Raw genomic sequence first — 111817 nt, 5'->3', positions numbered from 1 at the left:
GATGCTAAGGACACCTGCAAGACCCAGTAAAACCTAAACCAGAAAACTAAAACCTTGACGGAGGAAAAAAACAGCCCACCACTGAATATTTTTGAAGAGACAGATGAACTTGCTGGTAACAGACAGCTGTGAGGACATATTTTTCTATTCATGATTCTCCTCCTCATTCCTACTCCAAGTACTGAGGTATGAGTTTTATTTCCAAACACTTGGCTCAAACAAATCCAATAACGCCCTCTACTTCTTGGTTTGATTTCAAGTGGTGACAAATGTCAGTGGTTTGGGGTCTATTTGGACTTGTTCTGTGACTAATGGGGCAAGGGGACTCACAGAACCATGCCCTGGTAGAAGTAGAACTGAAAAGGAGGAAAAACTAGGGAGATGGGCCTAAAACAAAAAAGTGTGGAATACTGATAACAGAAATCACAAAATAGTGACAACAAGGCACTTGCACATGATACTTGAGGACATATGTTATGGCAACCTCTTTTTCAGTTCCAGTATAACACTTTGCTGGAGAGCTGCTCTGAAAAGAGCCTTACAAGGTTCAACAAGGGCAAGTGTAGAGTCCTGTAGAGACCACATCTGGAGTACTGTGTCCAGTTCTGGTCTCCTCAGTTCAAGAAAGACAGGGATCTCCTAGAGAGAGGCCAGTGGAGAGCGACAGAGATGGATTAGGGGCCATCTCCCATATGAGGAAAAGCTGATAGACCTGTGTCTGTTCATCCTGAAGAACAGAATACTGAGAGGGGTCTCATAAATGCTTATAACTATCTAATGGGGTGTTGTCATGTGGACTATTTTCAGTGGTGCCCAGCATCAAGATGAGGGGCAATGGGCACAAATTGGAACCCATAAAGTTCCATCTGAAGATATTTAGGAAATTCTTTGCTTTGAAAAAGACAGAGCACTGAAACAGGCTGCCCAGGGCAGTGGGCACAGCACCCAGTTTGTCAGAGTTCAATAAGCAGCTGGGCAATGCTCTCAGACATAGTCTGATTTTGGTGGTCCTGTGTGGACTCTATGATCCTTGTGTGTTGCTTCCAACTCAGGATATTCTGTGATTCTCTGATATCCTTTGTAACTTTTCATCCTGTAACCATAACAGTTTTATAGTGAATGGAGTTCCTTGTTCAGACTCCTCCAAGGTTGTCAAGGGCAAGCCGACCATCCACTGTAACAACAGCTCAAGAGGAGTCCTTATCAGTGTTATCCATACCAGAAAACAGGTCCAGATCTCTGCCCCTCAGGGCAAGTGGCATAGTTCATTTTGCCACCACCCATCTCCCTTTCTTGATCCAAACAGCATGCTATAAATATGTAAGTTTCTCATACATATTTCCTGGGTATTGTCTACAGTCCTAAAACAAGCCTGAAAGCCTGTTAGAAATGACACACTGTGGATAAAAGGAATGGTGCTGGCTGTGTTTTACTAAGTTACACGTCTTTGGGCTTCCTGCAGATCCTTTGCTACATTCTGCCTTCAAGCTAGCCCATAATATTAACTACTTCCATGCCTTTGTGAAATATATGTACAGAGTGGTATGTACACAGCAGGTGCGTCTGTGATTTGACTGTTTTAAAGCTCTGATTTTCTTTTTCTTTCTTTTTTTATTTTATTCTTTATCCCCGTGTAAGTAATTTGATCTAGACCTGCAGTTCTTCTGAAACAAAGAGATATTTTCTTTCCCGATTATCTTTAACCCATTAGTCAGAGGTGTATAATTAGTGAATGAATACTGAAATACTAAGCATGGATAAAGCAATTTTTCCCCCTACAAAATCCTTCCAGTTTCGTGGTATTTACTTAGGGATATTTTATGTTGGAAATAGCAATGATTTTATTGCACTGTAATGGAGCAGATCATTAATTTCCATTTATTTCTGTCTTCAGTTTCATTATGACCTGTCCTCTCTAATGTTTCTTGCCAACGAGTTATATGTTTTATTACAGAATATGTAGAATAAAACAATTATTTTTAGTTATGAATTTCCTAGCTCATGATTTCATTCATTGTTCACAAGAATTATGAATTGTGAATTATCCACTCTTACTCTCTTCCAGATCTATTCTGTTTCTGATTTTCTTTATCTTTCTCATAATCTTCACATATCCTTTAGCCATAGAGCCTTGCTTTTTTTTGGTAATACAGCAAGCTCTTTCACATATTCAGATATTCACATATTCATATTATTGTGAGAGCCATTTCAAACTGGCAGAAAATCATCAGATTGCTGTTTTGTCCTCTGTTCTTAATAATTCTAAGAATCAATTGATCAGGCTTTGATTCATACTGAGAACTGGACCTTCCTTCACTTAACTTCTAGAATGCAATCACTTTATTTCTATTCTGTGTTTTTGTACAGAGGAGTTATGAAGAATTGCTCTACTTAGTTTATTTTTCAGGTCCTCACTTGCTTTAGCTTTTCTCCCAGCTGGAAAACCAAGGATGATATTTTTCAGCACTTCAGAATGAAGCTGTGTTTACCGTAGTGCTTTGAGTAATAGTGAGAGCATGTGTTAAAGGACCCTACTTGTTTAACAACAAAATTCAGATTTCATACCCTAGGTTTCACAAATCTGGGAAATGGCACTTGAGCACTGAAATAGTTTAATTATTTGACTGTTCTGCTATCTTGTAGAATCCTCAAAATGAAACATTAAAATGATTCCCAAAGGGAACTGCATTTATTTTCTTCTAATGTCAGTCCATCACATATAACAGGTCAAAACATAATAGGTGCTAAATTACTTTCTTTCACGAACTCTCATCTCTCTTTTTCTTATTTTAATATATACGATTGTAACTATTTTCTCTTCCCTTTTATGCAAATGTCAGCCCTCCTGCCAAGAGCTGAAAGGATTTCACAATGGATACAGAAAAAAAAAGTGCCTGAAGCAAGATTTTTTTTTTCCCACTTCTCCCATGGTTACAAAGAACTATACAATATCCAGTGTAGAGAAACTACCTACTGTATTATATTTAGTAGAATATATTTTAGTACCAACTATTCTCAAGCCTGCCTGTGTGTTTTTCTCTTGTTAATAAACTCTGCTGAGGTGTATATGGTACGTGGCACAACTGATAATTAAGAATTTGTAATGAATTTTAATGAAAGCAGTTCAATTCCTTAACTGTTAGCAGTTTTATGGGTAAAATGCTGTACATACAATCTCCTGTAGATACAGTGACACTGTAGCTTGATTTTCATGCTGTGACAGATCAGATGTGAAGATGAATGAAAGAATAAAACTGTGAAGAGAGACATTGCAGGCAAAACTAAATATCAAACCTAACTTGATTATATTTAAACTTAATTTTTCAAACTCAAAACTTACACCCTGTATTACCAGAAAGCCAGACTGCATCATCTGGAGAAACTGTAGGTACAATGTATAGGTCATGTCAGAATTGTCAGAAACATCATTTGTGTCCATGTTGTTACAAAGATTTACTTGTTCCAGGCAGTAATTCTGAGTCAGGTAGGTGGGGAGCTTTAGAAAGATCTTCCTTAAGCTTTCTGTACTCACAGAGAATGCTGCTTACAGATGTAGACTTTTATGCCAGCTATTTCAAAACGTGGAAAATAACCACTCAGTAGAGTTATGAATTAATAGAGGTCACTTTATCTTTTCTAGTACAAACAGATCCTACTGCAGAAAGAGAGACTGGGCAAAGCATTGCTGTTCTCCCCATGCTTTTTTAGAAGAGGAACACAGAGAAAATGGGGAGCTTCGAGCAGCAGTTGTACTAAAAGCAATTGTGGAGTCTCTTCTGCTTGGCTACTTCTTCCAATCAGAAGTTTTTTTTTTCAACAATGTTCCTCAACAATAGCTGTCTGCTGGAGATTGGCCTTAGATTGCTTGGAAGCATTTGCGACTAAGACTGGAGCAACTTGGAATTCATGTGCATTTGTTTTCCCTAGGCTGGATCCCTATTCTTCTTTCTCAAGTTAAATGGTGTCTGCGTTGGTAACAGGTTCTTTTGGATGAAGTTCATAGTATGCAGGGGATTTTTCACTACCTAAGTGATACCAAAACTAATACATAGTATTCCCTTTAGTAAAATTTAATTTTCACAGGTGCTGAACCAGTGTAGACAATATGAAATGTCTTGCTTGGTTGTGGTCCTGTTTGGAGTCTTTCTTTCCAGTAGCTGGAATCTGACTGGAAAGTGAAACCTACAGGAATCAGACTCCTAGCCCCTTTTAATTCATGTTCCAATTGAAAGATTAAATTACACTAATTTCCACTTTGGCTCAGCCCAAGTTCTGCAAAGGGATTTATTTATCTCTCTGCTATGGAAGGATCAAAAGCCACCCATGTGTACCTCCAGCACTGTGGAGGAATGGAGTTCAGAAGCTAGCACTTGGAAAAAAACCTGAAACTAGCCATGATTAGTCTCTTTGGGATATTTATTCCCTCATCATCTTTTGGCAGAAGATACCTTCTGCGCTCCAGATCCAGTATCAAGAATCCCTTCCATAAAAATCTATTTTCCATATGTCAGAAAACATTGTCCTCTTCCCTAGCAATATGCTATTAGCCTCATAATTAAAACCATCATCCAGAACTGAGAGGATTTCTATCCTTGGCTTGAAAGGATCCAAGCCCACATTTTTCTCTTTCTGGTTATATCTTCGCTGGGGGCAGAGCACTCACTTGCAGGGAATAAGAACTAGATTGCTGCCACTTATCTCCTCAAGGACCCAGGACCTATGGGAAAGAGCTAGCCAGACAGTGATTGCTTGAGAACAAGGGAGACAGTTTGTTGTCAGGTGATTTGTCTTACAGTTCATTTTGTCTAGAGAACAGGATTGATATGCATAGGTGAGGGCAGTGGCAGCCTGGAGCACAGGGCTCTGCCATCTGCCCACTGAGCCCCCAATACAGCTTAACACTCTGGCATCCTGCTGCTTTCTTCCAAGAGGAATCACCCCTTTCCTTGCCAAGAGGTCCCAAAGGCTCAAGAAGATGGCTTGAGCTTGTTTCTAGAATAGGAGAAAAGGAAGGAACTGATGTGAAGAAAAAAAGGAAGAAAAAGTTTCTCCTGCTTTCCCTTCTACTCCAGGCACATCCCACAACATGCTACAGAAATCATACTGAGAAACTATCCAAATTCCTCTCTTCCACCAAGACCACTGGAAATGCCTGGACCCTTCTGACTACTGCTTCTTTCTCAGCATCCCACACACCCCTCTTCTGCCACCCTAACAGAGCCTGCTCCCACACTAATTCTACCCCTCTACATCCAACACTGCTCTATGCATCCTCCACCTCCCACAAATGTGCTTCTGTCACTGCCTCTCCTTCCTCAAGCTGTTATCTTCTCAACACAAACTAATTGCAACAGTAGATGTAGGCATTTTAAAACTAGAAAATGAATTATCTTATATATGCAGCACTTAAGTTTGATCATCTTCGTATAAATTACAGATATTTTTATAAGTATTTTTTTTGCCAGAAAAAAATGCAAAGTGACTGTAAGAAAGGCGACAAAAATATGATGTAAATTAAGAAATGCTTGAAAATAAGCACTCTTATGTGTGAAAAACTTAGTGCTGTCTTTGTGTGTCGAACCAGTAATGAATCTCAAGTCAACTTCAACCAATTCTAACTGAATTTCCTACTTGATGTAGCTGTCAATAGAGTAATAGCATGCACCACTGAGCTGCAGCTAATTTTTCCCTCCTTCTCTTCTTCCTTCCCTTTGGCATTTCACAAAAAATGTACTATTTCCCCCCCTAAATGACACAGAATCTATTGATTTTTATTTACCTATGGAATTCTTCCCTGTGAAGTGCAAAGTGAATAGGGAAAAATCACAAAATGTGTTAAACCCCCGCGGAGCTCTCTGTAATTAACTGTGCACTCATGGAGGAACCCCAGGAGTGGAAAAAAGCACTTGTTAGCTGAGGCAACAGTTCTTATGGAAATAGAAAACCACTCACAACTTCTTGCAAGAGAGCATTGGGGTCATTGGATGAATTATCCTATACCCGTTACATTTCCCAGACACAAAACCCGTCTACTTTCAGCTCTAATAATGATAAGGGGTGCTCATACTCAAATTAATAAAAGTTATTTGTGCAGCTTTATTAGCTTTTAAGAGCCTAGTGGAACACACTGTTCTGTTAATGTATGTGAACATGTTCAGCTAACTGTCTTTTGAAATGCTGGTGTCTTTTTGAATATGATATTGTTTAGTTCTCACTTGAGTTATTTCCTATTTGACTTGTCTATCGATCAGTGAAAGGCTGGCTGTTTAACACCAGGCTGCAGTGCAAACTGCTGTTACACAAGCTGTTCATGTTTTTCATGGCTAAGAGCCATAAAAACCCTCAGAAGTCACTTGGCCAACAAGTTATCTTCCCATTGCCGCAGTGTCCTACCTTGCAGTCCCTGGCCCTCTGCAATGGGGGAAACTCAGGACACTGAGCACTTAAAGCAAGCCCCAGATGCAATATGATCTGAAATCACTGTGTATTTTACAATTGAATTTTTGCAATAGCAGCAGAATAACAAGTTTGAAGCTCCACAGGATAAACAGAAACCATTTATTAAGCAAGAAAAACATGGTAAATATAAATAGAAGATATTCAGTTTTTTATTTATACTGTCCCTTTTTGATGAAATAATAACAAATTATTTCTAAAATTAATTTATTTTTTTTTTTTCTGAAAAATTATCTAAGTGTTATGACAGGTGAAGGAAAATCAACTTCACCAAGGCTAAAAATGCCTCCAAGGCCACAAAAAAAAACCATCAGACCAACAAACTATTTTTTTTTCCTCATATGAAATAAAGATAGATAGGAATATTCTATTCACACATTCATAAACAGATGGATTTTGCATCTAGCATCCTTGAGAGCAGTAGGTTAGATGCAGTAATGACACAAAATTACCAAGCTGCTTGAATTTACCATAACGTACAGAGAAGAGTTCTCTGAAATGCATTCACATAGGTCTGGTCTGGTGGAAATATACATATACATACATATATATATATATATATATATATATATATATATATATATATATATATATATATAAAAGAAATAACAAAACAAAACCTCAAAAATTCCATTGTGCACTTACTGGATGATTTCCTGGTATGCAAAAAAATTATGTTTTGGCTTCTGTTGCTTATGCACTTCCAAATACTTCCAAAATGCATAACTCAACACTTATTTACAGCATTTATTTTCATCATCAGAACTTGACAGATGGAGTCATACCTAAAATAGAAAATCTGGACAATACTTCATCTTTAAGTACAGTACCTTTAGTTGAAAAAATACTCCTGTGAAAATAAATTCTGATTTGTAACTATGAGAAAAATAAATCAGTCTGATGTCATGTACAAAACTCCACAGACTTTGCTCAGTATCAGCTTGATAGTAAAAATGGTATATTTTTTATCATGATTATTAATCATTCAAGTGAAAATAAAGGTTTATTGAGAATCTCTTTAGAGGATGAAGTTTTCTTTTATATCATAATCTTCTGAAGGAGACAATCCAACAATGAGCAAGGGATTTTATTGACTGCTTTTGCATATCACACAAAATCTTTAGCTGTTACTCAAAGGAACAGAGGAATCAAAGAAAATTAATGCTCTGCAGTGTATGAAAGGCTAAATCATGTCACCAGAAAATGACAAATCATACAATTCACTTACAAATGGTGATTAAACTGATAGAAAAGCTACTTTGAAACTTTATGAATAAAAAGCTAGAGGACGATTATATAATTAATATGTTAATACACTGTAACTATGCCATTAACATACAAATACTAAAGACCTATCTGTTGAAAGCATGTTCCGTCAAACTAACGCTGTAACTAAGAGCAGCAGTGTGCTTGGACTTCTTTAATTTCATTGCATGGAGTTCTGATGAAAAGTCTGACACAACCTGAGGCTGATAGGCTATATGTTGTTGAGATAGTATGTATAATTAAGTTGAAATTTTCAAGGAAAACTGTTTTGTTTCCGCTGGGCATACAAAGAATCATTTCTTAGCTAAAGATTTATGAATACTTTTATCAGCATTGTGAAGGAGAACACTATCAGTTCAGTTCAGTGTCTCTGTGCAGCCAAATTCATGATTAGTGTCTTTTCTTATTTATCAGATGCAGTCTCTCAGTATCGTTTGACTATTTAAGTGTGATAACCACTATTTGGCCTATTTTGTATCAAACAATAAAGACAGTATACCAGACAGGAGACAGCAAGTGCAAAGTGCAAGGGGCCAAGGGAGGCGGCTTAGTCCTCTTCAGGGGTTTCTGGGGAACTTCTGACTCAACCTCCTCCAGAGCCCATTTTTCCCATTCCTCTCACTACATTATGGACAAAAAACAAACCAGGCGCTTTCAGTTTTAAGGGAAAAGGCAATGGATATTGGGACCTGAACTGTTACAAACTGCTGTATTTGGAACCAGGTATCTTCTTCAGTGGTTTAATACTGATTGCTTAAACTTGATAACTGAAGGAAGCAGATCATTGACAGACTCTGTCAGACTGTGGATGTGCTGCTAAGTATAATACGCCAGAAGGCATCCTCTGGCACTCCTTGGAAACATGTGGGACTGATGGACACTTAAATAGCAATCCATGTCATAATTACAAATTATGAGCTTTGGCTAATCACAGGTAGTCTTATTTCTGGCCTTGCTTTTAATAATGCATAGTCAATCACCTAAGCTAATGATATGACTGCTCAGGGAGTATAATACTCGGTGTAAAAGACAGATTATTCTGAAAAAGAAGATACCTAAAAAACTCACCCAGAAAGCAGTTAATCTCAATTCCAAGTCTGCACATCCAGTCCTACAAGTTTTTTAGTTTAATAAAAACTGTGATAACAAGCTAAATCATGACTTGGATATGTACCAGAGCTCACAGATATGTTGAAGAAATCCAACATTACCACTTAGGTAAGGAGTTAGAATGTGCTGAGCAAAGAAAATCACTCAGCAAAGAAAATCTTGTGTTCTCGTGAACACGAGACCAACACTGAGAGCCCAAGCTGTTAGAATCAGAAGTATTAACAATGATGAATTATTCAAAATCTGAGTCCCACATGAAGAACTACAGAGCACCATATTTCGTGCAGAACTTTATTCATGTGCCCTCTATTGCATGTGCTTCAGGCTGTGAGAAATCTGAAGCATTCTTGCAACATGTGCCTCATAATCAAAGAGCTCAACTGCACTGTCAGTTCCTAGGAATTCTCCTAGGAGAAAGAGAGTTGCAAGAGAGAAGAAGAAATTTCCTGCAGATTCAGGTGCTGTGTATAAGTGTTTAGCTGGGCATACCTGTGTACTTCTGTTACATCAGAAATAGCATGACTAGTAGGTTCTAAAGGAAAAAGTACAGGGACTAGAACTTTCAGGTAACTAAATTATTCAGAACGGGTTATCTAAATTGTATATCAACCACACCTTCCCTCATTCCCTTCCCTCCCATGTGCATATCACAGAGCTGTCCATAAAATACAAAAGAGGGCCTGATCCTAACAGGTTCAACTTCACCTACTGCCATGTAAAAGTACACCTCTCTTGAGAAAAAAAATAGATATATGAACTTTTTTAGCTTTCAGAAGAGAATGTACTCTCACAGTGTAATTCACATGCCTGCTCTTATCTGTATTTTTGTTTTATCCAGCTTTTCATAATCCTACATTACTCTAATATCTGAGTGATGATTGTGCACACTTGGAACTCATCTCTCCATGTGACAAGTTCTTTTTAGAGAAAAAGACCTATCTACATTCCTTTGTGCGAAATTGGAAATCTATGATGATACCACTGTAAAGAGAGATCAATGCTGGATTAAATGAGTGTCAATGTATTAAGTCAGAACTCTCATGAAAAGGTAATGAATCAAAATAAGAAAGAATCTGAGGAACTGTGGAGTAGATGGAGAATCTCTAAATGGAGAATATATTGTAGATTTATTTTTATGAAGGATATAGCTACGTAATATTGGGTACTGATTCTGAAGCTGTATTTTAGTTTATAGCTGTTGTGCTGTATTCTCAAGAGGCCTGTATCATACAGACAAAATTGCCTCATGGCAGCTATCCTTTCCTGTTTTCAACTCTTTATAATAGTGGTGATGCAGGAATCCACAGCAAACATTTTTCTCCTGGCATCCCTAGAGAGCACGAATAATATTGTGAACTTTTTTGGAAGTTAGTCCAGTTCTGTTGATTGACACAGAAGCAGCCACTTCTTAGTTGGGCTCGGATCACCATCAGTGCATTGTATACTTCTCTATGATCTTGTGCTTATCACAACTTTCTTGAAGCATTAATGAGTTGAAAGTTTTGCTGATCTGACTCTGATTCTTAGTGTCTATATCTTCCATTGCTGTAAAGATCTGGGAGGAGGGTGCTATCTCACTTTCCGATCTTGAAAAGAAAGCTAATATTCCTGCAATGTTCCTATAGAAAGAGACTGCACAGGTGTCCTAAAATATTCAGAGAAGCTGGGACTGATACTTCGAGATTTATACAATGGCTTGAATAAAATACATTCTCGTATCTGTTCTGGTGCTTGTTCATTTGCAGATATAGTGAGAACTGGTTCAGCAACCTGTAGCATATCAATGAAAACTCTTTGCTTCTTCTGCAAGCTAGAACTAGTAAGACACACCTTGAGTGGCATGAGAGACTAGTAGGCGAGAGACTTGCTTTTCACACATTAATATGCATGGCATAAGTTTACAGCATGTTGGGGGCAATACTAGAATGTCTTGAAGGTCAAGGGCCTGCTCAGGAGGAAATTGTTACAGTTTGGAAAGTCAGTTTTAGGTAAGGCTGTATTACATCCTACTCTTTGTCTAATTGTCCTGAACATTCTAGTTAATCATGTGTGGGATGAACTTCCAAGCAATTTGAAGAGTATCATTAAGGAAAAGTAGACAGAATGAGGCACCTTGTGCCAACATTGCTAGAGCTGGCTCTTTCCTAAACACCTCCCACATGCCTGAAGCTGAGAGAGCCATTACATCTTGCATGTTCCACTCCTACCAGCAAGATTCACCTTGGATTAACAGTAGTTGAAAGCAAGCTATAAAATTTGAGAGGTGTGAATTAGATATCAACAAGAAAATCTGCTTTAGTGAGAGGTACAACTTAATCCATATTTTGAGAAAAATCATAGTGTTATTTCAGTTCTTGCATATATCATAATGCCATCATTTCTGGATGCATAAAAATGGAAGGTTAATGAAAAAAGGAACCATAATTCCTTACTTAAATCTCATCTTTATCTGATTCTGACCTACAATGAAAGATGTTTCTGAAATAAATAACTTACTTAATAGAGAAAGATAACTTTCATAAATCTTCGTATCTTATCACAGTTCTACTACATTTATGAGATGACCTAAAATGTAAATTAAGAATCAAACAGTATTTTAAGTTTTATAACATTTTCAGAATAATATGCAAATAATATTGCTAGAGGTTTAAGTCAGGCATTTTTTTAATACAAGCTTCAGTTTGTAGAATTTGAGATAAGCCAGTTTTTAAATTGGATGACTTTTAGATCAAAAATATTATCAACTATGTTATCAATTTTATATATATTTTAGTTGCTTGGATTTCCCCTACACACACCTCCAAACCCTCAGGTCATTCCCTTAAATTACCAAATCAAATTATTTAAATAAGACTTCCAAATATGGGATAATAATTTCTAGCACTTTTGAAGAGCAAGTGAACTGAAGTAGAGATTTTAAGAGACAATTATGTAAGAGTTTGCTAGGAATAGAGTAGGCAGCAACAGTCCTAGTCACAATAAATAAATAAATAAACAAATAAATAAATAAAAAGGCTTTTATCAGGACTTTATTTTCAGTAGAAGAAATCACAGCATCAGAAGCTTACCTTGAGCTGGAAGTTGAAGTATAATATGTCAGAAAGGTAAATTAAGAGTAGGCTATTCAGTTCTCTACAGATGAAATACATATTTTAAATACTTTACTAGAGCAGTTCTTTCACTGATTTGTTAGAGAACACGTGCTACTTGAAGAGTCTACAAAATTTCAGCCTAGAATCTGAAATCAGAAGAACATAATCTTAAAATAATTTATTGCTATGATAGAAAATAATAATTCAGTCTAAATTAAATTTTAAGACCAATTATAATATCATGAGAAATTTGGTGTATCAAAAGTACATGCTAGATGTAATCTTTCAGGGAATTCTTTGATGCTTTATAACCACTTATTATCTTTCCAACACTGATTTGTAGCCAGTATTACCTCAGCTGTAAAGAGGGAGAAATTATTGTACAGACCCATAAAAAGGAAAAAAATAAGAAGGTGTTGTGCTTGAGTTCTTATCAGCACCCTCATGCCAATGAAGCAGAAGAAATCTTCTGGAACTTCTTAGGGTGCAAGGAGAGTCTCTAGAAGAAATGTTATTTGTCTCATCCTGTAACTTTTAGTGTAAATTGGGGGGAGGGTGTTGAGTGCAAAATTTATGTATGGTTGAAGGCAAATGGTTTATTAACACCTGAAGGGGTAGGTAGTCTTCCACAGGTACTGAAAGTATATTGCAATCAGCTACACAACCTATTGTGCCTTCAGTCCATGAACACAATCCTAATGAAATGGAATAGACAGTTTCACAGAAGAAAAGCTGTAGGGAGGTTACAGGACGTGGACATGGTTTGAACCTGTATATTTAGTTTTCATTTTACCCCATTCCATACTTTGCATATTTTCCCTATTTTGCCTTTACAGTTCTGGTTTTATAAATGTCTATGGAAAGAAACTGTAAAATAATTATCCAGTATATTTTCTAATGTATTTATATTACTTAAATGCTGAATGAGGGCCATAAAATAATAACAGAAATATGGAAAAATCATTAGGAAAATACTGACTGTCAATTGAATGAAAAATCACTTAAAACATTATATATTTTATCTGATGTCATACATTTGAGTAAACAAATGTTTTAAAATATAAAATAAAACAGGAAATTACTTTCATGCAATACAGAATGGAGTTGTATACTCAGATAATCTAATCTTTTTTAGACTTAATCTGGGAGGCATATCATCTCTTTTTCATTTCAATACAGCCTTAAAATTCAGATACCATCTTGAGACTATCCTGTTTCTTTTATGCCTGTTATTAGATTTGTGCTGATATTCATTTTAAACACATCAGTTGGCCCTTTCTCTTTTAAAATAAGCATCAGAGTTGTTGTTCTTGTTTCACAAATGCATTGATATTAACCAAAGTTAGTTACTCCGAATTACTCTCTGACTGAATAGTTTTGACCTGTGAATAGCTGGTTACCTGAATCCTCTCAAGAATAGGAAGTAGCAGTCATTGTAATGGTGATGAAAATCTCGAAACAAATGAGTAAGTGAATAGACATCAGGTCACTGCTGGAATTGTCTTCCAAGTGTAGGAGGGAAATCTCAGATCAGCCTTCCCACTGAAGTATCTTTGGCAGCTGCTCATTTATTTAATCTGAGCAAGAAAGCATTTCATAAAGGCTTTCCTGTTTTTGTAATTGTCAATAGGAGGTTTGGTGGGGGGAGGAAGGTTCCCTTAAATATGCCTCTTTTTTTTTTTGGTGTCTCTGATGTAACTCCAATGAAACTCGAGCAAAGCAAGCTGAGTATTATCCATAGGAGCCCAAGGGATATTGAGACAGCAGCAAAACTTGCTTGACCTGTTTGCTTTCCCATACTCCTGGGCTTTACCTAACTGCCTTATGCCAACCTCCTGCTTAATTGTTGAATTTAATTGTTTCTCATAGAATAATAGTTTTTACTGACCACATCAACGGCTGTTATATGGTTTTGTTGTTTTTCTTGCTTTCATTCATAGTCGTAATATTTTGTTTGTTTGCTTTTGACAATGAGGAGTTTTTAAGTCATCCACTGCTTAATTTATGGCCCTAATGTTTCTCCATTCCTTGTGTCATAGAGATTAGGAAAGCCAGAAGGTGTCATGAGATTAAATTAGCTGAGATTCTTTCAAATACATGTATCTTCCCATGATATCAAAAGAAGGCAGGGCCAGCAACCAGGAAGTTCTGCTTGTCCTTGGGATCCTAAAACAAGAAAAGTTGCAGAGACATTGGGATGGGCCAAATTTGTCCTTTGGAATGATAGGCACTGCAACAGCAATATATATAGCAGCTGGAAAACATTGCAGGCAAATACGCAGCTCTCCCTCTGTTCTCACAAGTGTGAAATTAATAAGCATGAAAAACTCAATATTTTTGTAACCTCCATAATTCACTCTTTCATGAATATCTGCAGCCATACAATTGGTCCAAAGGAAACCAACACACTATGCTTGCAAGTGATTGCTTTTATAAATGCTTCTTTAAAGAAACTCCTTCAATCAACTGACATTTTCTCTCATGCCAAGTTGCATTATACATATCTAATTCCATTGGCCTTTATTCAAATACAGTAACAGTCAACATATTCCTATCACACATCCCAGTGGACATTGCACAGCAATGCTATTTGAAGGACATCTCTTAACTTGTAGGAACCTGACTGTGCAAAGACATATGATATTTCATGTGTTTACCTGTTCACTGATAAATAAATGTCTTAATTACTCTATTTTCAGCTTTTCTCTCCCTTCTCAGGAGTCACTACTTGTGTTTTAGCTGCTCAATAGAGAGATGTTCTGATTGGATTTTGTCATTTAGGAATACTTTTTCACTTTCTGCCTTAGTTTGCCAACAGTTCAATTACTGATGTCAACTTTTGTCAGCCTTTAGTGATAATTCCATTATTCTCACCCTGCCTGGCTGACACAACACCATGGCAAAAGTCTGTGTCCTAACTGCCTGTTTCAAGGAGGCATGTGAAGAGGAAATGATCAGCATCTCAGCCATTCCATCCTGCCATTGGTTCAGGAACCCATAGCCCCATATCTGCCTTTCTGTGCAAAGCTTCTGCCTTTCTAAGCTTCGACATGTCAGCTCAAACCCACTTCTACTGGTAGCGTAATTCAGAAAGTCAGGCTGAAAATTTGATGGAGTAAGGTAGCACATATGCTTTGCATCACTGCAATTCTAACCTTGCTAGATATCTGAATGGTCTGGAATTTTTTCATTTCGGAGTGCTTGCCAGATTTCTTGACTGCAGAGCCAACAAGTTTATTAAAAATACCTGTGTATGCTCAGTTCACTGTGGGTCCAGTGTGGCTTATGTGGGGCTGACACTGCTTTGCTGCTAGGCTGGCACTGCTGGGCCAACCCTTTGCCTGCCTCCAGCCCGCACCCAGAAGACAACTGTGATGGGACAGTGCCAGCTTTTGCACACTGGCACTAGATAAACAGAGATTTGGGACTGATGTGTGCTGTCTACCTGAAATGGAGGAATAGTTTTTGAAGACAGAGAGGGATAGAGGATGGATCTGCAACAGAATCATAATTAGAAGTCTGGAGCATTTCAGATTGCCCTTCAGGAAAGTCAAGCATTTATCTAAGTAACACTCATCTTCCTCAAGGGCCTGTGCACCTGATCACTGGCTGCAAATCAGTGCTTTGCTACAGTCAGGACTTGGCCCTTTGTTTTTTACATCTGGTTACCTGTTCTTGTTCACAGACCAAGATATGACCCTTACAGAAACCAAAACAGCTTCTTTCATTTTGGTGCTGTTGATTCTGATCTGGGCTTCACCAATCTGTCAAGTGTCCGCTGTTAAGATTAGGATCATTGTATCCTTGCTTGTTCTGCGCTTCAGCCAGTCACATACTCAACTTACATTACTGTGGTGTGACTCTTCCCAAACCCTATTTAAGTGCTCCAAATATTTTCATTATTTTGACTGCATACAAAGACATATCACATATTTTGTCATGGTACCTCAACCTTTGCTAGAGCATTTTATTATGTACTCAAAGAAATACAAAGGGCATAACTCTTAGCTTCAGGCTATTGTTTAGCTTGTGATCCATTCTGCAATTAAATGTTTAAGGAGAGAAAAAGATGGAGAGATCTGGACTTTCCTACTCATCACAATGTAGATAAGAAAATAAGTACAAAATAGGAGTGAAAACAGCATTGTAACTTTTGGGGCTAGTAAAGTTCAACAAATTAAAAAGTTCTGAAAAATATGTTTTACTAAAATTCCATTTTGAATAAATTTAATCAAAGATCAAGAGTTATGTTTAAATCACATCCAAAGATATTCCCATAGTCTTTTCCTACAAAGGACTTCAAGGAATTATTTTTTCCTGTTTCTATATGATGAAACACAGAAAGTGGACAATGGAATTAATTAATCTTTGCCTCCATATAAGTTTGGAAATTTTGGACTGAAGTGATGTCATTATTTTCTGTTGGTTTTTGTTGTTGTTGTTGTTGTTTTTTAATATTAATTTAGTAAAAAAATAAAATGTGTTTTCAAAAAAAAGGCAATCTGACTTTCAACCAGAAATATGAGAGCTGATGCATAAACTGGTTGAATTTCTAAAGTCTGTCATCTTCCAATGGCAATAGAAACTCTATTATCAAAATATTTACTTTTAATAAAGAATTTGAAGAGGTGAAGAGCATTCTAAAACTTATTGCATATATATATATATGTTAGAAATAAATTTGTTGTTGTCTCCTAAGCTGCATAGCTACTGCTTTCAGTGCCCCAAATATTCCTCAAAACATGAACTTTATGATCTTAATGTTACATATTAAAGAAAATCAGAGTAGATTGGAATCATAGAATCATAGAATCTTTAGTTGGAAGGAACCTTTAAAGGCCATCTAGTCCAACTCCCCTGCAATGAACAGGGACATCCATAGCTAGATCAAATTGCTCAGAGCCTGATCCAGCCTTGCCTTGAATGTCCCCAGGGATGGGGCATCAACCACATCTCTGGGCAGTCTGTTCCAGTATCTCACCAGCCACACTGTTAAAAGATTTTTTCCTTATATCCAATCTAAATCTACTCTCTTTTAATTTGAAGCTGCTTCCTCTTGTCCTATTAATAACATATATTCGATAAAAAGAAACAATTATTTTCTGTACTAGAACTAATGATGATTCATTCATTGATGAAAAAATCAGTTTTAACTAAATGTAAGTGACTTTGGGTCCCTCTTGAATACAGTTCTTTGCCTCATTAATTTGCTTTCTTGTTTGCTGCAGGGTCCAGTCAAATGACCATTTTACACAGTATACCTATTTGTACTTTCCCAAGCTCCAATTCATAGCAATCCAGTTAATTCCCTTAGTTCTCTTAATGAAGAAACTTTTGGTCAAGAAGAGAAGACTTTTCTCACAGCTGAGTCAGTTCTTTATCCCAAAACACCATGTCCGAATTTCCCTATGACATAGCCTTGTATGCATGATATAAACATGCAAATACTGTGTGTTGTGAAACAACAATTTCACTATTCAGCAGATTGCCTCTTTTTTTCACCCTCTTCTGTTGAGGAAAGAGCATGAAGCTTCTCACAGCCTCTTTTCCCAGTCCACTGCAGAGGGTTTGCTAGGTTATTTGTGAGAAAATTATCAAGCCTGTTGTGTGCACTCAAGCAGCTGGGGAATTTCAATAGTCATTGTTGGAAAGTTCAAAACCTGCCAGTCAGCATGTATTTATCACTTTCACTCCTTTCTACAAGGTTGATTCTGATGCAAGAAGCTAAATACTTCGTGATGAGAGAAAAAAAACAACAACAACAACAACAAAAAAACTAGCCTGTCTAATACAATATTGATTTGAGTAAGGGTTTTTTTGGCCAAATTTTATGACACCTTTGGCACACTCTCAAATTTGCTGTACTAGCTGATAAGCAACATTAAATCAATCTGTGCATAACACACAACAAACAAAAAGGCACACATGGTCCGTTATCTTTACATTTCCAGAAAATGCATCTCAAGGAATTTTCCTGTCTTCCCACAAATTTTTCAAGATAGGTTTGAGAACATTTAAGTTTAAATATGATATTCATATGCTTAATGGACATTTCCATTAAAAAGGCCACCACTGTACTCTGAAGTTGGAGCACTTCTTACTGAAGGATTTGGCTTCATTTTCAAGCTTGGACTTTAAGTCTTCTTAGGTAATAAGTCATTCTTATTTCACTAATTTCTTCCTGTCCTTTTACTCTGTCATACTGCTATCACTGTGTTATTCCATTTCTCTCACTGCATGGTTGCCATTGTAGATGTGAAAAGCTTGCATTTCTCCTTCCAGCCATAACACAGAGTGATTTCTTGCCCTGAAATTCCTGTCCTTCCATTACTTGTACTACACTTACTGGAAATAAAACTCAGTTCTTAGATAAAGTATATAATAGTCAGGAAGGCATTAGCATTTATACCTACTGACAACAAGTTTTATAAGAACGTACAATACTTTTTATTCCTCAATTACTTTCAACTGTCTAAAAAAGAGTTACAGTTTAACCATATATTTACATTCTTGACATTTCTTAATATAATTATACGGTTTCTTTTTCTTCATATTTTAGCATTTCTCATAGTAAAATTGGAGGAAACAAAAGCAGAGCATGGTTTTAATGGTTTAGCTTCCAAATAAAAGAACTTAACCCACAGTAACACATTCTAAAGACTGTCAGTACAACATGACAGTTTTACTCAGTTGAGAAGAGATCAAAAGGGAAAGGGGAGCAAAACTTGCAAATGATTAAAGTAGTTTAGTGCCTTACTTTTTAAAGTACTTACTCTGATTTTTTTCTGTCTCTGTAGGCCTAAATTCCAGAAAATATTCCACAGTATATAGATTTTTACATTTGCAAACGTCCACCAAAAGTGTTTCGTTAATTAAACCTAATGACAACATTTTACCTGAGGCATTCTTACATTGTGTTTCTATACTTTTAAAGCATAAGGCATGCTAAGAGAATGCTAAGATGCTACGAGAATCTTATAGACACTGTATTATTGATTATAATCAGTCTGTAGATAATTATTTACAGTTAACACTTTTCTCAAACAAAACCACTGTATGTATGCGGCTTAAAATGAAAGGAGATACTGAACCTTGAATGGCCCAGGCTGGAAATGAGGACAAAAGAAATCAATAGGAAAATAATGTAATGCTAAAACAGATCATTCCACCTTGACAATCTTCAAAACAAAAACCACAGTGATAGTCCCAGATTTTATAGGAGGTTGGACTGTTAGCTAGCAGTTAATTTCAAGCAATATTTCTGGACTCTGAGGGTTATTTGCATTCTTTGCCCCATCAAGCAGCCAAAGCACTACCATTGGCACTAAAAGGGGCTGTGAAGGATCACAGCCATCTCCCACTGTAGCACTAGCTTTACTAAACAACTGAAGAATTGAATGCATAATCCTTCCCCCTTCACAGCTGAAATGTGATAATTGTTCCTTTCATAGTCAACTCTATCAGAGATCTGTGGCAGTTGGCATCTTTCAGTGATGTAGACTCTGTTTTAATTAAAACGTTTCACATCTGGACAGAAAATATGCTAATACTCTTTACTAGTATGCTTCTTCCATCTGCCAAGCAGAGATAGTAAACTGGAAGCCACTAATATACTTTTTCAAGCTCATGGCACTCAGCAATACCTTTTTGAAGGGCAGCATGGCACACAGTGGTTACAGATACAAAGCTCATACCACATGATTAACCACATGATACTCAATGTTGTCCATTTTGAAAATTTGTATGTATCCCAAAATTTCACCATATCTATGACATAATCAAGCACTGGTGAATTTATTAATGCTGATTAATAATGGAGGCCCTCTGTAAATTTAATTATTCCCCCCAAAAATAGATCTATTTAAGTACTCTTTAAGTATTTTTTAGCAGACTGTAAGAGGAGATGGAGTTTCAGAAAAAGATCTTAATGAATTAACACTAAGTTTTGTATATTATATCTGTGTAAATCAGTAGATTAGTAGGAAGTTAAAGAGCACTGTAAAATTTAACAACCGATGTGAAATACATATTTTTTTCTGTTGTTTTCCTGTGGTTTGTATTTTTGTTTATTTGCCCTTGTATGCTTGTTTTCTTTTAAGTAAATCCTTGCATTAGACAGTAAAGAGCATCCTCAGCTAATTAACAGCCTTGAATGGTAGTACTGTACAGTCATATTCTTTAAAGTGTAATCTAATAGTCTGATATCTGCAATATTTTCAACTTACCTGAAAAATGTTGCTTTAGAAATGACTAATTTCCATTGGGTTTTCCATTTCCATTTTAAAATTGACATCCATGAAAACTATTTCCTTTGGTGCTGTTTTTTCTTTTCTTCTTTTTTCTTCTTTGTTTTCTTTTTTTTTTTTTTTTTTGTTAGTTATATTTTCTCATGATTTAAACATGTCAAGAGCCAAGACTTTTGATTACTGTGTTATAAATGTATAACTCCAAATTCAGTTTGAAATCTGAGGGAAAGGAGTAGGACTTCCTTAGTTTTAAATTCAAATGACACAAGCTCCTATCAGTACTAATTTGTGAGAACACGTTATCTACTGTACATTCAAATGTTACATCTACCCTAAAAAAGTAAGCTAGGCATTGTGTAACACTGGATCTATTTGAAAACATATTTGGACTTTTCAACTATCACAATATTCTTTGGAATTAAATCTCAGAGCTGCAGAAGTATTAATTCCTCTTCAGTTTCCCTTTCATACTTCTGTAGCAAGTGCTTCCTTGATGGATATTTCAGTCAACTGTTCTTTGTTAAATATAGTACAACAAAGATAATTACATACCTTTTTCAGCAAACATGTTTGACATAGCCCTGGAGAATATATCAGTGGACAGCCCTGCCAAACTGCAGTATTTTACATTGGAGATGCAGAATAAAAATAGTTAGTTATTTCTGTAATCTACACAATTCACTGTTGTTATTAAGTACCTCTTCTCTTCCCACATCCTCTGTATCTCCCTGCTCCCACATCCACATTACCCAAGAGATACTGAGCTTGCAATTCAGGAGAACAGGGAACAAGTGTCTTTAAATTACATTCACAGTTTTCTGACTGAGTGAATGCAAGCACTGGAGATTTTGTGGGAGTAATTCACACTTACAATTTGGCTACGTGATCTCTCTCTCAGTCAACACTATCAAAATCACTGCAAAGTTAAGAAAGATAGAGCTTTGTAGATTTAAATGACCAGATTTAAAGAGCAAACACTTATCTTCACAGACAACTTGTAATTGTTCTGACAGGACACTTTTTGCTGCTTTAGAATTATCAGATGGGCATAACTATGCCAAAAGTTAAGATGTTGCTGTTTGAAAAAGGATTCTTATGATCACAAAGAATCTGGGCCACCTTGTCACATCCCAGTAAAGAAACAATATTCCATACTTCACAGCAAGTTAATATCATTTAATCTCCTTATGATGAGTTTGATATCACAGCAGTGACATTAATACAGAGGTGACTAGGGAGGTCTTGCTCCATCTTTCTCACAGTGAAGATGAAAACTTGATGGCTTCATTGTATGTTTTAGCTGTTGGCCATTGTTTTGCAGCTTCCACTGGCAGAGCCTCTTCCACCTGCAGGACAACATTCATCATTTACTTGGATTCAAAGTGTCAAGTTCTGATATTGAGCTATTGAAGTAAGAACACATTTTCTACTTTAAAAATTGGTTGTTAATAAATAAAAGGGATACACCAAACAAACAGCACTTATGTGAAGCTTATATCGGACAAAGCTTGATTATGTAGATTGCCTGAAAAAGTTGCAGGCATTTAATTCAGAATGATACAATACATCTGAAATAAACAAAGTGAAATCTGGGAGTTACGAAAAAGGTGTAGTCACTGATAAAAATGATTAGAGTGGCACTTCAGGAAGCTTGGTTATAATAAAAATTGTGATGGTATCATGCAATTTTTAATCTAACCACACACACCTTAATGGATGTATTCAAATTCATGTTTCAAAACTGAGCAACAAAACAAGATAAACTTTTTATGGACACACAGCAAATGAAGCACTCTACTAGTTTATTCATCACTGTTTGAATTTCTAAGGATGTGTTTGATTCCACTAAATAAAAAAGCAATTCAGATTATTTCTCTGTATTTCAGTTAACAATTTTTTTAAATTGCCCTGGCCAATGTGCGAACCAGAAAGAACAAAGCTGAAGTTATGTTTTCTTTTTAAAAAAACATCTTCAGCCTACGGACATTTCCACACAGTTATTGCAATAGGGCATTTATCATGATCTAAAACAAAGGTTTCAGCATATCAGAAAGTCTTCTTAGGGTCCCTTCTCAACTGTTCAGGTCTTAGTTTGATCCAAATAAAGCTTAATTATGAAGAGTACTTCAAAGCTCCTTGCTTCAAAATAGCAACAGTAGGTCTGCCACAACTACAGTTAGACTACTACACTGTTCAGCAAACATGTAAAGACCCTCTCATCAGGTCTTGAAAGGCAAATATATTTTTATGGCAGGCTACTGTGATCTATGCAGTTGTCCAAGAAAAGCTTTGCACTCTCCTCTTTTGCTTTCTAAAAATTATCCAACACAAGCATAAATATTTTGGAATAGTAAAGGATTAAACATCTGGTAGGAAATCCCTTTCCACTGGTTCCTTTGCTCTTTGTGTATTTAATAAATGCGTAACTGTCATGGTTGTCTACTCATGACAATCTGATGAATATATCAGTTAGTCAAGGTGGCATTTCTAAAATAACAAATAAACCAACAAACAAGATTAAACTTGATATCCAAAGGCAATATCTTACCAGAAATCCCTGTGCTGAATCTCTCCTCCTTCTGAACACTGCATTATAGGTAATCTTCAAGACATTTTGAAGGCAACTGTGGCATCAGTGACACCAGTTTGCAGTCTCTGTTGATAAATGCACATGGTGACAACTGACTCAGAAAATTATCAGCTGAAAATATCTTTCTGAATCCAGGAAACCATATATACATTATTATAGTATGAATACAAAAGTTTTCAATATTTATGCATACAAGAAAACTCAATGTATTTAGAGACTAACATTTATGATGTATCAGGTTACTAAAATCTGTAGTGACAGTAAACAGGGACTTTTTTTGAACACAAGTATGAAGTCCACTGAAAGCTGCTGGTTTTGGTCTTGCAGACCAACACCCCAGATTGCCATAAAGCTTTGACCTTAAACAACTTCTGCATAGACAGAAAACAACAAAAAACCCAATCAGTTAATGTGAGCTTTGTGAAACTGAATTAATTAATGTTTGTGAAGCAGTCCAACACTCTGGAGGAAATGAATAATTCTACCTTACAGCAGTGTTTGAATAATGTGAAGCAAATAAGGCCATGGGGGTATTCAGCAAACAGCAAAGAGGTAAGTATAATGTGTAAGCGCTTGCTGTTGGAGTACTAGCTATTCTCTGCGCTTAATGAGGCTGGGGTCCTATGTAATCACAGTGTCACAGTGTACTCAGCAAAAGAGGTGTGAATTAAGTTTTCCTGGGCAATCTCAATTCTGGCATTTCCTATCTTTTGGGTACTTGACACAGCAGTCACAACAATGTTCTTTCATACATGAGATTATTTGTGTTTTAAAGGCATCAGTCATTACAGCACTTAGGTAACACTATATGAAGTAAGAACAGCATATCCTTGTGTGTTTTCATCTCTTTCTCCAGAGGAAATAATCTGTAGTACAGAGTACCCCACAGCATGCTTCCAGGAGCAGCAAGGCAACTGCAGAAACAGTCTCCTACTGAAAGCTCCTTTAGATCTATCTGATGACAAGGCAGCAGCATGCTCTACAGGGAGAAACTCTTCACTGAAAACACTCTGCCTTCATCACCTTTGGGCTGAAGCTTTTCTGAACTTCAGTATCACCATCAAATGCAATAGCTGCACAAGGAAACAAGATGGAGAAAGTGAACAGCAAGGACATAAAGGCAAATAGGTATTTTAAGCTACCACAATGAATCCAGAGTTGCATAAGTAGTTGCTATACATCAAATTATGATATAAGCTATTTTCTTCCATCCATGGTAGCAGCTGGGTCACTGAACCAGAAGATGTAGCTTCTGCACAGCATTCACATTTCATTAGAATACATTACAAACAATTTATATGGTAGTTCACTGTATACCTTGCTTCGGTGGAGACATCCGGAAAAAATCTGACTGATATGAACCAGATGAGATAGGACTTGTGAAGAGAAGAAATACACAGTTTCCTAATTTTTAGTTCAAAATATGTCTTCAAAAAAATTATCAGAATAGGCAAAGAAAACGATACCCCTCTTATGCAGAACAGGGTCTATCTCAAAGAAAGTACTTGGGCAGAAGGGAATTGCAGTCATGTCCGCAACTGGGCTATGGGGGCTGGAGAGTGCCCCTCTCACTGATACTTGCTGGAAGGAGGAAAAATGAAAGCCTTTGTACTTTCCGTAGACCCATGTCTGACACATAGCCACTCATATACTGGACACACTGTGGTCAGATAAGAAAACAATGCTCTTGCCTACATGAAGTTACAGGCTGATTATAACCCATATGAGAGGGGAGAGGAAGATTACTGAGAGAATTTAGCTTCTTTTCTTTCTTTCTTTCTTTCTTTCTTTCTTTCTTTCTTTCTTTCTTTCTTTCTTTCTTTCTTTCTTTCTTTCTTTCTTTCTTTCTTTCTTTCTTTCTTTCTTTCTTTCTTTCTTTCTTTCTTTCTTTCTTTCTTTCTTCTCAGTATGAATGACTTTAGGAAAAGAGCAATGCAGAAGTTCAGCTCAGTGCATTCAGTTTCATTCAACTTATTCCAGAAAATAAATTACACCATGGAGATTTCTAGTTACTTCTTATTAATGCTCCACCAAGACCTAAAGAATATGATACCATCATTCTGAAAGAAATGTTTACCTATGCCCAACATTATCATGTCAGTGATCAGTATAACTCTTTTGGGATATATAGAACTGGGCTTTTAAGAAAGGTATTCTAGACATGTGAACATGTAAACTTCTGAAATCTATTTTTTTTTTTTTCTCTCGTCCATTTCTCTTGAAGGGATGAGAGGTAAAGGAAAATTTGTGTGGTTATCTATAACTCTTAATGAGAGACTGACTGACGTTCCTAGTGAAAAGCAAACAAAAATAAATGATTTTTTTTTCACTTATTAAGAGGTGAAGGAGCAGTGGATCAGTCTTTTTAATGCAAAGAACATTACATTGTAAGGTCAGGTTTATTTTCCTGTGCTGTTGTTTAGCTTTTTGCTCTGAGTGCTGAATCTTTAAAACAGAAATGCAAGAAGTACACGCTGTATTTTGTTGTTTGCTAAGATTTCTTCAGGAAAACAACAACAACAACAAAAGACCAAACAGTCCTGGTTCTGATGAAATACTTCATTCTCTGATTTGCATTACTCCTGGTAAGGTAAGGGATTCGAATCAGAGCCCATCTGGAGTCAAGAGAGATACACTTGGAATAAGAAGAATTGACTCTGAATCCACACTGCCAGCGGGGATTGAGGGCAAAGCTGAAATGAGATTGTTGATGTAAGGAGAGGGCTGCATAGAAATGCAACTTCCCACACCTGTAATAGGAAGTTCACTGTCAACTAGTGCTAGTTGATAGGCAGAGCAATGTCCACTCTTTTTTCTCTGCCCTCTTTGTCAGTCTGTGCTGGGTCTTGAGTATCTAAACTGCTGAGCTACTCCTGAAACAATTCCATGTGTCTTGTCATTTAAGAAGATTAACTTTATGCACTTTGACTGAAGTATTATTAGATGGTACCACTAATTGCAGAGAAAATAAAAAAGATGCCATGTAGACTTGTCAATGTGTTACACAAAAATGTCTGTCCATATGATCCATCAGGATTTCCCAAGAATGCTCTGCTCATAATCCTGGCTAGTGCACAGATGACAGATGTCTTCTGTGAAAACTGGCTTGAGTTGTCTATACAGGATGATTGGGAAATAATTGTTTACCCTTTTATTTTTATTTTTTTTTCTTTTTTCCTAATGCGATACAATACAATGCAATACAATATATAAGAGTTACGCATCTAAGTGAAAGGCAGTTATCTTTGGTTCACCTTATGGTCAGTGAGAGCTCCTACAAAACAGTCCATTTCACCTGTGCCACTCAATTACATTATAACAGCCCTTGGGTGGTGATTGCCACAAATCTGATATTACCAGGGTCCTAATAGGAGCCAGTGTGATTTACCTGAGGTGTTATGTCTGCCACATTAGGATAATACATATGTAAATTACAAATAATGACAGTGTATTAAACTTTGTTGAACGTCTAGGGTTCTACAATACTGGCTCAATAAAAATGCTCTTGTAAATCTTTTGTGATGTAATTCTAATGTGAAATCTCATTTCATGTGCAAAATAGGACTGCGGCCTTAAATGCAAATTGCTGATGCCCCCTCCTCCCCCCCCCCCCCCCCCCCCCAAATAAAATAAAATAAAATAAAATAAAATAAAAATAAATTAATGTTAAAAATGTACCACAAGGAAATTTTTTTTCTTTTTTTGGATGCTACTAATTATTATTTCTACCATAGTAATAGTACCAAATTTCTGCTATGATTACATTCCTATGGAGATAAGTATGCTTCAAAATTAAGAAAATAGATCATATCTGCAATAGCTTAATCCTAAGGGTCAATATGTATTACTGTATTTTTTTTTCCTCATAGCCTCACCATAAGAAAAAAAAAAGTCAATCAGATGTGTATAAAAGACCATTACAAAGTCACTATTCTGACTCTTTGAAGTAACACTTTGTAAAGTTCTGAGCATATTCAAATGTTGTATTCCATAGCTGACTTTGAAGTAATTTTTCTTTTTCATCACATAAAGGTAAATACTGTGAGATGGGAGCATGCCTCCCACATTTTTTTTGTGACTAAACCAAAAAAAAAGTGGAGGGGAGAAATTTTCACTTTGAGAAGTTACTTTAGCAAGTTTTCTCTTTTTTGATCACAGAACTACAGGATTACAGTTGAGCTTGGTTATAGGATTTAATGGTTTGTTGCTGAAACTGATGCAGCTTTCATGGTATATGAGCTGAAAAGAAAATGAGCAACAAGCAAACAAGACTATAGTTAGTACAGAAGAGCTCTGCAGATAACCTGCAAAACTTTCATATCCTCAGCTTAGGTCTAGAAAAAACAGATGAGACATTGTATAGCAACACTTTCTCACTCTTTTGTTTGTTTGTTTCTTGGAACTAAAGGGATTAGAGGGAAAATAATAAAAAACAGCAGTGTACTTGATTTTGATACAGTATTGGCCAATTTTAACAGTATTAATTTTCACAGCAATTATAAATATCCTATCGCATTTATTTGAGTATTGTACATAAAAATCATAGCATAATGATATTATAGAATTATAGAATGGTTTGGGGTGGAAGTGATCTTTGAAATCTAGTTCCAAGCCCCTGCTATAGGCAGGGACACCTCCCTCTAGACCAGGTTGCTCACAGCCCCATCCAGCCTGGCCTTGAAAGCCTCCAAGGTGGGGGCATCCACAATCTCTGTGGGCGGCCTGTTCCAGTGTGTCACCACCCTCACAAGAAATATTTTCCTCCTAATATCTAGTCTAAATCCACTCTCTTCCTGCTTAAATCCATTTCCCCTCATTCTGTTGCTACCTGCCCTTGTAAAAAGTCCCTCCCCAGCTTTCCAGTAGGTCCCCTTCAGGTACTGGAAAGCTGCTATGAAGTTTCCCCAGAGTCTTTGCTTCTCCAGGCTGAATCAATAACATAAACTCATGTTTTTCTCTTCATTTTGAAATAAATCTTAATTTGTACCTTAAAACATGTCTTATAAATTTAAAATCAGCTATTGAATTTGTTGGATTTACCTGATGGGCGAAGAAGCAGAGTTGGTTTAATATAAACAATATAAACAAAAGGTCTATCATGACTCTTACATAAAATTGTGTTGTTTTAAAAAATGGCTTCTTCTTTCTTTGTTGTTGAAACAGAATTGCAAACAATGGTTAAAACACTGAAATATGCACAATATGAGAACAAAAAACAACAAAACAGCTGGTATAACAATGCTGTTCCATTTGATTTCTAGTTTTAGTTTTAAACACAGAAAATACGATTAGAGTGAAAAGGTTGAATGCTGAATTCAGCTTCCTTAAAATGTCAATTATCAAAAGCACTGGAGATCAAGCAATGTCTTGAACACAGTTTTTTAAAATAGTATTCCTCCTCCCAGTGACTTGATAAATAGCTGTTGTGGCCTGTTCTGAAGACTTTTGATGTGTACCAATGAGATATAGCCTAACATTTATTACTAAAACTAAGCTTAATGCTGCATAATGAAGAATATTTTGGACCAGCCAAAGAAAAAAAAAGGCCAAGGGAAGAACAAGAAATCTTTAACAAAGCAGGACACTTTAGTTAAAAAGACCAAAACCAGTTTCAGTGCCATAGTCATACAGTCATATTTTACTAATGACTAGATATTTTGCCAGGTCAGACCTAACTTTTATAGAATCATACAAATACAACAAAGATTAGCTACTGAAATGTTTCTTCCTATCAACTGGAGAACAAAAATGCATAACCTGCTGGTCATTATTTCGGCAAATCATTATCTTCTTCTAAGCTTGCAAACTATGATCACGGATAAAGAGAAAGTTGTTTTGTTGTCTTTGATTTTTTTTTTTCCTTCTTTTTCATTTTAACTTGGCTTGTTTAATACAGCAGTAAGTAATCCTTTAATGCTTGTTGCTCTAACAAAAAGTTACAATTCCAAAGAAATGTCAAATCTTTATCAGATCTGGCTGTGTAGAGAGTAAAGACATTTCTTTTCAAGAACTCCCATGAATAGGGATGATCATCAGGTATGAGAAAATTCAGTTGGAAAAGTACTGATGTTAGAGAAATACTTTTCCCATGTTGTAACATGAATTGAAAGATTCTTTACCTAAGACTTGAGTTACGCGTGAGTACGCTGTGAGACAGCCACCCTCGAGGCACGGTACAGCTGAAGGTGCAGAGGAGTCAACTCACTGAAGGAGTCATGATTAACTGCTAACCACACCTACAGCATTTATAAAATGTCAGTACAGCACATCTTTGTGTGGGAGAGAAAAAATGTACCTAAGCTTTCCTTTAAGATTTCTCATTTTCCAGGTTTTATAACTTTTTGTTTTCACTGAGATTTAATGCTTCCCCCCCCCCCCCCCCCCGCCCCTCTCCAAAATCTGAATAGTCATGCTAACAACATTTACCAGCCAGCTGTTACGTACAACTCCCCTGAGGAATTTTGTGGGAAGATTCCAAGCTCTTTATATACATGAAAGGAGTTCTGGTGTTTGTGGATAAGATAGAGTTGGAACTGCTTACATCTAGATTCCTTTTTTGTTCACAAGAAAACCTGGGTGGGTATCTGGGCCATGCTATGCCTCATTCCCCTCTTATATATATTAGTGTACGTATACATGGTCTTCTTCAAAGCTGGTATGAGACCCCGCTAACGTCAAAGAGGGGTGTTTCATTCTATCATCTACAGAAGAAAAGTTTTAGTAGAGCTGCTTGTGGCACAATCTGCTTTGTGGGAAGAATTGCAGACAACCAAGAGATAAGACAGAAGAACTGTATCATTTTAGATGATCTTTTAAACAGCTTCTAGTGAGTAGCAGCTCCTAATCTCTAACCTCCAACAAATGCAGTGATGATCAAAAGATGAAAGCATTTATTTTCTACTGTATTTCTCAAGAAGAAAAAAAAAAAAAAAAAAAAAGGAAAGAAAGAAAAAGGGAAAAAAAAAAAGAAAGAAAGAACACAATGAACATGTCTGGAGTTTTCTTCAAGTAGCGGGCTTTTAAAACAAAAATATTTAGCATGAAAACTGTGGTAGCACAGGAGCATTTTTACTTACAGAGCACATTCGTTACTTTGACAGAAAGAAGCAGTGTGTGCTAAAAGCACTCAGTGAGGATCTGTACAAACATGTTTGCCATAGAGTCACACCCTGCTGCATAGGGTTTGCAGCATACCTCCTTCACTATGAGTCACAGAAGGAAACAGTTTGAAAGTTTGGCTTGCTTTTTGCAGCATACAGTCCCAAAGCAGCTGGAAAAAAAAACAAACTTTACCTGAGAACAACACAAGGAAAATATTTCCTTGCTTCTCTAATGTTCAGATTAACAAGAAACATCGCCTTTGGGAGGTACCTCTTCCCATTAGGTAATGCCAAGACAAATATCGCAACTTGAAGTGACAATTAAGCACTACAAAAAGGGAAGAGTATCAGCAGATGTCTGATCATCCACAGCAGAGGATGGAGAAAAGAGCTGGGAGATAAAACATTACATGTGAAAAAATGACAAAGGGATAGTATAGGAATCATCCAGAATCTGATTTTAGCCTCTCCAGAGTTAGCATGCCACTTGGATGTCAGCTGGAATGGTTTTGTTGAAGATAAAGCTTGTGTTATTGCTCAAATTCAGATAATTTGAGAAGTAGGTTTAGAACAAAATTCTTTTTTTCATTTGATTCACTGCCTGACATCCATGTACTGTGTTTATATCCTGGGTTTATTTATCTTTTAACCACTGTTTACTGCAGGTGAACAACTGATTTCCATCCTTAATGTCCACATCTTCTTGGTTGCCAGAGGAAAAAAAAAGCAAATATCATTCATGAACCTGGCCAGGAGAGTTCTGCAAAGTGAATCGAATATAAAAATATACACTTCTGTACATGACAAAATCAAAATCACACAGAAGTGACATGATCTGCACAAGAGATCCAAAAGCAGAAAGGAGAATGGCTCTTGGTCACTTATTTCAGTAATTTGTTTGATTCGTGGTTGTGTGTAAAGCTTGGAACATCATCACGGAGAATCATTTCTTGAACTCACATTTCGAAGTTAAATTATGAAATTCAGTGAGGATATACAGAGGCAAAAAATCTTTGGCAATGATCCAGGCTTGAGCCTGACTGTCTGTCAAAGAGCCCTGTGGGGTTTTGGTTGTCAGCAAACTGAGCCCTGGAGGGGCTGGCCAACGGCATCCAGGGTTGTGCTAGCAGCAGCATGGGCAGTAGATCAAAGGAAAGATTACACTTTATTAATCATTCATTAGACCCCATCTGCAACATCCAGTCCTCTCTTTGGTGGAAGACAAACATTGATAAACTGGAGTGATTTCTGTAGAGGTCAAAACCATGGTTATGGCTAGAGAACAAGCTTGCCCTGTGAGCAAGACTTCTTTGGCCCGGAGAAGACAAAGCTGTGGGGGTACATAACAGTAGCACCCAACACCTACAGAGAGGTCATTAAGAAGATAAGTGTCAGGCTCTCTTCATTGTTGTGAATGGTGGAAGGATAAGAGAAAACTGGAAAATGAAATAGGAGGTTCAGAGTGGCTGTAAGAAGAGACTTTATCACCACAAGAGTAGCCTGCAGTAGAGTGGGTTGCCTAGAGAAAGACTGTATGGTGGACTGAAGGAAGAACTTCAAGGTTTTTAGGCCTGCCTGGATATAGCCCCCCTGGATATAGCCCAGTCTGATACCTTACCTGGCCCTGCTATGACCAAGAGGTCAGACAAGAGACATCCCCATATGATCCTATGGCACTGAGTATATTTATACCTTTTGTGAATGTCTTGTACTGGCAGTAATACTCCTAGAGTGCAACATCCATTTTTTGTATATGTTATTTCCGACTAATTGAGGTGAAAATATAAGCTCAAAAATATGAATCAGTATCTGTTCATATCGTTCAAGAAAATGAATAGGATTTATTTATTTATTTATTTTCCCCAATAGTTTTAGAAAAAATATGTAGTTAACATTAACTTCATAATCAGCAATAGATAATAACTTAAGTCATTAAATTAATGAAATTTTAGAGTTACTCTTCTCACTTTGTACATTTGCTGGGTCTCTGCTTTAGAAAAACAACATTGTTTGTTGAAGCCACAGTTAAAAACAAGCTTACTAGCTGTGTCAGTAAAATCCACTTACAAAACAGATGAGAATTGCTCCACATAATTATGGGTGCTACATAGCTAGTGTATAATTCTGTAAATGCTTAACTATATTGGCACTGTTTGTGAGGACATTCCATTTCTAATAATTTTGTTGTTGTCATTTTATTTTTTTCAATTGAAGCAACACGTACAACACGTAAAAAGAAAAGATGGTAAAATCCTCATAGACAGATTGAACGGATTCTTCAGGAATAGCAAGTGATTTTTCTGAAAGAAGTGAAATTCATTCTCTGGCAGTCCAAAGCTACTTCTGACTGATGCCAAGGCCCGTTATCAGAGATAATCCCTTTAGAAGCTTGGAGCTGGCAAAAAAAGGGCTTGAGTGAGTGTGCGCATCTCAGTACTAATTTCATAACTTCTCAAGTTTCTGCTTCCAAAAACCTGCCAATTTAGCCCTCTTTAGAGACAGAGCCTATGATAATGTGCATAAGCAAAAGTGTTCATATCTGCTAGATGGTGGTTAAGACACAAGTATATTTACTTCCAGTATTGTGACACAATGAAATTTTTTTGCTGCAAGACAAGAGGAAAAGTGTCTCACTACATCTAGGATTTTGCATGCATTTTCTCACACATTAACTCACCATAACTGCTTAATTCCCACCCTAATCAGGTCACAGTAGAATCCTATGTAGTAAGAACTAGCAATAAGCCATTGGTTCCAAATATATTTATACATAAACTAAGACACAACAGCTTAAAGAAAAACTAAACATCTTAAAGTGATTTCCTCCTTCTCTTTCCTTTTGCTTTATCTTTGTGTTACAGAAAGGCATTAACACTGGTAAAAAGAGGGATTCATTGCCTATGGAAGCAACTAAATCACAAGGCTGCTTTTAACTGAGGCTTCTGTCTTTTCACTTGTTATTTCTTTGCATTTCTTTTATCAGGCCATTGCATAAACCTTTATCTTTTCTGAGCTGCTTCTCATGCTGTTTAGCCAGTTAAATCAAGAAAATCAGTGGTGAATATATAATTTTGGCTAAGGGTAATTAACATTGTTCCAAACTCCTTATATTCGTTAGGATTACACCCTCAAGAAACTTAAAAAGTTGAATCTTAAAATATCAGATTCAATCCAACATTTGCATAACAATTTATTCCTATTATAAGTCTACTTCCCAAAAATTCAAAAGTAATTTTGACTCCCAGAAATAAATTTGTAAATTAGTATGTTTGCTTCTTTTCTGTTTGCAAGAAGACAGCAGCTTGAAATATGTCTAAATTCAACTTTTTATGTGTAAATGGTCATAATGACAAACTCATCTACATGTGAATACATCTTTACTAATAAGCTTCCCTGAACTTTCAAAAGAAGACACAAAATATTCTGTGTAGTACTCAAAGGAATGTACCCTGTCCCTGTCACCCTAAACTGGGACATTCTGATGGTGCTCCCAACCCAAGGAAGTGCTGGAGGAAACACTTTTCTTATACAAAATATCCCCGAAGATGCAGAGAAACAGCCAGCAGCTGCTGTTTATAGATGAACTCCAGGACAGCAAGTCTCAGTCCTGGTAATGATGGCATCTCTGCAGACATAGCTCACATTCCTGAATTCAGAGGCCTAAATGCTGTACCTGCAAGCTAAAACACTGCAGGTTTTTATCAGCTTCCTACTCCAACTGCTGACAAGCAATGGGTGCTCTCATGTGGAGATTTCTTCTGAGCAGTAAACAAGGAAAGAAAAGAGTAACTGGTTTGTTAACAAAACAGTGTGAAAGTGTGACAGATGCATGAGCAAATTTTATGTTTAGTCCAAAAAAGACTTGCCTCCCATCTGACACATCTATTAGCTCTGGTACTCAAAGAGTATGTTTGCTCTGACTGGCCTTGTTTCTACTCCTTGTTGTTTCTTTTGTCTATGGTTCTCCAAATTCTCAGCACTGTGTTTAACGAGGAAGTGATGGGGTGCTGATCAAAGATGTTCATGATAATCAAAGCCCTTCTAGGTTCTTCTGTGGTGAGATGATGTAGCACTCTCCCTCATCCTGTCTTCCTGCCAGTACTGCCTGGAAACAACCCTGGGATATTCCCAGGAGACCTGTCACCTTAACTACATGTATCAAACACTTTATTTTGCAATAAAAGCAGCAACAAATGTGCTGCTAGACATCTTCCTCCTGGCAGCCAAATATTATATAACTAGAGATAAAACAGATTCTATAAAAATGTTGGTTAATTAATATGGGACAGATTTTCATGGAGGAGCACTAATGACATGACATCTTATTATTTGTATTAATTGTAGCTACCCTGGGAGAGATGGCAAGGTATCAACGAACATAAGGCTCTGAGAAGAGGAACTCTTATAAGCCACTGGAAACCACTGTAAGCCACTAGTGTGAGCAAAATACACCAAGTCTTTTGGTGTTATGTTTTTGAATAATTTGAATCAGGCTTTTCCTTGAAAACACTGGGAGATAAAAGACTTTGTGGCTAATCTTACAAATGTTTGGAGAGAACAGTGTCAAAGTGTCTGCATATTAAGTGTTAGTAATAGCTGTATACGTATGTCATTGGTGGTCTTCATCAAAGCCACACAGTGTGTAACACAGAAAATCTTTCCTGGTGTCATACATACACCACTAACCTTTACTAGAGACATTGCTAGAATGGGAAATTCCCTCAGGAAATGAGTCTGGGGAGATGAAACAAAGGTGAATGATGAAGCAGTGACTAAAGGAAGGAAAAAATGAATGTCCCCTTTACTATTTAGAAACCTGTTGTGACATTGTTCAAAGTAGAAGTCTACTTCTAAAAAAAGTAATATTTTTTGACAAGGGAAACATAAACAACTCACAGCGAACCATATGTACGTGGGAAGTGCTTGAAGTCTGCCTCCTGTGGGAAGCCCATGTGAGATCAATTGGGGAAGGTTGTAATCCCACATCAGAGCCCCCATATAGAGCAGTGCCAGAGACTGACCAGGAAGGAGCAGCATAGACTAAATGTTATGGAGTGACTGCAGCCCTCATTCCTTGTTCCCCTGCACCACTTGAGGGGGAGGAGGTAGAAGAAGGTAAATGGAGTGAGATGTTTTTAGTTTAATTTCAGTTCCTCACGAGTCTGATCTGTTGGTAATAGGCAATAAATTACACTAAATTTCCTATGTTGAACTTGTTTTGTTTGTTAAGTGAACTGATGATTGATTTCCTTGTCCTTATCTCAACTCATGAGCTTTTTTCATTGCATTTTCTCCCCCTATACTGTTAAGGAATGGGATTGAGAATGGTGCACTCATCAGTGTTTAGTCACCACAGATAAAATGAATGAAGGACATAAGAGCCTGAAAACATTCAAGAGGTAAGTAGAGAATATACACAGCAGTAAGGCCTCCTAAGAGATTAGCTCTTCTAAGTTCTTGCTTCCTAATTTCCTATTTTCCAGGAAAATGTCCAAATATAGATCTTTCATTGTCAAATGGATGTTTGGCACAGATGGGGAAATCACTACGCTAGATGATGGCTGGTAATTTGTCCTGTCATTCATCCTGTATTTGACATAATCTATATTTTACTGTTGGCAAACGTCTAGAAGACTCAGCTGCACATGCATTTTCATACTTCTGAACCAGATACCTAGGGAGGCTACGTGAATCAGGTAGAAGTGTGACAAAGGGAAAGAAAGTAGAAACTTTGACTGTCCTTATGTTGCACTGTCTTTACTTGACTTCTTATTCCTGAGGGTATTGTGCAAGTGATAGGTGTAATCTGCCCTAATAAAACTCAGTCTGCCACAGAGGGCTGCTTGAAGGGGCAGCGTAGGAGTGCATGAATAAGGCAACAGCAGCTGAACGGCCAGCAGGAGTCAGAGCTAGCGTATCCTTCTTCAGTTTTCATTTTTAACAGGAGTCTGTTCTTCCAGCACCACTCTATTGCTGATGGCAAATAAATTCATCATATAGATTTTTTCCTGCTTGTTTTTCCTTCTGTTAAATAGAGATAATTTCATGTTCTTCCTACTCATGTTGAGAAAACAACAGTATTTACTCTAAAATTGTCTCAAATTAATATAATAATATTGTATATGTGGCACAAATGAAAGATGAGTTCTCACTGAACTATTACAGCCAGCCCAGAGCTTTGTGGCATCCTACATTATTACACATGACGAGTCAAAACATTTTTTCACATGCGTGGTTTCTTTCACATTTGCATTCCTTCCTCAGATACATCACTTGTCTAGAGCTTTTCTCAGATGATGAATACTCTTCAGCCATCTTAAGGATTTCTCTGTTCTCTGAAGACTTTCTACTTGAGGCCAGAAGAGAAAAAGAAGATGGGAACTGCAGACTCAAACTTAGGGATTGAGAAGGGTGGAAGATGGCTAATCTTTGACGCAATTTCGTACTTTTGGCCAATGAGGGGTTGGGTAGAAAACAGCATGCAGCTTCTGACTGAAAGGGACACTCTTTAAGTCTTAAAGGATATGTAGATTTAATGCTTTCTTCAGATAAGGATGCAACATATGTCAAATAAATTATGTATTAGAATGTAGGAGAATTTGGTTTTATTTTCACATTAGCAGAGAAGATAAGGAAACTTTGTTTAACAGCTGGGTTTGATCTCTGAGATAGCAGGGATGTCTGCTTGGAAAAGATACTTCAAAAGCAGGTTGAACTGACAGAAGTTATAGCCACAGCTATGCCATCTACCTGTACAGTAACACGTTTTTCTGACATTTTTCCTTCTCTTTGTCTGTGTTCAACACAGCTGAGCAGAAATAAAATAAAATAAAAACAACTTCTGATTGTTAAAAAAAAATAAAAAAAAAAATAGCAAAAGGGAAATGTGTTCTTCTTGACATTTTGGCTATAGAATTTGTTTCTGAGGAAAGATAAAAGCCTCAAGTTGGAAGGTAAGAAAAGTCATTTTTCAGCTGCTCAGACATGAAAATATTTTCATGTTCTAAGTAAAGCATTAAAACACTGATATTTTTGCAAATACTGCTTTTTTGAAAAAGTATGTTCAAAATTCAACTGAAGTCTTTGAAGTTGGTCTTATGTGTTTTGTTGTTGTTGTTGTTGTTTGTTGGTTTTTTTGTTTTTTTTTGAAGAGAAAATTTTATTGATCACAAATGACATAAACTTCATTTACAAATCATTTAGTATGTTCTGTCTTATAAGTAAAGATATAGGCTACTGGGGGAGTTCTGTAACTTTCTATTTCCCTTCTGTTTTTAAAATTCAGATGGGTATAAAGTACCTAAGGCAGTAAGACATATTTGCTCAAAAAAATGATCTTACCTTTCAGTGCCAGTCAGAAAATGATTTGAAGTAATTTCTGACAAATACCAACTTGATAGTCATAACCTGTCTGAAAAGTTCCTAAAATATGCCAACTGGTTTACTTGACAGATACCTGAGCATATTAAAAAAGTCAAAAGTAACTCTGATTGTTCACTTATAATTGCATTTCAAGGATGATTATAGCCCAGAGGCTGACAAATCAAGAAGAGTTTTCCAACCATTTGTTTTGTCTTGCTCTTTCCATACAAGGCAGGTATGACTGTCACCATCTAATCGTGAAAATGTAATTAAACTGTCTTTGATTATCTCCCACATATGAGATTAATACATGATGGGGACACATTTTTTTCACCATGAACGATGCAATTATAAGATGATTTCAGGAAGAAAGCACCAAGCTCATAATTATTTTTAACAGAAACACAGCATTCTTGTCAGATACTAAAAAGAGCTGTCTTTCTCAACAGCTAGCATCTGAGTAAGTTTCTGAATGAAAATTGATTTTAAAAATAATTACCTGACTTCAAGTTAAATTATGTTATGAAACATGACAGGTACTGGATTAAAAAAAATAATAATTGTGCAAGGTCAGTTTACACTTTATTGTTGTGAACAGAGTTGTGCACAGTACTGCACTGCTAGTAGATAAAGCATTTTCTCTGCCCCAGAGAACCTGCAGCCTTAATGTAGCATACCAAAACAAAGGATTAAGGTTCAAAATAACTTAGGGTTTTGGAATTTTTAATGTGTATTATAAACAATTGAGCTTAGAGATGCATGTCTGGAGAAAGAGTGTAGAGTGAGTGAGAAGGTCTGACAGAAGAATGTATTCCATCAGGACAGAAGGAAGGAAGTAAAGCAGATAAAAGGAGCACGAAAATGAAAGGACTGGGAAGAACAAAAAGAACAAGAGAAAGAAGATAAAAGCAGGGGTGAGGCGATAAGATATGCAAAAATCTACAAACACAAAATTAAAAACACACCCTGGTGTGTACAAAACTCACCCACACCTTCTGTTCACACACAGGTCACTCATGCTATTTGATAGTCTCACAGATATGTGCTTCATTTCACAAATATAAAAGCAAATAAAATCCGCAGCCAATTAACTTCCAGCCTGAATCAGATACAGCCCTCAGATGAGCAGTAATTTATATACACACTGAGCTTATTACCGTGATCCATCCCATTGATTACTAGTAGAGCTAGACACAGTCCTGAAGTTTGGTATGTAAATAGCTACAGACTGAGACCTCTATGTGTATGTTTCCCACTGTAATTCCACTTTACTGTTATGCTTATTACTAATAACGTAGTTTCCTTTAGAAAGAATAAAAGTGCACTGATGATACCTCTGTGATGCAGCACATGGAGTTGCTACCATGTGAGATCTCTGAGTGGTGAAAGAAGTGAGGTAAGAAAGTTGAGGAGCAGTGACTGGGAGACACTGTTTTTGTGTACACTTAAGACTGCAAACATTAATGGTTAGGTGAGGTTTTCTTCTTGTTTCATTTGGTTTGGTGGGCAAACCCATTTTTCTTCCAGGGCTCACTGGTGGCTGTATACAAGTGGGTAAAAAATGACAGCAGTGGGCTTTGATATTGTATTGACAAATCGTTCCAGAGTTTATTTGATAAATGGTTCCAGAGCCTGTGTGGGGAATGTTCATTACTGACAGAATATATCTTGAGCAAGAACCTATCATTCTGACTGTGTGGATGAGCAGTAAAATTTGAGAAGACATTTGAAAGCTTATATAAGTGAAGATAAATGGCAAATGCTAACATAAGATATATGTTCATTAGGATGTTACATGGACTTCTAAGCAGAAAGATGGATGTATATGTAGATGTAATACTTACCAGAAAAAGCGATAGCCATAACCAAACTTCCACACTGTTTAATCCTAGGAATATTTCATCAGATGCTTATAGCTCTGAGAATTCCATTTTTACAGACAGTGTATGTGTTACTTGCAGCAGGGTGTTCTTGCACTAAAAAAGACCTACTATATACATGCAGCCTAACGGAGGATTTGATTGTATGAAGAGGTGATATCACTCTCAAAAAATTCTGGCCTCATTTTGAATATCTACCTTCTGAGGAAAATAAAAGGTAAATAGAGAACATGGTTCAATATATATATATTATTTTGTGACCAAAAAACAAACAAACAAAAAAAACCAACAAAAACCACCACCACCACCAATAAACTCAACACTGTATGTTTGAAATACAGTAAATCTGGAATACACTTAGACTGCTGCATCTAGTTGTGGGCTCCTCAGTTCAAAAACACAGGGAACTCCTATAGGTAGTTTAACAGAGGGCCACAAAGATGATAAAGGACCTGGAGTATTTCCCACAGGAGGAAAGGCTGAGAGATCTGGATCTGTTTAGCCTGGGAGTTCAGTGAGAGGGGATCTGATTGATGTTTACAAAGATCCAAAGGGAGGTGGAAGGCAAACAGATGAGGCCAGGATCTTCATGGTGGGGTGTAGCAATAGGACAAGGAGCAATGGCCTAAAGCATGCTCACAGAAAGTTCTGTACTAACACGTGGAAGAACTCTGTTATAGTAAGGGTGATGGAGCACTGGAACAGGTTGCCTAGAGTGGTGGTGGAGTCTACTTCTATGGAGATATTCAAGACTCATCTGGATGCTTGCCTTTGTGACCTATTGTAGGTAACCTGTTTTAGCAGGAGGGTTGGATATGATGATCTCTTTTAAGTCCTTTCCAGTCCCTGCAATTCTGTGATTCTGGGATAAACCCAGTGAAGTGCAAGCAGGATTTCTTAGTTTTCAGAAGTGAATTTCAGAAGCACTGTTCATGAAGTACACAGGCATTTCTCCTCTATTGGTCAGGATGGTCAACCTTTCTGTGCTCGAGGTCACTCATTTTTAATGGATACGATCAATACATAAAGCATCTAATTAATCTAATAAACTGTCATGCTTGTCCTGACTTTAAACATCTCTCCAAGCAATGCAAACATAGTGGTATCCTCAGTGTTATTGTTATGCTGACTCAAAACCAAATAAAATTGTCATGCTGGATGAACCTGACCAGTGGACCTCCAGCTGGCCAGCTCTGTAGATGAAGAGAAGAGTGCTTGCAGCAAAGAGCAGAACATAGAGGCAATGTCTTCTGCTTTCATCGTGACAGCTCTTCCCTGTTTGCCAAAGACCTGAACATTTGCTGAACATCTGCTGAAGCCTTTGCCATGTTTTTGAGAGGATGGGTGGCTGAACTGATTGACTGTCCATTGAGATAATCTGAACTGTGAAGAAGGGTTGCATAAGGGAACCCTTTGAACCAAGTGCTTCAGAGGGCCACAGACCTTTTGTGCATAGCACAGGTGAGGTTCAATAGTTAGTTCTTTCCACACTTGTTGACTCAGTTCTCTGCATTTTTTTCCTTCAGAGAGAAGTTAAAATGTAGTCACTCTGATGTATGTCTTCCCCACACTGAAAACAAGCACATTAAAGGTGCTGCTGTTATGTACTATTGCTATGTCTTCCCCAGCTTTAGGGCTTTTCTAGCAATTATGGGGAGGTGCCTATCACTTTGATTACAGGCGCTGGCAAGTTTGCCACTTCTCTTTACAAGCTACGGCTCTGTTACCCCAACACCAGTGGAGGAGATAGAGGCAAAGGAGATAACATCACACACTCGTTCTGCCTCCTATCACCACATACCAGATTTTCACAAACAGTCTGTCATGCTTAGAAGTGATGGTAGTAAATTCTGTTTAGCAGACTAGAGAAAGAACCACCTCAGCAGTATATATTAAGAGGGATGACAGCACGAGTAGAAGGGCACTTATTCAAATCAGTGTAAGATATGGGTTGCCATGGACAGCCTCTCTGTTTGTTTGGAAGTTTTAAATATGTCCAGAATAACTCTTTGGACACCAGGAAGAAATATGTGTCAGATAACCTTATCTACAAGCAAATAAGAGATGCAAGATCATGAGACGTATTCCAGAAATAGCAGAAGTGAACTAATGACTGGCCACAGAGAAGAGCTTGACATTAGAAGGCAGGAAAGAAGTGCTTCTACAAAAACAAAACATCCAGAAAATTGTTATTATTAAAACTTCAAAAGCGAGTCTGGACAATTTAAGATTCAGGCAGCTGCTCCTCTTCGAGGAAATAATTTTTTGGAGGCTTGGTGGGTTGTTGATTGTTTTGCTTTGTTTTTATTGAGGTAGTGGTTACGCCACTGAAAGAAATGACAAATACATCTAAAAACCATCCCTACTGCAGCCTGTACTGTCATCCTTCATGTCCAACAGGTTTCATGTAAATGCTCAGAGAGGGAAGTTTATAGGTTTCTTTAAGTAGTGTTTTGTCTGTCTATAACCCATCGCTTCTCTGTGCTCTGTCAGAACATTTGGTAATATTGCATCATCTCACTCAAGTCATATCATGTTGCTGGCTTAGTATCTAAAAGCCCATGGATTAAAAGCTGAAGCAAAGTCTAATAAAAAAAAAGAATTATATTGTTAATAGCTAAACAGTGTTCAGTCTTACATGGTAATAAAATTTTCTTGCTTATGTGCCAACATCATGAAATGTGTGGTTTTGGCGGAGGTCGCCTACTGCTAGAATTCAGTCATTGATTCTTTCTGTGTTCCTTTGTTTATGAATTAAAAGTCCAATGAGACCTTTTGATATGACAGAGTCTAGTTCTAGGTTGCTGGTTGGTTTTGGTGTTTTTGTTGTTGTTGTTGTTTTGTTTTATTGTGTTGGTTTTTTTCCTAGTAATTCAGTTCTGCACATCTCAAGTTTATTGCCAGTCAAACTTTGCTGAAGGAAGTATCTTTTTATGGCTTTTACTTTTTATGACACTTATAGGTATATTGAGCAAAACTGTATTACACCATCAACAGGAGAGAAACTGTACATCCAGAGGATTTAAAACAAGGGAGAACTTGTCAGTATATGCAATTCTATTTATCAGGTATTTAATTTTAACAGCACACAAGGATCTCGTCTCCTTCTCTTTCAAGTCCAGAATCACTGTTATCAGTGTAGGCATTTTACAGTTTACTGTTGGAAACAGTATTAAAATAGTTAGCATTATATGTAATTCTACATTTAGTAACTTCAACGTAATAATTTCCAGTTTAAATTCATTCTCAATATATTTAACTTTTTCTCCAAATCTTTTGCACACTTTAAGACAAAGTAAACTTTCCAGCTTCAGTGAGACTGTGAGGTCTTCAAAGCATCAATGAAGGCATGCTTTACGACTGCCCATATTTGAGTATATAGCTACTCTAAATCACTCTCATGCATGTATTTGTTTTAGGCTGCAATTCTTTTCCTGAGAATAAAAAGTTATACAATGTATATAAAAAAATAACTGTGTAATACATTTTGGATGGCCCTCCTAACAACTACAAAATTGCTAACGATTAAACTGGTTGATGCAGCATTTAAACTGAAATGATCAGCTTAATACAGCTTCACACAGGTAATGTGTGAATCTGTTAACTTTTCAGTGTTAAAGGCCCGCAACCCACAATATTCCCTGTCTTTCTCTTAATTTTATAGATTGCAGTTAGTGACTCTGACTCCTCTCTCCACCAAAAACAATCTTCATTTTGTAACAAATACTGAAAAATGATACCCAAATAGTAAACAGATGAAAAATCAGCTCTTCTCTCTAGGAATATTTCTTTTGCAATGCTACGTGAAGGTAAAGTTCTCGCTGTTTATGTTTGAAATGTTAGCCACTGTCTCCCTGGCATTAGTGGTGGTGGGAAGGAAATACAAGTGAGGAATACATTTACACTGCCGTTTTGTTACTGCAGATGGTGCAGACATACTCAAATGAGACTATGAAATCCCCCAGGAAAGCTGAGTAAATAGTTTAGAACTCAACAAATATACCCAGCTTCATGTTCCTGCACTACACTGCTACCAGCTGATTGTAAAACTAGCTTGGATATGTTTTTCAAGCCAGCAATGAGACTTTCAGAGTGAGTGCAGGCCTACCTTTAGAGGAAATAAAAGTAATTCAGGAAGTAACAGGATGATGAGGCTGGTGAAGTAACCAGGGATGCACTGAATGCAACCATGGCAGGTGCTGCTGAGGTTAAAGCCTCACAGCTGCAGAAGCGAAGCCTGACAGAAAAATTAGAAGCAGAGAAGGCATTAGGCCATGTCACAGGCACTGAACTGCAATTGCTAATCCTTACTTTTGGGGAAATGAATCATTTATATTTTGTGATTCCCTAACTGCTGTTGGATAGATCTGCCACTGCTGCCCAGTAGTTCTCAGTAGGCCTCAGCTATTCCAAATTAGTTACTACACTGCTTTGATCGGTGAATCAAATTATAAAAACCTGTATAATCATAGTTCATTTGCACAGTTTTTTGCTATCATGTTTTCTAGGAGCCTTACTACATGCAATTATATATCTCTGTGCCTTTGACAATCCTCCTCTCTGACCACTATCAATAAAAATTATGGGTGCATGCTGGAATAAATCCCCTGTTTAAAAAGCATCAACTAGAATTTTTCCTTCTAGTTTATTTCACATTATTGAAATCACAGAACTTACAGGAGCAGTAGCTTCAGAACCCAAAGAAAAATATAGCTATTATTTTTTCTGATTTCAGAGAAAACCTATGCCAACATTTATATATGCCAATTTAACATTATTCTGCCAAACTGCAGAGTCAACTGGGTGGGAAACACTGTGTCTGTCACAAGTACTCTTTCTCCTCTCTTTATTTCATACCAATTTCACTTGCAGAAGAAAAGTATTCCTTAATGGATTAGCAATACCCAAACACAATTTCAGCATAATACCAGCCATAAGAGCCATGTAAATTACTGCCAATTTAAAAATGAAGCACAGTAACATTTAGCCTCACATTGTAACTGGATAGGTCATGCCTTTGTAGATACAAGAAATTTCAGGCATTGTTTATATCTACAAGCAGTATGGCATCTCAGATTGTATCAAAGTATCAGCAAACTGCACTTTTTATCACTTGAAAAATGGTTCTAACTAAAAACATGAAACAGTCTTTATACAATTTGCCCTCTGAGTGCTCTACATTTTGATTAAAACCTTTGAGTTTTGACCTGCTGCTATTTTAAATGTTTCTTTTAGTTTAAATTAAGCTTGCTTCTTATTTTGTAAAAGCTGTGCTAAAGGACAATTTAAGCATACTCAGTACTTACAAAAGAGAGCACAGCCTGGGGAAGAAGCAAAGCTGTGATTTCATCAGGCTTAATACCAGATGTGTGCATTACCACACTGCAAAACAAGCCAGACTCGTCATGGGTCGCACAGGGGTACACAATCACATTGCAGGAAGCCACAGGACATGATGCATTGATTCAGTCAGATTAATATTTTGAATTTTGGTTTGATGTCAGCTACAGGAATACAGACAATAGCACGTGGTGAGTATGAATACTAAATTCCACACAATATTTCATCTGTTTATCAGATATTAGTATTTATTCATTACTATGAAATCATGGCCAAACAAAACAAAGTTTCATAAATCTCTACTCATCAGAATGGCCTCTATTTACATTGACTTCATTTGGAGTTAATAAGAGTGTCCATCTTGCTTGGGCAGGTAATACAGTCTGTATTTCTTCATAGCCAGGTTAAGAACTGAGCAAGCAAAAAGGTCACAGCAATCAACTGACCTCAGAACTTTACATTTTCAAAATAACAACTAATTTGTACTTTAACACTGCAAAAATATACTTAATATAAATCATCTTTGAATAAATGACACAAAAATATCCTTACTATATGTGAAATTCTTTTTAATAGAAGCCCTACTTTAGCTTTTACTGGTTCTGGTTAAAATCAAAATATCTACCTTAAGTGGGATAAAATGTGCACTGAGAAGCAATATCATTTTCCAAAGCTCCAAAAATTCATTTGGCAATAGCTTCATAAATCATGGGCAAAGTCTCAGAGACTGAAAGCAGCACCACCCGTTATTTGCTGACATGTCCACATAGGCTCAAAGTTGTTTACTCCCTGCTATTGACTGAGCTCATCAGTTGTTACTAATGAATTGTGTTATTTGAAGCACCAAGGCAAGAAAACTTGGATGCCAGTGCTGAACAACACGACACAACCCACTAGCAACACAAAACACTCTTACAAGCCTACGCAAGGTTCCTGGAGGTAAAAACAAAAGCGTTCAGCCAAAGCATTCTGAACACAATGAAACTGCAGATGTTTAGAACTGTAATGGCCTGTTTTTATTATATAAAACTGTAACTTTTAAAGACCCAAACCATGTACAGGAACTTAAAGAAGCGGACCCTAGGAAGGAATAATTCATATGGGATTTGTATTCTAACCATTTTACTAAAGCCCCATCAAAAGGCTTGGACTACAACAATCAGTGCCAATCTCAAGGGCTGAGGATACTGCATGGCACAAGAAAAGGTGGCTTTAGTGACTCTAAACATTTTTCCAAGTTCCATCTTTTCTACAAGTTACCATTGTTGGTCAAAGTGATTAAGAACAGAAAAATACTGAATTCCACCAAGCTGTATTCCAGAAAGAAGCTCCAAATCCCAACATGTCACATGTGACAATATCCAGGCCACAATTTGTGTTTGTGACACTAGCAAAGCATCAAGGCTGTTCTGTAAAAGATTCTAGGATAATAAACAAGAACTCTGTGGTTGCATTTATAAGTGAAAAGAATCAAAACAGAGAGAACGCATTGCTACATACATGATAAATTTCTGTAAGACTCCGATGGTTTAACACTGATGGGAAGCTCAGTACCACCACACCACCCTCACTCCCTCCCCTCAGAAGAACAGAGGAAGAAAATGCATCGCTCACCAATTACCACCACTGGCGAAACATTCAGGTTAGACAGACTAATGCCTATTGATAGTACTACAGTGAGAACTAAAAGCCAACTAAAAATACCTTACCCTATCCACCGCCTTCTGAGCAGTGCAGCATAATGGGGAATGGGGGCTGTGGTTAGTCATTAATGCTTTGTCTCTGCTGTTCCTCCATGGTCAGAGGAGATCCCAGAGTCTACGTGTGTACTATGGAGTTTCTTTTTATTGATCCTGTCCAGATTGAACCAGAAACTGAACCAGATCTGGGATCACACATGATAAAATCCTTAGCAGTGGCAGAGAAAGAAAAACACTCCTCTTGCAAAGCAGCTTAGATATGGGTATTTGTTTTCAATCAGTTCTAAGAGTGCATTTACCCTCCAACTGAGTAATAGAACTGATAAAAATGATCCCACAGGACTCTTCAAAGAAGTGCATTAAAGCCTGCTTGCATATCACCACACAGGCTTAGTGATGACATTTAGAAATGTGTAAAAGGAAGGAAAGAACAGGGTATTTGTGCATAAAGTAGCACTCATGGCTTACTTGCGCATCTCCCCCCCTTTCCTCCTGTAGACCTATACAGAGAAGCACAGGGAGCTGGAAATAACAACCAGTCCTGCATGGCTTTCATTATGACAAAAAAAAAAAGCACAGAAGTTAACTTTGGGGCACACTGGAGCTACTCTATTATTAACGCAATTTAGGAGCATGGATATTAAATGAAGATGTGGAAAGAAGTAAAGAAGAGCTTGTTTTCCTCTTTCACAAACATTACACAATAGTAGCAGATTTCCACACAAGACAAAGCAAAAAGGACTCCCAAAAAGGGAAGCGGTGATAGGTTCAGAGAACTGCAGTTCTTGAAAGCAGGTAACCAAGTTCTTCCTAAGGTGGTATGCTTCCTTTGGAAGCTGCCAACAGCACATAGTCAGTGATATTTGGGGGAAAGAAAAAAAGGAGTATTATTTTATGTATTTTGCACTGTTTTGTGTGGTGATTTTTTTTTAACATAAACTTTCTCCTGAAGAAGCTTGTAACATTGAAAATGCTGTAGCTCCAGTCTGTATCCATTCATTCATTCAAGTGAGAAAATTATTTTGTGGAGTTTTCAGCTAAATGAAGATGTTTCCATCACTTTTCTTTGTAGTAACAGCTTTTCTGTGAATAAATCCTCCAAACAGAAGATCATTTCCAGTAATTCACAAAAGCTGCAAAGGTGTGAATAACTCTCATAGCAGTTCACATTTCAAATTAATTGAGACTGTTCAAGTGCCAGCATAATTAAGGATGTCTGTCTAAGTTACATTTAGACAGGATGCAAGTTGGGACAGCAGATATCAGCAGATCATATTCTTTCAGGTCAGTTACTCCAGTTTCCATTAAGGACTGCAAAAGCATTAAAACATAGGCATTGTTATTAAACTCCTTCCTAGTTTATTGAGGAAGGATTCTCCCTATTTGTACCTATTTTCTTGGCAGGATTTTCCTTATACATTGCTTCAAGTTTAAAAAAAAAAAAAAAAGAAAAGAAACATCTCAGCTTTTTCCCTCTTATTAGAAAATTTTGTATTCCTTATTATGACTAAACTTTACAACTGGGAAAAGGAATCCACACTAATGTTGTTTCTGTGCAAAAGCCCCACATGTCCTCAGTTTCTGCCTGAGTGGACTGGCTAGTCCATTAGAAAGAGAATGTGTTGATCTTTTTCTGATTGCTCACATTATGGTGGAAAACCTTGAAGTGTTAGGCCTTGAAAAAGGAGTTGAGATTACTAGGTAAGATAAAGGCTTGTGTGAGACACATGTGCTTTAATACTTTGTTCACTGAAAATTAAGAGCAGTAAGAAAACACTCTTGGTATTACTACATGGTTTAATGATGGGACTCAGTAGGTTGGGCTCATGGTTGGACTTGATGACCTTGAAGGCCTTTCTCAGCCTAAATGATTCTATGATTTTATGAAAAAGGCTCTAAAGAGTTATTCATAAAAATAATAGTATCTGGTTTTCATTTATGAAAAGAATTTCCAAATATCATCTTGAGGTACATTTTTAGACTACTTGTTGTCTAATTTATCCACAGTTTCTGTTTTTGTTTCTGGTCTTTTCAACACCAACAATAGAAGACATACATATGGGACATGTTAAATATGAGTCAGATGTCCAAACAGCTGTGAGTTTCTGAAGTTTTTCTTGGAGGTCTCACTTTGGGTACAGACACTGCAAACTGGCATATCTCCTTAAAAGATGCTGATTTCAGTTTCATCTTATTTTGTCAAATATTAACTGCTTGGCTTGAGTTTCTTATTTTAGGTATCTTGTTGACCATTTTTAACTCCCCTGTCTCTGCTCTTGCATTGCCCAGCAGTGAAAGATGCCTCTTTATGCTTTGACACCATGCAGTAGCTTTGAAGCGGCCTGCTTTTCTTCAGTTCATATGCCAGCTGGCCAGCTGGCCAATCAAACAGAAAGAGATTGACTGGAAGCACACAGACTCTTTCAGAAACTGAATAGAAAAGAAATGCTGTTGGAGCCTGAAGGAATGGGTAAGGAGGAGACGGTGCAGAAGAAGGCTGGACTAGGCTGCTCCACATGAGCTTCCCTAGAGCAAGAAGCCAGGGAACATTATTGAAAAATGAGAAAAGAAACAGAACAAGGCAATAGAGAGAAGGTAAACTTTCCAGGACACTAATCACCTACAATGGCAGGAATTCTGAGACAGACCAAACCTGGGAGGCAGGACTTCAGACAGCTGGGACACAACATAAGCAACGCTTAGAGAGAGCTGGCAAAGATATTTCTACAGGCAGGCTTACCCTGTTAATGGAGTGAGATAAGTGAGCTGCTTCCAAAACAAGGGACCTATTGTCACTAGTTACTGTGCATGAGCTAATCAGTCCATCCAAATACTGAGGCTTGTTTCTAGAGGTGTGTCACCATGCTGATATAAAGATACCACTTATCTGATACCACAGGACCTGTGCTTGTATTTCCTAATGTGTATAACATCATGTAGATGTCGGCTCAAGTGGTACTACCTTGGGATCTCAATAATCTATTCCATACTAACAAAGACATGCCCCAAACTATTAGAGCATGCTCACTTCCAAATCATCATTTTACTCTTCTATCAATTAGCATTTATGACACTCAGTGTCTCTGATCCCTCTGATACAGATGTAAATCCATTTGCTATATTTCCAGGTCTCTCCTAGACTGAGACGCAGCCATAATGCTGCTCTTGAGGTTGGTGCACTTGAAGATGATTAAAGATGTGCTCTGAAGATAAAAAAATGTGATAAAAAATAATTACTTTGCAAATGAACTTTAAGATATTTAAAATCGAGTAGCAAAAATTAGGGAATCTTTTGACAATTCTGGCCTTAATTTTTGTGTTTCTCAATTTCCGAGTTATAAAATGAAGACAGTAATGGCACTTAATTTCATAAGGAACCATAGATTAGCTAATTTTATGAAATACTTACATGCTATCGTGAGAGCATAGCACAACCAGCCATTAAAATATTAAATAATTTTATGTCCTTTGCAAGATTTGCCTGCTAGATGTTGAGTAAGATCAGATATCAAATACTGAATGAGAAAAATAACAAGAGATAATATGGAATAACTCACACTTCAATGAAAAAGGGGAATCTCTCAAAGAGGGGAAAAAAAACCAACACACAAAACACCTATATAATCAAATAATTGAAAGTTGCCTTATAATATATTAAAAAAGGTAGAATCAAATTTGCACAGGAAACCTTTATTTTTAATCCCCTCACATTTTAATCATCCCACTTTGCAATTCTTACCACTGTTTTGGCATGATTTCTCCCTGTGGGTAAATATTTTAAGTATATGAAGAGTTTATTGTATAAACTAGTCCTCCAGTTTGATTAGTCCCCCTCTTCCTCCCCCCTTTATTTCTATTCAGTGCTGAAGGATGTACAAGAATTTAAATTTCTAGTTTTCATAAACAAAATTATTTGATTGCTCTTTTTACTGTTATCACTGTTGTTTACCATCTTTATTGTTCTTTGTAACTGTTATTTCTTTTGTAAATGTTATTTATTGTCATACAGAATAATTTATTGTATTCATTATTCTTACTGAACTCATTAAATTACATAATGCATGTAGTATATGGACTCGAATGGAGAAATAGAGTTCTGATGTTTTATAATAACTGCTTTCATTCCAAAAAGATCCAATTGTTATTAAATATACATATATATATATATGTATGTATATATATATATTTTTGTTGTCCAGTACAGTGCTCTTCTGCATGTATGTACACAACATCCTAACATTCTGCTTACATCTCCAAGAGAAAGAAGAAAAAAAAAGTGAATTTATTTAGGACAGAAAATAGTAACTATTGCATGATTAGCAATTTGCATCTGATAAGCAAAGCAGGTCACTTCAGCTTTAAATTTTCTAATAAAAACATGCCAATTTGTTAATTTTGCTTAAATCCTACTACTTTTCCTGTGAGAAGTCCTACAAAACCAAGCAGTATAAAATATAAAGAGCTTTCCTTGTGAGAAGAGTAACAGAGTGAACTGCCCTGCTGCTTGGTAAGGTTTAGCCAAAATTTAGTGGGGTGATGGATGAAACAGTGAAAGGTAAGAAATAAGATCTATATTGATCAGAACACTTTTCTCACTGTATTTATTGGTGTTTAATGCAGACTGTAATTCACATACATTCAGACTAATATATTTAGTGTTGTTTAATGTGTTATGTAATATCACAGATCATCGCCGATAGTTCCATAAATTTCATTAGTTTTGCCTATGAGATAAATAATTGCTATCATATCATTCCCTTTATTATACTTTTCCTTTTCACTGAATATTCTGTGTGCTTAATTTTGGTGTTAAATTCACTGATTTGAATATTTTAAGCTCAAATCTGAATATTTTAAGTCTAGCATGAATTGTCGCTATTTCCAGCTCTAATTCCATTTATGATTATGTCAGTAATTCATTGGAGTTGATTCCACTGTAACAAGAGTCCTCAAAGTTGCCAGTTGCTCTTAAACGTTTCTTAGCATTCTGGTTAATATATGTCATTCTTGTTAAGAAAGTAGATCCCAGTAGTTGTTATAAATTGTAACACTATATTAGGACTTTAATTTCACACTACGTGGAATTAAAACTTTTCAAAAGTAGGCTATCTCAGGAAACTGAATGAAAACCAGGGAAAGCATTGCTGAAATGTTATATTGCAGCAGCGTGTGTGTATACATTTCAGGTGAGGGGACAAGAGAAATTGTACAGCAACAATTAAGTCATTTGCCTATAAAAAACAGACCTCAAATAACACTACCATTCTTATCACATATGGAATAAACTTGTATTGATGTTTTTCATTCATCCTTTTCTCCCTCTTCCTGTTACTTTCAACATAGTTTGTACTCCCCCAGATTCAGACCACGATTCATTATGAACCTCCTTCATGAAAAACTATTTCTATATGAATAATATAGCAATTAAATGCCTCGTGTTACTTCCAATTCTGAGGTTACTGGTCAAAATGCTGTTGTTTACTTGTCTTTCAAATCCACTATTCTAATATTGCCTTTATGGGGATGCATAACTACACATGACCTTGTATCTGTTCTTATGGTAGGTGTGTACAAGTTGCATAGTGATTCACAATGTAGAAAGTCACTGATATTGTATGTTTCTGAGGTCACCTCATGCAGTTTATCCTCTGGCCTTCGTATGAGAAAGATACTGAAATATTGTTAATAAGGCTTGTAGTGACAGGACAAGTAACAATGATTTTAAGTGCAAACAAGCTAGACTTAAATTCATGGAATGATGGCAGAATCATAGAACCATAAAATGGTCTAATGGCTTAGAAGGGACCTTAAAGATTAGCTAGCTCTAGCCCACCTGCCATGGGCAGAATTGCCACACGCTACACAAGCTCACGGAATGCCATCCAATCTAGCCTTGATAGGACATCTGGAAGGGATAGGGCATCCAAAGCAACCTGTCTCACTATCATCTGAGGATGGAGATAGGTGACGAATGGTGTTCCTTGGGGGTCAGTACTGGGACTGATGATCCTTAACATCTTCATCAGTAATATCAATAGTGGGATCAATTACACGCTCATCAAGATTGAGGATTGACACCAAGCTGTGTGCTGTAGCTGACATGCCCAAGGGATGGGATACCAATCAGACAGACCTTGACAGAGCCCAAGCAGCAGGTCCACATAAAACTCATGAAGTTCAATAAATCCAAGTGCAAGGTCTTGCATGTGGCTCACTATCAGTAACAAGCAGGAGGACATAAAGACAGAGCACAGCCCTATCAGAAGGGACTTGGGGTACTGGTAGATACTTTCAGTATCTAAAGGGGAGCTACAGGAAAGAAGAAGATAGACTCTTTAGTAGGGTCTGTGGTGATAGGTCAAGAGGAAATGGCACCAAGTAGATTTAGGTTGAATATAGGGAAAACCTTCACAGTGAAGATGGTAAAGCACTGGGATTGCAACACCTTGTACTTGACCATGTTTAACATCATTAAGGTCTCATGAGCTCATTTTTCAAGATTTTCCAGATGATTCCTCTAGATGTAATTCCTTCCTTCTCTTGTGTCAACTAAACCACTCAGCTTAGTGTGATCAGAACATTTGGAGGGTGTACTCAATCACGCTATCCAATTCATCAATAAAGATGTTGAAGAGTACCCATCCCAAGTTGGAACCTGGGGGGACACCACTCATCAACAGCTTCCACTTGAATACAGAGACACTCTCGACAATCCTCTGGCTGTGACCATCTAACCAGCTCTTTTTCCTCTGAATAGTTCACCATTCAAATCCACATCTTTCCCATTTAGAGATAATAACATGATGTGGGACCATATCAAATGCTTTGGGTTGGATACTATGAGAGTGGTGAGACACAGGCACTGGTTGCTCCATAAAGCTGTAGATGTCTCACCATGCAATTGTTCAGACAGACTGCATGAAACTTTGAACAACGTGATCTTCTGAAATATATCTCTGCTCATGGCAGAGGGCTGGACTGAATGATCTTCAAAGTTCAGTTTCAACTCAAATTTTTCTGTCTTTGATGTGCTTAGTTCATAAAAATATTCCAGTAAGATCTGCCTTGTTTACTAAAAGGCTGAACTAAAACTGCTAGAAGGAATGGAAACAGTTTTGCTCTTTCCACTGCAAATCAGACAGAAAATGAAAACTATAATATACTTTTCATAAATATAGCTGGGAGGACTAGATCCAGCACAGGACTTAAGTACCTCTAAAATCTTTTGATCTGAGCTTCATGTGGTCTGTTAAGAGGAGTAATTCAAAGTTTCTGAATGTTGATCAGGCTTATGAATTAGGTGCGGAGGTGCCCAGAAGGACAAAGATCTGCATATACAAAGGCATATAAAGACAGGCGCCTTGGAGCTTTAAAATGGGAAAATAAGACCCCATGGAGTCAGTTTAAATAACAGTTGAACAGGGCTTATTTGATGAACAATTTTCAGTATAGGTGCCTGAAGTCCTGTGCTAGTCATTGAAGTCCCCTTTTAGGTTTGAAGTCATTTTGTCTGTTTTACACAGAAATTGTGCAGCCTTAGATAAAAAAAATGAAAGGATAGCATTTACTTCATTTTCAGAAACTTTTATGCAGTCTTTTTTTTTTTTTTTTTTAATAATAGGCTACTTCATTCTAGTTTGCTATATGGTTATAGTTCAGTATAACTGATCTTCAGATATTTTTAAGTTTCAAAACACCTTTTTTTTTTTTTCCTGTGTAAATGATTCCAGTCTAAAAGAAGTTCAATTCTTAGCAAGAGCAGCTGCCAATTTCCATGTTCATAATCAGACACCTTTAATGAATGACTCCTTAGCCTACCAACTTTTTGTCCTGAGTAGAACTAACCTTACTCATTTACTTACTAAGTACAACTCAGAATAGAATCACCACCTAAAAATACATTCATCATCATAGAAGGCTATGAGGTTGCCTTCTATGATGTCATCAGCGGTTGAATAGATGGGGGTGAGCAGTGGATGTAGTGTACCTTGACTTCAGCAAGGAGATCTCTGTACTTCTATCAAGTTAACAATTTTCCATTTCACATATCTAAAGTGAATAGAGAGAATTCTCAAATGTTAGAATTTAGGAGTATGTTTTGCCCATGATACTGTTCAGGAATCTATTTCAGATTAACCATTCAATATCCTACTGAACCCAATATCTGGACTTCAAGTATTTCAAAGCCTGATGTACAACAACATCACATGCAGCTACATCAGTGTTACTGATATTGTACAGAAACTTTTCACCTTTTCTGTCTGCAAACATTTTACACAGTTTCTGGTTTTGACAAGAGAGTCCAGCAATAAGCCAGGAGCTGGACTCAGGGATCCTTGTAGGTCTCTTCCTATAGAATATCCAAAGATATTCTATAATTCTATGATAACCAGTAAACTTTTGTTTGACTTACAGTATCCTCAGTAATAATCATACATAGGCTATGTACAAGGAATTCTCCTAACCCCATTGACTTATGGTTTCACATCTAAACATGTATTTAAAAATAATACGTATTTCTGGGCTTTAGATAGACCTTAAGAATATTTACTACATTAGCAAAGTGTTGATCCTTCCACTCTTCTCAGCATCGATGTACAGGAATACTGTGTCCGCTTTCAGCCTCTGCATTATACTGGAGAGAACCCAACATAGGGCCACAAAGATGATCAAAGGACTGCATCACCTCTTGTAGGAAGAAAGCTGGGACTATTCAGCCTAGAGAAGGCATCATTGGATCCAATGAATACTTGAATACTTGAAGGGGTATAATAAGACAGATTTCCATGTTCATAATCAGACACACGAACATGGAAAGATTACGAACATGGAAATTTCCCTGGTGCCCTGCAACACAACCAAAGTTTCCAAACTGAACATAAGAGATTATGTCAGAAGAAAAGAAAAAATTATTGTCCAGATGACAGAGCACTGGCACAGACTGCTCAGAGAGTTTGTGAAGTCTCCTCACTGGAGATCTTTGGAGGCTGCCTGGCCATGGTCCTGGGCAACTTACTGTGGACCAGATGGACTGAGAGGTCCATGCCAGTATCAACCACCCTGGGATTCTGTGACACCCACAGAGCTAATTGATGAGTCCAGTGCAGGGATTGAATGGCTTTCATTACTACTACAGTTTTATCTTCAGAGTCAATTTAAGTATGAAAGAAATCAGCCATTCAGTTGCTGATAATATTAATAGACAACATCAGGCAACAATATTAATTCATAATCACAAGTTAAATTTTGATTATCACAGAGTAATTGCAGTTAAAGACTGGGGATTTTAACACACAGGTGAGAGAGGAGCATAAAGAAAAATTGCTTTTTAGTGAAAATCTGTGGACAACTTTACTACTCTAGAGATGGAGTAAATTCTGCCAGAATTAAAACAATTACAGCCAGGAAAGTAAGTATAGAATCACAGTGTCACAGAAAAATGTGGGTGGAAATTGTTTCTGGAATTTGCCTAGTCTGACCTCTTGCTTCAAGGCAGTCTAACCAAAAACTTAGAAAAGGTTGGAAAGGGCCTTGTCAAGTCATATTTTGAAACCTCCACAGCAGTGGATTCCACATTCTGTCCAGGAAGCATATCCCAATGATTAACCACTGCCACAGAGATGGATTTCTTCTGGTGCTCATTTAGAATTATCCTTGTTGCAACTTATGCGCACTGTTTCTTATCATCACATTGCCATGGAGAACACTGCCTACGAGCCATTACAAAGCATCTGCCTCTTTCTACAACCTTACTGCAAGAGTTTTTAAAAACTTATGTTGTAATAAGTGACTCCCTCCCCTTACTTGGAATTTCATTCATGCTTGGAATTTCAGTATACTCACAGTCATCCTCAACTCCTGCATGCTTCTGAAAGAGCTGGCAATTGAAGAACTTGCCCAAATCTTTTGTTCTACTCACTTAACAATATGCACAGTCAAAGCCACTACACTGAATAACAGGCACTCTCACAGCTCTGATGCTGAACTTAGTGCAGCTACTCCTATATCATAGAACCATAGAATCACAGAGTCATAGAATCATAAAATTGCTTGGGCTGGAGGAAATGTTAAGGACCATACACTTCTGACCCCACTGCCATGGGTGAAGTTACCAGTGGCTACAGCAGCCTGCACAGGGCCCCATCCAACGTGGCCTTGAATATCTCCAGAGATAGGTCATCCACAGCTTTTCTGGGCAACCTGTGCCAGTACCTCACCACTCTCTGTAATAAATGTCTTCTTAGCATCTAACCTAAATCTCCCCCTCTTTAATTTAAAAACATTCCCTGTTGTGATATCACTACCTAGCTGTATGAAAGTAATTCTCCCTCTTGTTTATAAGTTTCCTTTAAATAGTAGAAGGCCACAATGAGGTCACGCCAGAGTCTTCTCCAGGCTGAATAAACCCAGCTCCCTCAGCCTTTCTTCACAGGAGAGATGCTCCAGCCCTCTGATCATGCACACAGCCCCCCTCTGGACTTGCTCCAACAGCTTCACACCTTTTTGTTGTGCTGGTGGCCCCAATCCTGGTTGCAATACTACAGATGGAGTCTCATGAGAGTAGAGGGAGACGATCAGTTCCCTCTCCCTGCTGGCCACTCCACTTTTGATGCAGCCCAGGATTTAGTTGGCCTTCTGGGCTGCAAGTGTACACTGCTGGCTTGTGTTGAGCTTTTCATGCATGAGAATCCCCAAGCCCCACAGGGCTGTTCTCAACCACCTCTTCTGTACTTGATACATCTGTTATTCAACTCAGAGGTGTTGTTTACAATTTGTACTTGGATTTGAAGTTTACTTCTGCTTCAGACTTACTGAAACTTGAGCATCTGTAAGCAAGTAGACTTTTCAGAACAATATTAGCTGATCTGACAAAAAAACATTACTCCCCTTTAAACTCTGCATAATCTATATTTTTCCTTTTCCTGTCTCATTTACACTATTTCTACATTCATTCTGAAGACAACTGGATAAAGTTAGAGTAAATGGTGCTTATTTCATTAACTGCATATATTGATTAACAATTTCAAGCAAACTGCGCAACAACAGATTTGTGGGAAAGTGTTTTCTGAGCTCATGTGTGAGCTCATTTATCATTCAGTTAATAAAAGATCGCTAATCATAAGTCATTTGTGTTTTCTGAACAAGTGTGTGGATGGCTAGAAAAAGATGGAATGATTTTGAAATTTCTTTACAGCTAAAACATTGGTTATAACTTTCTTGGCTGTGAATTTATTTACAGCTCAATAATCTACCTAGAAAAGAATAAACCTGCCATTTTCTAGCTCCTGTATTCAAATTTAAGCTGAAGATTAATGTAACTTTCTATGTTGCTGAGACTTTCATATATAATTTTATTATTTGATGGCATTGCTTTACTGCCTGGTTTATTCTTCATTTATTCATCTGCCACTATTACTATTGATGGCCAGAAACCTCCTAGAGGTATCTTGAAACCTTTATTCCTTCTTAAACTTCAGTGCTAGAAAAAGGTTACAAGAAAAATAGGCTTGAGTTTACAAATATAATTAGGACCAAAAGCATCCAAGTAAACAGCAAGGTAACACGGAGAGCTCCAAGCATCTACTATAAACAGCAATGGAAGGAAAAGTAGCTTCAGGCAATTCTGGGATTGAAATAAGACAGAGACCTTTCATCCCTTTGCCAACCTCACCTTCAAGCACAGAGGTGAATGCTAAACCAAAAGTGGGTCCTGGTAAGTGCCAACACAGGCCTGTCAAAGTGGTAATAGCTTTGAAAATAAGCCATGTCCAAAACAAGCAGCAACTTATTCCCCTTAGCCCTACCTTATTTTTCTCTTTCTATGCATTTATTTACGGGCTCTCCTTTTCAGTAAGAAACAGCACAGCTTATGTGTGAAATCTCCTCTTCATCAGAATATCCTTAAAGCTAGAGAGTGCCTACATAAACACAATGCACTTATTTCAGGACCTTGGCCATTGTCTACCACAAAATTCAGAATCAATGCTCACTAAAACACTACTAGCAAACAACAGTGGAGAGCTTACCATTCCTTAAGGATCTTCCTTCAAAGAGCTGAGCACTCACAGAACCTGTGCGTTTTGGAAGTGATTACTGCTATATGAATGCCACCTGGGCAAAAAGATTTCTAAGATTTAGTCTAAATAACTAGGACAGATAAAATCTCAGAAGGCCACAGAAAATATGAATGTTTAGATATGCTTGAAGAAGATACCTGACCATTCATGTATTAGAACAGACCTCAGAGGAGGTTCCCCCCCTGTATCCAGCCCTGTTTTACAGCAGAGCTGTACGCTATGTGATGAACCACATCAGATGGCCTCAGGCACCAACTGCATTCCCAAGCTGGAGAGTCTCAGTTTGTGTGTTTCTTCCTCAGCTGGAAGTTCTACAACTTTGATCACCCCTCTCACCCTGCTCTTTTATCCTGTCCCTAAGTTATGTATATATGTTAGGTACGCAAAAAAAAAAAAAAGTGAAGACTGGCGGATTTTTTTTTTTAATTTTATTTACTTGTGTCTCAAAAAATAGAATATTTTGAACATTTTTTTTTTTTCCACCTCTAACCACAGATTTCTTAAAGGAAACACTCAGATTATCTTCACAATTGAACTTCCTGAAGTCTTATCCATATGTTTGCACAAGGCTTTGACACAAGACCTGACCAAGGAGAAAAATCTGCTATACAGTAGATGGTGTAAATACCCAGGCCACAACATATGGATTAGGAACATTGCCAGGAACATTTGTGAAAGACCTTGACTTTAGTTATCTGTATGTGAAGTACTGGCCATTTCTTGAAACAGTGGAGGTCACTGGTAAATTAATCAGCATTTTGACATTCCCAAACGTTTTTATTATGTCCTTACCAAAAATTAATGTACCCCTGACTTTGGAGTGCAACACAAAAGGATCAGTTTATGATCATTTAATTTTACAAAAACAAAACCCCACACACTGAGAGTAAGATATTAGCTTCTCCACATTAATTTTTATTCTTCTGCATCATCTTTCTCTCTGTTTCTTTATGAAAGGTGGGAGTTTTGTATCAGCATTAATCATCTTTGTACAAATGCAGTGCAGTTCCTTTTATACCCATACCCATATCTGTATCTCTAATCACACATTTCCTCTGGTTCTAAAATTTCCATGTACAGTCTCTGTGCTTATCATTTAGATGAGAAGGCCTTCTATTTGTAAATATCATGAATCTTCGGGAGTTTACGCTTTCTATAGCTGTTTAAAAACAGCAAAGTTTAATTAATAAGTCATGCACCATACAAACACTTACTGCTGAAAGCTCCCTAAATTAAATCGCATTAGGTAGGAATAGAAGTCTTATTCATATATATATATATGAATATATTTATATTTAATGAATATATTTATATTTATTATATTTATATATAAATATGTATATATTTATCATTAATAATAACACATATTCTAACCTTATGGGTTGGTGTCATTGTATATGTATAAAAAGCTTTCACCTTCCGCTGGCATTCAACTAGACTAGTAAATGGCAAGATATTCTGTCAGTTACAAAAAACCCCTCATACTTGATAAATGGAATCTCACAGAGATGACTGCCCATCAATAACATCATAGGAATTCTTAGGTGACTTCAGGTAATCACTGTTCTTTCTGATAATATTCTCAATATGATGATATTAGTAGTTTCTTTTTTTTTTTTCTCTTGAACAAGCTACTTCTAGAATAAGATTTTTTAATTTTTTTTTATAAGGTTCCAGTAATATGATTTCAATCATTAGGATAAAATTTGGTCTTGCCCAATGTTCTATTTCGAAAAACAGCAATGGAAAAGGCTGTTCAGGCACAAGAAAGACTGCAGACTTTCTAAAGTTCATTTCCTCCCCTGCCGCAGAACCACAACTCTAAGTGTAAGTAACTTTACTGATATTGAGCTTGCTAATACTGTTTGTATCTACACTTTGTGGTTGCAAAATCCATGAGTTTGCTATCTGCTAAATAAAAGCATTCATTATTTTAACAGTTGGTTAAAGTATCTATTTTTCATAACACATTATTCTAGCTCAATTTTGTGTAATGTCATGTCTTGCACAGCTACCAGAGGGCTTCCATTGATAATCTCACACACTCCCTAAATGCATGAAAGAATCTGCATCAGCATTTGCCATCCCCATTTTTTATTTTCTATGTATAGACTTTCTCATGATTTAAAAAGGTCTGCTTTAAGTTTCCTCTGTCTCTTCTCATCACTCAGTTTACCTGTCAGTCTTAAAGTTGGCAAGGCGTAATACCTATACAGAGAGAAAACCTTTCTCCTTAGCAACAAAGGCAACGTTAATAATACTTTATTATTACTGGTATTATTTCTGTTGTTTTATATTATATTGTTCATTTCTATTACATGTGTACATGTGTATAGCTACAAGCAGATCAGTTTCTCACTAAGTGGGGCACTGTACAGGTACAGAAGAGAACTTTTCTTGATCACATACTAACATGGCAAACAAAACAAACAAACCAACAAATCCTAGGTTCTCTTTTCATGTAGATTTCCTTATTTAGAAAACTATGGTTGGTCTCTTTACTGCTTTTTGTTTGTGCTAAGCCTGCACTCAAGCACTGATTTTTATAAGAAGAATCAGGAACACTTGTAAATTTCATATAATGAAAGTCTGAACAACTCAGTCGAGGTCAAAACTCCTTTGGGGATCATCTGCCCACCTTCTTACCCTCCAAATTAACTTCAGAAAATAGATCTGTGCTTTTAGAAACTTATATGGCTCCACATCTTCATGGACAAGTTTCCGCAGAAACAACTTCTCCTTCCTGACCACACATTTTCCATGGGTGTCTCGCTCCAATTTGTAGGAGGGAGGCAAGGTTCTTTGATATGTGTATACAAGGCGTGAGATTAAGAAGCAACGGTTCAAATGTTGGTCCAACCAGTTTATTAAAGTCCTAGCTATTTTTAGGGAAATGGGGAAGGGAAGGTAGGCGATAGAAAAAGTAGGAAATGTAAGCAAGGAGTCTTTGCAGAGAGCGAAAGAGAGTCACCACCGTGGGTCCAGCGAGGTACACAGTAGGTCCGATGATCTCAGGAACTCGTCTGATCGCCGCAGGGGATGGGAGACAGCCAGGGAGCTCCGCAGCAAGCCGGTCCCGGGGTTCTTCCGACGAAGTTTCCCCCTCAGGGAATTCTCCGTCAAAGGTGTCTTTGGGAGTTTGTCTCCAAAGTCCCCAGTTTAGCGAGGGCCTTTTATCCCCCATTTCGGTGGGGGTTTTTCTTCTTCTTAACAAACACTTCTTTGTAAAATGATTTAAAACTAACTTTTCTGACATTCCTGTCCCACAGATAAGCCAGCAAGGGTTGGAGGTCTCTGTTGCCAGACACAAGATTTACCACCTTCTGCAGGGGTCTGCTCCTCCCAGCAGCACCCCTGGAAAAGACTGCTTGTCTTGTTCCTGCTTATCTTTGCAGTCCTAAGCAGGGATGGCACGATAACACCCACCATTCACCCTCCTGGATAGTTAGCAGTTGCCTGTCAGAGTCTTATCATCAGAAAGGCCTCAGGAAAGCAAACTTTGAGACAATAAACTAAAAACAGTTCTGTCTTTCACAATGGGATAACAAGAACTTCATCTAAAACAAAGGTAACTTCTTTTTACAGGTGTGTGAAGGATTACATCATTTAATCGAGGTTATTCTGTGTCAATAAGCAGCAGTCCACAAGCATGCTGACACCAGCTATTTTTGCTCATGCATTCCACTACCCGAATTCACAGTGCAGCAGAACCTACTGCTTAGTAGCTTCTAGATACATACTTTCATAGATGTATGTTGTTGAGACATTGTATATTTTCACTTTTATATATGTAAATGCATACATATACACAAGTGCATTGCTGTGTAGATTTTATTTATTTTCACTCTTTTTTCTTTCTTAGAGTCGAGTCCAAAAGGTGCAGAGTAGAACTGTGTTTACCTTCAGACACTGGACGTACCCTGCACTTAATAGAGGACTGTGAAGGGTGGAAGTCTGCACAAACAGCCAGACTGGATGAGTTGTTATTGATAAGATATCATTCGTACTGTGACACCGCTCATGGAAAAGCGGTTACGTCCCACAGGGGTAAAGTCTATAAGGAGTTTCCTATCTGTTGGCTGAAACTGACTAAGCCTAGTGTTGGTCTGCAGGTAGATTCATGGCACTGCTGCAAAGATGGTTATGATTTGGATGGGCGGTTCGGAGAGGGCTGGGAGCAATGAACAGCCACCTCAGCGCTCGGGCTGCAGGAGGTCCTAAAGAAAGTGCTCTGCCGTTTCTTTAACAAAAGTCATCACCAGATGAAGAGCGTTTTAAAGATATTAAACCATGACAGGCTTAAGTCCACATTATCTAACCCTGTACAAACACATATCCCTCCATTGCTGCGTCTTTCTCCCTGCTGTTAAGTTGGAAACCGTGTCTGGAGGCTGAGGGGTGCGTTTGTCCGGCTCACGGCGCAGTGTCAGTGTTATCTCCCTGCTGCCCCCGCTCGCAGGCCCGTCCGGCGGGCAGCGCAGCGCAGCGCAGGGCAAGGCAGGGCAGGGCAGGGAAGAGCAGGGAAGGGCCGGGGGCCCCGCCGCGCCCCTGGGAAGGCGCTGCCCTGCGTTCTGCGCGAGGGAGGGCCGGGCTTCCCCAGTTCAGACAAGTTCTCGCCCCGCTTTTGCGGCGGGTTTTGGTGCGACACCGTCCTGACATGTTGTAACTGGTTTCCACACCCACCGCGCCTGAGAGCGACGGGAAGTACCTGCGAGGAGCCCTGCGCTGCCCTGACTCGCTGCGGCCGCAATCGCAGGAGCTGGGTACCCCGCCGGGTCGGGAAGAGCTGGGAAGAGGCGAAGTCCCCCCGCGACGCAGCGGCGCAGTAAGTGACTCTCCGTCCGCCTCCCACCCGCTCGCCCCCCTCGGGCCCGGCCCGCTCCGGCAGCGCCGCTACGGGGGACCGGGCTGGGGGCGGGCGGCCCTCGGGAAGGGCTCCCCAGGACGGCGGGGCCGGGGCAGAGCTGATGGGAGCTGAGATGCCGCCGAGCCCCGCCGGGCTCTTCTGCCCGCCTCGAGGTGGCCGTAGGTGCCACACGTGCGATGTCCCCGAGGCTGGGGCGTGCCCGAGCACGTGGCGGTGCCCGCGGAGGGCTGTTTTGCCTGAAAAGTGAACTTCCAGCCTCAAAAGTGGAGGAGTGGGAACGCTTGCGGTGTTGTTTTTGTGTTTGGTTTTGCTTGGATTTGGTGCAAGCGATGGTACAGTTGTCTGTCACCGCCTGGTGTTAGTAAATAGCGTGGTACAGTTGGTACAGTTCCTTAATGCAGTGTTTGGTGGAGGGCAGGTGCTGAACACCCGCTTGTTCCCAGAATGGCCATGCAGGCCCCAGGACAGCACCAGGCTCCCAGAACCCCAGAGACCACATGCGAAGGGGCTGGGACAAGAAATGCCCCTCTTCTGAAGTGTAGAGATGGAAACTTTAGGTAGAAACTGGCCATGTATTTGGGGAAGGGGGCTGGGGATGTCCCTAGGAGAGCACCATGGCCAGGGCCTTCCCATGGACCAGCCATGACAGCATGAAGTTGGGGCTGCTCCCCAGAGTTGCTGAGTGGGAAATATTTGAAATCCTGAGAATAATAGTTAGGCAAAGAAGTCTCTTGTCCTCGGCTCTATAGCCTGGGAGGCTGTGCTCATGGAGCCACCTCAGAGTATTCTGTTGTTTTCTGCAGTGGGCATTTCTCATTGGTTGTTTTTATGGAAGCTGGGATACTCTTAGTATCTTCCCATAAAAAACATGCTTGCTTTTCTTTTATCTTTTCTTCTTGCTGGTCTCAAGGTGGGTGATAGAGTGAGCTGGAAGTAACAGTTAAGCTTTTTTCTCAGGGTCTGAACAACAGCTTTCCTGGTAGCATTTGTGATCATGAGTCTTACAAAGCATAGGTGACATCTGCAGAGGTGGGACGATGGCTGTTGCCAGGATCCTGGATGCCTCCAGATAAGGGCCTCATTCAGCACAACTTTGCTGATAGATTTGTTTGCTCAAGGAGGATAAATCCTGATCTTTGAGGAATGAAGCTGATTGTGCAGAAGTTAGATATGGTTGAAAATGACATCAAAGCGTTCTTTTAGAGTTTTGCTTAAACCTCAGTCTCTCTGTCCAAAATATATTGATTTCATAGATATATTTTCTACAAAATTGCCTTCTAAGGAAGAAAATCCCTGATTCAATACTCCTTGTCAAATACACCTAACACTATAATTTTAATTGGAGAGTTTTCTTTTGTTTCTTCTCATGATCATGTCACGTGCTGGTGTCCTTACTTCAAAAAAAGTCCAACTAGAATTATTTGTCTTCTCTATGATTGTTTCCATGTTGACAGATTTAACATTTACTTCTTAAATAAATATATGCAGCTTTAAACTTCTTTTATAAAAAGCACCTGTAAGTCAAAGATCAGTGTCAAAGATGCTTCCTGTAAAATAACTATTTGTTTGGAAGATGCTGAGCATAAGTTATTGTATTTGCTCCATGCAACAATTAATGGTCACAAATGAACACACATTCAATCACTTTCTGCATCTGTATATGTGTTCATAACATTACATATTATACATTGCACAACTTCGCATACTAAATATAGTCCTGTTCCCTAGTGCTGTTGTCAAAGGGAGGAGAGAGAAGAAGAGAAAGGGATTTAGCCAAAGTTTTGAAATAAACACTTAGATGTCTTTCTCAACCATATATATTTGCAACCAGTGACAAAACTACTCAGAGAATATCCATTCTAAAATGTTAATGATTTCAGAAACACCTTTCATTTGCCTTAGTAAAATAAAGATTGACACTTTAATGTCATTCTAAGACTGACTGTTTTCTAGCACTGTTTGGGGTGATCCTTGTCCTGAAAGAGGAATATGTGTCCTACAAGAGGAATATGTGGGGTGCTTAGTAAAGTTATCTCTGTTAGGGTTGAGACTCTTCAGAACAACTCAGCTGGGTAATTGTGTACTTTGTACTCCTGGTAGTTTTACATTCTTTGCCTAAAATTTCTTGAGCAGCTGTTCCACCTGGTTGCTTTTCATGATACACTGATTTGAAGTTTTTAGTTTTGCAATATTTTTTAGAGTTTGACCTTTGAAATAGTCTGTTGTTGGTTTTTTTTTCTGTGCTTCATGCTTGTTTGTTCTTCTGCCACACTACCCCACAGGCTGTCATCTGCATCTGGCCAGCGTGTTTGTGGAAATGATATTGTTCCCATTCTGTGTCGTCTTTTTGACTGTAAATGAAGTGTAGAATGAAGCCCTGAGTATCTGTTGTAGGAATACATACAATTCTTGATCAGAGGAAAGCTATCAGATCCCTTTTGCTTGCTGCGTTCCTGTTCATCACAGAGAGCTTCTCTGGAAGCAGTAAGAAACACTCCTTTCCCCCAGGCTCGAAAGCAATCCTATCTGGGAAGATCTATCCTGCTACTTGGCTGGGAGACAGGATTCAAATGGGATTATTTCTTATGACATGCTGGTGCCAGCCTTAGATCTGGATTATTCTTTCTTTGTCCTTTTTTAACTTTAGACTTCCCAAGATCCTCAGAAATCTTGGTTTAATCAAACATTTCATTGCACTTCAGAATATGAGCAGTGTATGGAAGTTTTGTTTTCCATTCCTAGGTCAATGCAGCTAACCCAAGTTTCCTTTCAAGAAGATTTAAACCATTCCAGCAGACAGTAGAAAATGAATACACTGTTAACAAAAGTATCTGAAAGGACTTGATGTGAATAGAGAATTTTATTTACATGTCAGTAAATGAAACTCTGTACAACTATTCCTATTATATTGCTATACTAATAATTAGGCTTGCAAGGTAACCTAGCGTTAACTTGCAAACAATACTTTGTGTATGCTTATCATAATTATTCTGGATTCACTGGCTGTTCTTCCTACTTCTGTTGTCTTTCTCCCAACCTCCACAGTGATGCAAGGCTCATGTCCTCACACTGAGAAATGAGACACTACTACCATACATCATCTTTCTATTTCACACGACTGTAGTCATGCTATTCTTATGACATTATTTTTTTTCTGTGTTTCCTGTCTGGTGCAGAAAGTCATTGCAATTTAGGTCCTAGGCAAACTGTGGAGTTGCTGAAACTCTGTAGAGCTGCACAGTCACGAGGGAAGAAATGTTGGTCATTTGTCCTCTGTCAGCCTTAAATCCAAAACTGACATAGCAGGAACCAAGACTTTCAATCCTTGTTAAATGAAATAGAAAAAGATGGTAAGGATGAATTTTTATACCGTCAGCAATAAAGAGCTTGCTTATTATAAGTGTTCTTGAAAAAAAAAATATAAAATGGTGAGATTAAAGCAGCCGCTCCTTTTGGCAGAAGGAATGAGCAGGGTGGAAACTAGACATCAGATTGCTGATTCAGAGTTTGATCCCAGATGTGGGAGGAGACATCTTTCGGGAGTTCCTCATAAGTCACTGAAATGAGGTAGGCTGTTCCTGCTTAGGAGCAGCAAATGGATTAGATCAGCATGGGAGAATAAACAGATAAGGAGTTGGACCTGAATTACTGTAATTTCAAAGAAGACAGAGAAAAGGTATGTGTTGCATCAAATATTAGGAAACAATTGTTTTCTGAAGTGTTTCTCTCAACACTACTCTGTCAGTTGTTATTATAAAGAGACTTTTGAAACACTGCCTACAGTAGTATACTGGGATGTACTTTGTGTATGTGTTGTTGGTGCAGATCTTCAGTGTTCTGCTGTGTCTTTTAAATAGAAGACTTTCACCAAATCATTTCACATGCTTAGTATTGCCTTAAGTAGAAGAGGCTCCTTAAGTAACTTTCTAATAGTCATTTGGGAATATTCATCCCTGAGCATTTTCAAAACTCTTTGATGTTCTTGGAAGGTGTGAGAAAAAGGTGTCAGCAACATTATCAGAAAAGTATTTTGCATAATATCTGTGCGTGTGTCTGACTTAAATTGCTACAAATATTCTGATTGTTGTCTTACTTTCTTACTTTCCTTTCCTTACAGGTATATTACACCAACTTGCAAATGGAAGTTTAAGAGACTTTGTACAAAATATACGTGAAAATGGAAACCTCATCTTTGCTATCATCCCTACATGATGAATGCAGATCAGACAACTATATTGAACCTCATTACAAGGAATGGTACCGAGTAGCTATTGATGCCCTAATTGAAGGAGGTTTAGAAGCCTACAAAGAATTTCTTTCGAAAGAGAGATGTTCCGAGTTCCTTGCAGATGAGGAAATTGATTATATTTTGAACAATGTTCATAAACTTCCCCAAAACACAGTTTATTCCTCTAACAATGCCATTGATGACACCTCTTCTTCGGGAACCTACTGGCCTATTGAATCAGATGTGGAAGCTCCAAATCTTGACTTAGGTTGGCCCTACCTGATGCCTGGAATTTCTGGTGGCACAAATATCGATCTGCTTTTTCATCCACCACGAGCACAGCCTTACACCATAAAGGAAACTATTCGGAAGATGATACGAGATGCAAGAAAGGTAAACATGAAAAATACTGGGGGGTGGGGGAGGGCAGAAATAATCTAGTTGATGTTTTATCAGAAGCATTTTTCTTCCCTGGCAAGAAAAAAATTATCTGTCTGCCTACAATTTAACCTCATTTACAAGGGATCAAGGATTAGTTAAAGGAATTAATGAAGCATTATGACTGTTTTACTGTACTGCTGACCATTAGTCCATGAGAAATTTGTTGGTAATCAGCATACCATCTCTTTGACTTCACTTGAATATGCCTCAAATGACACAGTTTATCCAACTACAGGGTATAATCCTAAGGTTTCTGTCCATCAGTGGGAATATGTGCAGTGGGAATATGCACTGATTTGGTATGCTTACCTGTTGTTAGAAGAAAATAACATCTTTATGTACGTTTTGCTCATATACCTTATGGTTCTCAGCTTTTGTGATTTTGCATCCCCACTATCATCATGAAAGTTAATTGGGAGGGTATCAGAGAGATCTGAGAATAAAAGCAAACAAACAAACAGATTTGGAAATGAGTTTTATCTCTTTTCGTTACCTTACTCCATTTCTGTCTAATTTCTAACTTAGAAGAAATGCTTCTCTGAGTGTTTCTCTGCTTAGGGACTTGTGCATCTTCAGTTTCCTAAGACTCACACTGAGAAGACAGAGCACTTTATGTACAGTGCATGCACCTCTTTCTTCCTAGTGTTATATTTAACCAAAAAAAAGCAACAAAAGAAGCAAACAAAAACCCCTATATTTAAGCAGTTGAGGTGGACTCTGGGCCATGTTACCTCCCTAAACAGATGTTAAGAGGTTTCAGAAGTATTCCTAGCAAGTATACCATGCTCTCCTTTCTTCCCCATAGTAAAAGTTTATTTCTGCTCTGTAAGGGCTTTAAATCTGTAGGACATCCAACTCAAGTACCTCTGTAAACACTATATTGACTTAAACATGCGTGTAAATGTGTGCAGTAGAAGTGAATTAAAAAGGGTGTGTGGAAGGGAAGGATGCCTTTTTATGACGTCTCTCCTCTGTTTAGATAAAGCATATAATTTGTTGCCACAATAGACTTATCACTAGACCTTTTGTCATGCAATTTACAGCCTTGAATTACTGCCTGCTCTCAACACAAGGAAAAGAATTATTATTTTTTTTTCCCCTCACTGTCCCTTTTAAATTGACAGTTGTTTTCTGCTTTTGGATGCAGTAGGACTTGGCTTGGCTGGCATACTTTGATCTTTTTCAACAACTGCTGCAGAGCTACTAATGTATCTACTGGAAGGGAAAGAAGGAAAACAGAGTTAAGGCCGGCTCAGTTTAGTGAGGTCCTGAAACACGGTGAGGAAATACTGTTTCCAGTCCATTTTCACTCCTGCCTGTTTTGTTCACAGGCAATCCAGGCCATCTCCAATGGCTCTCAAGGGCTATATAGTTAAATGTCATTTTAGCTAGTATGCCTCCTCTGAATTCAGCTAGGCAGGAGAATAAAGTGTGATTCTTACCTCTTTTTCAAAAAGTATAATCTGTGTCATTTCCATGTTACAAAGAGGATATGATGTATGTGTCACTGCCAGATTACAACATCTGAAAGGCTTGTGTTGTTGATCAGTACAACCTCAGGAGCAGCAACCATAACACTGTTGATACAGTGATACAGGTTGGTTACTTCAGGAAGCAATTAAATCTAAAAGACAGAGGCTTGTTCAGCCTCTTCTGTGATATGTGTGGAAAAGTTTAAAGGATTTCAAGTAAGGTAAAGTAAGGTATTTAAAACATGCCTACAGCAGGCAAACACTTTGTAAACAGGCTAACCTACTTCTCCTAAGCCATGTATAAAAATATAGTTATATTAAACAGAGTTCTGTGTTATGTAATAGTGGAGACGTGTAGTCATATGATAATTTTCAAAGGAAGTAAAAAAGGTCACACATGAAAAAGGAAACCTGTAAAGAATAAACAAGTTATTCAGCAAGTCACATTTAACCAATACAGCTCTAAGCAAATTCTATGAGAATTTCAGCATTTTCCTGTTTTCAGTGGGAAAATAAACAGACTGTTGGAGATGAGGGTATTCATACCACCAAAACTTTAAGTACAAACCTGTGTATCTGAGTTCAGGCATTGATTTCCCTGAACTACCTTAACACTCAGTGCAGTGAGAAACCAACTCCTACGTGGACAAGTCAGAGAATGTTTCTGCACTGATTCACCCATTAAGGAAAACTATTCAACATATTTATTTGTATTTACTAGCCCAGAAATTCATAATTGGAACTAAGCTAGATGAAACCTAGACTCTTTTGAATGTTTGGAGATATATAAGGATAAGATGGCATTGTTAGTGGACTTACTTTTGACCTCTTTCATGCTTGATGCATCACAGTGTCACTCCTTAACATGATTATTACTTATGTTAATTCTGACCTTAAGAAAACATGCTGTAAACAACGTTAGGCAACTTGCTGGCTGACAGCAATTTTATCCGTACTGAAGAGGAAAACCATATGTAAGGCTATGCTACACTGTACTAAAAACTGACTATGAAAAGGTGTCGTAAGAAAATCTTGCTTCGTGATTGTATGATGTGTAGAAAAATTATGCACATCATCCTCATGCTAAGTCCAGTCAATATGACAATGGAATTTCATAACAGTGGACTGCGTACTTGTGATATATGTTTCCAAACATAGAATAGAATTTGTTGTACATAAAATGACATTACATCACAGTCTACAGTACTTCTGTGGGACAGCTACACTGTCAGAGTGAGGTTAGCAGAATGCCTCAGGTCAAACCAACTTGCCAACTAAATGGGTTTACTGTTAGTGTAACTAGACCTCATCTTCAAATGATACAGCTTGCCAACCCTGCTCCTCTGTTGACATAACTGGTGTTCATGCAAGGAGGCTGTTTGGCAGGACTGTGTCAGTTCGTGAACTGTGAGTCTTTTTCAGATGTAACTGAAGATGTAACTTTCAGATGTGTGGGGAAGAAAGCACTGTGAGGCCTGTCTGACCTTAAGGAAGGACAGACTTTTGCAAACAATCTGGTAGCCGTACTCCTTGTGTGTTTTGTAAGGTTCTGCCTTTAATCTCCGGTAGGTTTCTGGCTTCTCTGAAGCTTGAGGTGTTCCTACAGCCTGACTCATCCCAGCTGAGCTGTCTGAACCACAACTGATAATGTTTAGCAGTTTTTCCTGACAAGATTATTCATCTGAGAAATGGTATCAAGATGATTACTCATCTTTGTCAAATTAATGTGAATCTTCCTTCACTTATTATAAAGTAACAGAGATTTCAATAATGAAATGTTCTTTCCCTGTATGACTTTTAATGAGTTGCCTTAAAACTGTAAGTTGTAAAGCTTGCACACAGGTTTTACAAACATCTTGTACTGATTTCTCAAGCATGATTGACAGGGCAAGAGAATGGGGAAAGGGCAGGATAGAGCAGCACAGGGTCCTTCTGGCTGCGTGTTTTTCTCTCACTTCATTAACTGGATTCCCCTTTCCACCACTGAGACATTCCTACATACCTTAGAGAGAATACATAGCTCTGAGTCTTTTAGATTGGTGTCCAAATAAGGATCAGCTCTTCCTGGAGAGAATTCAAACCTGTTTTGTTAAGAATCATGTTGTTTGGACAACCCAAGGATTACTACTTTGCAACACAAGCCAGAAAACACTGAAAGACTTCCTTGACATACTTTTGGGATTCCTGATGGAACGTGTTAACTTGCAGGCTATCCAGTAAATATGCCACACTTTGCACTGATTTTATTGTATTCAAATAGCCTAGCAGTCTTAAACCTGGATTCATAATATCAGTGTTAGTTGTAAGACTTTTTAAAAAGGTATTTCATAAGAAGATTAAATTGAGGTTTAGATGGTTAACATATGACTATATTGGAAAATCAAAGAGAGGCAGGTGTTTCTGCTGAAGTTGGGGTTGTTAATGTTTACAAAACTTGGATCCCAGAGAAAGAATTAAGTTACAGTGTAAAAGAGTGTAACTTGTTATTAAGTCTTGCTGGACCCCCCTGTATGTAGGCCTTCAGTAAGTCTCAAAGGACTTTTCTGAGCTCTTCTGGGAACTATTGTACAAATTCTCAGTATCAATTCTGTCTTGTTTTGCAGGGTCCTGGCCCAAGTAAAGTAAACAAAAACAGTTGACTCTTTTTACAACTATGGAAAAAGAAATATAATTTCTTCTGGTTTCCTTTTTTCCCAGGTTTGTTTGATTTGGTTTGATAATTGTTTAAGGCATGAGCAAGAGGTTGCACGTAACTGAAAAAATGATCATATGCTATTGATCTTCTTGTTTGGATACATTCATAGATATAGAAATAATGATCTAGTACTAACCGTATATAAATATGAGAGAAAACTGGGCTCTATCCATGCCTATATAAAGAGTGATGCTTCCATGCAGAAAAAGACTTGTAGAATATGGGTGTGGAAGTCTGTTAAGCAATCATTTTTACTTTCTCAACAATACTCTTTGCCAACTATTTTAAATATAATTTGAACAGAGATTGGAACAATGATAGTGAGTTATGCTTGCAGCAGTGCTTATCTTAGCTCATTAACTTCAGCAGTCCAAGTAGATTAGAGAGAGGGGCTAGAATTTATCATTCATAAAAGCTTGAAAAAAATTACTGAATTCCAGGAAAGAGGTTGGTAAATGAAATAGTCATCTCACTGAAAGAAAAAAATTCTGTGCTATTTCTTGAGTCCCTGACAAATGATGGATATGGTTTTTAAGTTATCAGTTGAAGATGTCTGGAGAAAATTTTCCTTGCTAAGATATGCTACTACACAGGGACTTCAGCTGGTGTTTTAGTACCAGTGCTACATTAAAAAAATGCATTCATCATTTTCTTCTGCCCGCTTTCTGTGAAATGGGTTCCTAGTATTTGCAAACCAGAGTGTCAGTGGTGTTTAGTTTCTAGGTGAAACATGATGTTAGCCTTTTGTAGGTTCATTAGAGAGAGTAAAGTCATGTCCCAGTTTTTCTAATCATATAGGGGACATGCAACACACTGGAAGAGGATGTGTTGTGTTGTTTGTGCTCCTACTGTATGATTTGGTGTTTGTTCTTTGTTATCTGCTCAGGGCGAGTAATCATGTCAGGTATTCACCAGACTGAATTTGCCTTTGGAATTCTCACCCTTGTTTATTTACCTGCCCCCTTTGCCCCCTGCCCTGACACTGCCTGCATAAGCGCAGTCATACAAGTGATGATACATACAAAGAGAAGAGACATCAATAGGACACTCTTTGAAGTGGCCACTCAGATTTTGTAAGAGGAGTGGAAGGACTTAATAATCAAACTGTTCTTAAAACTGAAGTGTATGGAAATGCTAATTTAACTGCTAACAGGAAATATCTGAATTTGACCTGAATTTTTAACACATGGGAGAACTTTTATAACTTCTGGAGAAGAGGTTGGGATGGTTTTGAGATGTGAAAGTTTAGGAGGGCAGGGATGTAAAAGAGCACAAGCAAACACCAGAGGCCTAGGACTTCTATTAAGTGCATTTCTTCTACACCATTTCTCTATACATTATATTCATCCACAGGATCTAAAACAAAAAAGCAAGCAGAGGCTGGGGCTAGCATGGGGAGGGGGAATCTGACCAAAACCAATGTAATCAGTTGAGGAATTTTTGCTCACAGGTTTCTGTCAAGTCAAAGGTTTGCAGGTCTCTTCACCAGATCTGATGCTTGTGTTCTCTCTTAAAAGGCACAGTGAACTGATTGATAGGCATTGCCTTTTTATGTCACAGCTGTGCTAATGCACTATCAAAATACTTTACATCTATGATGGATTTAAAAATAAAATAAAGAAAAGCAAAGATCAGCTCTTACAGATAGCCGTATTTATTAATGTCTGCCTAGTATATGAGAAGTAAGCATACACATATGTTTTGTAGCAGTATTTTTGTCAGTGAAAACAAAAGAGTGCTATTAAAAACTCATTTATACTTCTTGTACATTCTGTAAAGTGTTCTTTAGGCATATTCAGTAATACCTTTGTACTACAATGTGCTGAAGTGATTATATGTAACAATTTGCTACAAATACAAAACTGATGACATAAAGTGATACTGCCCAGGCAAAATGGTACTTCTAGTTGCTAGTCCAGCGGATTTGGGGGTTGCTTATCTATTTTTCTTCTTTTCAAAAGAAAACTGATACCCATGTTGAAGCTATTTTTGTTCTTCTGAATTTTTATCCTCAAGAAATCTGAGTTTTCACAAGTTTTTCAGCCAGGGAACAATCTTGCCTGAAGAACTACAGGCTTAATTGGTTCACATTCAGTATTGCCATCAGCCTTTTTTTGATCTCTTAGCATAGTGTTTTATCTCGAAGAACTTTCCAACATAGACAGTGGTGCTCTGAGGAATGGAGAACACATTTTGGGCAATTTTAATCTTTAAATTCATTTGTCATGTATCAGAATTTGACAACTCAAATGCTGTACTACCTATTAATGTATTTTAAAGGAGCAGTATAGATTCTACCCTGTTGCAGGAGTGTTTCTGTAGTACAGTAGAGTAGAAACTACATGGAACGTGGAGATCTGCTGACGCAAAGGAAAACAGTCTTGAAGCACAAAAACCTGCTAGCTGCTGTCAGAATTTCCCATTCTCCTGTTCAGAAGCGGGGGTGAATGCCACTGCGTTGTTTGTATTTAGTTTCTTAATACAAGTGTGTACTTCACTTGTAGTTATTCCAGAACAGCTTGCTGGTAGTTGTGTTATTTTCCCCATGGAGTAGTACAAGGCACTGTAATAACTGAACTACACTTTAGAATTCACCTCTCCAAAACAAGTGCAGACTTTTTCAATGAAATCAGTGTGACCACGATTTTCCCTTTGGCCTTCTGTGTAGTTACTATTTCCTAATAAACAGGTGATATTCTGTACAACCAAAATTAAAGTCAGCATGACAGACCTCAGAAAGCTTTTGTGCTTTGAATTCCTATCCTGATTTACCTTACCTAGAGAGGTAAGTGAGGGCTGTCAGAGCAATCACATGCTGTAACTGGGGTTGAGCTCGTCACTTGAGTTCCTACTGCCATCCATAAAATGACTCACCTTAATACAGCTGTTCAAAATAAATAATTGCAAGGTCTGGCTACAGCTTGCTTCAAAGTTAACAATTTTCCTGTACATTGTCCACTCAGTAGTAAGCCTGTTGAATTTACAGTAGTATTATTTATGAATGTAGCTATCTCTGTTGCTCTTGCCTTTGGTATCTGTTTCCCATTTGCTGTGTATTTGTTTTCTTAAGCTGTTAACATTGTTATGTTTTGCCTTAAGTCTGTATCCTATACAGCTGACTGACATCTTAGTGTTCCTGATTAGCAGAAATGTCACTGCCACAGTGGATTCAGAATTTATATGCTCTCCTTTATCCTTAGCGATCAAAGAATATGACCAAAGTGTTTACAGTTTTGTAGATGAGAATATCAAGCCACAAAGGCATTGAATTATTATATATCATAGTTCAAAACGAGACAATTATAAATCAAAAGCCAAAGACCAATATACATTAGCAAACAGAGCAAGTAGGGGGTAGATAACAAATTTGTTATTTTCTCATCTCTGTAGGTTTGGTTGATAAAAAATCATAATTATGCATTTAGTGTTATAGCTATGAAAACTAATGTCTGAGGAACTTCAGTACTGTTCCAGACGTGTTTGCATTAGTATATGACAGTAGCTTTGTACTGCTTACTTTTCAAATATGTATTTAAAAGCGTAAAGGTCTTTCTTATCTTCAGATAAAGAGGGTGTTTCTTCAAGACACACATGGGCTGTTCTCATACTTAAGGTAAGAGCAGATAGCCTTAACTAGTTATGTCTCAGTCTGGAGCACTTGCTAGAAGATTCAAGGCATAAGAGAACTAGAACTAATTCCTCAAACTCAGACTCTGCTGTGACCCTTGCCCTCACAGCCAGGCATGTGGGCACAGAGCTGCCTCCAGAAAGCTTTGGTGGGGTGCCTTTTATCCAGAGATTTTGCTAACTACAGCACCAGATCTCCTCAGGCCTTTTTGCTTCTGCAAGCGCTCTGCTGTGAGAGATGAAGCCCTGATAAGGTAATGTGAGAAGTTCTGTGCTGTATCTCTCAGAGATGAAAAGAGAACTTTGATATCTGCTTCATCCACTAGCAGTCAGGCTAGAACAGAAGCACAAGGCTGTGTGCTCAGGTGGCCAAACGGGTGTGCCTTCAGTTCAAACAGCAGGTGTAACATCTCTGCCTCATTTTCATGCTGTTTCCTGGAGCTGCAGGCACTCTTTCCCAAGCAGGCCGCACTTCAGCTCAATAAACTTCCTTTATGGGTTAAGCACTAGGTAAGCACTAGACATCACCTTTTAATTCAGGTGAATCTGAGTGGCATCTGCCTGCAGAAGGTATTGCAGTTAGTGTTTTCCTACTAGGCTTTTGATGCTCAGTATGGCAGACATAAACAAGGATAAGGTGGAATAACCAGCAGAGAGAAAAGCAGGTTCCTGCTGATCCTCTGTGGGACCTTCCCAAGCAGTAGCAGAGCTACCTGCCTGCACATTACAGACACTATGCACAGACCTTTTTAAGCCATGCAGAATTTACTGCTAGGGGACAGCACCTCCTGATCAGAACCACTGGGGACAGCAGTGACAGTAGAACTGATGTCACTCAAGTGCCAGGGACAAATTGCCAGTCAGCAGAACTGGGGCTCCAGCCAGCAGCTTAAGTAACAATAATATCTGAGGCTGTTAACTCTTCTGATAGTAGTTCCTTGTTGCTGCTTAATGGTACATAGCACACAAACAGAATAATTGCCTGAAATGTCACTGTCAAGGCTGTGGTTTGTTTGTTTGTTTGTTTTTCGTGTTTTTCTTTTTAGTTTTTCATAATAGGCAGTAGATGTGACTGCACAATGACTTTGATAGAGGTCAGTAACCTGTCATTTCTGGAGATAGGTCTAAAAATATCATTCAGCTCTTCCATGTGCGCTAAAACAAATATACAGAAAGCTGCTTTAAAATGTAACAAAAGCTCTATTTTGCTCAGAGGAAATACTTTCAAAATAGGAAAAATAAGCATAGAGATGAAGTTGGGAATTTATGACTGATACTTCTATTTGCTTTTTTATTTGCAGTCACTTTGTTTCATCTCTTAGTTCTGTGTGATCATATTATATTAATGACTAGAATTAAATAATGCTGAAATAGTTATTTTTGTGGTGATATCACTATCTATTTTGTTCATGAATTTCAGGCTTATTGAATTATGATGACAGTCACTTGAGCTGGAAGTCATATTAGTGAGATGATTTGATTTCTTATGCACAATTTAAATGTAGTGATGGAGGTGCAGGCTTGATGTGAAGTGCTGCTATACAGCAATGCAGGCTCTTGATGCAGGAACTCTGTCCTGATTAGGGGCTTGTTCCGCTCGGTCATGTATCAGTCAGGCATGACTCCATGGGGATCAGCATCAAATTGATAGAAATAAGGCATGCTTCATGCATTCAGGGGCATTTGCACTGGACATTGTGAATAATTTCTTCATGGAGAGGTGGTCACACCTTAGAATAGACTGCCCAGGGAAGTGATAGATTCCCTATCCATGGAGGCTTTTCGGAGTGTGGACATGGGAGTGAGAGACACAGCTTAGGGATGGGACTCAGTAAGTCAGGCTGATGGTGGGACTTGATGATCACAAAGATCTTTTCAAACCCAAGAAATTCTCTGATTCTGTGATTTTGTGCATGGGGTCTGTAATGTGCAGACATTTCTGCTCTCATCCCTGATCTCATGTAGTACACGGCCTCAGTCATTCCACCCCATCTTCTGTCTTCCCTGATGTATGAAATACCAATATTTAGTATGATAATCCTTTCAGATTGCTAGTCAAATCACTTTGTTTTATTGGCAAGTTTCTGAATATTCATTATCAATCATAGGTCCAAAAGATTAGAGTGGTTATTGCCTGGCTAGGGCCATCTTACTCATCCTCTCTTTTACTTTGCAGTAAGCTGAAATTTTAAATGTTGTTTTCTAATTTTACTGGAGCAAGGGTGAAATTTAGAGATCAAGCTGTGTCAGAAACTACAATAGACTCATTACAAAAATGGATTACATACACAGTTTGTCTCATTTTTCAGACAAGTTGAAAAATGTTTTACAGGCATTTCTTCTTGAAGCAAAATTAGATCCCTTATCCTGAAAGGTTTAAAACACTTTAATTTATGTACATGAGAAGTTCCATTAACTTAACAAGCATATGGGATTGCAGAATTGACACCTACAGATCTTAACAGTTTATCATTACGAATCATGTTTTAAATATTTGAATTATCCATTTCTATTAAATAGTGCCACAGTAAACTTGTAATACAAAATGAACATACATCTTTAGTTGATTTCATCCACGGATCAACTAAAAAGATTTGTGCGCCTCCAACCTGTTGTGCTTTAACCCAGCAGGTGGCTGAGCACTGCACAGTCACTCACCTTCTTCCCCCAGTGAGTAGGGGACAGAGCTGGGAGAACGCCAGAACTTGTGGGTTGAGATAGATGGTTTAGTATGACAGGAAATAATGGGAAAATAATAATATATATTTACAAAATAAGTGATGCAGAGTGCAATTGCTCACCACCCATTGATCGATGCCCAGCCAGTCCCCAGGCAGCAGCAGCCCTCCCAGCCAACTCCTCCCTCAGTTTTATTGTTCAGCATGACGCCACATAGTTTGGGATGTACCTTTGGCCAGCTGATGTCAGTTACCCCTGTTCTGCCCCTGAAACCAGGGCATAAGTAAACTGCTTTCCTTTTTAAAAACTGTAAATTGTAACTGAATTGAATATCTGAATATCTGAAATCCAAACAAGACAGTGAAAGAGGTGGAAGATTTTTCCCTCTCCAAATGCTATCTCATCACTCAGTTGTTCTTTACTGTTTGAGGCATGCATGGAACATATTCCATAGTGTCTATCCCAAAGGAATGGATACACATGTGAATGTTGCAGAAAATAAAAACACCAGTTCTTAGAACAAGACAAATTTCTCATGATGCAGAAAGAGCAAACATTGGTTTTGCTTATCTGGGCAAAAATCATTTTTTCTCTAACTTACTTTGACTTGCCTGAACTGAAATTATTGAGTTCTCTGCTAACAAACCTGAAGAGCTTGTTCTTGGGACAGAGACTTTGTTATTTTCTGCCACACGGCACATGCTTGTTCTACTCACACACAAGGAAAATTCCATAGATTCCATAGAGGAGTTTCTCAGTGTGTACTCTGAGACTTTTGAAATGATTGCCCAATCTGTATTAGAAACATACATACTTTTTCATGCAAGCTGGTATGCAAGCAAGAAGAATGAAAGAAAAAGCAATAAGATCTGATCATCTGGAATTTAGCTGTTGAGATAGAAATGTCTAAAATAGTTTCTAGGTTTGGGCTTTTTAAAATATTTCATATACTTAAATATTTAGAAAAAAAATACCTTGATAAATACTTTAATGGACTATTATGACACTGTGCCCGTATTAACAGTGTGTACATAGATGTATTTGTTCTGAATTTTGTTAGGGTGGTTTCAAAAATCTTTGGGGTGAGAATTTCAATATTTGCTAAATTTCATAGAGATGTTGCTTATATTTTCAGAGGAGGTGTCTTGCTGCATTAATGATATAAAATAGTCCCTTGAGATAAAAAATAAAAGAAAAAGCGTATCAGTTGAATATATTATCATTCATTAGTTCATAACACAGCTGTCTGTGTTGAAGATAGTAGACTATAAATAACAGAAATAGAGATGTTTTGAAAAAGGAAAGCTCTAATTTCTGAAATTTATAATAATAGTATTTAATTACGGAAATTGAAGTTACCAATCTGAGTTGTGTATCTCAAACATGAATTAGGTGATGATCTTTGACAGACTGTTTTCCATAAACTGTAATTATTTTTAAAAGAACACAAAGAACTAGATATATAAAGATTTTATTTCTGTATTTCTAGCAAAGTACATTGACTGAAATTTTCTAGCAGCACAATTTTATAATGTTATGTGATATGAAATTATTGTAATGAATGAGAAATAGAATGTTGTGGTGTTTTAATTGCTAATGCAGAAAGCTCCCTGACTTGATTTAAAGACACTTAAAGCGACAACAACATTCTATTTGGTGCATTTCATTTCACACTGATGTTCACACTGAGGTTCTAGTTTTAAAAAACAAAATGAAACGTACTCAAAACTGCTTGTTTTCACACCCTTTGTATGGGACCCGTGGAGTTTAATGTATGCAAAAAGAAATGGATTGAGGTATAAGCAGAATTTTTCCTTGCTCAACAGACTTGGTTTTGGCCGACTTGTTGAGTGATCTTAACTGGATATGAGTAGGTGACAAAATTTTGGAGAACTCTTTACAGTTCTGAGTTACAGTATAAATACATTGAATCATATTTTTGCATCATAGTGTATATATTTTTCATTAGCTATGAATAAAGTCTGTGGCAACTGGAATGTGAATCATGAGCATGGATGTATTCTGGTCTGGTTCTTAAATTGCTTCTTCATAGGTCTTGGTGGGATTTTAGTCTGAAACAGTAAAACAAAACAAACTGCTACAAACTACGTAAACCCAATAGAGGAGATCTGTTTACCTGTAAAAGATGGGGAAAAAAGTGATGTTAAATGATCTTCAAACAAAGAGTGTAAACATGTTCTACAGTGTTTATGTCAGTGGGCATTCACACACACACTCTGGAATTTCTCTGGAAAGCTGACTATCAGCAGTGGCCTCAACTAGCAGTGTGCTACGTGGCCTGAAATGTGGAGTGCTTTGAGCATGACGTCGCTGAAAGTCCTTTCATGGTAATTATTAACATATTTAGCTAAATTAATGCATTTAGCTAAATTAAAGCTGACGATGGCATGTCACTTAGGACATTTTTAATTAATTTCAAAGTCACAGCTAGTTCTGAAGGTCAGCAGGCTTCCCAGGAAGGATTTCAGTATTAATATATTACACCATCTCCTTCGGATTTGCTAAAAACAACAGAACCAAGAAAACCTCAAATTAAATATTCCATTTATTTCCAAGTTGCCAGGTGTTCACTGATGGTCTTTCGAGGTCCCCTCTAATTGCTGACATTCTGTGATTCTGATTCTGTGATGTTGAGGATCATTCAGCAGCTTCTTCTGACTTGCTCATTCTCAGGCAGGCTTTTGGGTGCCTTGTGGGTGACATCTGAAGGGCAGTGAATCTTTGCCCCTGCATTCAGTTCGGTTTGCTGTGGTACAGAGACAAATCCCAGTGGTAAGGCTTTAATTTTGAGCTCATTCATGTAGACATGATCTTCCCCAATGATCTGGTCTCAATTCTGATATTTTAATTATTCTGATAGTTTTTATATGCAGCTTTTTGATCTTAGGCAGCTGTTTGAACATGTTCTCTCCATGGGCCATGCCATTGCTTTTCTTTTCAGATATAATTTCCTAATTGATTTGGTTGGAAGTTATTTTGGAAAAAAGCTGCATAAACACACTCCTGTTGTCAATATTTGTGTCCATTGGAATCTCACCAGATCTTATCCTATCTCTGCATCCATTTCCAGGCTGCAAAATCAGCTGATGTTGATAAGAGTAACAGATTCATGAATTTTGACTCAAGAAGAGACTGTTACAATAATGAAATCTGTCTGCCTGTATAGCACAAGCCTTAATGCACCTTCGAAGAACTGATCCTAAGAGTACATCCGACCTCAGAACATGTGGTCCCAGCCTCGTGGTTAGCACTGGGGATCTAACCCATAATTTCTCAGAGACCGGGTATTTGGTACTATTCCTTTTCTCTAAATCATGAAATTTGCTTGGAGAAAGCCATTCTATAAGTCCAGGCCTGCCATGCCTGAGCTTTGTGCCTGAGCATCTCATCATCTGACGTGACAGTGAGCCAAAGGGCAAAGAGGATTGCAAATGGCAGACCAGGGAGCCCAGTTGGGCTCTGCAGCTGCACGGCTGCAGGAACTGTATTGACAGGGACTGGGATGCTCAGCATCACTGTAAATGCAAGCCATTAGGCTCTGAGAATTTGTATACATGGAACGGTCAAGTGCAGAAGCAGATTCCCAAGAAACTGGGTGGTTCACCTCACCAGAACTCAGCGTTAGCGTGACCAGGCTGCTTCCAGCTCCACAAGTAATGAGCCAGGGCTGACTCAGATGTCCCTGCACAGAACAGCGGTGTGACACGCACACACACACCCTGTCCATTTGTGGTTTCCCAGATAAAAGTAGATGTAATAGTGTTATTCCCACATTTATGAAGCGGTTTGAGCTTTACATATGAAAAGCTTTCAATAGGTACTTAAGTGTTATTGCAAGTAATTTAAGAGGAATTCAAAAAGCTGCTCATTTTTCTAGTAGATTTGCTAAGTCTTTTATGGCAGAAAAGTAGGTGACTTCAATAAGTTTTAATTTTATAGGTATGTAGAGAATGATTTAGAAGGCTGTAAATATTAAAAATGTATTCCTATGCTAATATCCTCTAGAATTAGCTAAAATGCTAGAGTGGTTTCTTAGTTCCATGCAAACATGTTTTACATTAAAAAAAAAAAAAAGAAAGAAAAATGAGAAACATAGGTGTAGAACTTGCAAGAGTGGCAAACAAATTCCTTTTGGGACACAAACTTCCCATTTATCTTCAGGCAAATTATTTAGACTTTTTCAGAAGTTTATGTTCTCTCATACCACAGAAGTTAAACATATAAGTTCTCATCTATAAATGTTAATATTAGCTTAGAGTAATTTGTGAAGACGTGCAAAGTATGGGGCACTCATACACTCATACTGGGGATAGCAAGCACAACATTGAGAGCTTAATCTGGAATCCACCTGCCCAAGGGTTTGTAATAATTGTTCTTGCCCATAAGGTTGTTTGGTTTTTTAGCACTTAAGCAGAAATCCTTCAGTCTTATCCAAATAAAATGGGGAGGACTCTTCACTCCCCTATTTCTGGACCATGTTCTGCCATTTCTTTCTGGCACATTATTCCTTCCATGTTGATGCCAGGCACAAGAAAATAACTGTTGTTCTCTGGAAATACTGTTTTTTATTTAGGCTGCATTTCAGCATGTGCTTAGTCATAGAATCATAGAATCACCAAGGTTGGAAAAGATCATCCAGTCTAACTGTTCACCTATTAGCAATACCTCCCACTAAAGTGATAGTCATATAAACGTCAGGAAAATCTTACCTGTCGCATGCCCAACACTTCCACTGCAAAAAACAAACAACAAAAACACCCAGTTTTGCCTGAATTAAGATAATATAGATCATATTTTTTATCACTCATAAAAGTCAAGAATATTTTCAAGTACCACCTACTGCTCATGATTGACCAAAATAATGCACTGCGTGAAAGATTCCTACCTGAAAGCTGTGCCTCAGAGCTGTAGTACATGCAGATGTACCAGCACCTGGCAGCAACTTCAGAACATGGGAAGGCTCTTAATAGCTGTAAGCATTTTTACATCAGCAAGAATCATAGAATGGCCTGAGTTTAAAAGGACCACAATGATCACTCAGTTTCAACCCACTGCCACAAGCAGGGTCACCAACCAGCAGATCAGGCTGCCCAGAGCCACATCCAGCCTGGCCTTGAATGCCTCCAGGGATGGGGCATCCACAGCCTCCTTGGGCAACCTGTTCCAGTGCATCACCACCCTCTGAGTGAAAAACTTCTTCCTAATATCTAAGCTAAACCTCCCCTGTCTCAGATTAAAACCATTCCCCTTGTCCTATCACTATCCACCCTCATAAACAGCTGTTCCCCCTTCTGTTTATATGCTCCCTTCAAGTATTGGAAGACTACAGTGAGGTCTTTCCAATCTAAACAAGCCCAGTTCCCTCAACCTTTCCTCACAGGAGAGGTGTTCCAGCCTTCTGATCATCTTAGTGACTCTCCTCTGGACGTACTCCAAAAGCTCCACGTCCTTCCTGTGCTGGGGGCCTCATGCCTGGATGCAGTACTACAGATGGGGCCTGACAAGAGCTGAGTAGAGGGGGACAGTCACCTCCCTCTCCCTGCTGGCCACAAGGAAAGGAGAAAAGCTGCATCTTATTACATCAGAAACAAGTGCTGTTTTTTCCCACACTTTTATATATATATAGGAAGGAAAGAGGCAAACATTTGAATATGTCTTTTTTAGTCAGTGTAAGTGCACACACAAACTGTTGTAGAAAATGTGATTTTTAGCAGTGCATATGCAGAGAATGCACAGCAGCCTGGTGCAGAGAGCCCTACTGGCATGAATTTGTGAGTTACTCAAGGGAAGCTCTTTTTTCAGATCAGAGAGGCACTTCATTAAGAAAAAATGTTTATATGAAAAGTACTAGTTTGCATCAAAAGGCGATTACTTTCCAAAGTGTTCTTGGAATAAATTTTTCACCTCTCCTCCATCAGGGTATTCCAGGTTCTCATCTTTATCCATATTTCAACACCAGTCAAGTAGTATGTTATGCTATTTATCATGCTTTGCACATTTTTCAAGAGAAAAGTTTCCACCTGAACATAGCTTAATGTAAGTTCCTGGGTGGCTTATTCAGTGGTGTTTCTGCTCTTGTTCCCTACAGTTCAGAAAGTGCTTCTGTTTTTGCTATCAACGCAAGCCAGTTGTTTCTATGTCTTCCCTACCTTTCATGTTTACATGCACATGAAGTATGTATCTGTTCAGCACAGGAATGTTTTGGAGCTGCAAACTGGTGCAGATATGCAGCTGATCTTTCAAAGAAAGCTGTTGTGGAAAGATCCTGAAGAGCTGCAGGAGGTGCCAAGATTGTTTTTCATCCCCTACTTCTATATCCTGGTGTCTTCTATGGCAGAAGAAAAGACTGCTTTGCCCTAGCAAAAGATTTGCTTTTCTTGCAGACGTTCATTGCAGAAGTTCATCATGCTTCAGACTGAGATCCCGGATTATTGCTACTCAAATGCATGTGTGAGAAGGAGTATAGTTGGCACTGAGTGCACATCTGGAGGAGTGTTATTTAGGAAGGAGAATGGTCTCGTGTACATGATGCTGTAGAATGGAAGGCTTCTGATAGCCTGTTTCTTTTATAGCCATTAATAATAGCACTGCATTATTTACAATAATGGTCACTAGTTCAAGTGAGTATGAAGGGTTTGGCTAATTGCACATTGATAACTCATTTATTTTAATAACTGTTCTGTGCTGCCTATTCAAACACAAATGAGTGCTTCACATCGTCCCTCTGAGGATGAGAAAAATGAGAGTAGACTGTGAGCAAAAAGTCTCCTTGCCTGCCCATGGCTGAAAGTGCATCCTGAAAGTAGCCTATGACTCTGATGTAGGAAAATATTGTAAAACACACTGATTAAACTTGTAAAGATTATAAATAAACTTTTACATTTAAATTAACAGACCAGATCTTAAAGATGGAGCATTGTGGCTACTTGATCTGTTTATGCCAGAAAGGCCAAAAAATATCTCCTATTATTTTGCATTATTATGATACCAAATTGCAAATGATTAATTAATATTTGTCCTGTGGACTTGCTGAGGACCTGTGTGCATATCAGTGAAAGCTGATGCATATACCGGGAAACAAAGAAAGCCACAAAGATCACTATTAAGCTATTTGGCTTTTCTGACAAAGATTCAAAATTGAGCCTACACTGAGACCAAAAGATCAGTTTAGAAAAAGGCCTCGCAGAAATAAATAAGAAAGGGTTTTCTTTTTTTTTCAACTTGTTTCTGTTGCAGTTCAACCACAGTAGGCAGCTCGGCACCACCCAGCTGCTTGCTAGGGAAAGAAGGTAAGGGTGTGAGGACTCATGGGTTGAAATAAAGACAGGTTACTGGGGAAAGCAAAGTCCATGCATGCAAAAGCAAACTAAACCAAGGAGTTAATTTACTGCTTCCCTTACAGCTGACAGATGTTCAGCCACTCGCAGGAAAACAGGGCTCAGCACTCCTAATGGTTTATTGGGAACACAGTCACTTTCACTCTGAAAAGCCTTCCTCCTTCTTTCCCCCAGTTATATTGAACAGCATGAAACCACATGCTATGGGATATTCCTTTGCCCAGCCCCAGTTCTGTCCCCTTCCAGCTCTTTGTGCACCCTCGGCTGTTTGCTGGCAGGGCAGTGTGATAAACCAAGACTTCCTTGTCTCTGTACAGCTCTGCAATAACTAAAACATCGATGTGTCATTACTGCTACTTTAATCAAAAATGCAAAATATAGCAGCATACCAGCATCTACAAATGAAATTATCTCAGCCCAAACCATGCCAGTTTCCTTTCTTATCTATTGACTGGACGCTCCCTCAAATGTCTCATTCTCTTCAGAAGGTTTGCCTTTAGGCAAGAATCACCATATTTGTCTTAAAAACTTATCAGAAGATTTCAAAACTAAAATAGCTTTTTAAAATACAGTATTTTAAAAAATAGCATTATTATTATTATCACTATTTTAACTAATAGTAATTTTAATTGCTATTCCTCTTTTTTTTTTTTTTTTTCTTCTCATTTATTTAATTGCTGTGCTTGATCAAGAAATTAAATCTTGTTGGCTACTGAAGTTCCTATTTGCTATCTATATTCTCCAGGGTCTGCAAGGGTTCTAGAACTGTTTATCTGCTTCATTTGTTTGCTCCATTGGAGGTTTGAGCTTTTTTTACTTAAATTACTTCCCTACTATTTCAGACATCTTGCTCCATTTGGTAATATTTAAATTCAATTATTTTCCCTAAAAAGCTACATATAATTACTTACTAACTAGATTAATCTTATCTTAGGACGTTCTACTGAAGCTTTCATGCTAGTCTACAATTATTTTCCCATTTTCATCTGATCTGTAATAAATAGTCAGGAATGCCAGGGTAATGGATTTCACCTGAGGATCTCAACGTGCTTTGCAGACAATAATTAATTAGTTTCACAAACTGTCTTTAAAATAGGTGACATTGAGATGTAGGCAGTCAGCATGTGGTCGTTAAGAAAATGTTGCACCATTAACTGTGGCTGTTCTATAAGTAGGTGGCACAATGAGTTTCTCCCTGATTGCAGTGGAGGTTCCTAAAGCAGAACAAAGGAGAGCTGATATCTACTCAGTAAAACCCTGTTAAAGAAAATAAATGGTTAAAGAAATCTGTCTGGCTGTTTCTTTACCTGGTGCTCTGGTGTAAGGATGTGTCATGCAGTTGTATGCTAGTCTGTAATATATATTGCAAAATGCTGATCTGATGCCACTGTTCTTGCTTTCTTTAAATGTTGCCATTGGTGTTTATGCAGGGATAGTAATTTTACTTATCAAGGCATTTTATTGGGTCATGTAGCCGAAGGAGAAAAATTTAAAGATGACTATGTAGGATATATGTACAGGATGAACAGAGAATTTTGTTAGTTAAGCCCTCAGGAAGCTTGTCAGTAATCATTCTCTTCTATTTGTTCAGGAGGATCAATGACTTTCCTTCTTACTAGCCTATAACTGACGTGTCACCAGTAAATTCAGTTTCAACTGTCAGTATTTCTTGTTTTCGCTGCCATATTACTACTTGAATGGTGCTTCTTAAACAGAATTTGATCCTTGAAATTTGTGAGAGAAGGGAAGGGAAGAGAGAACAATGGGAAGGAGGCGGGGGAACTGAAAGTAGGCCATAAAATCTGTAAGTTATAATGATTTTTCTTGCATTATTATGAAAATATTTAATGTCTAAAAATACTTCTGTCCTGTCATAATGTTCTCCCGGAACAACTGCTTTTAACTTCTGTCCATTAACCAGTTAGCCCCTAAATGTATACTTACAGTGTCTGTCATTGATGTTTTAATCTAATAGATGAAGTTGAATTCAAAAGCCATAATCTTCAAAAAGGATGAAATCCGCAGTATTTGAAATGGCATTTTCTTCACTCACCCTTCCCTGAATCTATTGAGTAGTCTTTATTTCTGTGTTTATTGAATCTTGCTTTGGTTTTCTGACCAGATGTCAGGCCAGACAACCACCCTGGGCATTGAACTGTCTTTGAACACTGAGCATGAAAGGCTATTTCAGTGTTGTGGGATCTCCTTGATACTCAGCTGTATATTAAGCACTAGGGAATTCCCTTTTTTAGGTGTAAGCTACCCAGATCTTCTAACTGCAGTTACTGTCAAAATTGCTAAAGGATGGTACTGTACCATATTGACTCCATGAAACAAGAACATCCGCTGAGAATTACTTTTTCCACTTTCATGCTACCTTTGATATACAGTAAACTAAGGGAGGTTTTTAACCAGAATTCGTTCTCCTATCAGTTGTGGTTCTGTGGACATCTAATAATGTCTAGCAAAAGGACTTCCTTTCCAGTTTTATTCCTGATTTTCTTCCACATTTCTCTCCCAGACACTTTCACCAGCAGTTTTCCATAGGATTATGAAATTCACCTTTTGGAAGAAGAGGTTTTGAGTAACTACAGGTGGCTAACCTCCAACAACTAATTATATAATTATGAATTGTTTCTCAGTATTAAGTATAATCAGGTAATGGTCACTGGTGTTTAGACTTCCATTAATTTGAAATACAGCAATTAGATATATTTCTTTAATTGTGTACTGAGAACCAAAATAGGTTTGTTTTCTTTTGGAAAGTTTGCAAGTCCATCACAAAAGTATGATTTTTATTTTTTTTTTCTGCATACTAAGAATGTTTGGTAGACCATCACCAAGATATTCTTGCAGACTGTAGTTAACATACTGCATATATGCATTCAAAGTCTGAACTGCAAGCAAGTCTGAAACGCGTCAAGTTTACATCCTGACTTGAGTTGACCAAAATCTCTCTGCTCTTAGAAACATTTTCAAAAAGGCATTGTTTTTGAAACTCCGAAATGATGAACACTGCACAATTCTTGCACAAGAGAATTTCAAAGCAAAATTATTCTTCTCGGTCTAGAAAAGTTTGTCTGAATCATCTCTTCTTCCTAAATCTGCCTCTAACTAAGGACAGTCTTTGTATCCAAGTGTTTAATTAATAACTGCCAGCAAAGCTGTCTACTCTGAAGTAATGTTGCTTGTTTTAATAGGTTATAGTCTACAGCCTGTAAATGTTCATTGAAACTATGGCTTTCGGTACCTTGTCTACTTTCTTTAAATGAGTAAAATCCCAGGAAGTGGGGTTCAGTGCTGACAATTTGTTTATACAGGATTTCTGTATAAATGCTCTGAATGGAGCAGTGGAGAGGCAGGCTGACTCAGAACTTCATTCTGTTTTCCCTTTGAGAAACTCCACCAAAATCTATTTTTAGGGGTGGTAAGATATCACTTGTAGAATTGTTATCTAATTTAAGTCTAATGCGTTTACTTTGATTGATTGATGAGTAGTAAAAGTATTTTTAAATGTCTTTGAGAACATCTTAGAAAGAGCCCTCAGACTTACTGGGATCCAGACTAGTTTGCTTTGACACAAAGAATGTTTGTAAGCAGGAACAGTTTGAATGGGTGATTTTAGTGTTGTTAAAAGTTAAAATTTAAAGATTTTGTACTTTTCTCTGTTTTCCCATTCTTTTATTTTTTATTTTTTCCCCCATGTATCTAGCTGTGTATGGCAAAGCATGGCAGCCACTTGTACTTTCAAGTACTAAGAGTTTTCAGATCCTTGGCAGTAAATTCATGCTTTTCTTTACAAGCCACAAGATAGCTAGGAACATTGAATTGAAATCTCAAGACTGAGACTGGCCTCCAAGGTGTCACGGGAGACTTTCAGTCCTCCACAGCAACTCAGTACAATTTAGGAAGAGTTTAGCATAAAGCATGTTTTAATTAATATTGGCACTTAATAAAAAATAATTAAGGCTTTCTTATCAATGGTTACGCACTATTTGTTTCTAGGCAGTCACTAAGTAATGTGCACATGTTTAATTGAGTGTTTCTACTTACAAACAAATTTAACATAAGAAGTTTAATATTATCATATTAATTTAAGTAGACTGAACGTTCCCTGAATAGTAAGGTATCTGGTGAGAACCCACATATTAAAGTTGCTAATATTCTTTTAAATAAGAAATTATTTCTAAAGCATCAAGTCTTTGAAATTCATCACAGAGAAAGCTGGAGGCTAAAGAAGTACCTTTTATTTTCGTCGTGAATTTCCATTCTGGTCTAGCTGAGTTGTAGGCCGCCAGAAAATCCTGGCATTTCCTTTCTGTTTGCTTTCCTCAGGAAAAGCTTGGCAGTTTCCCAAAATAACAATGAATAAGAATATTCTGAAGAGCAAAATGCAATTATTAAAATCCTGCTACCCAACCAGCTGCAGCACACATGGCACTGAGAATAGGACCTGACAGAGCAAGGACTTCAATGGCAAGAGAAGAGTCACAGAATCATAGAATATCCTGAGTTGAAAAGGACCTCAAAGATCATCTAGTTTCAACCCCCCTGCTATGTGCAGGGTCATTAGCCACCAGACCAGGCTGCCCAGAGCTACATCCAGCCTGGCCTTGAATGCCTCCAGAGATGGGGCACCACAACCCCTCTGGGTAACCTGTTCCAGTGCATCACCACCCTCTGAGCAGAAAACTTCCCCTTAAATCCAACCCAAATCTCCCCTGTCTCAGTTTAAAACCATTCCCCCTTGTCCTATCTTTATGAACCCATGTAAGCAGTTGTCCCCACTCCTGGAGGGGTAGAGCAAGCTCCCAAACATATTCCCTCTGTAATACCCATGATTTTCTGCACTGTGTTATCTGCCGTGCTATAGGACCTCTTCCTGCTGCCGTTCCTAGAAAAGAAAACAACTTGCGTATTATATGTCAGAAGTGATATACATGTTTATGAGAGCACTGCAAGCAGGAAGGAAAGAGTTAAACTGAATACTTTGAATATTTGTTGTTTCAGATGGTCTTGACAGTTCTTTTCTATGCAGATTTAGGTAAATAAACTTTAGTTTTATTTTAAGCTTTTCAATTTTTCCTAAATCTTTTCACATGAGTGCTTTGCCAGTCACTGGGCAGCAGCTGTTTCTTTGCAGAATGTTCAAGCTCTTTCCTTCCTTCCAACGGCTAGGTTTACAAATGCTTCTTGGAAAGTCCCTGCAAAGAATCCTAGGCTTTCCTCTTCCTCTCCCTGCCTTGTTGAACCTCAGCACTGCCTGGCAGAAGTCAGCTGCAGAGGAATCAGTACCTTTGCTGCCGGCTGCAGTGAGTCGTGCCTCCTTAAGTCAGACAGATATCTCACTAATCCTTCAGCCAGAATAACAGCTACCAAGCCCATAGATATGGATCATATTTATAGAATTGATGCAGCTCACTCCCATACATTTTGCAAGATACCTGCCTATAAATCTACCAGTGTCTGAGTTCAAAGTGATAACACCAGAGGAGTGATTTTAAGACAGTGTATGGTATGTTACAACCTAGCTCAGCCAGCAGTAATTTTCTGAAAGGTAATGCAGAAGGCTTTTATACATTTACTTTTCAGAGAAGACAGTCTTCTCTTCAAAGAACTTTTCTTCTGTGTTGTTTTCAATTTCATTTGTGGAAGAACTAATCCTGACCTTCTCATCCAGTTTTTAGAGTTATGGTAACCTGCAGAAAAGTTCATAGAATTACAAAGTGTCCTGAGTCTGGAAGGGACCCATAAGGGTCATGGAGTCCAGCTCCTGGCCCCACAGAGAACCACTCAAAATTCAAACCCTGTGTCTGAATGCGCTGTCTAAATGCTTGAACTCTGGCAGCTCGGGGCTGTGCCCACTGCCCTGTGCAGCCTGTTCCATGTCCACTGCTCTCTGGTACAGACCCTGTCCCTGACCCCCAGCTGCCCCTCCCCTGTTGCAGCTCCATGCCATTCCCTCGGGCCCTGTCGCTGTCACAGAGCAGAGCTCAGCAAGTTTTCCTTCATGCTGAGCAAACCTAACAGCCATTTACAGAGAGAAGTTTTTGTGGTTATGGACATATTTACATTAATTTTTATTCCATTTAAACTTAGTTTTCACTTTAAAATGCTTATGGTGTGCAGGTGGCATGTGACAATCAGCAACAGCTTGGTGTTCAGAAAACGCGTTGAGTTCTTAACTGCGTACTTAGTAAATCTTCAGAACTGATGACACAAATGATTTGGAGCAGCAGGAGGCAAAGAGGACCATGATGGCTGGGAGGGCTTGTTCTGAGGTAGCTTAGCTGCCTGTGGAGTGTCTTCACTATACAGTTCATTAAATTGCACTTAAAGAGTGTAATAATTGAAGTATATTTCAGAGTACATGGTATGAGTATGGTCAATCACTCCTTGACTGCAGAGCGAAGTTAGATAAATCAGGAAGCCAATTCTGATGATGATAATGTCGCAAGTAGAGACATTAACTTCATAGAAGTTATATAAGTATCAATCACTATTTGTTCCATTACACTGCCATAGTAATTGTAGGAGAATGGGTCATACTCAGATGTTTGATTAGCGCTTGCGTGATTGTATCTACACTCTTGTTTACAAAGGAGGGCTTCCCTCATTATACTGTGCTCTGAGACTTTATCTCAATATTTCTGATCTGCTACATTTGCTGTGTGAGACCCCAGCAGTTCAGCCAACCCAGATGCGATTCACAATGGCTTGAAAGAATGTTTTTGCAATGGAAGGATGTACTTTTGCAAACCATTTCAGAGCTAAGTATAATTTTGAAAATAAATGTGAATTTAACCAGAATCTTAGAAACACTGTGGTGTTGAGAAACAGTGCCAGAAATTATGGATATCAGGTGACTGACTACATGCAGTTAATATGAATTTCATCAAGCATAACCTGGGTCTGTGTTCTAGACCCCCAAGTATAAAAACACAGCATAATATAATTGGAAACCATGGTAATTCTCAATAGACATGTTATACAGCTTCCTACTGGGAAGGCTGTCTGTGCTGATCACAATATTTGTCTCTCTTTTTTTTTTTTAATTTCTGTTAATTACTGTATCTTCTTTCTGAATTTTTTTTTTGCAAGAGTTGTTGCTTGCCTGCTCTCTGAGAAAGGCCACATTCAAGCAACATCAAGCCTGTGCCACAAGGAGATTCTCTCTGAAACTTAGAACCATAAAAAAATTCAACTGGAGAACCAGGGAGAAGGCTGACAAAATAGAATCAACATATTTCACTTAAAAAAAAAATGGTTCTTCTGGCCTCAGTTAAGGAACAGAGGTGTGGTCAAAAGCACAGCACAGCAATATGGATTTTCGACATAGGATGTCTGGAGTAAGCCTCCCTTAGGTTACAAGAAATCAATACTCTTGCAGTGTATGTAGGTCAGTAGCATTATTCACTAATAGGTTATTGATATCATGGTAGGTGTCTCCAGTAAAGCCTGGCCTAAGGAAGCAGTGGCACTAGAGGATTCTCTTTTTCCTGTTTACAGGAAATGAAGTGTTAAATGACACACTCTGCAAGACATTTCTCAAAGAATGGTAATTAGTACTTCTGAAAGGAGCAGAGATACTGGGATAATGAAGTTGTCAGTAAAATAGCTGTGTCCTGTGCTGTGGACAGGGTTACCAACCACTAGATCAGGGTGCTTAGGACCCCATCCAACTTGGCCTCGAACACCTCCAGGGATGGGACTTCATGTTCCAGCATCTCACCACTCTGAGTAAAAAATTTCTTCCTAACATCTAATCTAAATCTCCCTTCTTTTAATTTAAAACTATTCTCTCTTGTCCTATTATTATCAGACCAGATAAACAGTTCCTTTCCCTCTAGACATTCTTAGGAGATGTTTAGTGATGTATGTATTTGCATTTTTGGGGTTAGCCTGGGCAGCTTCCTCCTGTATAAGCCTTTGGACAGAGTTTGTTTCTGAAGATGAGATAAATTTAAGTAAACATAGGACATGTGAATGGGGCTCAAACTGGCAACTCCTGGGAGTAATGACTATTCATTATAGTATGATAGATCAACAGAACTGTGCATCAACCTCCATTTTCAGCCTCATAATACACAGCATGATGTCATCTTATTGTGTACTTAATTCTTAGTTTGCAATAATCTGCTTAGTTTTGCAAGAAATTTCAACTGAGTGTTTGTTTTAACCTTCAAAGAGTAACATTATAGGATAATAGAATTGTTTAGATTGGGAAATACCCTTAAGATCAAGTCCAACCATTAACCTAACACTACCAAGTCTACCACTAAACCATGCGCCTAAGCACCACATCCACACATTTCAGGATCACGACTCCATGACCTCCCTGGATGTCCTGTTCCAACTCCTACCACAGCTTACCAATGGAAGTGTTTTGTAATGCTTGCATCAGAATACTACTTAATAAAATTGTTGGGTTGTTTGTTGGGTTTTTTTTTGGTTTTTTTTTTCGTTTGTTTTTTTGTTTGTTTTGTATATGTGATTTTTAATAAAACATTAACATATGAAGCTCTGCTTTTCTCCTGAAAGCTATTTTTAGTTTCAAGACAGAGGTGAGGAAAATAGTATATGTATCTGCTGGTGCCCTTATCATCGGTGTTAGAGGTTATTTTGTACTTACTGACCTCAGTAGATTTTTTTCATCTGTAAGGATGCCTTCAAAACCAAAATTTAACCTAGAAAAGCATTCACCTGTTTGAAAAAATGTTGGAAGATGAGCAGAAAGGAACTGTAGTAACAACATAAGATGATTAAACTTAGTAAAAATCATTTTCTGCTCTGGCTATACTTTTAGTTTGCTGTTGGACTGTTTGGGGTTTTTTCCTATCAAATTGCAAATCAAGTGGCAACAGTCTACTTTTGCTGCGCATGGTATCAGTGTTTCTGCTCTGCCAACTATTCTCTCTGCCCTGAAAGCGTGAAATGTTTAATTATTCCCAAAGGCCGCTTTTGATCAGGGTGACAACAACTTTCTTATGTTCTGCAAGGTCTCCCAGAAACCTGGTGGTTTTAGCTTCCAGCCGAAAACTGCTGCCCTATTCAGTATGCCCTGCATGTCTGCACAGCCTTTCAACATTTCCTTTTAAAAACACTGATGCTTGCTTTTGCAGAAACCTCTTCTTTTTTACGAAACAAATGTTTTGGAAAGAAAACAGCAGTTTATAAGAATGGTTGGAAGTGTACTCAAAAATACTCAAGTGTTTTTCCTCAGGGAATTTTCCTGGCACAGGACATTAATCTTATGCCCAGAAGAAACAGAATTTGTGGAATAGCCAATTTTCTGATGTACTTGCTGCACTCTGAATTCTATCATTTTTGCTGTTCCTTGCTGGATTTCACTGTCATTTAGCTTCCTCTTGTAAGTATCGGGGTGGAGATTAGCACTGCAATTTCAGAAACAGATGTTAAACAGTAGTAAAATCTTTTTTTCAAAAGTGATTCTGGAAATAACCTTGTTGAGATCTTGCATCAACAAATGCACTGCTAATGTTCATGTAAAGAAAGTTTAAAGACAAGTGAAATTGGTAAAGCAAGCTCACTATCAAGCTTGCCCTTTTACCCATGACAGACTTAATTTGATTTAAATTTGTACTGAAAAGTATCGCTGGTACTTTTTATGAGGACTTTAATGGATAAGAATATCATTTTTAAAAGTTACACAGACAGCTGTTCTCCCAATGCTGTTTCCTCAAATGCTTCAATTCACTAACAATAAATCAGTTGTCTATCATCTCCAAAATACTACGAGCAGTACACTACTTTTCCAAATCAGAAATACCTACATTATTTCCGTAGATTGAAGAACATCAGTAGTTTGTGTGCAGCACTCTCTAGTCTCCTGGAACCAAGGTCTCACCACCTGAGTAAGTTTCATCCCTTCATGTGGACTGAGTCAGTATGGATCCTGAAGTCCTGATAAAGTGCTCCAGATGTTCATTGTGTTCTGACTTCTTCAAACTCTTATTATTTTAGAGAAAATGATGAAAAAGAACAGCATTTAGATTAGATTGAACAACTGTCTTGTATAAAAAGGGTGTATCTGAACTTTCTTTTATGAAGTTATATTGTGGTGATTCCATTTCTTTTTTTTTTTGTCTGTATTAATATTGCTCTGTTTCCCATTCACTTCCTTACCACTGGCTTTCACTTCACCCATCCCTAAGCTCATCTGTTTGCCAGAGTCTTCTGCTTGTTGTGAAGCAATAACAAGCAATTGCCTGACTTTTCAAAGAGAAAATTCAGTAGTCTTGAGATGGCTTTACGGTTACATGGTAGCACATGGAAAATAGCAGAGCTGACTGATGCATGAATAGTATTAGTGTTAGTTTTACAGGGTAGATCTCAGTGAAGAGTTTTATATGTATATAAAACAATAATTTGTGTCTTTGTTTTTTTTTATTCAGGTCATTGCCATAGTTATGGATATGTTTACAGATGTGGATATCTTTAGAGAAATTGTAGAGGCATCTACTAGAGGGATTGCAGTGTATCTCCTGCTTGATGAGTCAAACTTTGGCCACTTTCTGAAAATGACGGAGAAACAAGGCTGCCAAGTTCAAAGGCTGAGGGTAAGACTTATTGTGTTCCTGTACTTGGACCTTCACGACTCATTCCTTTGCAACCTACTGAAAAGTGAAAAGTATTCAAAAAGTGATTATCAAATACTGCTGTTTCAAATTAGCTGTGAAGTAGAAATAGTTAAAACTTTCAGCAGAACCTTCCCTATTAATGTTATTCTCTTCAGAAACACTTCTATCTTTTTCATATGTTATGTATTTAATAGAAAAATACGATTTTTAACATATTATTTATAAAACATTTTTGTGTTATTATGTATGTCGGAATACTCCAGGTTTGGAAAACCTTTATGCTAAATTAACCTGCAAATAAAGTCATAAAGCTTATGTAAATTGTTAGGAAAAATAAATGATATACTTCATTTACTTCATTTTTTATCTTTATTTTTTGTAATGTGATTATGTATTAAAATGCTTTAAAAAGCCTGGGATTCTATATTAGTAATGTTTTCCTGAAAATATTCATGGTCGTGGCTGTTGACAGCATGTCTTAGGGAGTATGCAATATAATAGGCTTACTTTTATAAATTAGATATGTAGCTTTCTCCTGTAAGAAAGATAATCAGGAGAGGATTAATGTTTACATTTCTCATTCAATTGCTTACACCACCCTGCTACTTAACCGTAAGTAGAATAAAAACCATATGCTGCACTGAACTGACGTAAGCGCTTCGTAAGCGCTTCATAAATACTCCTAGGTTTACTCTTTTGTAGATAGCTCTGAAGATGATCCAAGGACAGTAGAGAGCTTCTCTGCAAAGATGTAGATATTTCCTTGTCTGAACTTCTGTTTGTAGCTCCATTTGCAATTCCTTGTTTTTGCTACTAACTGGGCCATGCTTACTCCTGGAAGAAGAATTACAGAAGCATACTAACATGCATTTTAAAAATCCAGCCCATAAAACACATAGAGATATGTCATGTTTGTGAGAATAAATGGGGCATTTTTATTTTCTTTAATTGTGGAGCAAATCTATATTTTATACAAATTTTTGCTCTGGACTTAGAAACAAAGAGCATTACCACACCACTTCCTGTTCTTGTTCCTTGTGGGGGGCATTTGAGTGTGTGAGACTGCCCTCTGGTGGCTTAATACACAAAGCTATGGCAGTTTTTAAAAAGAAAAAGTCAGAAATTTTGCTGATCTGTAGACGCTAGTAGTGATTGCCTCCATAAAGTCAATATATAGCAATAGTCACACATGCTGAAACTTGAGGTACTATACCATAGAGATTCCTAACATGGCATACACTTTTTTCTATAGCGTGACTTTTATTTGCCTAGTGTAAAAGAAATTAGGAGCATGCAATTGAAGTTCTATCTCTAAAAAACACCATAGTATGCATTTTCACATTTATTCTGTGTAGTATATTTCTGTAGCTGTTTCTAAAGCTTAACTTTTTGGGGATGAGTTAATTTTCTTTCTAAAATGGTTTTATAGACAATTAAACAGACATTTATACTGTGATTGAAAGAACTCTGTACGTACATTAGAATGGATTTGGTATGGGTTAGTGTGTTGGAGAGGTGTGGATTTGGTTTGGCTTAGTAGGTCATAAGAGGTTTGGATTTGGCCTCTTTACTGAGATTATGTTTTATATGCTTCTGTTGTGTAATAATGGGACAAACACTTTCATATTGAAAGATTTATTTAGAATGCTTTGAGATTTATCAGCAAATGAAAACTATATGTCAAAGAACTAAATATTGATCCAGCAATCCTGTTGTGTCCTGGGTTTCCTGTTGAGTCCTGGGTTTCCTGTTGTGTCCTAGGTTTAGCTTGTAATAAATGTCTTCAAGCTCCTCAGCTAGGTGCTACTCCCAGTGACTGTTCCCATGAGAATAAAAGCTTACTATTCTACTATTCTGGCAATAATCATTTTCTTCCTTGAAGATTAAGAGAAACTGATGGTGACTATGAAAGAGCCAATTATTTGACAAGGTTTTCTCCCTTTCTCCTTTTTTTTTTATTGCCTCTGTGTTCACAAAAATGAACTATATTTAACTTTTTGTACTTTTGGACTTCCCCTTTTATAGACTGAAAGCAATAAGAGGACTGAGATGTGAAAATATATTTTTTTTTCCTCAGGATACAGTACGAACATTGTTCTTTTTATTCTCTGGTATGGTTTGATTCTGTCTTGCAGGAGTATGGCAGATTTCTTCTCCAATAGAAGGGCTTCTCTAAAGCTCTTCTAGCTTAAGCAAAGCCCACACTGGCTATTTTTCTCTTCAGTGAGCAAAAAATAAAAAGACAGAGGTTGTATTTTTGAATTCAGATTTACATTTCAGTCTTCTGTATGTAAAAAAGGATTCATTCATAAATCTACACTAAATGTCTGTGCAGACAGTTTTATTCATCTGTGGCGTGAATGCATATCAGCACATATTTCTGTCTTTTTTTGAAAGATATAACTGGAAAAAAAAATAGACTATGTATTATGTGATTGTTATGTGAATTCTGTATAGAGGACATAAAACGGGAATTTACTAAGAGCTTTTCCAGTCTCTAGTGGAATTCTTCTTGTGGATTGATTTCTACTTAATATTTACTTTATCTCCATCAGTGGCTCATCTCGAATAGATAATGGCTTTCTTGTACTCTCCTATTTCCTCACTTTCAGTTTAACTTTTCTGTTTCCTGACTGTCTTACATTTTTTCCCCATTAGCTGATGTATTTCTCTTTCTTTCTCATCTCTGTCTAAACTTCTTTTGATTAACTTTGTCACCAGATCGACTTGTTCAGTCAGCAGTTCCTTTGCATAGAATATTGTAAAGTCCATACAGATCCTGACTTTTTTCAAATGATTTTTCAAAACCTAATTGCTATTTTTTTTCTGAAGTTTGTTGTTTATTTCTGCTGCTGTCAAGTGCTGCAGCAAACTAGGAAATAAGTAAATTTGCACTGTGAAACACATCAGAGAGGACAATCCTCAATATCACCAGGATGCGTAAGGGTTTGGATTGCAAACAATGTAGAATGTAGAAAATGTTGATTAATGCCCAAGAAGTCAACCAAGCTCTTCAGCAGATGTCAGAGTTTAGTTTTTTTATCTGATATGAAATAATGAAATCATTGAATCACTAAGGTTGGAAAAGTCCTCTAAGATTGTCTTAGTCCAACCATAAATCCATCACTACCATGCCCACTAACCATGGCCCTCAGTGCCACATCTACATGTTTCTTGGAAACCTCCAGTGACACTGATTCCACCACCTCCCTGGGCAGCCTGTTCCAGTGCTTCACCACTCTTTCTGAGAAGAACTTTTTCATAATATCCAATCTTAATATGAGTCATGGCATGTGGCAAAGCCTCTACATTGAACAGAAATTTACTTCTCTGGAAATAATGAAGAGTCATCTTGCTAAAGGAGAATATTGCAAGAAATTTGACAGGAACTGTTTATGCTGTGATACTCTTCTCAGTATTTTTTAATGAATTGGGGAAATGAGAAAGTAAAAACATTAATGAATAGATTTTTTTCTTTTGTGAGATCTACCTCCAAGTATATATGCTTAAATGCACGGGAAAAACTGTTCATGAGAGCTGACTGCAGTCCATTAGTTCTTATGAGTTTTATCAAAATCATCAAAAGTTATCTGTTACTTCCAGATCTGAGTCAGATTTGGTTATTAAAAAGGAATGCACAGCTCAGCTTTATATCAGCAATATTTTGTCCATAGGACCAAACTTCAGTCAGAAGTCATTGGTAATTTGACTTCAGTGGTCACTGAATCAGCTTGAAAGTTACAGCAGAACCTAGCTGGAAAGCTACTTAGCATTTGTACAGCAAGTGCTAACTCTTAGTAAGAACATCACATCACTAATGGTGAAAAATATTCTTCTTCTGTAAAACTGCTGGGCTAACTATTAGATAGACATCTTTTACCTTCTTCATGCATATTCTTGTCAGCAAGTACAGGATGAATAATTGAATACTGATAAAAACAGATTCTACAAATAAAAAATGCTGAAGTGAAATGTTTGAGACCAGTATACTCACTGTACTTATCTATCACACTGGAGAATTTTTACTGAATAATTATATATCATTTTAAATTATGAGTCTGAATTTTAAGTCGTGGTTGTGTGGTTCTCCCTGGGAAAGTAGTTATGCGTAAAGAGAAGGCAAGAGCTTGTTTCCTCTTCATCACCTGTGTGTCATTTATTTGAATAACCCTGATAGCCATCCTTAAACTACAGCACAGAGAGACAAACACTGAATATTTTAAACACTGGGAACACAACACTACAACCTGCTCTTGTAGGGGGGAGAAGATCCTGGGTTTGGCTTAGGGGTTTACAGGACCAGACAGACTTACCATTTGAAGGAGAATTCCAGCATTTCATACAAAGTAGGGCTAGCAATTCAATTATATGTATATTTGCTGCTAGTGCTCTTAAGTAGAGCACATAGTTCCTTAATGTTCTCAAATATTTTATTTATTTTTGGAGGTTATTCAAAGGATGCATTCTTGGCAGCTAATTAGAGGGCTTGAAAGATGCCAGATGAGTTGTGGAGGAAGTGTTACATAAGAACAGTGAGCGTGATCTCTGGCACATGCCTTTGTAGTGCCATGTTCCCATCTTTTCCTGGATGACATTCTGAGACACAGAAAGAGTTGGCAGGATTAAGGGAGCAAGATAGAAATGCTGCAGAAGCAATAATATTGGAGAAGGAAAACAGGATAGCAGAGAAAACAGTCACTAAGATGTTAAAAAAAAAACAACAACAAAAAAAAAAACCAGTGAAATATATATATTATAATAATTTTTTAGAGGATTTAGAGCATACTTGAGGCTGTATTTTAACTTATGATTACTTAAGGCAAAGGGATTTTTATGCAGTATGATAACTTGCAAGCCCTTACCTTTGCTTGTGCCCACAGCATTCCAGATTCCCCAGTGATATTCTGTCCAATACTTTTTGGGCCTTATCTCAGAAAAACTTGATAGATTCAACTGGCATGTCATTATATTTGTGCTTTCTGTTACACTTATTTGAAAATATATAAGCTGAATCTCAAGTGGCCTTCCACTTATGACATAAATAATATATCAAATTAATTTAAATGCTTAGCATTGAAGTTAATGCAGTTTTTATGAAGTTTATTCAGATTTTAAATGACACATTTTGATTTACATTAAATAAAGGTTAGCAATTGTTGATAATCTTCATAATGGGGCAAACTCCATTATTTTCTTTTATTTTTTAAGTAATTACTATTTGTTCACTATTTGACTTTCAAAGTAAAAGGTTTTTTTGTTGTTGTTGTTTAATTACTTCTAGTTTCTGCTAAAGTAGCTGGTGGGGAATGAATAATTTTCTTTGCTGGAATTGGTTTGTTCAAAATTCAGCAAAACAGTTCTAGAAAAATGGGAAAATTGGCGTTCTTTTAGATACCAAGTTGAAAGTCAATGTTGTGATAACAAAGGACACCATGCTAGATAATCAAAGGTGATTAGCAGTTAGAGATGCAAAGAGACAATTAATAATGTTAACATCCCCTGAAATAATGCATACTAGATTCTTATTGATCTTTTTTTAACTGTTTCTCAAAATAATCTGAGCATTCACATTTATTTTAACTGAGCCCAAATAACTACTAGGTTTTACAGCACTTGTGTTTCTAGCAAATTTGTAATGCAAAAATACATTTTTAAATGTTTTTTTGTTTGTTTGTTTGTTTAAATACCTTGAGAAAAGAAAGCTAAATAAAAACTAACGATATTTAAAGAACCATAAAGTCAAACTGTAATTTACCAACTCATCAGTTTTTATGTGTAACTTTTTTTAATTATCTTTAAGAATTTTAAGGTGGAAACAAGACAGTATAGAGGGATTTAGCAAGCACGTGTTATTTCAAAATGTCTGTCATTTCATTTGTATTTTCTCCTATTTTTTTTCTGTTTGGGAAAAGTTCACTGGATTATTGTTCATACTGTCTTTAAAACTGCTATAGCCTGAGTTTACACAGTTCATGGTCTGATCCATTTTGCTTCATGAATAGATTTAATCAGTTTCCTGTACCTAACCTTCACAGAGCACACTTCTGCTGTGATTTTCAGCCTCGCCTTATAACGTCAAAATGTGGGTCAGAATTGAACCTTTACAGTCAATCAGTAGTCACAAGAAGCAAGCTACTCATTTGTCTTCAGAAGTCTTATTATGGTCCACTATTTCATCCCACAAAGTGGGATGCCTGTGTTTATAGATAGAGCAGTCCTGTTCAATCAAAGTAAGTGATAGTGATGCTTTAACTATCAGAGATGCTTGGAAATCAGATGCTGAAAAGATACATTTTGAGTACAAAATCTCTTTCTCTTGTCAAAGACTTCTTGTACTGGAACCTCATTTCTGAGAGTGAATTCTATGGCATATAGGGGAATTTGCATGGCCCAGGAAATCTCATCATTCTTTAAGACAAAGGGATGACTTGCCATTTTGCCTTTCCAGGGGACAGGTTCGATCAAAGTTTACTGTCCTGTGGTGCTTAGTGATATGTGATAATGTAACTCTTCTACTGTACCTCTGATTTTCAAAGCCCTATATGCTAAATGTCAAATACAATGTATCAATTAAAGTATTTCAATTATGTTTTCCAGAACATGAGGGTGCGGACAGTAAAAGGACAAGATTACTATTCTAAAACGGGAGCAAAATTCCATGGAAAAATGGAACAAAAATTTCTTCTGGTTGACTGTAAGAAAGTTTTATATGGTTCTTACAGGTAAGATCTGTCACTGAGGTGCTCATAGATTACCTGTCATCTAAGTATTTCACTTACTGGATACTTTTTCCTTGTGGCAATCTTACTAATTTAAAATTATAGACCGACTCTATGGCACTCTGTATTATATCATGGTCAAATTCAGAATTGTCCAAGATAAGTTGGCATAGAATCATAGAATCATAGAATCGCTCAGGATGGAAAAGATTTTAAAGATCACTGAGCCCAACCGTGGCCTAAACATACTACCCTAACTAACAGCCTTCTGCTAAATCATGTTCCTGTGCAGTCTATATTAGGATATGTTTTATTATTCTACTTTCTGTTTGAATTCTGATATATTCTTGCAAAGCAGAAGTCAGAAGAATTTACAGCTTTGCAGAGTTGGAAAAAAGTTAAAGCAGTACCAGTTTTATCTCACAGATTATTTTTCTTCATGGTTCACTTCTTTCTTTTGGCCTACTGAATTAATTTCTGCCAGCCTAGTGCCTGGGTGACTGATACATGTACCCACTGATTTTTCTATATTTCAACTACTGTAAACTTTTGAAAATCTGTCTCTTTATTTCCTCTGAGACTCAAACAGCGTCTAATTTAGATTGATATGTGTAAATGGTAGTGAGATAAGTCAGAAGTTCATAAATGAGTCAGTATAAGAGAGTCCAGAGAGAGTCTGTCTGCTTTGACATCTACACGCATTCTTAGAGTCTGTGAGAATGTGATAGGTTTTCTCATTTCTTTTGAAAAATAGCGTGACTTTAAGACCTAGCACAGAGGCTGGAATCACCAGTTTCTGTAGAAAGTAAGCTTTCTTTGAAAAAGAATTCAGTGATATATAGCAAAAAATATGAGTATTTCTGAATTCTTGCTCTCTGAACTTTTTTTTTTTTTTTTAACAAATATTACAAAATATACTGTTCTCAATATGGACTTCTGTGAAACTTAAAGAGAAAAATAAATATGTATCATAATTTTGTTTAAGCTCATCACACTATTCCCCCCCAAAAAAATTCAAAACTAGCAAATAAAATTAAATCAGCAAGCTATTTACACGAATGCAACAAATCATCTTCCTCACAAGCAGGAAATGCAAATAGAACAAGTTTATTGCTTTCATTTAACTTTTTTTTTTTCCCAATTATTTTTGGCATTAGATTAGGATCATGGGACAGATGTTTTTTATTTGCTGTAGTCTACAAACTGCATGCTTTCAACACCATGATATTAGGCTTACTGAAGCATTCTTAATGTAGGTGTTAATGTATTTTATCTCATATTATAGCTATAAAGTAGCCATAGCTTGTTAGATTTAAGCATGGTTCAGCTTTTCTGTGCACAACTGAAAGAAAGAAAACTCATTTCATCAGGATATTTTATGTTGCACTTAATAGAAATGTTAATATTCAATCTCATGTGCATGCTAGAACATGAAACTTTCTGACAATTTTGAGGTGCATCTTTTTGAGAAGATGTTCAAAATGAAGTATATTCAGACCATTCAGACCATACAGTTTAATGTATTATTTTAAATGCAGTTTGTTTCAACACATAACCATACATTAGTGTTCTCTGACACTAATGGTCAATTCTGGCTTAGTCTTTGTGGAGGTAATTTTGCACCATTAGGTATTTCTGTTCTAGTGCTCTGCACTTGTGAATACTTTTTGCAATATCCACTATTTGTAAGACTGTTTAAGTAGTTATTTCTGCTCCTGCTGAAAGCAGTGGAAGTCTCCCACTGAGTTCAAGTTGTATCAGATTAGATCCTCTAAAAGCAAATTGCATGAATCCTACTCCCAATTTCTTTATTCACTAAATCCACGTCTATTTGATTTCTTTTTTTATTTTTTTTTCAAGGACCAGTGATATATATTAGTTCAAAAGAACTGTTTTTAATAGTCATTTCTTTTTCTTTCAGCTTTATGTGGTCTTTTGAAAAAACCAACCTCAGTATGGTTCAAGTTATAACAGGACAGCTGGTTGAATCCTTTGATGAAGAGTTCAGGACACTATATGCCCGTTCTTCTGTTCCTAGTTCATTTGCCCCAGAATTAGTGCGGGTAAACAGCCGCAGGACACTCTGGGATAATGACACGTACCAACACTCAGTGTCTTCCTTAGCTTCAGTTTCTAGCCAAAGAAATCTTTTTGGTAGACAGGACAAGATTCACAAGTTAGATCCTGTTTATTTGAAAGCTCGTGGACGATTTGCAGTAAATGAAATAGATAAATTTGGCTTGAGAAATCAATCTTTTAATAAACAACCATTTCATCCAAGTTTCAATATTCAGAATTCTATCCAGCAGTATCAACCTAGTGAAAAAAATGAGCACTGGAAGAGACATAGTTATGCTGGGGAGAAGCCAGAAAGGACACCTTACCTACTGCTCAACAGAGCTATTAATAGAGCCAATAATCCAACAAATACTTGGAAAATGCCATCTGATAGCCTTAGTATTGTATCTTCATTGAGAGGAGGATATGCAAATAACTACAATACACCCCAACAAAGTTTTGCTGATCAGTTTTCACGACCGAAGGTAAATCTTGCAGAAAGAAATTCGATTGTACGGAGGTCTTTTAATGGGACAGATAATCAAATCCGCCATCTGCAGCAAAGGATGCCAACACTCGAACACACAACAAAATCATTCCTACGTAACTGGCGAATTAAGTCATATTTAAATGACCAATCTGATTATCCAGTAGAGTCTAATGGATCAGCCTTGGGTGACAGATATGATGGCTATGACACAACTGAAAATATTAAAGCTCATGCCCTGTACTCCCATTCTCGTTTACGATCATCAATAGTGTTTCAGCCAACTTTACCTGAACAACAGGAGGTAAGCAGCTGTGCAAGTTCTTCAAATTCAACTATAATTGGGTCAGAGGGAAGTGCGACACCTAAAGGGACATCTAATCATGCACCAAGTTTGGAAAATGGAACAGATAATACTTCAGAAGAGCTTAGCACAAATGCCTTGTCTAAATCAGAGGCACCCAAAAACCACAAAATTCAAGTGGCAGAAAACAGTACGCCTATTGCAAATTCAGATGCAGTAGGGGACCCATCTGTCTATTTATACACAGTGCTCAGTGCAGAAAAACATGCAGAAAACATGAAAAATCTTCAAAATGAAAATATCCTTAAAAGAAGAAGTTTTCCCATGTTCAACTCAAAGTCTATATTAGACCCTCATGCCGATAAACACACGTCCAGTTACGTTTACAGCACATTGACTAGGAATAGGCTTAAGCAGCCAGTTAGTCCAAAAATTCCAGAAGATACACTAAAGAGCTCTAAAAGTATGCATAGTATGGCCAACCATTCGCCACAGGAGGAAAAGAACCTCAAAGGAGAGCTGAAAGGCCCTACTGCTACCAAGGCAATCTCCATGGCAGTTCTTGCTGAAGCTATCAAAGAGGAGTCTGGTAAGGATTGCACATCAAAGAAAGAAAATAAGAGTTCCCCAAGTTTTCTAAAGAAAGGATCCCAAAAGTTACGGTCACTTCTTAATCTCACACCAGACAAGAAGGATATCTTGGTAAAAAACAAAGGTCCTGCCTTTTACAGAATGTGTAGTAGTTCTGACACTTTAGTTTCTGAAGAAGAGAATCAAAAACCAAAAATCTCTGAGAATAAGACGGATTCTTCCCCAAGGAGAAAGAGGAACACATCAAATTCACAAGGCAGCTTGAACAGAAGTAAAGAAGATGTCACTTCGAGCCCATCAAAGTCTCCAAAGTCTCCAAAGTCACCAAAACCTCAAAAACCTCCATCTGATGAAAGTAGTAAAAAGTGTCCTGTCTTGTGCCCTCTTGAAACTAAATTCATAGAAACTGCAGGAGATGCATCTACCCCAAGATTTAATACGGAACAGATTCAGTATCAAGATGTAAAGGAAACTACCACAAACGCTGCTCCTGAAAGCGCCCCTGTTTGTGCTCTACAAAGAGCAACTTCAATGACTCCGCAACTGGCAAGCTCAAAACATCAAGAGGATCTCAGATCTCGTTCAAGTGAAAGGCGTGTTTATAGTCGCTTTGAGCCATTCTATAAGATGGAAAATGCTAGTCAACTTGCAGGAAATACACTAAATAGCAGTTCACATCTCTCAGATATGAAAAACAAGACCTTAGGGAATAACTATGGCAGGAGTAATCACCTGGTCAGCTACGACTCAACTGCTTATCATCCATTTCAGCCTAATGAAAATAAACTGAGAGGATTTATGCAGAAATTTGGGAACTTTCTACACAAAAACAAATAAAACTTCTGTTGCTGTTGTTGGAATACAACAAGAGTAGCAAAGCTGTACATTCCTAGCTGGATGAGACTGATGAACGACTTTGTAGAACTTAGTTTTCTTCAGAATCGAGGACATTTGAATGAGTGTACATATTTTTACATAATTATCTTAGAGTTATTATACTTCAGTCTTTACAGAAATTCTGTGTCCAGAAAACGTCTCAAGGGATTTGTTTATAGTGTTTATATTGTAAGATTACTTTTATACATTTTCTTTGTGAAGAAAGTATGCGCTAGCATCTTGTAAGATTTCCTGTGGGGGGAAAGAAATATGGAGAGTGTTTTTAAACTTCAAGTAATACTGTTTCCAAAGATATTCCATTTAAAAATAGAATAGCACTAGGAATAGCGGCTTGTGTCTTTTCAGCGTTTATGTACGTTTTCAAATGATAAACACAGATGTTAATGCATTGCATGTTACTTATCTTTAAACTCATTTTTAAACCCTCTTATAGATTCCATCTTGGTAATAATTTACCCCCTAGCACCATATCGAGCTGTTTAGGCAGCAGATGGATCTTACTTCATTGAATTTTCCATTTAATGCATTTTCTGAACTATTTGGCACATGTCTTAAAGTGACCTTAATCTGAGCTTTCACAGACTTGTTTACATGGCTAAAATGTGAATGTAGGATGAATGTTAACAAAAAAGAAAAAGGAAACAAAACAAAAAAAAAAACAAACACCAACCCAACAGTTTATAAAGAAGGTGCCTTCAAAAGAACTTTTAACTGGTTTAGATTTCAATGAGTTAATTACTTTTGTATAACATGCCAGTATTCTGTAATGTATTCTAAAAATAGTCTTTTGCTAGATTTTTCTATTGTTTCCGTGAAAAAAAAAAAAAAGTGGATTTCCACGTCTCAGGTAAGTCTTAGAGTTTCATATGCAACAGTCTGTTTAAAGTGTTGCCAGATTATGTGCAACTCTGCCTTTAATAGCCTATTTTTTTATAATAAGGTTGCAAGTGCTTAGACCAGGCATGTGAGGGAGGTTGTACGCTCAACACTACAATACTTGAATATTCCATGCTCTATTGTTTTATGTCAGGATAGAAGACCTCAGAAGACCAGGAGCAATTAGACATTTAAAAATGGGACTGATGAAAGGCACCACATCAAGCAGTATGACACCTCTCCTGAAGAAAGTATCAATAAAGGGTGCTAGCAGCAATTGTTTAACATTAATGAAGGTATCCAGGCACCTAGGTACAATCTAAGGAGATATGACTTCATTCAGGCTCTCAGTATCTCAGTCATAAGTATTTTCTTGATACTAAGTGCTTATGGCAGATCAGTGCATACAGAAAAACACAGGGATGTGGTGTGTTTGCAGCATGGCGTCCACTTCTTACCTGCGGCTTGTAGGCATAGCATCCACCATCTCATGGCCCTCCTTGGTGTGGGCTTTTTCTTTTAGCAGAACACCCGTAACCATTTAGCTGCAAGATGCTTTGGGACAGTCTTGTTCCATTTGAATTCTGTAGAGCTGTTCTTCCACACTTTACATAATTACATAATAAGAGGGCTGAAGACAAGGAAATGGACATTTCTCTGATTATGGCAGTCATCATTTTGGAAAGGCATATTCAAATCCTTGCCTTGCTAGCACTCCTGCCTCTTCTTTGGATATGTCTTAGGCATGTTTTGAGAGCAACTACTAAGAAATAAGCTCCAGTGGGATCATGAAAAATGCTTTTTTAGGAAAAACTGTGCCTGCAGCAGGCACTGGGCAACACCGAATTTTTGGGCTTTAGGCAATATTGTAAATTTTCAACAATAAAAATTTGGGAAACTTCATTGCTGAAAGCTTAATGTCCCTTATGCAGGGTCTTCGTGTTTCAGGAGCCTGTTTTATGAGACAGTTTCACTCTTAGATCTAAAAGGTCCTACAGCATTCCATGCTAGAGTCCTACTGTGGAGGTGGTGGCTTTGTCCTTTACAAATATCAAAAAGGCATTTCATGCACCAGCTCAATTGAGTTCGTTTGTCTGTGCTACCTGTGGTGCTGAGAGGAGATTTTAAATGGAAATCTCATCATTAAGAATCTGCCCTGGACCCATGAACTTGCTGTAGCTATTGGCAGTGATTTCAGTGAAGCAATGCAAGCTTTTCATTCAAACTGTTTCTCAGGCAAACTTACAGGGTTGATGCATTATAGTGATTACTGTTTCGCTGTGGGGATGGTATTTATTTTTAAGGGTCTTGTGTCTCAATCCTCTGCTGAAAGTTTCAATCTCCCCTTTACCTATGATTTATCTGGGATAGAAAAGACTATGAATCTCTTAATGAACACTGGCCACTTGATCACTCCGTGCTAAAATGCCTTAGCAGATATGTTTCCCAAAAGGCCTGTCAGAAGCAGCAATTTCAGGCCCAGATCCCAAGGCAAGATGTATCTCCTTAGTATTATGTGCGTACTTTCAACATAGGCGCAAATTATTTACCCAGCTACTCGGCCAACAGCATTTCAGCACTACACTTATTTGTAAGTCTTACCACATGTTAGCAAGGCAGAATGTTAGAATGGTGCCTGAATTAAATGTACAGCAAAAGAAGTAAGCTAAGGTGCTATCAGAGCTTACGGTGTAGATAAGTTTAGGGAAAATATTGAGTTTTTCCTCATACTCATAAGCTCAGACATACATTTGTAAGTAATACTAGATTTGGGAAGGAATCGAGAGAGAGAGAAAAAGGGCCATCTGGCAAGTTTTGAAGTGACAGTTCTTTGCATTTTATAGTAGAATGTGGGAAACATATTTTGATTTATTTTTTTTTCTGTATTTCCAGAGTGGATTGCTCATTAGAGAGTCCTGAGAAAGCAGGTATTTTAATTTACCAAGTCACCCATATTAGATAAATAGTTCCATTCTGTATTTATACACAGAAGATTAAGTGCCTTCAGTGAAGAGCCTGCTCATATGCTTAATAATGCAAAAAATTAATCACAGTAGAATTTTCTTTTTCATTTCCATGTATCTCCTCAGAGACCCTGCATTGAGGCCTGATCCAAGATTAATTGAACTGAATGAACATTATCACCACTGGCTTCAGTGAAAGTTGGATCAGACACATAATGTACTGATGCCACTATTTTAGAGGTGCAACAGAAAGCTGCTTGGAAGGCACGTGACCCTGGCACTGTCGGAGCAGCAGCTCATTGCCCTGCCTGCAGCTTTAGAGATGAAAGAGCCCCTGGTGGGGCTCCAGGGCAGGTGAGGCAGGGACCAACTGCCTTGGTGTTACCACTGAAATTGTGTGTTACAAGTGGGAAAACAGTGTTCAGCTGCTTGTGTCTGATTTGCCTCCTATCTGTGGAGGATTCAACCTGTTCCACAAAATAGATAAGTGTGGAAAAAATGCATGTGCTCTTTGCATCAATAAAGTCTGTGTCTTTTTGAAAGGAGGAATAGTGCTTATATTTTTGAACTTCCTTTTCCCCAACCTTGTCTTGATCTTTCTGCTCTTCCCAAGGAAATGCACTTTGTTCAGTGTGTCCTAAATGTGCTTTACACATTGCAGGTTTGCTACATCCTGCACACACCCACTGTACTCCCAGTTTTGCAAGGCTCTGAAGTAATAGGTATTGCTGTGCATGACGGTCATTTGGCCAAATGGTTTGGGAGTTGTGAAACGCACTAAAAAATGATGTGTCATTTTCACATTAGATAAAACTCAGATCCAGATGATTAGAGTTACACAGTACTGAATGTGGCCCTCGGGAGCCCCATGAGCAGCACAAGGCAGAGCATACAGGAAATACAGACCCCTCATACAGCGCAAATTCAATATGTGTTGTAAATAAACCACCTCAGCATATGATCATAATACCCAGTGAATTAATTGCTTCATTTCTTCAGCCTTGTAGTAAACAGTTTTTCTGCCTCTTGGACTGCAAAACATTGGTTATTTTATTAATGAGCTTGCACTGCACTCTATTCACACTAACGAATATGAACTTTGTGTAAATAAAAATGAAGACAAATTGGATTTCCGGCTGTCTAATTCACAAGGGTAATATTTTTTGTTAGAAACCTTGACAGAAAGAAAGCTTATCGGGTAATAGACATTTGTGCACCGATAGGTACAAGAGCGATACCATTCAGAGAAAAACTGTGTTTGATCATTTTTGGCTTTCTGGAATATATAAGGGAATGCTGTGGCTTATAAAAGAAGTCATAAGAAAAAAAATCCCCAAATCTGTGGAAAGACAATGTAAAAATAAAATTTACAATGGCTCCACTACGCTGTACGATAAATATGTAGTTTCCTCATTTGTAGCACTTCTTTCCTTGCTCTTTCTTGACATAAACTGTACAACCACAAGTGCCTGTACAACGGTGTAATGAACAGAGATCAGTAAGAACTTATTCCCCAGATCAGTGTTGCACTGCACAGTACAATATTTGTGGTTTGCTGTTGTTTTTGTTTTTTTTTAAACTTTATTTTGATTTAAGCAGAAGAATTAGAACAACATAAGTCTGCAGTTCATTGGTACATGAGATCTGACTCTCCAATTTTGTGTTAAGTTGCATGAATACATACTCCATTGGCACCCCAGTGATGAGAAAAGTCTGCACTGCTCAAATGCCATC

At 37.6% G+C, this 111817-nt stretch overlaps 1 protein-coding gene across 2 annotated transcripts; it reads left to right on the top strand.

Annotated features, from left to right (window-relative positions):
• The first annotated feature begins 62689 nt into the window (after positions 1-62689).
• SACK1B (scaffolding CK1 anchoring protein B) lies at positions 62690-111474 on the top strand. 2 transcript variants are annotated; one of them, XM_015859222.3, is made up of 5 exons: positions 62690-63044; positions 67204-67707; positions 96002-96166; positions 102785-102909; positions 104828-111474. In XM_015859222.3, exons 2-5 carry the CDS (start codon positions 67264-67266, stop codon positions 107181-107183), a joined length of 3090 nt encoding a protein of 1029 aa, XP_015714708.1. In that variant the 5' UTR covers positions 62690-63044; positions 67204-67263; the 3' UTR covers positions 107184-111474. The 2 variants fall into 2 exon arrangements, with proteins under 2 accessions (XP_015714708.1, XP_015714710.1); XM_015859224.3 differs by lacking the exon at positions 62690-63044 and adding an exon at positions 66364-66436.
• The last annotated feature ends 343 nt before the right edge of the window (positions 111475-111817 follow it).

Source organism: Coturnix japonica, chromosome 3, assembly GCF_054131305.1.
Source record: "Coturnix japonica strain WE chromosome 3, WE-NBRP24, whole genome shotgun sequence".
Lineage (NCBI taxonomy): Eukaryota > Metazoa > Chordata > Aves > Galliformes > Phasianidae > Coturnix > Coturnix japonica.
Note: the sequence above shows the minus strand (reverse complement) of the source record. Positions and strands in the feature narration are given on the sequence as shown.

Bases quoted from the DNA above. Each gene is read 5' to 3' on its own strand.
- SACK1B (XM_015859222.3), top strand. From the start codon at position 67,264: ATGGAAACCTCATCTTTGCTATCATCCCTACATGATGAATGCAGATCA. The intron at 67,708-96,001 runs GTAAACATGAAA...TTTTTTATTCAG, and splicing joins TGATACGAGATGCAAGAAAG to GTCATTGCCATAGTTATGGA. The intron at 102,910-104,827 runs GTAAGATCTGTC...TTTTTCTTTCAG, and splicing joins GTTTTATATGGTTCTTACAG to CTTTATGTGGTCTTTTGAAA.